Source organism: Rana temporaria, chromosome 4 (genome assembly GCF_905171775.1).
Source record: "Rana temporaria chromosome 4, aRanTem1.1, whole genome shotgun sequence".
NCBI lineage: Eukaryota > Metazoa > Chordata > Amphibia > Anura > Ranidae > Rana > Rana temporaria.
The window spans coordinates 134,739,528-134,883,706 of NC_053492.1; the positions used below are offsets into that span (position 1 = coordinate 134,739,528).

Below are 144,179 nucleotides of genomic sequence, written 5' to 3' on the forward strand. Positions count from 1 at the left end.
GTCATTGTTTGTGGCGGCTACGTCAATTGCGGCCATCCGTATTCCGGATCGAGTTTCACAAACGACGTAAAAATTAGAATCTCGGCGCGGGAACGACGGCCATACTTAACATTAGCTACCCCTCATATAGCAGGGGTAGCTATCCGCCGGAAAAAGCCGAACGTAAACAACGTTAAAAAAAAGCGACAGGCGGGCGTACGGACTTGAATCGGCGGTTCTCCTCATTTGCATATCCGACGCGGAAAAAAAAGCGACGACACCTAGCGGCCGGCGGGAGATTGCAGCCTAAGATTCGACTGGTGTAAGTCACTTACACCAGTCGGATCTAAGGGAGATCTATGCGGAACTGATTCTTATGAATCAGTCGCATAGATCCGACCGTGGGATCTCACAGATCCGACCGTCGGGTCTCACAGATCCGCCGTCGTATCTCTTGATGAATCTGCCCCAATATGTTTTACTTTTTGCTATAATAAATATCCCAATTTTTCTTTTTTAAAAACAATTTTTTCCTCAGTTTAGGCCGATATGTATTCTTCTACATATCTTTGGTAAAAAAAATAGCAATAAGCGTATATTGATTGGTTTGTGCAAAAGTTATAGCGTATACAAAATAGGGGATAGATTTATGGCATTTTTTTTTTACTAGTAATGGCGGCGATCTGTGATTTTTTTTTTTGTGCCTGTGACATTGTGACGGACATATCGGACACTTTTGGGGCACGCGCCTCGGCTACCTAGTGATGTGGCGGGCGCGCACGCCCCCTAGAGGGCCTGGAAGCATCAAACTCCCAGAAGTTTGTTTGACATAGATGATTTTCCAGCCAGCATAGATTTTAAAGTCTTAATTCACCTAAAATGACTTTTTTCAAAAACAACCCTATGCATTACAGAATCCTTAGGACATTAACCACTTGCCGACCGCCGCATGACTATTTACGTTGACAACATGGCACGGGCAGGCACATTGGTGTACAGGTACGTCCCTTTAAATCTGCCATCCGCAGTCCCGATAAAAATCGATGATCACCATCATCACCACCATAACTAGTAAAAAACGTTTGCCCAAACCAATCAATAAACGCTTATTTTTACTAAAAAATATGTAGAAGAATACGTATTGGCCTAAACTGTGGGAAAAAAAATGTTTTATATATTTTTTGGGGATATTTATTATAGCACTCTATTTTTGTTTATTGCGCAAAAACTAAAAATCACAGAGGTGATCAAATACCACCAAAAGAAAGTTCTATTTGTGGGGAAAAAAGGACGTCAATTTTGTTTGGGAGCCACGTCGCACGACCGCGCAATTGTCAGTTAAAGCGATGCAGTGCCGAATCGCAAAAAGTGCTCTGGTCATTTGGCAGCCAAATCCTCCGGGGCTGAAGTTGTTAAGGGACATGATTATTTCAATGCTGTGGATAATTTTATATAAACATATCAGTTGACATTTCATGTGGTTTTGAAAAAAATAAATTGTATTGACGTTCTTCATATTTGGAAGATCTTACTGTTACAATGACCACACTTATAAATGTATTGAAACAACTATTTGACCTTTTGAAATTATGCAGTTCAATAATAATATTGCCAAGTGTTAAAGGTAGTGGTTTACCTGGGCCCATGCATAACCACAATTCTTTTTTTACCTGTAAATTACTTACATATTTTCTTTGGAACAAATTTTAACTTTCTATGTCATCAATATGAGAAGTTACCACTAGATGGCATTGGTGTTGCAATTTAAAACAAAAGGTAAAGAGCAATTGTAATAAAACTTCATCGCTCTTAATAGTGACAATGCGTTATAATAGTGGTCGTGTAATCTTTTTATCTGGAAATATGATGCTTTCTTATAGCTCTTGTATACAACGTGCTATTTAAAGTGTTACTAAATCCAGGACCTTGCATTCACTATATCTGGTCTCCCATAGTACACAGAACATGAAAATGCATTTATTTTAGTAAATATAAACTGCTAAATACCTTTTCTCATCACTAGTATATAGCAGTTATGTGACTTCTACCAGTGTCCGGTCAAGCACTGGGTAAAGCTTTTAGGAGGCATTTTCATTCTCCTCTGACTGTCCTTTGAGGCTGCATGACCGCTGAATTTCTGTCTGGCCTTGTGCTGATCACACACAAAAAAAAAACTCTCTAGCAATACACACCAAACAGAGCATGTGCAGAGTTCCCCCAAGGCTCTGTTATATCAGCAATTATATTGGGGACTGTGGAGAAAGGGGAAGATCAGAGAACACAGGGAAGATCAGAGAACACAGGATCAAACAACCTTTTTATATTTAGCATCCTCTACCTTAGGTAGGTAGGTGCTAGTGTAGGTTTATGTGTAAGCTGCCCGCGCAGGTAAATTTAGGCAGGCCTATGCTGTGAGCTAGGCCTGTTTTTTTTTTTATCTAGGGGCAGGGGAGTGGTTTAGTATAGCAGTAGGTGGCTGACATGTGCTTCAGCTCTTGGGCACCTCCTCTGTTTTCCAGGAAGAAGCTTCTGGAAAAGGGGCAGGTCAGAGAGCTGGAGTGACATAAGGTGCATGTGGGAGCCCTGACCAATCCCCAACTAGGATTGGCAGGGGGCAGGCCTTATACATATACTCATGGCCAGCCTGCTGGGGGAGGAGTTGTCGGCTGGATGAACTGGATGATGGAGTGTTAGACTGTCGTGTCTGAGGGAACCCTCAGGTTTAAAAACTACTTGCGCTATTAATGAATTGTCGGGTCCTGGCTATACAGATACAAGTCATTGAAAAAAATGTCAGGGGTTCCCCTTAATATTCATACCAGACCCAAATGGCCTGGTAATGGACTGGGGGGGGGGGACCCCTGTCATTTTTTTCAATTACTTTTCTCTGTATTGCCGGGACCGACAATTTATGAATAGCCACAAGTAGTTATAAATTACTTTTTTTCCTTCAGAAATTACACTTTTGGCAATTCTAAGCACGGGAAACATGTGCTAATTTACATGCATACTTTAGTAACCCCCCAGGTACGAAATTTAAAGGAATATTTCACTTTTATTGTTTCACTTTAAGCATTAATAAAATCACTGCCCCCGAAAAAAAAAAAGTTTTTGACCCGGGTCCCCAAACACTTTTTATGACAATAACTTGCATATTAACCTTTAAAATTAGCACTTTTGATTTTTCATGTTCGTGTCCCATAGACTTTAACGATGTTCGCGTGTTCAAACACATTTTTTGCCTGTTCTGGTGCGAACCGAACTGGGGGGTGTTCGGCTCATCCCTATTTGAGAGATCAAATCGCATGACAAGTCGCAGCCTATTGGAAGCAATGGTACTGTTGCCACCGATGCAACGCCACTGCTTTTACTTTTGCTGATTTCAGGAATGACTTTAATATTCATCTGTGCATTAAGCCACACAGATGTCTATCAAGTAGCACCTGAAATCGCAACTGACCTTGCTACTTTGAAATTGTGCGATTTCAAGGTAGCATCAATGTGAACCAGGGCTGATGTACAGATAAGTGAAACAAATGATGTCCATGTTAAGATTCTGCCCAAAAAAATTAAATGGAACTGTAACAAAAACTACCACTGCTCACTAATGTATCTTTCTAAAATATGTGTATATGCACATAACATGATACCCTGCATAGCCAGGCAATTTGAATGATATTAGTACACACTCCATCAGTTATTGTTCCAACATGAAGTGCAAATGCAAAATAGCTAAATGATGTAATATAGCTTAAAACATTTGGGGAAAAAATGATTTTAGGTACTGTGGGGGGGATTTACTAAAACTGCAGCATGCAAACTCTGGTGCAGCTCTGCATAGAAACCAATCAGCATCCAGTTTTTTTTGTCAAAGCTTAATTGATTACTGATTTACCAAGGAAGAAGAGCATGTTTACTTGGTGAGATGAATTTTCACTTAGTTTAGTAAATGAGGTGAAGATAAGTGAAAATTCATTTTCCAAACAATATTTATTCATGTGCAACTAAAAAAAAAAAAAAAAAGATTTTCGCTTGAACATATTTGGATGATTAATGTCAGCTTAGCTTCCCCACATTCACTTAGTGAACTTTCACTTTGCAAAGTAAAAACTAAATTTGCAAAGTAAATCTGTTCTACTCCTTAATCGCAAAAAGTGCTGGTCTTTGGCCAGTGAAATGGTCCAGGGCTTAAGTGGTTAAAGTGAATGTAAACCCGATTCATAAAATTTGAGCTGGACACATATCTGCAGTATTTTGTTATCTCTCTTCAATGAGCTAAGTCCCATAGTTCTCTCCTGAACTGTTCCTCTGTTATTAGCCTGATAACTCCTGACAAATTCTCGGACATTTTAGACAAAAGCAGCCTAAATCTTCAGTCCAGGGAGATTGCTAAAATAAATTAGCAGGGAGCAGGTCCTATTATAAAACACCTCTGAGAGTGTCTGCCTATGATGAGAGGGGGTGTGTGCCATTCCTCCAATCAGCAATGTTAGCTATCTTGGATGGATGTCCAGACATCACACTGTGTTAACCAAGAAGAGAAAATCTCCTAACACGATCTGAACTTTCTAAGCAGTATATAAATGTGAAGACAGCAGATATACATGTAAAACCTATGTAGGGAGATTTGGTTCATCCTGTGTGTCATATGAGGCTGTTCACTCCACTGGATGTATGGAAGGTTTACATCCACTTTAAAGTAGATGTTCAGCCTAAAACTACTCTAAATCTACTGGCAGCCACATTCTAAGACTAATCTACCCCTGTAAAGCAAAAATCACTATACATACCTTCTCTGTATTAGAAGGTTATTGAATCATGCTCTGGAAGCTTGTTGTGTGCAGCAGAACACATTTACTTTCATGGAGGATATCTTTATCATGGCTTTGCATAATGTAGGCAGAACAGGAAGAGAACAACAAACAAGTGCACAGAGAGGAAAGCACTTCCTCTTATTACATTCCTATAGAATACACATTATAACACTGCAGTGCCACTTGCTAGATGGAAATCTATAATGCATATATTGATAGTTCACAATATAAAAAGCTACTTGCTGTTGCTTTTCCAACATTCTGCAGCTGGTCCGGTGTGTAAAGCGATTTTTGCTTTTCAGGATTAGATAGATTAGTCTTAGAATGTGTCTGCAAGTATATTTAGAGTTAGTTAGTTTTAGGCTGAACTTCTATTTTAAGTGTATCAACTTTACTGTGAGAATTTGCTTTGTTTTTTTGACCAGGTTTGCAACTGCATGGTTGCACCAACATATTCTTATTTTCTTTAGTAAGTCAGACCAAATATTTTTATATGCAATATTTTAGTCCTTACCAGAATAACTAATGCAAGTATATGCAAAACCACTATATGTTTCCCTTAAAGAAAATCTTAATGTACACATTAATTCAACACTCAAAGTTTTATGATCAGGTTTTCATTTTCTGTAATTAAACATTTTATTCAAAACATTTGTCTTTCCATAACACTTCCTTTGGAAAGTTGAAGTAAAAAGGATTAATCAGTGAATGTTCAGTGGAGATGCTGATGTTTATCTATCCTCTATGTAACCCTCTGAGTCAGCAAATGCCATGTCTCATTCCTCAGCCACACACAGCTGTTCTTTGAAATCTATTTTGCAGTGGGTCATTGACTGCTATATTTATGTTTGTACCTACTATAACACTACTACTGATTTGGATTTCATAATATATCATGTTTATATGATCTTTTTATTGTGTTGCACATAAAACCAAGTAGTATATACATACATGTTTGTAATTTCATAGCTATTGCTTGAGGGTGTGACCAATTATAATCCATCTTGTGTTGCGGATTGAGTTTCATATGGCAGTGTACACTCCACTGCATTTGTGTACCCAATGTCCTGACTGCATCAAAGCACGGCGGGACAAGATGGCGTCCCTGTGCAGAGAGTTCTGAGCATTTCTAAATGCATGGTGTTTGCTATGGTGACTGAGTGAACTTTACAGATTTGATGTGTTGCTGAGACTGCATATTTTCTAAAACACATCAAGATTCATACAGGGCATATAATATAAAATGGGGCTGATCTGGCAGATATGAGCAGATAAGATCAGGAGGAATATCCTTTTGTTACCATTAAGAGTGGAGGTGTGGAGTAGCTTCCTTGTAAAATTCTGTGGTAAACAATCAGACTTCTTACAAGTTGGAGGTCATATCCAAGGGGAGCAGGAAAATAACAAAATTGTTATACATACCTGCTTTGTGCAATGGTTTTGCACAGCGTGGCCCTGCACCTCCTCTTCCTCGGTCCCCTGCCGGTGCTCTTGGCTTCTCCTCTTTTTTGTGTGCACCCATAGCAAGCTATGGGGGAACACCTGAGAGCTCAATTCTGAGCTGCACTGTGTGCTTCTATTGACACACACATTGCTGCTCAGCCCTGCCCCTGCTCTCTGCTCACAGGATTTGACTGACAGCAGAAGGAGTCAATGGCTCCTGCTGCTGCCTCTGTAAGTAGAGTAAGAGGAGAGAGCCACTGCAGAGAGGCACAGCACTGGATCGAGATAGGACTAAGAGGGGGTGAGGGGGTTTCACAAACAATGGCTTTAGAACCACGTTAAGGGTTTGGTATATAATTTTAAGGGACTTGTGCATTTTTTTTCTTTTTGCATGAGGTTCACCCCTTAAAATTCATACCAGACTCAAAGGGTCTGGTATAAAAGTGGGGGAACCCCATGGCATTTTTTTGCATGGGATATCACCTTAACCCCCCTGGCGGTATCCCCGAGCGTGACTCGGGGTTGATTTTTTCTACCAAAATCAGTAACCCCGAGTCACGCTCGGGGTAGACATGCAGAGCCTGCAGCGTGCGCTGGCTTACCTTCTCCTGGATCCAGCGATGTCACCACGCTGTGTGAGCGAGCGGGACCTCGCTCGATTCACACAGCGTCCTCCTGTGCCGCCGATCTCCGTTCCCTGCGACGTTACGACGCACGGGAGTGGAGATCGGCGCCAAATTCAAAAAAGTAAACAAACACTATACATACAGTATACTGTAATCTTATAGATTACAGTACTGTATGTAAAAAAAAACACACACCCCTTGTCCCTAGTGGTCTGCCCAGTGTCATGCATGTCATTGTATATAATAAAAACCTTTTTTTCTGCCTGAAAACTGTAGATTGTCCATAGCAACCAAAAGTGTCTTTTTATGTCAAAAATGGTTTTAGATCAGCTAGAAAACAGCGATAATAAATTATAATCACTTGCAGAATTGTGCGATAGCGATTTGCTGGGAAATTCGTCATAAAAAAAAATAATAATGACAGCAACAATTCTGCAACTGAGCAAATTTCAGTGATTTTGAGTTGATTACATTATTGAATAATTTTTATTTTAATTATATTATTACTTGCTATAATTATTTATAATTATTTATTATATTATAATTTAAAATTTTGTTTTTAAAAAAATGTCATACCCGAGATGCCTATTAGATTCTTGTTTGGTCAGATTTAAGTGAGTTATTCCTAAAAATCACAGGCCTACAGTATAAAACACCAAATTTCCTTGCAAATAATTGTACCGCTTTCAGCATGTTTTTTCAGACAGAATCATACCGACAGGGAGGTTAAGATCCATTCCAGATTTACCAGCCAAACAGGTACATGTTCAGACATTCATCTGAACACCCGAACAGCCAAAGTTTGATTTGAACCTTGAGTCATCCCTAGTCCTTACTTACATACAGTAGTTAATAAGATTGAAAGACTCAAAATCATAAAGCGAAGTAAAAAAGGTGCCTGTAGTCAATACTTATTTTTATTTAAGCATTATTCAGGACATGATTAGCAATGTATTTGACAGCTAGCATGGTTTCTTCACAGGTTTCTACAATCTCAGATTCAGGCAGTATGAAGCCGTATTTTCCAGTGTCACGCAGCTCAAATGTGAATGAATATTTAATTCCAGTATCATAGGCCCAGTCATCTGATCCTCCAGAGGAAAGATCTAAAATAAAAAAAGTAAAGAATGGAAAATATTGCACAGTTACTACAGCATATTAACTCTAATAATACAAAGACTATTATATGTACAATAATGTACAACCTTCTACGCATGCAGGTTTGCCACTAAATATGTAAACATTCATTCATACTCGCCAGATGTACAGTAATGCTGAAATCTGGTAGTGATTAAAGAAAAAGGAATTGTGTAGCTTTCACTTGCTGATGATCTTGGAATTCCCCATGCTATCTTAATTTTCCTTTCCATCCGCCTCTGTGCCCATGAATACATCAGGAGAAAGGCACTGGGCTCCTACTACTGGTGGCCGGCAGGTAATGCAATAGTTGGCCTGGGTACATGTTCAACCTCCCTAATCCCTCTAAACTAAAAGGGTGCATGTACTCTTCATCTGCTATGCTGATAGGTTGAAACCATGTCTGCCTCTGTGAACTAGTCATAGAAATCCAATCTAAACAAAAGATGTGGACATTATTTTAAGGCTCACTATAGTGAAAATACTGTATTCTGATAACTTTATGCAGTGGCATCACTGGGGTTGGTGCAGTAAAACATGGTGTCACACCCTGATAGGTGGCACTGATGGACACTGGTAGGTGACACTGATGGGCACTGGTAGGTGACACTGATGGGTGGCACTGGTAGGTGACACTGATTGGTTGACACTGATAGGTGGCACTGTGGGCACTGATGGGTGGTACTGGGGCACTGATGGGTGGCACTGATGGGTGGCACTGTGGGCACTGGTAGGTGGCAGAGATGAGCAGGCGGCTGCTCTCCTTGATCGGGACATGTCCCTCTAACAGCCACTGGTGATCGCTTTTTTTTTTCTCCTCATGCTATCACAGCCGATTACCGGCTCTGTTTACATCACATATCAGCTGTTATTGGCTGACAGCTGATCACATGGTAAGGGGCCGGGATCGAGATCTTGGTCAGCTTGACATGGCACTGCTCCAGTAACATTTAACATTGGCATCTATGGAAAATATTGGTTACCTTGACATTGCAAAGCTCCAGTGTCAAGTTAAGCTGACCAAGATTTTCCATAGAAGCCAATGTTAAATGTTACTGGAGCCATGCCATGTCAAGCTGACCAAGATTTACTGCACTGCACATGCGTGAGATTGGCAGATGCATGCTGGGTACACAGCATGCACGGAATTCAGGAAGAAGGACACTGTGGCTTCAGATGCCCACACTGGAGATGGCCACGCTGTGAAGGAACTTCACAAAGTAAAAAAACGATGCTGCACAAATTGGGCATAAGAAAACTGGGCATATTTTGGCCGAAACTCCACTTTAAGGCACTCACAAAAGGAGAAGCGATCATTTATTAAATAAAACTGTGGGGAAGATGACACACTGCATCCGATCACAGCCTGAATGGGGAGGAGAGCCGGCCAGGCAGACAGAGACGGGATCTATCACCGCTTAGAGCTGAAACGCTGGCCGCTGTCCCACCTCTTGCATTGGCTCCTATGATGTACACCACACTGGTCCTATGCTGGGAAATTGGACCAGTGTGAGGTCTATCATAGGAGCCAATCCAGGAGGTGGGACTTTGTTAAACAGTGGCCAGCGTCTCAGCTATAATCCTGATAGATCCCCTCTCTGTCTGCCCTGGCCAGCTCTCCTCCCCATTCAGGTGTATTATGCTCCCTGCTCTAAATAGGTTTATATCTATTTTTTTTTTTAAATAGAACAAATTAATTTGAATACATGGTAAATAATAACTTAACAAATTTTAGCAGCGCAGAAGATCTACATGGCCGCAAAGTATTGATGAATACACTGGTATCTGGTTTGCTAAAGATATGGAGACTCTTCACACAAATTGTATGAATATTCACTTCCATTAACGAATTATGTGAAAAGTGAATTCCCATTTCCACATTTCATCTGCACTTGATTGGGTAATTAAAGGAAATATTTACGCAATTTATTTTGTGAACATTCTCAATTCCTTTAGTAAATCAGCCTCAATCTACAGAGCTTACCTTACAATTAGTTATACTTGGTTTATGAATTATGGGATATTAGGGTTATACATTGTGTAATTAATAGCAACATAAGTGCAAGTGAGATTCAACTTACAGATGGTTTTACCGCCGGGACCATAGGTATAAGTGGTTCCATACAAGGATGATAGAGTATTAACTGCACCTTCTGATAGAGCAAGCTAACAAAACAAAAACAAAAAACTTTGCTAGAATAGCATTATATATTTACAGCATATAATTGCCTTTCATAACATCTCATTTTATATCATCAGCATTGTAATAGTAATACAAACAACAGTTACTTTTGACAATCCAAAATAAGCTCACTTAAAAAAAAAACACTGTAATTTCAATTAAGTGCTGCCTGTTGGCTGGCCAACTCTTTCTACAAAGTTCTGGATTCCCTGCATGGTTTGCAGCTTATCCTAACCTGATATCTTTGGGTTACTTTAGGACCAGTTCACACTGGGAATTGCACAGCAATGCGATTCACAAACAGTTCAGTGAAATTGCACCACACTGCACCAAAACAATCAGTTCTGTACCATGCAATCTCGTGCAGGCAAACGTGTTGTGTTTTTGACCTGCATTTGGGGTGTCATTCACTTAATATTGACTATCCATTACAGATCACAACTGCAGTGTGTTTTGAAACCAAATGCACGTTTTTGGCACTGCATTTGGCGTGAACTGGCCCTTAAAATAATTATATAACCCATTGTACCTTGCTGCCAGTAAGCAGAAATGATGTGCAGTTTTTCCTGTACTGACTGTGATCTCTGTAATTCAGTAGGCAGGTTCTGTGATATGTGTGACACAGCAGTGCATATTTACAGGACATAGTGAATATGTGTTACAAAAGTCAAAGAAGCAAATATGTGGGATTCTTGAAAAAAAAAAGTAAACTTCAACATCATTCATATTAATAGCAATAGGCTAGAAATGATTGAAATTAAAGGTAGAAATAAATATATTATAAATATATTAAGTTGTGCTGTCACCCCAATAGTAATTTTCACCTTTTATTCTCATTTTATGTTGTCACTGGCTTTGTGGCACAAATACTATGGGCTTTGTTTACTTCAATACTAAAAAACTTGGAACAATGGAAAAAAATATATATTTATGAAAAAGTAACTATCCAAATGCCCATTTTACTTACCTGAAGCCACGGTTATATGATGATTCTTCTCTGTTTTTCTGTTTACTTCCTGGCATCCTTTTTTGAGTCTCCACACCAATGTCTGGTTGATTTGCACTTTTCCTATTGGTGGAAATGACACTCCCAGCACCTGGATGCTCTACCGTAGGCTCCAGAGGCAGGCAAACTCACGGGGGTTATGAAGGGACCAGTGCCCAAGAAGATAACAAGCAGGAAAAAATGTCTGGTCCCCAGGGCAGGAAATTCACTTTGCTCATAAAGGAAACTGGGATTTTAATCCAGGATGGCTCAATATGGTTTAGGAAGAGGTGTTTGGAATCAAGACTGAGGAGTAAGGCGATTGATGCACAGAGTACTTTTTAAAAACATTTTTTTTTTCCTAGAGTTGGACTTTAACTCTTTGTCAATTTGCAGGTATTGGACGTAGTCTATGTACCCAAATCCATTGCACTGCAGCATGCATGCTCTGGTTTGTGCTAGGTAACTAAATATTCTAGTTGAGCTAATTGTGTTAGACTTTTATGAAAAAATTTGCCTATACTCTAAAAATTCTGGGTCAGGGAATTAACAGCACTTTATTCACAAAATAAAAACATATCAAGTTAGAAAAATACCTAGAATCTTATAATATTTTTGCTTTCTTTGTGTTTCTAAGTGAAACATGGATTGCAATTTTTTTTTAATTAAGTTACCTCGTATAGAAGAGATAAACAGCACCCCTTATTCCACAACCTATTAGAACTATGTATACTCCAGAAACAGCTGGCTGTTATGCAAGCCTTAAAGGGGTTGTAAACCTTTGTGTTTTTTTCACCTTAATGCATCCTATGCAAAAACACCTTGCACTCTCCGGCCCCCCCGAGCCCTCGTTTTACTCACCTGAGCCCCGAACTTCTGTGTGCGTGACCCCGCGTTGCTTTCTAAAAGGCTTGGTCGACTCATCATTGGTTAGATTGATAGCAGTGCAACCATTGGCTCCCACTGCTGCCAATCAAACCAATGGCGTGGTGTGCAGGGGGGTCTGAGTCATACTCTCGGTGGTTATGGCTACCGGGGAGGAGCCATGGGAGCCGCTGACGGACCCCAAAAGAGGACATTCGGGACCACTCTGTGCAATAATAATTTACTTATAGTACCACTTGAAACTCACAACACTTTTTCAGAAATGTTACATCTTCCAAGAGAACAATATTCTTGATCTGTCCAGAGAGCTGTGTCCCCAGAAACCAAAAGGATAAAGTCTTGTGAATATAATGTAATACTCACCAGCTCACTATAGTCCTTTGCTTGTTTATTTGTGTAGGAGTAAGGGAAGAGAAGCATCTGAGAATAGGAGTGAATGGTCAAGTAAGCCTTGATAGAGGAAAGATTAGAACGGATAAAGTCACCAAGAGCTCTGGTTTCACTGTCCGATTCAGGAGTTGTACCACAATAAACTTCGCTGCAAGGGCTTGATGTTGCTCCGTTAGCTTAAGAGATAAAGAAATCAACTTGACTAAAAATGTAATTTTATTATGTATTGCATGTATTTACAACTATGTAGAAATACCCCACATCAGGCTCACTTCTGCATAGAAACCAATGAGCTTCTAACCCCAGCTTGTTCAATTAAGCTTTGGTAATAAAACCTGGAAGCTCATTGGTTTTTATGCAGAAGTGAGCTTGATTTTGCGCTTTCCAGCTTTAGTAAATAAACACCATTGTGTACTTACAAGTGGGGTATGCCTGTATAACAAGTTCTACTTTGCTCACAAACAATATAACATTTAAGAATAATTTGCCAGCATGTAGCATTGTTGAACACTTGAAGAATCACTGGGCAAAATGCAATGTTATTGTGTACTAGATTGTAAAAAAAACTATTAGGTACTATAAGAAGATACTGTATATTTTTAAAGGCTTATCAATATGATAAGGTTTAGAGAGAGAGAGAATATTTTGTAGATAAGCTAACAGTTAATTCATTATTTAAAATGTATTAGAACAGGTACATTAGTAGTTTATTATATTAAATAAATGTCATCTAGTGTTAATTGTCACATTATAAAGTGGACAGTTATGATTCTGTAAGCCTCGGGTTACATCTTCTGAATGTAAACACCACTAGAACAATATGCAGTATAACTTCAACTCTCATTTAATTTTTTTTTATTTTGCTCTGTTACCCAGTGGGCAAAGCCTCAGGGACCCACTCTCCCCACACAGCCATCGTAATTACATAGTTACATAGTTACGTAGTAGGTGAGGTTACAAAAATACACAAGTCCAACTATAATAATATAGTTAACAAGTAGATGGCAGTTTAATAAGTGGCGCTTGTCTGGGTTCATGGACAAGAGACAAGAGATGCCCAGAACAATACAGAATGATGGAAAGCTGATATGTACACCCCCCCCCCATTATTCATCTTGCTGCCCCTTGTATTGAGCAAGTACTTTGGAGCTGAGACAAATGTTGGTTATTAAGCAGCCATCTGCTTTCAAGCTACATTGTCGGATGACCACAGTGGAGTTAGGCTCCCTCTCGTTGCTAGGCTTACAAAGCATGTATGAAGTTAGGACAAAGAGCTACATGTACTTTGCTACCCGGGGGACAGATCTCTGGAAAAAGTTAAAGTTGAAATTCTTCTTTAATTTAAAGAAGGTGTAAAGGCAGAAGGTTTTTTATCTTAATGCATTCTGTGCATTAAGATAAAAAACCTTCTGAGTGTAGCAGCCTCCCCGTGGCACCCCTAATTACTTACCTGTGCCCCATCTCTCTCCAGTGATGTCCACAAATTTTTATATCGTCCAGGACACTCCTCCTGATTGGCTGAGACATAGCAGTGGCGCCATTGGCTCCTGCGGCTGTCAATCAAAGTCAGTCAGCCAAAAGTGAGTACACCCCTCACATTTTTGTAGATTTGTTTAGTATATCTTTTCATGTGACAACGCTGAAAAAATGGCACTTTGCTACAATGTAAAGTTGGGGGTCTACAGCTGTAAATTTTCTGTCCCCTCAAAATAACTCAACACACAAAAGTGAGTACACCCCTAAGCGAAAATGTCAAAATTGGGCCCAATTAGCCATTTTACTTCCCCGGTGTCATGTGACTCATTAGTGTTACAAGGTCTTAGGTGTGAATGGGGAGAAGGTGTGTTAAATTTGGTGTTATCGTTCTCACTCTCTCATACTGGTCACTGGAAGTTCAACATGGCACCTCATAGCAAAGAACTCTCTGAGGATCTGAAAAAAAGAATCGTTGTTCTACATAAAGATGGCCTAGGCTATAAGAAGATTGCCAAGACCCTGAAACTGCAGCACGGTGGCCAAGACCATACAGCGGTTTAACAGGACAGGTTCCACTTAGAATAGACCTTGCCATGGTCGACCAAAGAAGTTGAGTGCAAGTACTCAGCATAATATAAAGAGGGTGTCCTTGGGAAATAGACATATGAGTGCTTCCAGCATTGCTGCAGGGGTTGATGGTGTGGGGTGTGAGCCTGTCAGTGCTCAGACCATGCACCACACACTGCATCAAATTGGTCTGCATTCCTGTCGTTACAGAAGGAAGCCTTTTCTAAAGATGATGCATTGCACAAGAAAGCCCGCAAACAGTTTGCTGAAGACAAGCAGACTAAGGACATGGATTATTTCCTGTGATCTGATGACACCAAGAAAAACGTATTTGGTTCAGATGATGTAAAGCGTGCATGGCGGCAACCAGGTGAGGAGTACAAAGACAAGTGTGTCTTGCCTACAGTCAAGCATGTTGGTGGGAGTGTCATGGTCAGGGGCTGCATGAGTGCTGCTGGCACTGGGAGCTACAGTTCATGGGGGGAACCATGAATGCCAACAGAGACTGAGCCGCAAGGCAGTATTCCAACATGATAACGGCCCCAAACACACCTCCAAGATGACCAATGCCTTGTTAAAAAAATGTTAAGGGTAGATGTGATGGACTGGCCAAGCATACCAAAACCCTATTGAGCATCTGTGGGGAATCCTCAAACAGAAGGTGGAGGAGCGCAAGGTCTCTAACATCCACCGTGATGTCCTCATGGAGGAGTGGAAGAGGACTCCAGTGGTAATCTGAGAATCTCTAGTGAACACCAAGCTGAAGAGCGTTAAGGCTGTACTGGAAAATAATTGTGGCCACACAAAATATTGACACTTTGGGCCCAATTTGGACATTTTCACTTAGGGGTGTACTCAATTTTGTTACCAGCAGTTTAGACATTAATGGCTGTGTGTTAAGTTATTTTGAGGGGACAGCAAATTTACACTGTTATACAAGCTGTACACTATAGCGTTGTCACATGAAAAGATAATAAAAAATATTTACAAAAATGTGAGGGATGTACTCACTTTTGTGAGATATTGTATGTGCAGGATCTACATGCGCATTTGCATTTGTGCAAAATCCTTGTTGCTTCTGGCTTCATTCATCACAGAGGAGAGGGAGAAATGCAGTGGCGGTGCGTCCATAGTGGGCGCAGGAGCGCGGCCCCCTCTCTCTGCTGCACCATCACTCAACAATACATAGATTCATGCATTGGATGAATCTATGTTATGTTGCCGCTGCCACCCACTGTTCAGACTGTTGAGCGCCGGCCATCTGAATAACAGCAGTGGGTGGGTTTTGGAAGTGCCTATCAAAGCCAGCGGCTCTGATAGGCTCCCCGATTACAGCCTGTGGGCTCTAATCAGCTTCCAAATGGTTAACCAGAGGACGCACAGGGTGTGCGTTCCCTGGTTAACACTGACATGCATTTCAGCCAATCAGGTTCACCGGGTCTGGTTCCTGGTCACCTGATTGGCTGAAGCGACATCAAGGGCGTGAGAAGACATTGAGGGAACGTCGAGGAGGATGGCTGACCCAAGAAAGGTAAGTGCTGGGCGGGGGGGAAAACTGGCGGTATTTGAGGGGTCAATCTGGCGGCATTTGAGGGGGCAATCTGGTGGTATTTAAGGGGGCATTCTGGCGGCACTTGATGGGCAGCACTTGATGGGCACAGTGGTGACAATTGATGGGCACAGTGGCAACAATTGATGGGCACAGTGGCAACAATTGATGGGCACAGTGGCAACAATTGATGGCACAATGGCTGCCTTTGATGGCACAGTGGCTGCCTTTGATGGCACAGTGGTGACAATTGATGGGCACAGTGGCTGCATTTGATGGCACAGTGACCACAATTGATGGCACAGTGGCTGCGTTTGATGGCACATTGGCTGGGTTTGATGGCACAGTGGCTGTGTTTGATGGCACAGTGGCGACAATTGATGGGCACAGTGAGGTTGCAATTGATGGGCACAATGAGGCTGCAATTGATGTTTTTTTTTTTCATTTGTTTGCACCCCCAAACATTTTGAGCACCAGCCGCCACTGGAAAAATGGATGTTCCTATTTTTCCTCTGAGGGCAGCTGCCCCAACTGCTTACAGTGGTGTTGGGCTCCCTGCAGGATCAAGCTTGATTTACAGTACATGTCTGAAGGTCCATCCTCCAACTCATGCTTTACAATAAATGCTACACTACGAGTATTTTTCTCTGGTGTTTGTGATTTTCCTGTTTTTGGTCAGATGAGGGTAAGCAGGTCCCCTGATAGCCTCATCATAGATATTGGGAGATGTACCACACCCTACTGATTATCATTTGGAACTTTAAGAGGAATATCAATAATTATTGAATGTGTTCTTGCTGTCCTATAATTTAGACATTAACATGCTCTGGTGAGTTTGCACTTCGTTTATTTGGATTACCACGGATGATATTTTTTGATTGTTCATCATTTGCACCTGGATTTTACATCTCATATAAGGACACTTTTTTTATTCTTGTGGTTCATTCAACTGATCAATTTATATATCACTATTATGCACTTTCTTTCATTCATTTTACTTATAGTGCTGCAATATTTGTAGTACAATTTTTTGTCATAACTTGTGGAAAATTAAGAAATTAGAAAAACTTTTTATTTTTCACTTTTTTTTATTACATACTGTCAGCAATGCAGTGCAGCATCATCATTTAACTGGTGTAATGGTGATCAGGGACACTGACAGGTGTTAGTTTTGTAAAATTTGTTTTTATTACTTTTTCAATGCTTGCCTCTCTGCGCTGCGTTGGCGTAGCGTACAGGAGATACGCTACGGCGGCATTAAATGTGCGCCGCAGTCTGTGAATCCGGGCCTATGTATATATATATGAATATACCATAAATATACCATGCATGTGTTAATATGTCAAATAGTGCTCTTTAAATCCTTAAAAATGTCCGCTGCCCTATTACAGGTTCACAAAATATTATATTGTGTCACAAAACCACAATTAATGTGGTAGATAATAAAAAAAAACAAATTTGTTATATAAGGGAGAATTCCTATGTGAATCCTCTTCCCTTTATTTAGAAAGTCCCAATGTGATGGCCAAGTGCTCCTAAACAATAAATATTTCTCCTTTGGGGTGTTCAAATGCAACGTGATTTCGCCACCTCTGTGATCGTCCCATCACCATTCCTGATGACGCAACAAACTTTGCGAAATGCGTAGAGGCTGCTGACACCCACAGGACAACACGCCGACCATGAGAAAGGCTCGGGGGGAACGTGATAGAGGAACGCTTATTCTCTCATTTGTTTGCATACACGACTGGAGAAGCTTGGTGCCGGCATACAGGCACATAAAAATGTGAGTGCAATATACGCTTTGTATTTTAAACCAATAAATTCTTTTACCTACTACACTATGATAGCCATACATTTTCTATGAGCTTTTATAGAGAAAGAGAGGCCATGATAACATATTCAAGACACTTGACAGCTGTGGTGACGCAAAATAGGAGTGGTTATCCTGGGAATGAACCAAAGGCATTTATTGAGTAAGATCTGGTGAGTGGCCATTTTTAATGGTAATGGGACGATCACGGAGGTGGTGAAATCACGTCGCATTTGAACACCCCACAGGAGGAATATTTATTGTTTAGGAGCACTTGGCCATCACATTGGGACTTTCTAAATAAAGGGAAGAGGATTCACATAGGAAGTCGCCCTTATATAAAAAAAAATTGTTATTTATTTATTATATCTACCACATTAATTGTGGTTTTGTGACACAATATATTTTTTTGTGAACCCATAATAGGGAAGCGCACATTTTTGAGGATTTAAAGAGCACTATTTGACATATTAACACGTGCATGGTATATTTATGCGTTTTCTTATATATATATATACATACTTTTTAGAAGAATATCTGTATATAGGCACTTGGTATATGAGGAGTTGATATTCATTTACACATACAGTATACTGTTGGTGGACTGTCATTTATTAGCAAATCTGTGGTGGAACAACACAAGGTAATATTCACAGGTGTTAATTAATTTGTTTATTGCACAAGACTAGGTGGACTTAGGCCACCTACCAGGGTAGCGCAATCCCTACATTACAAAAAAGTAAAACATATTGCATTTTTTTTCAAAATTGTCGCTCTATTTTTGTTTATAGCACAAAAAATAAAAACCGCAGAGGTGATCAAATACCACCAAAAGAAAGCTCTATTTGTGTGAAAAAAGGACACCAATTTTGTTTGGGAGCCACGTCGCACGACCGCGCAATTGTTAGTTAAAGCGACGCAGTGCCGAATCGCAAAAAGGGGCAAGGTCCTTAACCTGCATAATGGTCCGGGTCTTAAGTGGTTAAGCATTATTAAATGCTCAATTGATTTCAATGGGCAGGGGCGCTGTAGGAGCTGTGTATTCACTGTTCCTACAGCGCCTCAAAGATGCGGCTGGCAGGACTTTTTTTTACTGTCCTGCCAGCGCACTGCTCCAGTGTAACAGCTCTCGGGCTGTCACACTGGAGTAAAAGGAGCGGCTCTTTCAGGGTGCCTGCAAAGCGCCCCAGTGTGAAAGTAGCCAAACTCATTGCAGACTAGTTAATTAGGAAATACTTACCTTAGAACGAGGTCCCCGCATCGCATCCCGGTCAACGCCAAGGTTGCTGACATTTTCCTTCGGACACTCACAGCTTCGGAGCTGTGAGTGTCCAGAGCCGTAAACCCGGAAGAAATGCACATGCGCATGGGAGTTCTCAGTTCTGGCAATGTCCGGCACGATATGCCGGACCTTCACTGCGCATTCCCTGCTGACGTCAACGGCTGCATGCAGGGTGAATATCTCCTAAATCATGTAGGTTTAGGAGATATTCATTTTACCTACAGGTAAGCCTTATTATAGGCTTTCCTGTAGGTAAAAATGTAAAAAAAGGGGTATACAACCACTTTAATAAAGATGGTGATTTGTTAACAGTTTGTCTGCACTTCTAAGGTACAATATATATTCATTATAAAACTTACTGCCCCATCCTGCATCAAAATTTCTATTTGGATCAGTACCAATGCAGCGTGTGTTCTTGTTGAGGGAGCGTGTTTTTCTCCACATACGGTCCTGTACCAAATACAACAGTGTTTAGTCATTATGAAATATACATTTTTTTTATTTTTAACACTAAACACAAAATTTCATCTTACATTTGTCCAGGAATATGCATAGCCATCAACATTCAGGACAGGCAGAACATAGAAATCCAGTGTGTCAAGAAGGTTGGTAAATTGTGGATCAGAGCCATAAGAATTAACAGCCTTTTATTCACAAAAAAAAAAAAAGATAAATATACTGCGTTAGAAACATAACTAGCTTGTGGTAATTTGTCCTGTTATATGATTTTTATGGGGAACAAAAAAGATTTTCCTTACATAGAAATACATGGGACACAACACATACATTGAAGTAATTACTAAAAAAACACACAAACATAAACATAGCCAGTAAAGGCCCATAAGGGCAATATTATACATAATTCAAATATAACAATACATAAATAAAAAAAGGAAGGACAAACCTTGTTCAGCAAGTAGTATTACTGTGCTATGACTTAAATGGTCACTAAAGGAAACATTTTGTTTTGCTGAATTGACTGTTTACAGGGTATAGAGACATATTAGTTAACTGATTCCTTTTAAAAATGATTAAAAATAGATAAAAACCAATCATATAATGTACCTACAGTTTAGTTTTGTTTTTGCTGCTGTTTCCTGGTTCTCTGATGTACAGAGCCAGAGAGCCAATACAGGGCAGTGATGGTTTGTAAAACGAAACTGGATTGGTGCTGAGGGGTTTTAGACACACAGTAATCACACCTCCTTGATTAGTCACCACAGAGAGAAATATCCCAGTACTGTGGTGATCAGGAAACAGACAACCAGGAAGTGTCCAGAACAGAGAGGAATTATAGCAACATCAAAGCAAAAACGAACTATGAGGATGTGAAACCAGGACTGCAGTAAGGTAAAGGAAGCTATTTAGCTAAAAAAAAATAATCCTTTAGTGACCCTTTAAGTGTCATATTTAAAAAATACCTCACTACAGAGCTTAGCTCAAATAAATTCCATTGGGGCAACCTGAATTGTGTACTATTTATGCTTTCTTAGATAATTGGAACATGGATTATATGAGGAATAAATTGCATCCCTAAATCCACAATTTAGTACAGTAATTTGTATTTAGAATTAAAATAGGAACTTTACTTAAAGGAGTTGTAAAGGAAAAACATTTTTTTGCTGAAATGACTGTTTACAGGGTATAGAGACATAATAGTTAACTGATTCCTTTTAAAAATGATTAAAAATAGATAAAAATCAATCATATAATGTGCCTGCACTTTCAGTTTCGTTTTTCATCTAGTTTCAGGCTTGTGTGAAGGACAGAGACACTGAGCCAATAGAGGGCAGTATTTGTTTTTAAAATGAAAGTAATTGGTTCTGAGGGGTTTTAGACACACAGTAATCACACCTTCTTGATTAGAGACCACAGAGAGAAAGCTCCCAGTACTTTTTTCATAAGGAAACAGACAACCAGGAAGTGTGCAGAACAGAGAAGTATTACAGCAAAAACGAACAATGAGTACATGAAACCAGGACTGCATTAGGGTAAAGGAAGCTATTTTAGCTACAAAATAAATTTCCTTTAGTGACCCTTTAAGTCATCAACTACAAATACTGTAGCTGCTGACTTTTAAGAAACACATACTTACTGGTCCACCGAGTCCAGCGCTGTGGAGCCCTGATGCTGCCATTTTGGATTTGGGAGATGTCTGACTTTCTGATGATTCACAACTGTCTCCCCACTGTGCATACGCAAGATCACTTGGTAAGGAAAGATTGAGCCTGTAGCCTTCTGGGATTGATTATCCTAAGAGGCTGCAGGTGGGGAAAGGGGGTGTAGCCCGAGATAATGTCCACCTAAGGATGTGGTAGAGGGTACCTGCACAAAAAGAGGCCCTCTCCCTGAAGAAAAAAATCACAAAAAAAACTTCAAATTTGTAAAAGGCAGAGAGAAAGGATGAGCAGTGTTTTCAGCATATGTTGGAATGATTAAGATGCTAATTTTAAAGCAATACATTAAAAGAGCTAACCTCCTTTACAAACCACTGACAGAATGCAGGAGTGACCCATTCTCTGGCATGGAATCCACAGTCCATGAAGATGGCATTTTTGCTGGCACCAGTTTTTCCAACCTTAAAAACAAATATATGCATCCATAAATACAGTATATTTAAAGGAACACTAAAGGTTAGTTTTTTATTAGATCAATTGATTGCTGTAAGCTAGAGCATTTAAATATCACTTACCTCGTTTTTCCTTTTGACCTCCAAAATACAGTAATCCAGGTTTGAAAATGACATTTCCTGTCACTCCTCTTCTTGCTTTCCACCAGCATCTGAGCTGTTTTGCATGGTGGAAAGCAGAATGTGCTCACCCCCTCCCTATGACTACAGCCCTGTGTGAAGATGCTCTCTTATCCCTCACAGGCATCTAGGCTAAGCCTAATGGGAACTGTAGTTCCCATTAGGCCGTGATGTAGAAAGAATGAATGCGCAGCGCAAACCAGGAAGTCGGTGAAAATAACGATTCAGGAGTGACGGAGGTGAATAAAACAGCTCGATTTCAACAGGTATCAAACTAGCTATAATGCAAAACATTACTTTTTACTTTATCAGCTACTGTCAGACTTTAATTTAAGAGGACTTTTTTTTGTCTTTACAACCCCTTTAAGCTGCCAGTCACAAGCACAGTTCCGTGAACATCAACAATTCATGCTCAGTCCAGGGGATGTCTTTTTAGAATGTACAGTATTGCTGAGTAACTTAAACAGGAGAGGCATTTAGGGTCAAAACAATAATAGCAATAACAAGAGAACAGCTTCTCACTAATCTTCTCCAAGCAGCCCTTTCCTAAAGGTGACAGGAAATGGCCAGTATATCTAATGCTGCGTACACACGATCATTTTTCAGCATGAAAAAAATGTTGTTTTTAAAAAATGTCATTTAAAATGATCATGTGTGGGCTTCACATCATTTTCTGGGTTCTGAAAAACGACAAAAAAATAAAAAATTCGAACATGCTGCATTTTTTAACAACGTTTTAAACTATGTCGTTTTTCGGGTTGTAAAAAATAATCGCGTGTGGACTAAAACCACGTAAAAAACCCACGCACACTCAGAAGCAAGTTATGAGATGGGAGCGCTCGTTCTGGTAAAACTACCATTCGTAATGGAGTAAGCACATTCATCACGCTGTAACAGACAGAAAAGCGCGAATCGTCTTTTACTAACACGGAATCAGCTAAAGCAGCCCCAAGGGTGGCATCATCCGCATGGAACTTCCCCTTTAGAGTGCCGTCGTACGTGTTGTATATCACCGCGCTTTGCTAGAGCATTTTTTTAAACGATGGTGTGTGGGCAACGTCGTTTTAATGATGAAGTTGGAAAAACTTCGTTTTTTCTACATGCCGAAGAAAATCGTTTTTTTTAATGCCGAAAATGATCGTGTGTACGCGGCATAAGACTCTATAAGACCTGCCTCCTGATTGGCAGGGAGGAACTTTAGTGTGATAATAACAAAAATTCATTCGCAAAGGTCACACAACTGGGTGGCCCAGGAGCGCAATGCTCTGTGCTCTAAAGCCCACCCTTTTTTGAAGCCTATCAGGTGCTTCAAAAAATCACCCACCCCGCATTCGAATCCATGGTTCGGCGCCACTGATATGGAGATCAGGGGATGGGATGCATGGATATGGGAGGCAGCACCTGTGTGCCCTCTATGGACGGGCCGCCAGTCCATCCTGTAGAGCAGGGGTCTCCAAACTGTGGCCTGAGGGCCAGATGTGGCCCTTTGCTAGCCTTTATCCGGCCCTTGGGGCACTATTCCTCCCACTGATATGAGGCACTATTTCTCCCACTGACAACAATGGGACACCTTTTCTTCCACCGATTCCAATAATGGGATACAATTTCTCCTACTAATAAGGGCACTACTCTTCCTCCTATTAACCACCAACCCTAAGGCCATATTTATTCTTACTGATGCTGGGCCCATGACATTTTCTGTCCCCGCTGGCCACAATTCGGCCCTCCTAAAGTCTGAAAGACAATAAACTGGCCCTTGGTTTGAAAAGTATGGAGACCCCTGCTGTAGAGGAAAAAGCACTCTGGAAAGGCCTCCCAAATATTTATTACCTCCCTGGTCACCTTCTGGATGCCTCCTTCCTTGAATTGACTGGAGCATTGTGTTGACCCTTCTGCTCTATCTTCTGGAAGCTTTATCGAGATACAGTCAAGGGAAATCAATCACCCAGCTTAGGAATCACTCACCAGGAAAAAAAAACAATAGATCCCTGCTCCACTGACTGCAGTGGAGCCAAAAACTAAATTTAGCTTAGCAGCCTAACTAGAGGAGGACACTGCAGACATTTAACTGACAGGTACAGTACATGTGTTGTTTCAATCATTGGAGGTTTGCGTAGTCTCTCCTCATCAGCATGTTGATCTTGCATGATGCAATGAAAACCATTTCTGACTTGCTCTGTATGAACTGTGCTGTCTGTCATAATGATGCAGTGGTTGGATGGGTATAGGCACATTATGATAGAGGTTGTCAGATACTGAACTGCAATCCAGCTGTTCTCTCTTGCAAGGAATAGCAATAATAATCTTATTTTGTTATTATTATACAGGATTTATATAGCGCCGACAGTTTATGCAGCAATTTACAACATAAGAGCAGACAGTTCAATGCACTTTAATACAGTAGGAATCAGAGAACCCTGCTTTTTATAGCTTGTATCTCTTGAGGAAAGGTCAAGAGATACAAGAGGTTATAACTGTAGGGGATGGGCTGTGAGAAAAAAAAAAGTGCAGTTGTTAGGTGGGACCAGATAGGCTTCTCTGAAGAGATGAGTCTGACATATTGGGGTAGAGAGTTCCAGAAGATGGGAGAGGCTCTGGAGAAGTCCTGGAGGTGAGTGTGGGATGGCGACAAGCGAACTAAAGAGCAGGAGGTCTTGGGAAGAGAAAAATTAGATTGGTATTTTGCGACTAGGTTAGTGATGTAGCTGGGGGCAGAGTTGTGGATGAATTGGAAGTTGTTAGTATTTTGAATTTAATATGTTGGGTGAGCGGAGGCCAATTGAGGGATTGACAGAGAGGGGTAGCAGATGCTGAGCGATTTGTATGGTGGATGAGCCTGGCAGCAGCAGACATGGCGGATTGCAGAAAACATGAAAGTGGCCACAGTGCGCATGTTAATAAAAGCATGTATCCATTTATTACACAACATAAGAAAACACTCACATTCACGTAAACGCAATTCTGCTTAAGCTTGGAACAGAAGAGAGCTGAGTGCAGTGCAGTCAGTGAACTGGCAGGTGGCTGTCATGCAAAAGATCCAGACCTGCCAAAGGGATGTGAAGACATCGGTGATTGGATATGGGGCAGAAAGGAGAGTTCAGAGTCCAGTTCGGCGTGGAAGTGGTATTAAACACCATGGGAGGCAATCAACTGACCTAAGGAGGGGGTGTAGATTGAGAATAGGAGAGGTCCAAGACCAGAACCTTGGGGGACCCCTACAGAGAAAGGTAGGAGTAGAATTTAAGTAAACCCAAAGAAAGGTGAGGTGGAATAGGTAGGATGAGAACCAGCTAAGAGTACAGTCACAGAAAGCATAGGAGTGGAGTTTTTTTTAGAGGAGCAGGTGGTGGTGAACCGTATCAAAGGCAGCTAAAAGGTCCAGAAGTAGGAGTACAGAATGGTGTACATTGGTTTCAGCCTATAGTAGGTCATTTGTGAGTTTAAGGAGCGCAGTTTCTGTAGAGTGTTGAGGGCAAAATAATTAAAGGACTAGTTCACCTTTTTGAACATGTTACACCCATATTAAGGGTGTAACATTTACCATGTTCAGCATCAGACCCCTCTCCCACTGACCCCCCCGCCATGTGACAGCGACCCGGGGGGGGGGGGGGAGTGAAGCTGTGTGAGGCTTGCATCATTGATTCACGGATCTCTGTAAATCAGTGAACTACAAGTGCCGACAGCCTTTGTGACTGTCGGCTTGTAGTTCTCAATTAACTACCAGGAAGCTGTTGAGCGCTCTAGGTAGTTAGTTGAGCTTCCTGTCATTCAGCAACTGCCTGCTGGTTTTGGAGGGACAGGCAGACAGCTACTTAGACAGTCTGCAGGACCGTGGCATTACACGCACAATTTGCTGATCAAGGCCCAGATTCACAAAGAGATACTCCGGTGTATCTCGAGATACGCGGCGTAAGTGTAGATGTGCACCGTCGTATCGATGCGCGGTACCCACAGAAGCACATACACGTGAACTTAGGCTTCACCCGTCCAACGCAACTGTCCTCCGCCGGCGAAACTTAGGCGCATACTTAGGCTAGGCGTATTCTTCGTTCCCATTGATTAGCTATTCAATTATGCAAATGAGGGAGAAATGCCGATTCACATGCGTACGATTGTCGTAGGCTACGCGCGGTGCGCGTAAGCTGCTAGCCCGATCTAAAGTTACCCTTCATAAAAGCAGGGGTAACTTTGCAACGGACTTGCACAGGTCAGCTGGAGAGCAGCAACAGCAGCAGCGTGACAGAGGAGCTGAGCAACAACACTTGCAGGACAACACATCTGTGTGCCAACATGTCAGGGGCAGCCGTGGTCATAGTACTACGGCGTCTACAAGCACGCAGGAGGAGGAGGAGGGCACAGGAGAGGGTACCCCGAGATCGCATGGACCTCTTTGGCATGGTTGAATCGGAGGTGTTTCGCTTGTTGAGATTTGACACTGAAGCCATCATGGAAATATTACGATCCCTGCAGGATGACCTCACCAGCCCAACACATCGATCACAAGCAGTGCCGCCACTGCTCAAGGTCATGGCAACCCTGCATTTTTTAGCCAGTGGATCATTTCAAAGAACCAGTGGAAATTTGGCTGGGATGTCCCAATCCACAATGAGTAGGTGCGTGCACCAAGTTGTACCAGCTATCCTGAGACGGATGTCCCACCACATTGTGAGACCCACCCAGGAGGTCCAGCAGGCAAAGGCAAGAACCGATTTCTATAAAATAGCCAGATTTCCACGCACTGTGGGGGCCATTGATTGTTCTCATGTGGCACTCCAGCCCCCCCGTGACGCTGAACATATGTACCGTAACAGGAAGAATTGGCATTCAATTAATGTACAAGTAATAACCGATGCTCAAGGCCTCATATGGCACGTCTGTGCTAAACACCCTGGGGCCACCCATGACAGCTTTATCTACCGGCAAAGCGACATCCCAAGACAATTTGAAGAGAACGTGTATGGGGACAGCTGGCTGGTTGTTGAGTGACATGGGTGTCAGGCATTACTGTCCCCCCCATGATGCAGACATCACAAGGGGCACATGCATGACTAACATCCTCCTGTCTTTTCCCTTCCAGGTGACTCTGGATATGCCCTGGGACCCCACCTGATGACCCCATTCCGGAACCCACAAACACCAGGAGAAAGAAGCTACAACAAGGCTCATATACGTACCCGGGGAGTGGTGGAGCGCACGTTTGGCCTCCTGAAGTCACGGTTCCGATGCCTAGATAGGTCTGGGGGTACACTGTTGTATGCCCCAGACTTTGTGTGCCAGATTATCGGTGCATGTTGCATTTTGCACAATTTCGCCATGAGAAGGGGCCTGCAGGTTGAACTCCGTCATGACCTGACCCCCGAACCAGACATTCCCCCCCCAACCGAGGTTCCCCCGTCTGCAGAGGGAAGAGCAGTCAGGAGATGCCTCGTGGTAGGCTTATTTTCACGTGCAACACGCACATGAAACATGTCACAATGCTAATGCACACATGCACCCCACTGTGGTCCCTAACACCCCCCCAAACACCAATAAATTGGATTAGACCGAAGTACACCGTGCGGTACTTGGGAGCAGCAACGCCACGTCAAGGCTCCAATTATGTTGCTGTATGTTTCTTTGAAAATAATTGTCAATATATATATCCCAAATAATAATAAAATAAAATAAATACAACTCCAATCGAGTATCATAATAACAAAATATCACTCATATCATGAGTATCAATTAATAACCAAAAATCAAATTGAATATAAAAATAAAATAATCTAAATGGCACTCATCTGGCCCGACGTGGACTACGCCTAGTGCCAAGGCTCCGTGCCCTCTGTTGCCTGGGGGCAGCCGCGGGTGGGGGGGGTGGGTCATTGGGAGGAGGAACATCCCCCGGTCTCTCCCTGGCTGCCTGGATACCCTCTAAAGCCAGGGCTATGCGGGTAAGGACCGCAGTGGTCTGATTCCCCACCGCCTCAATGGCTGCTGTATTGGCCTGTATGGCCACTCCCAGGCTCCTGACCTCTGCCACAAGGCCTGAATTAGTGTCATCCAGGTCCCTAACGCAGGTCACCAACGCAGTGCTGTTGGCACTGACCTCCTGCACATTTTCGGTGATGGTGGCAGTGAAAGCAGCCTGGGTCTGCTGCATGGAGGCCAGGCTGGCTGCCACCCGGCGCATATCACATGCCACAGAACCCACATGGTGGGTCTGCCTGGCCAGGTCCATAGCCAAAGTGGCTTCTAAGGCATCAGGATCACCCCTCGTCTTCCTAATTGCCTTCCTGGGTGCAGGTGAGGCTTGGGGACGAATGTATGGGGAGGACCCTGAGGGCACTTCCCTTAGGGAGGATAGGCTTCCCAAAAGGTCAGAGGCCCTTAGGGGGCTTCCCAAAAGGGTGGAGGCCCTTGGGGGGGTTACAATGAAGTTTGAGTCCCTTGGGGGGGTATCCCCTATGGAGGTGGAGGTATGGGAGGGTCCAGCGACGGTGGTCTCATCCCCCAGATATATGCCATCATCCAGGTGCCCGTGCTCCTCCTCCACTTCCTCTAATGGAGAGGTGTGGACACTGGTATCCTGGGATGGGCTTGGTTGGCCAGCAGCCGAGGATGGGCCCGCTTCATCCTGCACATCTGTGGATGACACAAAACATTAACATGTTGGTGGACCCACACACTTGTCACATATTCACTCCCCCCCCCCCACATGCTATACACCAGATAAAAGAAAAAACACACTCACCTGTCCTCAAGGGCTGATCAACTGACTCGAAGCCCTCCAGGCCCTCCACCTGCTCCTTCTCCAGGCACCTGGCAATGACCTCCTCATCAGGTGTCAGTCTTAGTTTCAGGGCTGGTCCACCTCCGGTGCCCCTACTGTGTTTTTTTATCTTGGCCACCTTCTCCTTCACAAGACGCCGCAGGTCGTTGATCTTCTTGGCGATCTTGTCTGGGGTCCGGTTGGCATAGCCAAGGGCACTCACCTCCGCTGCAATCTGTGCCAAGATTTGATCCTTACGGACCTTGCTGGTCGAGCCACTTTCCTTGCCGTGGAGGAACTTGTTATATTTTCTCATGGCATCAATAATGACCGCCTTCTCCTCAATAATAAAGTTTTTTTCCCTCCTATCTTTCGACCCAGCCTCGGACATCTTTTTTGATCTGAACAAAGCAAAAGTAGCCACACCAAACGACCAAAACCAGCAGGTGTACTTTTGCACTTGACTGGCGCATGTCCGGGCGGATTTTTGCCCTGGGCGGAAACGGTGGGCTGGGTTATCGTGGGGGGAATACGATAGGCGAATTGGGGCGCATGCGCAGTGGGACGCGGGGGATGCGATCACGTGACGGCGCATGCGCCGTTCGTTCGGACCTTAATTTGCATGGGGTCACGCTTCATTTAAATGGATCACGCCCACCTCCTTCCCACTTTGAATTACGTCGGGTTACGCCATCAAAATTACATTACGATGGCGCATCGCAGCGCGCATTTGCTTGCTGAATAGGCTGCTTGCCTCTCTAAGTTTCGACGGTCTAGTGTATCTGCGTTGCGATACGCCCGCCTATTGATGCGCTGAGCTTCGTGAATCTGGGCCCATGAGTGCAATGCTTTACAGGCTCCTAACAAAAAGCATAAATGCATATTTTTTTACCTGCAAAAAAATGTTTCATTTAAATTCATGAGTTTCATAGCCTCATATTTCTAAAAATGGCAACTGCTTTTAAAACAAAACAAAAACCTTGACCAAAGAATTCTTCTGTATATATATACAGTATATATATATATATATATATATATATATATATATATATATATATATATATATATATATATATATATAATTCTTCTGTATATAGAACCAACATATGGCAGTCTGTGAAATAAATGTTAGCCCTCTGCAGCTAGGGGGGAACGAAAACACTGGGGATGGTGTTTTCAAAAGAACAAACAAGAAAAGGATTCCTCTTAATCCAGCGCTGGGGCGTGATGGCTACATACTACTTGAGGTGTACCTCAAATAAGTCATAAAAATTTCCCAATAGACCAGACATTGCACTCGAAGCCTCCGGAGGATGCAGCTGGTGTAGTATGTGGTGCACTGGATGTGACATCACCAACACAAAGCGATGATGAACCCGACTTACCACAACAAGGCTTAGGATGGAACAAAGATGCAGCTGTAGAGCAGATGAAAGCTGTCAGCAGGCTGTAATACTGATAACGCATTTCGTGCGTGGCCCTATATCAAATCATCTTCATCTTCCGGCAGTTTGTAGTCCAATGTCTGGTCTATTAGGGGCCTCTCCACATCATTGACCCTTGCGGGTTCCACCATTTGTCTGTCATCTCTTCCATTGGGTGGATGCCAATGCAACATCTGGCACCTACACCTTTTGGTTGCCCCCGAAACCGGCCTTGATAAGCCCAAGTCAGCATGCTGAGGTTTGGGTGAGATTGAAGTTTAATATCAAGCATGATGTTTAACATTGACTGTCTGTCTGTTCTTGGAATACTTTGATTTTACAATAAATCTTTTTACACAAACCGTGGCATAAACATTTTATGACTTCTTTGAGGTATGTCTCAAGTGGTTTGAAGCCATCACCCCCCAGTGCTGGATTAAGAGGAATCCTTTTGTTGTCTGTTCTATCACCAGGGGTGGACTGACAACTCATGGGGCCCCCGGGCAATAGGAGATTATGGGGCCCACGGGCAATAGGAGATTATGGGGCCCCCAGGCAGTAGGAGATTATGGGACCACACAGTATACACACACATACAGTATGCATACACAGTATACACACACATTATACACATACACACATTGAAAAGGTACTGCAGAGACGGGGCAGCTATAATCTTGGGATTTTTAGACCAAAAGGATGTCGGTAAGGGACATTTCAGGGGCAGATGTAAAAAAAACACAGATTTTTTCATACTGTCCCTGGTTTTACTGAGGCTGGCAACCCTGATGGGGCCCCCTAGTGGCATGGGGGTCTCAGGCAGTGTCCGAGGGCCCGAATGGTTAGTCCGCCCTTGTCTATCACTAACCTCCTCCTGAAAATGCTAGTTTCTTGGCTTTCTCTGGCAGAGGAAAGAAATATTTTTGATCAGAATATTTGTCCAGGTCAGTTACTCAGAAATTTTAGAAGTCTTTGGATTAGCAAGCATCTAGCATTCTCACAAAAGAGTATATCATTGGAAGGCTAAATATTTTCTTAACATGGATTTCCTAAAAAATTCTGTTTTAAATATTGGTACATTTGAGAATATGGTTACCTTAAGCAAATAAATAGGACGTCCCTCATAGGAGGTTCCAATCTGTGAGCGAGTGACAAGTTCTGGGTTCTGTGCTGCAATGTTGGCAGTCCAGGCATAAATCTAAATTGAAGACAATAGCTATAACATATTTTTCATAAAGTGTTTCCATGAAAATGTATTACAACCGAATTGCAGCCTTACCGTTTCAATGTCGTTATACTTCTCATAGCTATGTCCAGAGCGAGCATTGCTGGTAAATTGTTTTTCAATGACCATTTGAACATCATTAATCATAACCCTGTACAGAAACAGACCAGTATATCAAGCTGATGTCAATACTATAATATGTTGATGATGACTCATGATATACACTTTTACATCACATGTAAACCAGACTGATTTTATTTTAATTAAAAGAATGAATAATAAAATAAAAATGATGTAAACTCTATATTGCTTATTTTACCTTACAAACCTAATGCCGCGTACACACGACTGCTATTCATGTCATGGAAAAACACAATGTTTTTCTCAATGTGATTCCTCATAAGCCTGCCTTGCATACACACGATCGTGATAAAAAATGCTTGAGCAAAGCGCGGAGACGTACAACATGTACGGCGGCACTATAAAGGGGAAGTTCCATTAGAATGGCGCCACCCTTTGGGCTGATTGAACTTGCTTCTGAGCATGCGTGTTTTTTTCCCCCATCGTTAAAGCGTACACACCACCGTTTTTTACGACGAGAAAAACGGCGACGTGAAAAACGCTCTGGAACTTTAACCATTTTTCACGACCAATATAAAAAATAGAATTTTCTCGTCATGAAAAACGGTCGTGTGTACGCGGCATAAAACTTTTAAAATGGCCAAAGACAAAACGCAGGCCTTCTTTCCCCAGGCTTTCTTGTAAAATGTCAACTGAAAACTGGGTCACCTTTATTCCTGGTGTTCAAAGTGGAACTAGCCAACACTCATTTTGAGGAGTTGTGAAAGAATGGATCAGTCGGTACTTTATATAAGGCTTGTATATGTTGTTACAGGAAAATAATAACATAAAATCTGATTCTTACAAATGTTCATGTGCATTACATGTTAGGGTGGGTGAGCATATTAAAAAAATAAAAATGTCCTAAAAATAAAGGGCTAGAAAAATTAAAACATTTTCATAGATTTACTTGAAGTACCTGGGGCCAAACACTGTTGCAATCTGCCATTTTAAAGAGGTTTTAAAATAAAACCTTCATCTGCTCATTATGTGTATGTGAAAAGTTGTGACTTGCATATATGTAGCCCGCAGCTTTGGTATTGGTAATTATTTTTGTCATACAGTTTTAAGCAAAGGTAATATTTGCTTGTCATTTTTTTCATATCTCACCTAGTTTTGTGACAGATTTATTTTAAGTGTGCATTAGAGGAGTTCCCTTCATACATTTGCCATAGAGACTTAGTCATTTCTAGCTTTGCAATTGTTCATATGTTTACTCAAAGCAAAGGTTGTATTTAAGTCACTTAAATTAAAGTATTTAAAAATGATTTCTAGCTAAACAGGTAAACTTAATGGTCTGGAAATAGATGAAAGGAACAAAATAAACAACATATAACTAGTATTCTTTCACTAGTGTTTCAGGGCTGCACTCAACACATAATAGTTAATATTTGTGAACATTTTCAGAGCATGGTACCAGAGTGGAGACCACATGGAGAATTTATTTTGTTGGTATTTAATCACCACTGGGGTTTTTATTTGCTAAACAAACAAAAAAACATGGAAAATTTAGAAAAAAAAAATCATGTTTCATAGTTTGTTATAAAATTTAGCAAACAGGTAATTTTTCTCCTTTATTGATATGCGCTGATGAGGCGGCACTGGTGGGCACTGATAAGCTGCACTGGTGGGCACTGATAGGCACAGATAAGGCGGCACTGATGGGCACAGATAAGGCGGCACTGATGGGCACAGATAAGGCGGCACTGATGGGCACAGATAAGGTGGCACTGGTAGGTGACACTGATGAGCGGCACTGGTAGGCGACACTGATAGGTGGCACTGTGGGCACTGATGGGTGGGACTGTGGGAACTGATAGGTGGCACTGGTGGTCACTGGTAGGCAGCACTGTTGTGCACTGGCATGGGGCACAGGTGGCACAGATGAGCATCGGTCCCGGTTTCCTTCATTGGGACCGATGTCCCTCTGACAGCTACCGGTGATCAGCTATTTTTTTCTCCTCCCGCTAATAGCGTGAGGAGAAAAAATTGACGATTACCGGCTCTGTTTACATCACATGATCTGTTTACATCACATGATCAACTGTCATTGGCTGACAGCTGATCACGTGGTAAGGGGTCGAGTCTCATTAACTCGCTGATCACAGCGAGTGCCAAGTGGTAGGAAGAAATTGTCCAAACATTGGTAAGAATAGAATAAGAATCCATGTTCTACACATCTGAATGTAGCATCTGAGAGCTCATTGTAAACATCTGAATGTAGCATCTAAAATCTTGCCGCATTTCATGGAATTATATCCATTCATCAGGAGCAGATGCAAGGAGAATGTCTAAAAATTTTTAATAAATTGACAATATGTCAAAATAAAGAGGTAAAACAGTAATATATATATTATGCAGGGAGGGGATAATACAGATGAAACCTCTCCCCATACTTCCACAATGACCATGGATGTGACATATAGTCGACTCGTGACCCCCGAAGATAAACTGCATATTACAAGCCACCCTATACCATTACCATGTTTGTTCACTTGTAAATATATGAACTTATTTGTTATTATTCATTTTTATACTTGCATGTGTGCCATGAGTATGTACATTGTTACATCGAATAAATACATTGTTATCAGTACATAGTGTTTCTGTTGCTTTCCTGCTGCATGCTTCATTCAAAGTCCCAACCTTTCTCTTTTTGCTTTTTTGTTTTTCCAGCAGGTGGCCTGTAGTGGGAGGAGCTAATAGGCACCACCCACAGACTAAGTGCAGCACACTGATGATGGCACTGCTACTTAAAAAATAGGATTACAAAAGCATTTGGTGTACACAAAGTGGAATTAAAGCTTTGATAGCATTTCCAAAATACACAATATTGTCAAAAGTATTGGGACACTTGCCTTTACATGCACATGAAATTTAATGGCATCTTAGTCCGTAAGGTTTAATATTGAGTTGGCCCAACCTTTACAGCTATAACAGCTTCAACTCTTCTAGGAAGGCTGTCCACAAGGTTTAGGAGTGTGTCAAACATCTGAACAGAATGCAGATATATAAGGAGAGCTGGCAACTCACACATGTGTATTAAAGTTTTTATTTATCTACAGAAAAGTGAGGATAAGTACAGCCTACATGTTTCAGCAAAAAGCCTTAGTCATAGCCTCAGTTGTGACTAAGGCTATTTGCCGAAACTTGTAAGCTGTTCTTATCTTTACTAATCTTGAGCTAAATAAATTCTTTGATACAGATGTGTGAGTTGCCAGCTCTCCTTATAAATTTTCATTTGAGAAACAGCCGATCTGCAGGCTGGTTCACTAGATAAAAATAGAAGAAAGCCTAAAAAACTAATGCAGCCATCAGATCCAAGAATTGGTAAGCTGCAATATAATAAATGTTTTGTTTTGGGTTTAATACTGCTTTAATAATATTTCTCGCAAAATATACATTTCATAAAAGTTCTTACTATGATAACATTTCAAAAAGTCATAAAGGCAGAGCAGCTTTGATTGCACTTACTCAAATGGCATTCCACTGTGAGCAATGAGAGCTTGAATGTCAAAAGCATTGTCATATTTAGCCCGAAAGTCAGCAGCCTTTCCTTGTTCAAGAAGTGAAACCGAGTCAGGAACCCAAAAATCCAGCTATGAGAGAAAAGATGGGCAGAATAGTGACATTGAAGGTGGACACTGCTGGGTTCAATCGCCTATAGGTTTATTTTATACAGTGGGGAAAAACAATGTTTAATCTCCTTCTGAACTGGAGAATGAAGAATACAGCAGTATGAACTCCAAAGATATACAAAGAATCCATCACCCAGTGAGGGGTTCAGTTAGTAAACATTCAAATATCACTTGAGGGTGAGCTTAGCCCGAAGTGCACAACACTCACCTCTCTTTATTCGAATGTCTATATTTATATTTATAAAATATTTTTGTATGTATTTATAAAATATTTGAATGAAAAGCGGGATAAAATTAGCTCAGAGTTCATGAATGTCCATCCAGTTTCATTAGATCATAATGTACCTTGAAACATTTTAGGCTTTACACCTTCCCGAACATAACATTACAGACTCGGAGAGCTGTGATGCCCTGCACACACAACAGGAATTCCAACGGAATTCCGCTCAAGCTGTCTTGCATACACAAGGTCACACCAAATTCCGACCGTCAAGAACGCGGTGACGTAAAACACTAAGGCCCCGTACACACGATAGAATCCATCCGCAGATAAATCCCAGCAAATGGGTTTCTGCGGATAGATCCTATGGTGTGTACACGCCAGCGGATCTGTTTCCGCTGAGAAATCTCCTCTGGGATGGATTCCAGCAGATCGGATATTTGCTGACATGCACAACAAATCCATCTGCTGGAATCCATTCCAACGGATGGATCCGCTCGTCTGTACAGACTCACCGGATCCATCCGTCCAAAGGGATTCCCCGCACGCGTCGTAATGATTTGACGCATGCGTGGAATTCCTTATATGACAGCGTCGCGCCCGTCGCCGCGTCATAATCGCGGCGACGGCGCGACACGTCATCGCCAGAGGATTTCCACGCGGATTTCAATGCGATGGTGTGTACACTCAATCGCATAGAAATCTGCGGAAATCTTTGAGAGGATTTATCCGTGGAAACGGTCCGCTGGACCGTATCCGCGGATAAATTCTCTCGTGTGTATGGGGCCTAAGACAAGCCGAGAAAAAGTAAGTTCAATGCTTCCGAGCTTGATTCTGAGCATGTGTGTTTTTTTGTCCGTCGGAATTGCATCCAGACGAGCGAGAATTCAGATTTTTTTTATTGCAAAAATTGAGAATGTGTTCACTATCTAATTTTGTCGGAATTTCTGATGGAAAAAGTCAGATTGGACATACACACGGATGGAATATCCGATGAAAAGCTTTGGTCTGACTTTTTCAGTCGAAAATTCCGCCGGTGTGTACAAGGCATCACTGTTCTCTTCCCATGCGTCTTTCCAGGCTCTATCTCTGTCCTCCTTTTTAAATATTGTCACTATTTTCTTTCTAGGCACCTCTCCAGGCTCTTCTTCTGCTCCTTTTTCTGAGCATCTCTGCCCCGCCCCCCTTTTGGAAGACTGTCACTCTTTTCTTCCTGAGCTCCTCTTTAAGCCCCCCCTTTTGGGAGACTGTCACTTTTCTGTTTCTGAGCTCCTCTTTAAGCCCCCCCCTTTAGGAGAATGTCACTCTTCTCTTCCTCAGCTCCTCTTTAAGCCCCCCTTTTGGATGACTGTCACTCATCTCTTCCTGAGCTCCTCTTTAAGCCCCCCTTTTGGATGACTGTCACTCATCTCTTCCTGAGCTCCTCTTTAAGCCCCCCTTTTGGAACACTGTCACTCTTCTCTTCCTGAGCTCCTCTTTAAGCCCCCCCTTTTGAAAGATGGTCACTCTTCTCTTCCTGAGCTCCTCTTTAAAGGGGTTGTAAAGGTTTATTTTTTATTTTCAAATGACAAACATACCATACTTACCTCCACTGTGAATTTAGTTTTGCACAGAGTGGCCCCAATCCTTCTTCTGGGGTCCCTCTGTGGCTGTCTCGGCTCCTCCCCGCAACTGGAAAGTGGTCTCCCAAGGGGGGTTAGCTTGCGGGCGCGCTCCCGTGTGATACAGCATAGGATGCATTAAGGTGAAAGAACACCTTTCGGAAGACTATTACTACTCTTCTACTTTGCTTTTGGGTAGGTGCAGAAATATGCGGCAGGCAGAAAATACTTGGAGTCCAGGTGCAGTAACAGGAATATAGTGTAAGAGGAATCCAGAAACACAAAACGTCATAAAAAATATTGTATTCTAGTTATTCTACATTTAGTTAATACATGGAATAATAGACTGGTTAAATGTTGTTTTGGGGCTTTGCTATATCCAGCATAGATTAAATGTATTTTCCAGATCTGGTCAGGTATTTTTTTTAAACCTGGGGGATGATTGCTTCTGCCTGTTTCTGGTTGAAGATGTTATACCAGGACCATGCTACAACCATTATCTTGGTATTGTTCTTTTCTGATGGAAAGTCCCTTCAAAGTAAAAGTGATCCAAGTGGCTATACAGCTGGTTGATCACTTTTACAGGAGGCAGAAAGGTGTCCCCCTCCTCTCATGCCTTTACAGGGCTCTTCCATTAAAATTGGGGAGCCTGGTAATGATGCAACCAGTTTGGTCGAATAACCTTGGAAGAGTGGCAAGAACAGAATTTCCTTCCACTCTTCTGTGATGTCAGGAACCGGAAGTGTTCAAAGATTTTGTCACTTCTGGTTTCGGTTTTGTTAATTTATTAGCCGTTACCGACTGGTACAACATCTAATCGAACCAATGTCGGTTTGATCAGATGCTTTGGAGGCCAGAGGAGAGATTTGGGGTCTAATAGACCCGAGGTCTCTCCATAAAGAGGACCTGTCACAGCCCATGCTATTACAAGAGATGTTGTTCATACATTTTGATAGCAATAAAGCTGATCAAATTTTTTTTTAAAATAATAGCACAGCATAAAAAAAATACATTTAAGTCAAATTATAAAAAAATGTACTTTGACGTGCCCCCATGCTTATGCGCAAATTATGTGCAAATGCGAACGTGCACATAGGTCATGTACGCATATGTAAATGGCGATCGCACCACACGGCACATATAAAGCACTAGACCCCCTATGTAACTCTAAACTGGTAACCTGAAAAGGCTTCTAAAGCGTCACCTTTGAAGATTTTTAAGTATCGTAGTTTGTTGCTGTTCCATGAGCATGCACAATTTTTAAGGCCCAACATGTTTGGAAACTTTTTAATCAGCGTACCATTATCTTTTATACTTTACAAAAAATTGGGCATTATATTGTGTTTTTGTTTACTAAAATTAATTTAAGTGTATTTTTCCCCCAACAAAATTGGGTTTGAAAAACCACTGCACAAATATTGTGTGACACAAAAAATTGCAACACCCACATTTGTATTCTCTAGGGCCTAAGCCTAAAAAAATATACAGTATAATGTTTGAGGATTCTAAGTAATTTTCTAGCAAAAAAAAATCAGATTTTTACATGTATGAGAGAAATGTCAGAATTGCCAAAGAGGTCAAGTGGGTAAAGTCAACATCAATAAAAAAATATTGTTTGCAAAAATGGCCCTGTAATAGTTTGTATAATGATACCTATTGTGTGATGATCTATGCAGACATCCCTATGTACTGCATACACAATGTTAGGAATTAAGGCTGGAGGAGTCAGTATTTCCCAGTGACAAGCCTGCAGTTTCTGTACAACTCCTACATGTTCATAGATAATTAAAATGTCATTGTGCTATTCCACATTTCCTGCAGTGGGGGTTTTATACAGCTCAGCAGTTTAATAGCATTAATCATTCATGTACATATGAAGGGTAAATACAATATAATAAAATATAATACAATATATCATATTGTGTAGGTTTCAGAATAATAATACTAAATGATTCTTTCAAGTTTTGTTATGCCATCAGTTTATGATTACAGCTTGGCTCAGATCAGAGTTATTTGTGCATATCTCATTGATATTTGTACAAACACTCTTGGAGTTTTTTGTAAGCTTTGCTTGGCATGAGTAACTAAGCATGGCGATGGTGCAGAATGGAGAGGAATGTACTGAAGACATTAAAATACACACCACAGCAGTCAACATGTCATATTAGCTAGGGATACAACACATGTAAATGCAATATTATATGTAAGTCAATAGATTATGTGATATTTTACAGTCACTACCCTTACCATGTTGAGATTTGTAGCTTTGCAAAAAAAAAAAGAAAATAGCGTTAAAATAAGTTTGTATTAGATTTATAGACCAACTGCACACCTATGTGTTGTTATTATTGTGTTAATATGGAACGGTGCTTCGCATTGCAGTGCCGTTTTATTTTATTTTTTTTAAATGACACTCCGGCACAAAGCGGAATGCACCCCTGAGCCAAATGCATTACTGTGTCAAGTTGTAAAAAACAGTGCAAGTGCTTTTTTTCAGGTCCCATAAAAAAAAACAAAAAAAAAAACATAAAAAATATCACAGATGGTTATTATTATTACGGATTCTAATTTTTTTTTGACTAATATACCCCCACTTTCGGCACTAGACCACTCAAACAGTCTCATTATTCATTGACCAGGCTAGGGGGTGTTTTTTTATGCTTTAATGCCGGTAGAACTTGGTTTGGGTGCAGCTTTGGGATACTCCAAATTTAGTGTGTAAAGTAACTGGAGGACACTCTCTCATATTTCCACTCTCTTCAAGGAAATCTCCCTCTTGGCAGAGACTAGAAACACAAGCAATCCTGGGGCTGCCAGTAGAGCACACAAAGAGTTAAACAGCAGACAGTCACTAGGATCCTACTTCCAGGCCTCTACTTACTGTGTCCCCAGATACTTGGAACAGATACAGTATTTGGTCCAATATCGGCCAGATCCTTAGTGAACCCCCTTGATTTGTCTCCAAATTCTCACAGGAAATAGGTGTCCCAACTCCCATTGCGCAGGGACCTCATTGAGCTTCTGCAATAGGTCCCCCAGCTCCCACCGTGTTGGAACCTTGATGAACTCTCTGCAAGCTTCAGTTAACCTACCAAGAAGTGCAGCAGCCCTTCAGGCTGGGATTTAATCATCCTGGACAAGAACCCTGCTGCTCCAGGCCTTAAACTATTTATGCTGTTCTTAGCCACTCTGGGAATGCCTCCCCTTTAGGGATTGGCTGAGACCGCATTAATATTCAGGCCCGGGGTCTGTCTCTTCCAGCCCATTACATTCTAGAACCTATTAGAAGGCAAGGGAAAATAGTTGAGCCTACAGCCAGTGACACCCAAAGCAGCCCAAAATATTCACACATTGATCCAAAGTTCATGTAAAAAAAAAAAAAAATGAGACAGGGGTTAGGGTGACCCTGCCCTGTTTTCTGATTGGTGTGGGTTGGGCCCCTTTTCCTGAGAAAAGGTATAAACAAAGAAGAAAGCTTGGAGTTCTCTTTGACATGCCCTGTCTGGCTCACAAGTTCCTTCAGGGTATGGAGAAGAAAGGATATAGCTTAGAAAATTGAATGCTGGCTGGCAACCCCTATGTGCAGGATGTGTATAAATGTTATCTTGAAGATGTGCCCGAGAATGGAATGTGTTGTGATGTTTACAATACAGGAAATTGATGTTAAAGTAAGATCCAAGTGGACAATCATTATTGGGGAGAGGGATCAAAATCCCTGTTGTAGGGTCTTGAATCTGCTGTGTATGTATGAAGAAGGCACAGCCTTCACTGAATGAAGGAGAGTCGCCGAACAGCAATCACTGGATGTCCCTAGGCCAGCATTTGGTGTTGCTGACAACCACTAGGGAACCTACTAAAAACATAGGGCCAGATCCACAAAGAACTGCCTATCTTTAGGCAGGCGCAGTGTATCTCAGATACACTACGCCGCTGTAACTTATAGCGACAGGTTCCTTATCCAGAAAGAATTTGCGCCGTAAGTTACGGCGGCGTAGTGTAAATGTGTCGGCGTAAGTGCGCAAAATTCAAATGTCTGAGATGTGGGCATGTTTTATGTTAAATCATCTTGACCCCACGTAAATGACGCTTTTTTTGAACAGCGCATTTGCGCCGTCCGTGGAGGAATCCCAGTGCGCATGCTCGAAATCACGTCGCAAATAGTCAATGCTTTCGACGTGAACGTAATTTACGCAAAGCCCTATTTGCGAACGTTTTACGCAAACAACGGAAAATTCGACGCTGTCCCGACGTCCATACTTAACATTGCGTACACCTCATAGAGCCAGGAGTAACGTTACGCCGAAAAAAGCCTTACGTAAACGACGTAAAAAAATGCGCCGGGCGGACGTACGTTTGAGAATCGGCGTATCTAGCTAATTTGCATACTCCACGTGGAAATCAACAGAAGCGCCACCTAGCTGCCAGCGTAAATATGCACCTATGATCCGACGGTGTACTAAGACGTACATCGGTCGGATCTACCCCACATTCAGGCGTATCTTGTTTTGTGGATACAAAACAAAGATACCACTGCGCATCGTAGAACTTACGCGGCGTATCAATAGATACGCCGCCGTAAGTTCGTTGTGGATCTGGCCCATAGTAACTTGTTCATGGAATCCAGCATTGTCCTTCTGTAAGCCCAAAGATCTTCTTCCTTCAGGATATATATATAACGGCAGAGGTCTTTTACTTTCTGCATATGTGCACAAGGGACGTTAGACTTGTGGGGTTTCTACGCATGTGTTAGATTTATGCAGCTATTGGGCTTCATACATCATCCACACTCAGAGCCCATTCACACAGGTCTGACTTTGGAACCGACTTCAAGTCGCCCCAAGTTGCCTCAAGTCGCGCTGCATAAAGAAATCAATGTAAGTGAATGGAGCTGTCTTAATGCACACTACTGAAGTAGCTACGATCTGAAAAAAGGTTCCTGTACTACTTCAATCGGACTTGTAGGCGACTTGTACCAATTGATTTCAATGGAAGTCGCCTCCAAGTCGGATCCCCATTCATAGTGAGGCAACTTTACAGGAAGTCGCCCCAGTGTGAACCTGTTCCAAGGCAAACCCCTCCCTCACACAGGGAAACTCCACGCCAAATTTTAAATAAAAAACCGGCATGGTTTTCCCCTCCAGGAGCATACCAGGCCCTTGGGTCTGGTATGGATTTCAAGGGGAACCCCCTACGCTGAAAAAACAGCGTGGGGGTCCCCCCAAAATCCATACCAGACCCTTATCTGAGCACGCAGCCGGGCCGGTCAGGAAAGGGGGTGGGGACGAGCGGCCCCCTCCTGAACCGTACCAGGCCGCATGCCCTCAACATGGGGGGTGGGTGCTGTTGATGGGGACAAGGGCCTCTTCCTGACAACCCTGGCCGTTGGTTGTCGAGGTCTGCGGGCGGGGGGCTTATCGGAATCTGGGAGCGCCCTTTAATAAGGGGGCCCCCAGATCCTGGCCCCCTATCCTATGTGAATGAGTATGGGGTACCCCTACCCATTCACCTAGGGGGGGGGGGAAGTGTCAAGAAAAAAAACATTGATAAATATAAAATAGAGTGCGCTAGGCCCATACAATATATGTAAAGTGCCGTGAATCAATCACATATAATTAACAATCAATGACTCATTGAATATAAATTGGAAAAAATATAATAACAAAATAAAGTCCCAACAAATTGCAGTCGGCGCTGCACTTTAAAAAACACACACAAAGTGAAATTCAAATGTGATCATAAAAAATGTAAAGAAGAAAATCCCATATGGTATGAGAAAACGATGAATAAAGTCCACTTCCTAATTAACAGTGATCCTGTGAAAAGAGAAAATGCCACCACCGCTTCTGAATAATTTTCAATTCCACCCAAGGTGCTTTGAAAAATGAGTTGCTCTTACCAGAGCTCGTTGACCCCTTTAGTGAAAAAGATGGTCAACTAAGCTTATGCAGGATTGTGCCTGCACACATGTGGATATGGACAGACCGCTTTGCAGATCCAGGAACTCCAAACGGGATTGTATGCAAAAGAAGAAAAGCCAGGAAGCCCAATAGCGTGATACCGTTTAATTTAAAAATATAAAACATACATAAAAACAGCCAAATGGCTCCTTACATTAGGGGGTGCCCACCCGGCACTGAGGCTGCGGACCTGTCACCGCTGAAAGCGGTTTCAATTTTGGGATTCGGTGGGGAAATGAAAGCTGCCGCTGACACACCATCCAATCGATCCTCGCCGACACTCCACAGCGCGGGGGGTAAGTCACGTGACCAGGCTGCCTGTGACTAGGCGCGGAATTTCACTGTACACAAGAAAAAAAACACACTAGACAGGTTTTTAAAATAATTTATTAGGCAGCCCTGGGGGTCTTCTGACTTTAGGGGTCTTCTGACTTCTCCGCTGTACGGTTCTTTCTCCCTTCTGCTGGGCACCTCTGCTATCTTCCTTCTGCTCTTTTACTAGCGGGGGGTCCGGTCTTCTCCAGACTTCGAGGGTCTTCTTCTGACTTCGGGGGTATTCCGACTTCTCCGCTCTCTTCTTCCGCTCTCCAGTTCTTTCTCCCTTCTGCCGGGCACCTCCGCTATCTTCTGCCAGCTCTTTTACTAGCCGGGGCCCGGTCTTCTGCGTCACCTTCTTCCCTCTTCTCTTCTTCGATGTTGACTCAACGCTCCTTCCCGCTGTAATGCCGGGTGTGCGTCAACCCTCTTCATGACAACCCTGGCCGTTGGTTGTCAGAGTAAGCGGGTGGGGGGCTTATCGGAATCTGGGAGCCCCCTTTAATAAGGGAGCCCCCAGATCCTGGTCCCCCACCCATAAGAGCTCTATAATCGATGCTACTTCTCACAACAAGGACACGGTTTCTCTTCTTTTTAAGGGCTTTTCTTGACAATTTTTATTAAAAGAAAGTTAAGCAAATACAAAAAAACAGATTATTCTCACAGAGTTTTTTTCAGTATTTTACACTTGCTTCAAAACAAATGGTCACTCAACCTCCAGGCTTGTACATGCAGCACTTCTGCTCTTACCCTTTAAGCATTTGTCTGCCTCCCAACGACTGGTTGCTCACAGTGCACACAGCTAGCAGCCTCTTGTTGCCGTGGCTCCCACCTCTCTCCCAGGTGGAGCTCTCCTGACTCCTGGACCAGACCTTCTGTCTGCCATTGTAAAGCTCAGAACCATGGTCAGGTCATTACTAATAGCCCAAGACACAACTGACCAATTAGTGTGCTGGTTGTTCTGAATACCTGGTGCTAGGATCAGAGATTTCATACCACATGGATCACTTAGAAATCTCCAGGCTCTAGGTCCCAAAACAGACTGTAGAAAACACTGAGGAAACTGAAAATCCAGTTTCCTCTCCATGACACAAGCTCCCTGGACCCCCTAAACCTGTCTGGTTGATAATTTTGGGTCATAATCTCTTTCTAGGCCCTGGCAGGGAAACATACTACCACATCAGCTAAGAACTGCTGCTCTTGGGAGACAAGTATGGATCCATGAGATTCACTTCAAGGCTTTCTGACTAGAGTTTTAAGTATGTGGCGCAGGACCTGTGGATTCTAATATTTACCAAATGCGAGTTTTGACCATTACCTAGTGGTCATCCACTTCCAGTAAGTCCCAAACTGCTACACATGGGTGGCATGCCTTTTTCTCCTGGGTCTTTGGATGGTCTTGGATTCTTTCTGCTGACACTCCTACAGTGAGATTTATAAGGACTTTTTCTCTCTTGAACTCACATTCACTTCTGCTGTTTCTGGGGACTCTGGGCCAGATTCACATAGCCCGGGCGCAACGTAACTTAAACGATTTAAGTTACACCGCCGCAAATTGCCCAAGTTAGTGCCCGATCCACAAAGCACTAACCTGGAAATTTGCGGCGGTGTATCCTAAATCAGTCCGGCGCAAGGCGGGCCAATTCAAATGGGGCGAGTCCCATTTAAATTAGGCGCGCTCCCGCGCCGGACGTACTGCGCATGCTCCCGACGCAAATTTCCCGACTTGCTTTGCGCAAAGTTACGATGTGTTGAGGTTTTGTGAATGGCGACGGGTAAAAAAAAGTTGCGTCGGGAAAAAAAGAGTTGCGCCGGGAAAAAAAAAAAAATTAAAAAAATAATTGACAGCGACGCGGGAAAGACGGGTACACTTTTACATGGTGTACTAACTTTACACTTTGTAAAAGGTACCCTTTCTTTGCGACGGCAAACTAACACTTACGGCGACTTAACGAAGGGAAAAAGCTTCGTGGGTCTCCGTAAGTGCTAATTTGCATACCCGACGCTGGTTTACGACGAGAACTCCCCTCAGCGGCATCCGCGGTACTGCATCCTAAGATCCGACAGTGTAAGTCCATTACACCTGTCGGATCTTAGGGCTAGCTATGCGTAACTGATTCTATGAATCAGCCGCATAGTTAGAAACAGAGATACGACGGCGTATCAGTAGATACGCCGGCGTTTCTCTTTTGTGAATCTGGCCCTCTATGCTTATAAGATATCTGGAACTTTAGGTTGATGACATTGTCCTCCTACATAATTTACTGATTTATATTTAATAACTTTGTGTTTTGATTAAAAAATGTGTTGATTTGTATTTTGACAACTTCTGTTTCATTGTAAAATATATTTGGTTAATAGGGGATATGCCAACAGCTTAAAGCTTACCAATTCCCACCAATAAAGAAAGAGATGGTGTTAACATATTGTTATTAGGTTCCTTACCTATGACTCACATTTTCCTTTATTGAAGCACCAAGACAATACAATGATATGCCAGACATAGAGGTTAGTACTAAAATATAATACAGCGTTATGCTAGTGTGCCAAAGTTTAAGTACTCTTGTCTGTCTCCATCATGGACATGCTAAATTTTAGCAGTGTCCTAGGGTCAAGGAACATTCATTCCTTGCGTCCTGAAATTCTCATAACAATCCTGCTTATTTATTGTTAACCCTTTTAATATGTCTTCCAACATGTAATGTGACTTGATCTGTAACACATGCATGCTGATCGGGGGGTCATACAGCATAATGACATCCACAGGACCCACTGTTGCCATGTACAGCCGCCCATTAAAATGAATAGGAAGAGGCAGCAGTACATGATCATGCGCTGGCATTTGTGTAAAACACCTGCGTGTGTACTGATGTATGCTCGGATAGATTGTGTTTGGAGCATACATCAGTGCACATGCAGGTACTTTCTGCAAACCCTGGTGTGCGACCGCATACACTCAAATTCCCATTCATCAATTAGCAACTGTACGTTGTGCCAGTGGGTCCCTGGGGAGGCATTACCTAGGCTCTGCACAATGTACTGCCTCTGTCACCCCAAGTTATCATCTCATCATACAATTTCTGTACAATCAACTTAAGATTTATAAAAAAGTGTTTAATATGAAGACCTACATATGCTATTCAATCAATCTGTATCCAATTTGGCAGGCTCTAGTACATAAATGTTGGTAAATCTAAATCTAAAGGGAATTGTACAATCAGATAGTAACGTGGTGAGCTTTAAAAGGAAATGGCTAAACACAGCTTTTCTCATATACAGTATGGGAAAGGGGGGGGGGGGGGATTTAGGAATGAGTTGTAAAGGAAGAAGCATTTTATGAGATTAACAGGATGATTGCTGCTCTGTGAAAATATGTATCACGTAAATACAATACCACAACATCATCAAACACAATGGGCCAAATTCTCAAAAGAGATACGCAGACTTAACTGCTGTTCAGCCTGCGTATCCCTGTGCCTAACTTTGGAAACGATTCTCAAAAGGCTTTTTCCAAAGTTAGGCAGAAAATCTGACATGTGTAAGACACTTACACGGTCAGATTTTAGGATGCAGTACCGCATCCGCCACTGGGGGCATTTCTCATTGAAATGCAGCTTTGCGTATGCAAATGAGGACTTAAGCAGATTTTCAAAGCATTTCAGCACTTTGATTTCTGCCTAAGTTCCGAATTTGCCGGCGCAAAACTAGGGCTGGTTTTATAATGTGGAAAGTTAGCCAAACCTTGTAAAGGCCCATTCCAGCGACGGCATTTGGTATGCATTCCTGAGGGAGAACTCCACGGCAATTTTAAAATTCAAAACCGGCATGGGTTCCCCCCCAGGAGCATACCAGGCCCTTAGGTCTGGTATGGGTTGTAAGGAGACCCCCCCACGCCGAAAAAGTCCCCCTACAATCCATACCAGACCCGTATCCAAAGCACGCTACCCGGCCGGTCAGGAATGGGAGTGGGGACGAGCGAGCGTCCCCCCCTCCTGAGCCGTGCCAGGCCGCATGCCCTCAACATGGGGGGGTTGGGTGCTCTGGGGCAGGGGGGCGCACTGCGGGCCCCCCCACCCCAGAGCACCCTGTCCCCATGTTGATGAGGACAGGACCTCTTCCCGACAACCCTTGCCATTGGTTGTCGGGGTATGCGGGCGGGGGCTTATCGGAATCTGTGAGTCCCCTTTAATAAGGGGGCCCCCAGATACCGGCCCCCCACCCTAAGTGAATGGATATGGGGTACATCGTACCCCTATCCATTCACCTGGAGGCAAAAAGTAAAATGTAGTAAACACACAACAATTTCAAACAGGCAGCCGGCGCGGTCTTCTGTGACGCCAGGGTCTTCTGGTCTTCTGTTCTTCCGATGTTGCCTCGTCGCCTGTTGTCGCTGTAATGATCGAAGCGCGCCTTGCATCCCATTTATATAGGCATCACCGTCCCATCATGCTCCGGCAGGTACCCACGTGGTGGGTGCACGTGGGTAGGCACCCACCACGTGGGTACCTACCGGAGCATGATGGGACGGTGATGCCTATATAAATGTGATGCAAGGCGCGCTTCCATCATTACAGCGACAACAGGCGACGAGGCAACATCGGAAGAGGGGAGAAGACCAGAAGACCCTGACGCCACAGAAGACCGCGCCGGCTGCCTGTTTGAAATCGAGTTAACACACAAACATAGCAGGCAGCCAGCGCTGAAGAAGAAGGCACCGGAGAGCTGCAGAAGAACCGGGGTTCGCCGAGTCAACAGCGGAAGAGGGGAGAAGATGGAAGAAGCCCCCCGGAGTCCGGAGAAGCCCCCCCCCGGAGAGCGGAAGAAGAAACCCCCCCCCCCGGAGAGCGGAGAAGACCCCCGGAGAGTGGAAGAAGAAGCCCCCCCTGGTAATTGAGCTAATAACGAAGACAGGGGGGGCATCCGGAGCAGAATAATAAATTATTTTAAAAAGCCTTGTGTTGTGTGTTTACTACATTTTACTTTTTGCCTCCAGGTGAATGGATAGGGGTACGATGTACCCCATATCCATTCACTTAGGGTGGGGGGCCGGTATCTGGGGGCCCCCTTATTAAAGGGGACTCCCAGATTCCGATAAGCCCCCGCCCGCATACCCCGACAACCAATGGCAAGGGTTGTTGGGAAGAGGTCCTGTCCTCATCAACATGGGGACAGGGTGCTCTGGGGTGGGGGGGCCCGCAGTGCGCCCCCCTGCCCCAGAGCACCCAACCCCCCCATGTTGAGGGCATGCGGCCTGGCACGGCTCAGGAGGGGGGGGGGGCGCTCGCTCGTCCCCACTCCCATTCCTGACCGGCCGGGTAGCGTGCTTTGGATACGGGTCTGGTATGGATTGTAGGGGGACCCCCTACGTCAATTTTTCGGCGTGGGGGGGTCTCCTTACAACCCATACCAGACCTAAGGGCCTGGTATGCTCCTGGGGGGGGAACCCATGCCGTTTTTTTCTTTGAAAATTGGCATGGAGTTCTCCCTCTCAGGAATGCATGCTGAGCGACGCTGACATTTTTTTTTATAATTATTTGTTTTCCCGGCGCGTCTTTTTTTTTCACCCGTCGCAACTTTAGTGTCCCGTCGAAATTCTCAAAGATGACCGGCGTTAATTACGTTCGCGCGCTGCACGTCGGGAAAATTACGTCACACGCATGCGCAGTACGGCCGGTGCGGGAGCGCGCCTCATTTAAATTTTAAACGCCCCCAGGAGAGGAGGACCGCCTTACGACGGCGGCACTTAAGTTACACAGCGTGTAATTTCTACCTAAGTGCTTTGACGATCAGGCACTTAGGTAGAAATTTTAAGTCAGTGTAACTTAACTGCTGAAATTTAAGTTACGCAGACTTTTTGAGAATTTGGCCCAATAATCCTAATCTTTTAGATTTCTTGACCCTTCGATGACGAGGCTAAAACAAACCTTATGTAAGAAAAAAAAAGGTAAGTGCGCAACCAAAATTAAACAATAAAAATTGTTGTGAAAGTGTCCTTATTCCAATGACGGAATATACATGTTAAAAGAGTGTCCTTGTGGTATCACACCGATGCAGAGGTTTTGTCCTCTATCTATTAGCAAGGTGGATGCAGGTAATTTCAACACAATTCGACTGGGAAAGGAGGCCCTTTCCCAGTCGATGACCAATAGGGAGAAACGCAGCGTCGGGTGGAGCAATAGCCACTGACGTCACCACGCCCCCAGCTGATCGGCCTGAGCCGAAGCTGGTTTGATGTTTGTGCTTCCAAGTTGACACTTTGGGCCAGATTCTCAAAAGAAATACACCGGTGTATCGCCTGATACGCCGTTGTATCTCTGAGTCCGCCCGTCGTATCTATGCGCCTGATTCATAGAATCAGTTACACATAGATAACCATTAGATCCGACAGGCGTAAGGCTCTTACGCTGTCGGATCTTAAATGCAATTTTTTTTTTCGCCGCTAGGTGTCGCCGATGTTGTTTTCCCGATCGAGTATGCAAATTAGCAAAATACGCGAATTCCCGAACGTACGCCCGACCGACGCAGTGAAGTTACAACGTTTACGTAAGATTTGCGATGCGCAAAGTTGCCCCTGCTATATGAGGCACAGCCAATGTTAAGTATGGCCGTCGTTCCCGCGTCGAAATTTTTAAATTTATGTCGTTTGCGTAAGTCGTCCGTGAATAGGGCTGGACGCCATTTACGTTCACGTCGAAACCAATGACGTCCTTGCGACATCATTTAGCGCAATGCACGTCGGGAAATTTTAGGGACGGCCATGCGCAGTACGTTCGGCGCGGGTACGCGCCTAATTTAAATGATTCACGCCCCCTACCCGGATCATTTGAATTAGGCGGGCTTGCGCCGGGGGATTTACGTTACGCCGCCGCAACTTTACAGGCAAGTGCTTTGTGAATCAAGCACTTGCTCGTAAAACTTGCGGCGGCGTAACGTAAATCAGATACGTTACGCCCGCCGAGTTTTACGCCGTTATACAAGAATCTGGCCCTTTGTATCTATGAAGCCTTTTTTAGATGTCAGTCCTGTTTTCCATTGAGTGGAATAAAGTAAAAGTTTTTTACCAAAATACTGCACTAAGGCCGGGTACTCACGACCAAACATGTATTTGGATTCCAGCGGACTGTTTTAAAACAAGTCCAGGAATATTTGTCCGCTGGGAAAAGGCCCGGCGGGCAAATGTTTGCTGGAATTCGGCCCTCTCGCGCCCACACACGACCAAACATGTCTGCTGAAACTGGCCTGCGGACCAGTTTCAGCAGACATGTTTGGTCGTGAGTACGGGGCCTTAGAAGCACTTTTTTTCTTCTCCATCCACACGTTCCCATACCATCTCCTGAGGCTGATACCACTCTCTGTGAAAGTAGAAGCACTGTCTCTGGATTTCCAGCAGAGGAGCGGACCGGGAGGGATTACCTGGAGCCAGCTGAGGACATCTCTGTGCAGAGCCCTTTTGATCCCCTTGGGGATCCGCCAGATCTGGTAAGCGGCCATTTACTACACTTGCCCGGGGAATTGTGTTGAAGTTACCTGCATCCACCTTGCTAATAGATAGAGGACAAAACCTCTGCATCGGTGTGATACCACAAGGACACTCTTTTAACATGTATATTCCGTCATTGGAATAAGGACACTTGCACAACAATTTTTATTGTTTCATTTTGGTTGCACACTTACCTTTATTTTTCTTACATATTTCATAAGCCCAATATTTAGGCTTTCTTAAGTCAGGTGCAGCACCTTCACATATTTGATCAAATTCTTTTTCAGCTTTTTATTCATTATTCAATTATTTTTTCCACATGTGCACTTTGTTTTGTTGGGGGTAGCACGGATTGCCTACGCTACACAGTAAAACAAACCTTAACCACTTAGGACCCGGACCAAAATGCAGTTAAAGGACCAGGCCCCTTTTTGCGATTCAGTACTGTGTCGCTTTAACTGACAATTGCGCGGTCATGCGACGTGGCTCCCAAACAAAATTGGGTCCTTTTTTCCCCACAGATAGAGCTTTCTTTTGGTGGTATTTGATCACCTCTGCGGTTTTTATTTTTTGCGATATAAACAAAAATAGAGCGACAATTTTGAAAAAAGTTCAATATTTTTTACTTTTTGCTATAATAAATATCCCACAAAAATATATAAAAAAAAGTTTTTTCCCCTCAGTTTAGGCCGATACGTATTCTTCTACCTATTTTTGGTTAAGAAAAAATCGCAATAAGCATTTATCCATTGGTTTGCGCAAAATTTGTAGCGTTTCCAAAATAGGGGATAGTTTTATTGCATTTTTATAATTTTTTTTTTTTACTACTAATGGCGGCTATCAGCAATTTTTTTCGTGACTGCGACATTATGGCGAACACATCGGACAATTTTGACACATTTTTGTGACCATTGTCATTTTCACAGCAAAAAGTGCTATACAAATGCATTACTGTGAAAATGACAATTGCAGTTTGGGAGTTATCCACTAGGGGGTGCTGAAGGGGTTAAGTGTGACCTCATATGTGTTTCTAACTGTAGGGGGCGGGGCTGGACGTATGACATCATTGATCGCCTTTCCCTATATCAGGGAACAGACGATCAATGACAGCACCACTGTGAAGAACGGGGAAGGTGTGTTTACACACACCTCTCCCCGTTCTTCAGCTCCTGTGATCGATCGTGGGACTCCGGCGGCGATCGGGTTCGCCGGTTCCCACGGCCGCGGTCACGGAGCTTCGGACCGGGTCGCGGCTGGGCACTTAAAGAGGACATCCAGGTACGTGATTGTGCCCAGCCATGCCATTCTGCCAACGTATATCGGCGTTAGGCGGTCCTTAAGTGGTTAAGGCAGGGTCTACACTATTGCAAATTGGATGCAGGTTCTCCAATATCAGGAGATTTTTACCAGGTCTCTGTGGAGCCGGTATACATATTTCCACTGCTGCCCTGTGCATCTTTTGGTCCATTTCAGGTCAGAATTCGGCCAAATATCCAGGCTTTAATCGGACCTGAAACGGTCACCGGGAACGCACCGGACCCCTGCTATGAGCCGCATTTGAAGATAGTGTGAACCCCCCACCATATTGGCTAAATGTCAAGACAGGCTGAACATTGGAAGTGTGCCCCCAGTGGCCGATTCATGGTTGTTAAACCTTACCTGTGCACAGTGCACTCTACAGCCCATCTGCCTCTGAGCTCTGTAACATGCTAGGGGTGATGGAAAGCATGTTTTTCTTTTTTTTAAAGTGAAGGTGAACTAACCCTTATACATACTGGGTTCCATCCAACATTTTCTATTGATTCTGGGTAGAATATATATATTTTTAGGAATATATTTTTCTGTATGGTAGAATAAAAGAAGCTTCAAATAGAAATTCCATTGTCTGAAAGTGCCAGGAAAGCAAATTACTATAAATTTCATATAGCTTCACTGAGTTTGATGCAGTTGCAACAGACTGAGTATGCAGCCCAGAAGTTAGAGAGGTAACATGCATCTGAGGCTTCTCACACTAATACCAGGGCTCAAGTCCTGCGGGAACGCGTGGGAACGGAGTCCCTGCACTTTTTTCACAGCAGGAACGCAGTTCCCTTTGCAGGACGAGAGCAGCCGAGCCGCCCGAGCCAATCCTTCACTTACGCGGCGATGCCCAGCTCGAGTCACTGTGAGGGGCAGGCGAACCTTAGTAATCCTTTATGTTACTGGCCGCTTCCCATCGGGTTGTGTGCGGGTATTCCGTCACTTCCTCGATGCCGCAATGTCTCCTGGGAGCTTTTGTCATTGTTCCCAGGAGACATTGCGGAGGTCTGCCGCGAGTTATCATGGGATTTAGAAAGAACTTGCTTAAAGTTCTTTCTAAATCCTGCGATAACTCGCTGCAGACCTCCGCAATGTCTCCTGGGAACAATGACAAAAGCTCCCAGGAGACATTGCGGTATCAAGGAATTGACGGAATACCCACACACTACCCGATGAATCCATATACAGGAAGCGGCCAGTAACATAAAGGATTACCAAGGTACAGTGGAACGAAATAACAAACAAACATGCGGTTTAGTAATTATGCATATGAGCGTATCATTTTATTTTTTTTGGTGGGGGAGTGGATCTTGGGTGGGAGTTCCCACACTTTTTTCCCCAGGACTTGACCCCTGACTAATACTTGCTGTTTGTCGGATGCTGTGTATGCCTAAGTTTTTTACACGTGGGACCTCTGAGTTTTCATGTCATCAGAGTATTTTCGGAAAACATTCACAGGTAAATGTAAATACCCTTATAAGATGTTTAGGATACATTCTTTATCTTTATCTTTATCATACCTTTGTCTGGCTGGCTATGGATTTGAGAAGTTCCACATGTTCAATTGTTTGTGGCACTACCCGAAACACTTTATCCCTTAAAATAAATAAAAATAATGACATCATAAAACAGTTTAGTAAGAAAAATAATTTAAGGTAGAGCTGAAGCTACAGTGGTTATCCTTACCCATAATAGGTTAGGGGTTCAGCAGACACTGCGGCAATGCATGTAATAAGGAGTAAGGTCCACATGTTGGCAAAGCAAGAAATCAATTGTTGGCTGCACATTTTTATACTCTGTGTTTAGTGCGCGTTCCTACATGCTTCATGAATTATCTGTCTGTTTGTGCCTCATTTTGCTTTGCTTGTGTTTAATTATAGCCATGGCCCTGAACCTTTTCACTGCACACCTGTGGAAAGTTTCATAGCAAACATAACATTTGAGAAACCTACCCTGAATATGATGTACAAATAGACTTTATTAACCAGTGCTCTGGTCTGCCTTTGAACATAAAGTCTATTTATCACATATTGCATACAGTTATCAGAGAAGAACATATTTATTAAGGCTGAAATCTGGGCAAAACTTGTCATTCATTATATTCTTTAATGGAACCATAGGATATAAATTGTGTCCACCAATTGCCTTCACAAATCGAGATATTACCTTCTAAAAGTATCAGTGATATCATCACTGTGCTGTACACAGCCTGTGCAGAGATCAGAGCCATGGGAGGCAGGCTGCCTGCTGAAACTACAGGAGGGGGTGAAGACAAGACCAGTCACCCTGCACAAGGAGAGATAGTAGCAGTGACTGGTCTATATTACATGGGAATGTAGGCTGTACCAAATAAATTAAACTAATACCTATAAATAAAACTCAACATACCAAAAAATGTAATTAAATAATTTTATTGTATATATAATTTTTATTTTTTATTTAATGGTAATAGAAATGGCCGCGGCACCTTTATTGGTAAATATATAAATATTATATAAATAAATAAATAAATAATCCAATTAATAAATTAAATTCTTAATAAATAAAACTTTCAATATTCAACTTCTTAAAAATAACTTTCAACTTAAAATTCTCTCTCAAGATCTCGCTCAGTCATAAAACTCGAGCGAATACCATAATTTTTTTTTAACTTCAATGCTTTTTTTTATTGTTTCCATACAAATACAAAGAAACATTTACAAATCCATTTTTTTTTATATACAAAAAATTAATTGCAAAAATTAAAAATGTCCATTCATCCCATTCCCACCCCTCCCCTCCCTCCCTCCTATCTTACTTTTAAAGTGCATACACGTTTTTAGTTCCATTCTTTTCCTTAGATTATTCTTTACCCATCTTTCCTTGATTTAAAGTGAGCGGCCTATTTTACATAACCAGTGCTCCCATATTGCCTTAAATTTTTTGAGGTTACCCCTTCTAATCCATGTTCCCCTTTCCTTCCCAATTGTGCTATTCATTACATTAAACCATTCCTCTACTGTGGGTGGATTTTGTGCTTGCCATTTTAGTGTTATTAGTTTCCTCGTCTGGAACAGGCATATTATAACTGCTTCTAATGTATCCCTCTGCCCCATTCTCTCCTCAATGCATCCTAATAGGCAGACCCTGGCTTCAAGTTCCAGAGTAGTACTGAAAGTTGCATTTATAGTGTCCAGAATTTTAACCCAATATCTATGCAATTTTGGGCATTTCCACATCATGTGGATGAGGTCCCCTGTATTTTGACATCTAGGACATTTATCATCCAGCTTCCATCCAAATCCATATAATTTCTTTGGGGTATAATAGACCCTGTGGAGGAGGAATAAATGGGAGACCCATTGTGACGGGGCTAATGAGACCCTTGTCCCTAGTTCCAGTATCCTGTCCCATTGGTCATTCGTTAAAAGTCCAATATCCTTCTCCCATCTCTGTTTGTTCCTGCTCAACTTCTCTTTTCCTATTAACTGATCACTAATCTGTTCATATAATTCTGAGATAAGACCTTTGAGAACCCCCGTCTTGATTAGTCTTTGGAGATGCGTGAGCTTTTGCCATCTTACCGGCTGTAGTTTAAATTGGGCTTGTAGTGCGTGTCTGACCTGTAAATAAGTAAAAAACATGGAGTTTGGGATGCTATATTCACTGCTTAGCTCTGAGAAGAGTTTTAATGTGCAACCTTTATACAATTGTGCCACTCTGGTTATCCCCCGTTTATCCCATTCTTTTAGTTTCCCCATGGCCAAAATTTCTTTTAGATTATTATTGTCCCATAATGGGGAATATTCTGTTAATCCTTTATAGCCCAAAGCTAATTTTACTGCTTGCCATATTCTTACCACCATCTTTACTGTTGGATTTTTCGCCGAGAAAGAGTTGGCCTCTAAGGTCTCTATTACAGATCTATGAGGAGACCCTCTTAATATCATTTTCCCACTTGTGTTTCCTCCCCCCTCTATACTACACCCCCCCAAATGCTGCAACTGTGCCGCCAAAAAGTAACTATAAGGGTGTGGGACCGCTAACCCTCCTCTATTTGTTGGTAATTGCAACATTCGGAGACTGATCCTTGCTTTTCCCTTTTTCCAAATTAGGGTCCTAAAGAGGGTCTCTATCTTTTTAAACCATCGGTTATCAATCCATACTGGGGAGTTGTGGAGTATATAGAGCAATTGTGGCATCCATATCATTTTGATTAAATTGCTGCGGCCGGCCACCGACAGTGGCAAATGTCCCCATATATCCGCTTTGCGTTTAAATTTACCCAGAAGTGGCACTAGGTTATTATTTATAAATTGTTCTGGGTTACATGTTAACACAATGCCTAGATACTCCATCTTCTCCCCAATTTTTAATTGAGGGATCCATCCATATTGCTTGCCGGGTCCACTAATAAGAGTGTTGACTTTTCCCAATTTATTACTAGGCCCGAGAATCGTCCGAACGCTTCTACTGTTTGAACTGCAGTTTTAAGGGAAGTTGTAGAGTTACCCAAAAAAAGAAGGATATCGTCCGCATAAAGTGCGACTTTTTCCTCCTCTGCTCCTCTCTGAAACCCCTGTATTTCCTGTCTTGCTCTAATAGCAATCGCCAAAGGCTCAATTGCCAGGGCGAAAAGGAGGGGGGACAATGGACATCCCTGTCTCGTTCCCCTTTCCAATTCAAACGACTTTGAAACTTCATTATTTATTTTTATTTTGGCCCTTGGGGAATTATACAATAGCTTTATCCATTTAATAAAAGATGGACCAAACCCGAACTTCTCCAGAGCGTGCCAGAGATAGTCCCACTCCAGACTATCAAAGGCCTTGGTGGCATCCAATGATAGAATAGATCTATCTCCCACATTCTCCGTTGGAGTCTGTAAGTTTAGGTACAGCCTTCTTATGTTTATACTCGTGGACAGATTTGGAATAAATCCAGATTTCTGAATATAGAGACTCTCGGGAGACTTGTGGAGGAGCTAGCCGCTGCAACCCACTACCCAGGTGTATTCGCTGCCCTTACAGCTTAGGGCATACACATGCGGTGCAATCTCCTTTACCAAGGAGTTCATTACCCTTTGAGGTCTGACGTTTTAGAAACTTTTGGTTTTCTTGTCCTCCTCTTCAACTAAGCCTTACCCTCCTCAATTGAAGAATCTTTCTTATAATCTTTGGGTTATTTGAATACCTTTCAAACTACGTCCAGCAGCCCGGATATAACCTACTCTTTCCTGATAAGAAATTCCTTATACGCATTACCTATTAAACTTTTTGGATTTTTTCCTTTTGCTCTAAATACTTTTTCAACCACACTAAGACTCCGTGAGGAAGCGCTGTGAGATAGCGTGAAACCGGTCGAGTCAGCTAACCAAGCAAGCCAGACCATCGCAGACATCTTTTTGCCTGCATCTCCATAAACATACAGGATTTTCAATTATAATTATAGGTTGTCTTTCGTGTTTTTGAGAGTTTTGTTCAACCTGATTTTCTTGATATATTACTATTGCTTACTATTCCTGTCACTGTATTTGGAGAAGCTTGCCGAATTAGCACTTTAGGTAGTCTTTAATGCAATGGCAATCTCCTTTTAATATGTACAACTTTTTTCTATTGTTGTCTTAATAAATTGAAATATTTTTTATAGAACAACACTCTCTGTGTGACTATATCCTGATCAACCAACTGTGCCTAAAAAGTCCAACAACTAGCCCCTAGTTATCTCCTTTATCATATATATCAGGACGTGGCACATCCCTACACTTTAATATCCACATGTACACTACATGTGAGGATATTTTCATTCCCTTCTTTAAATCAAGATTTAGGGAAACCAGACAGCGCTGAAATATGGTAGAAAATTGGAACCTTGTCAGTGGAGAAAAATTAAGATGAACTAAAAAAATTCCTACACATGAAGGCCTAACTGAAAAATACTTGGATAGAATTATATAAGGGCAAATAATAGGATCACCGCAAGCATGCAATGTAAGCCAATGCCCCTTACCAAAAATATCAGTTTTTGACTTGTTAACAAAAACATGTACTTTTCCTTGCGAGATACAAACTTCACCTACTTGCAAACCAGAATTGCCTTTTTTGTTGTTTGGGACTAGCTCCGATATACGGAGAGCTGCAAAGAAAATTAACACGAAAGCTGTCTGGAAGAGTAATGACTCAAAATCTGAGCAACAAACCTTAACAGTAGCTAAACAAATATTTCTTAACAGCTCAATTGAAATGGGCCTGCGCGTGTCTGGCGTAAAAGTCTGCCTTCTATAACCCTTCAGAACCTGACGTACTGAAAAGAAACTATTACAGGCTGGCAAATTATGCAACTTTAAAGCGGTGGTTCACCCACACTAACAACATTTTAGCATTAAATTAGGCATAGTAGCGCGAGCTACAGTATGCCTGTATTGATTTTTTTAGCCCGGTACTCACCGTCTAATCCTATATAGAAGATTCCGACTCCCCGCGGGGAATGGGCATTCCTATCAAGAGGGAGGATGATTGACGACTGGCTATGGCACGTCATGCTCCCTGAAGATAGCCGGAACAGGTCTCGGCTCTTCACGGCGCTATACGGCGCCTGCGCACAGACTATGCGCAGGCGCCGTGAAGCGCCAAGTCCTATTTCGGCTATTTCCGGAGAAGCGTGACGTGCCATAGCCGGCCGTCAATCATCCTCCCTCTTGATAGGAACGCCCATTCCCCGCGGGGAGTCGGAATCTTCTATATATGATTGCACAGTGAGTACGGGGCTAAAAAAATCAATACAGGCATACTGTAGCTCGCGCTACTATGCCTAATTTAATGCTATATAAAAAAAAATGTTTTATTAGGGTGAACCACCGCTTTAAGAAAAAAGAAATCCCAGCCAAACTCTTGTTAATGTGGTGAAAGGACGATCTCTGTTGCATAAGAGAACAAAGAAATGCCAGGACTGTTTGTTCCGTAGGAGAAAGCCCAGATAAACCTATTTCCTCATTGAATAACAGCCACTTTCTCCATGCAACCGAATAATCGATCCATGTTTTGGGGGCAATAGAGCTCTTAATGGCCGACACAACAGGAGTTATATCAAATCCCATAAATGACTCGGGCAACTGTAGCCTACTGGGTCCGCTTCCGGCAAGAGTTGTCTGAAACGAGCCATCTGAAAACGAGACAGGGCATCCGCTATCAGATTACTCTTTCCAGCAACATGCTTCGCTTTTACCCAGATGTTAAGTTTCAGACAAAATAGAACAAAATATCTTAGTAACTTTATCACAAAAATGGATTTTGAAGAAAGACAATTCAATGCAAAAATAACGCCTTTATTGTCTGAATGAACCAAAATTCTTTTATTTGCAAAACTATTTCCCCACAGTTCAAAGGCTACCACTATAGGGAATAATTCAAGTAGAACTATATTCTTTGTTGCATTATTGGCCACCCAAAAAGGAGGCCAGCTACCACAGCACCAATGGGTGCTCCAAATAGCAGCAAAACCATGTGCTCCCGCTGCGTCAGTGTAAAGGTCCATGTCAGCTGAAAAAATAAATTCTTCCTGAAAAAATGTCCGACCATTGTAATCTACCAAAAACTGAGACCAAACTAAAAGATCATCTTTCAGCTCGGAAGTGATGCGTATATGAGAAAAAGGAGATTTCAATCCAGACATTGCCAAAGACAACCGTCTGGAAAAAATCCTGCCAACTGGCATGACCCTAGTTGCAAAGGCCAATAATCCCAAGAAAGACTGGAGTTCCTTTAACAAGACCTTCTTTCTTCTTAGGAAAAGATAAATCAAACCTTGAATTTTGTTTATTTTAGCTAAAGGAAGTTGATACTGACATAGCACGGTATCAATGGTGATACCTAAAAACTCTATAACTGTAACTGGGAAAACCGTTTTATCATCGGCAATAGGGACGCCAAAATACTGGGAGATATTTAAAAATAATTTCAGTAATAAGCAACAAACGGGAGAATCTGGTGGTCCAATAAAAAGGAAATCATCAAGATAATGGATGACTCTGACGCAACCCGATTCGTGGGTGATGACCCATTGCAAAAATGTGGCGAACGTTTCAAAATATCTACACGATAGGGAGCAACCCATGGGTAAACACATATCAAAGAAAAATTTTTCTTCGAAACAGAAACCTAATGAGTTAAAGGATTCAGGGGAAATTGGCAATAATCTGAAAGCAGATTTAATATCAGACTTTGCCAATAAAGCCCCTTTACCAAATATTATAATAAGTCTTATAGCGTCATCAAAATTTGCATACGAAACGGAGGCTAAGGAGTCATCAATCTCATCGTTTAATGAATCACCCTTGGGATACGAGAGGTGATGTATCAAACGATATGAGTTAGGCTCCTTTTTTGGTACAATGCCCAAAGGAGAAATGCGAAAATCTGCAAAGGGAGGAGAAACAAAAGGACCAGCAACCCTACCGGCCGCTATTTCCTTTATGAATTTCTCCCTTACTACCTGGCTATGCATCATGACAGATTTTAAATTGCTTACCATAGTATAACCCGACTCCTGAAAACACTGGTAACTCAAAACCTAGGGAAAAACCTTTAATTAGGACCTCCGCCTTCTCCCTGTCTGGGTACAGCATTAGCCAAGGGAGCATTCTTTCCAGCTTCACTGGCTTGCAAGCTTTTGGAATTATCCCTATGTTGTGTGTGTGGATAGTTTCTTTTGAAACATTTTGTAACCGGGTGAGTCCCAAAACAAAAGGAGCACTCATGCTTGTAACGGCATGAGGTCGACCACTTGCACTGAGACTCATTATATGCGTAACAGAAACCCTTCTTGTAAATTGTTGAACTATTTTGGCTTACTGTCGGTTGCCTTGCAAAAAATGTTTTTTTGCGGAAGAATTAAATTCAACCATAAGCCTACGTCTTTCATACCCCACTTTAAGTTGGGATAAACCGACATTTTTTGACGGAAAGATTCATCATAATTAAACCAACCATATCCGCCAAAATTCCGGTAGGCTTCCAAAATATTTTCCAGATGCTGGAATAAACCACTGCATTTATCAGGGAATTTTTCCCCCATAATGGCAGAAAAAATACAAAATGCTTGTAACCACACACTTTTGGTTGCTATGGACAATCTACAGTTTGCAGGCAGAAAGAACAGTTTTTATTATATAAAAGAACATGTAGGGCACTGGACAGACCACTAGGGACAAGGGGGGTGTAGTTTTTACATACAGTACTGTAATCTGTATGTTCTCCGCCCCCAAGCGTCGTAACGTCGCAGGGAACAGAGATCGGCGGCACACAGAGGCACTGTGTGAATCGAGCGAGCACCCGCTCGCTCACACAGCGTGGTGGCATCGCTGGATCCAGGCACAAGGTAAGTAAACAATGCCTGTGGATTCAGCGAGGCAAGCCCGAGTCTGACTCTGGGTTGTCCGGAAAGCCACCAAGGAGAGGCAGACACTCACAGGCCACTAACAGAGGGCAAGCAGCCTCTGTGTCTACAGTCAACAGTGGTGGTCGTGGACATGGTGCATCCTCTGCAGGCGGGTCACGCTTGTCCTATTTTTGTGCTGCTGGCCGTGTTATTGAGCCACAATATGCAGAAGAGTTGGTGAAGTGGATAACAAAGCTGTGCTCATCCTCTGTCACCCAGGCTAATAGTAGTTTGCCTTCCAACGCAGCTGCTGAAGCGATCTATTCCACCGGCCCCTTGTTCAGTTACTCCTTCCGTAGCCCCATCATCATGCATGGAAGTCACCAGAATTATTCAACCATAGTGTCAGTTACATGCTGCTGGAGGATGCGCAGCAATTGGAAAGCTCTGATGTTGGTTCCCAGGATGAGGAAGGAAGTAACGTAAGCCTAGAGAGATGGGCAAGAAACTGGCAGTCATGTTCACCTAGCTGCAGCATACTACCAAGTTTTCTCCAGTGACAAGAAGGGAGGGGATGATGAGGTCACTGACTGTACTTGGGTGCCTGAGAGAAGAGAGGAGGGAAGTGAGGAGGAGGAGGCTCAACTCCAATGAGGCAGGATGTCCTCCAGGGGTTGGCCTATATTTTTCATCACACCACAGAGTTCCGCAGGCAAAAGGCAGACTTCTCCCTGCTCCTCATCTGGGACCTCAAACCCTACTATACCTCCAGTCCTCTCAAAAACCTGCACTGAAAGGAATGAAGGTATAGCAATAGGTGCCACAAGTACTTGCAGCCAATCTGCTAGCAGTACACCACCAGTAGATTTCAGATGGCAAATTTCGCTACTTCAGTTGCTGAATCGTAAAAACAAATCCTGTCCCAGCAATCCACATGCTCAGTATCTAAATGCTAGCTGGTCAAATTGCTAGCACTGCAACTGCTGCCTTTTTAGCTGGTAGACTATGTCCCCTTTTGTAAATTTGTGGAATGTGCTGTACCACAGTGGCAGGTTCCAAAACTATATATTTTTTTTATGTAAGGCTATTCTAGCTCTCTACATTCATGTGGAAGGCAATCTTTTGGCCTCGTTAGACAGAGCAGTCAGCAGCAAGGTTCATATTACCGCTGACTCATGGTCCAGCCAGCATGGGCAGGGACATTGCCTTTCCTTCAAGGCGCACTGGGTAACTCTGCTGGCAGCTGGGAAGGATGCAGGACAGGGTTTAGTGTTGAAGCTTGTTCCGCCACCACACCTCCAAAAGCTGGTGGTGATTCTGACACATTTGTATGTTACCCGACCTCCTCTTCTTCTTCCTCTATGGCCTCTTCTGCAGAATTGTCCTCTGAACCAGCAGTGCTCCATAAGCACTCAAGGGGCTACGCAAGCAGTCAGGCTAACATATGCCATGCAGTGCTTCAGTTGGTCTGCCTAGGGGACAGGAGCCACACTGGGGCAGGGATTCTGTCAGCTCTGCAGGGGCAGGCTCAGGGGTGGTTGACAACATGGCAGATTGAGCCAGGAATGTTTGTATGTGACAATGGTACCAACCTTCTCTCTGTCCTCTGATAGGGACACTTGACCCATGTTTCATGCTTGGCACACATCCTAAATTTGGTGGTGCAGTGTTTCTTGACCAGACACCCAGGCTTACAAGATCTCATGAGGCAGGCCAGAAAAGTCTGTGGTCATTTCAGGTGGTCATACAATGCCAGTTGGCTGACATTCAAAGGGAATTTAACCTGCTCACCAACCGTCTCATTTGTGACAGGCCCACCAGGTGGAACTCAACATTGGCAATGCAGCAGTGGGTGCACACACAGCAGAGGGCCATCAATGAGTACCTGTGTGAGTATGGCACTGGGACAGGGTCAGGAGAGCTTGGCTTCTTTTCGCCACGCCAGTGGCTACTAATCAAGGATGCATGCACTGTCCTGTCACCATTTGAGGAGGCCACAAGGATAGTGAGCAGCGACAATGCATGCATCAGTGACACTGTCCCTCTAATCTTCCTGCTGGAGCACACACTTCGTGGAATCATGGACAGGGCACTTGAGACAGAACAGTGGGAAGAAGAGGCGGACTTCCTCTCCTCTCAAGGCCCCCTTTATGCAGATAGCATTCCTGCGGGGCCGCCAAACACAAAGGAAGAAGAGGACGAGGAGGATTGTGTCAGCATGGATGTAGAAGATAACATGCAGTCTTCAAGGGATGGTTTTCAGTCCCCAGAAACCCAAGGGGTTGTGCGTGGGTGGGAGGAGGTTGTTTCTGATAATGTCATCTTTAGTGACACAGAGGACTCAGAATTTAATGCCTCTGCAAACTTACACTGCATGGCCTCCCTAATTCTGCAAAACCTGCAAAAGAACCCTAGGATTCATGGTATCAAGGAGGTATCGAGGAGAGGGATCATTACTGGCTGGCAACCCTTCTTAATCCACGTTACAAGGGTAAAATTGCAGAAATCATCCTGCCTTCGCAGAAGGAGCAGAGAATGAAACATCTTCATGAGGCCTTGATGAAAAATTTGTGTAACGCCTTTCCAGGCCCTGGGTGGTTACCATTTCGTGTTTCTGAGGGTTCGTTCGGTCAGAGGAACAGTGGTGAAGAAGGGGGCTGGCTGACCGATGCCTTTAAACAATCTTTTAGTCTTTAGCGCCAAGGTCTTATAGGTTCAAGCAACCATCGCCAGCAACTGCATTATATGGTGCAGGAATATCTGGGGGCAAGAGCAAACTTGGAGACCTTTCCAACAGAGCATACATAGCTTCGGGCCTGGTATAGATTGTAAGGGGAACGCCACACCCAAAAAAAAGCGGGTTTCCCCCCAAAATCCATACCAGGCCCTTATCCGAGCAAGCAGCCTGGCAGGCCAGGCTAGGGGGGATGACGATGACCGAGCGCCCCCTTCCTAAACCATACCAGGCCATGGGAGGGTACTTTGGGGTCCCCTGGGGCCATTGGTTGTGGGGGTCTGCGGGCGGGGGGCTTAACAAAATCTGGAAGCCCCCTTTAACAAGGGTTCCCGTGGATCCCGGCCCCCCTATGTGAATAAATTCACCAAAAAAGTGTCAAAAAGTTCTTTATTAAAAAAGTAAAAAAAAAACGTCCCACAATGTCTATCCATCTTCAATAACGGCGCTGACGGACCTAAAAAAAAAAACCTCCACCTCGATGGGAGGCGGCCCGCCAACTGCTGTGTCTTGGCTGTGACAGCTGTTATATAGGCAAGGGCGGGGCCACCCAGTGATGTAACCGAGTGACCCCACCCCTTCTGATGTCATGTGCCATCATACTCCCATGGAGGTGGGGTATTTTCTTTTTCCTTTTCAATTTTCGGGGCTGTGATTGACGATGGATGGACATCGCTGGTCACTTTTTTTTCCTTTTTTATTAAAGGACTTGTCAAAAACTGTGTATTGTGTTTTTTTTTTTGACACTTTTTGACACTTTTTTTGGTGAATATACCTCATTCCCGTTCACATCACACAGGATCTGGCGCCCCCCTCGTAAACCCCCAAACCAATGGCCAGGTTTGTGGGGACGAGGCCCTTGTCCTCATCAACATGGGGACAAGGTTCTTTGGGGGGACGCAGGCCAGGCTGCTTGCTCAGGTAAGGGTCTGGTATGGATTTTGTGGGGACCCCATGACATATTTTCAAACACTATGGCGTGGAGCTCGCCTTAAAATCCATACCAGACCCTAAGGACCTGCTATGGATTTTGGGGGGTACCCCACGCAGTTTTTTTTTTTGGCGAGGAGTTCCCCTTAATATCCATACCAGACCCAAAGGGCCTGTAATGGACTGGGGGGGGGGACCCACTCCAAATTTTTCATAGATTTTTATCTATATTGCCGGTATCTGGCAAAACATTACAGCCGCAAGCAATTTCAAATTAAATGTTTTCCTTTCGAAATGTTATTTTGCTGTGGCACAGTAAAACAGATCAAAAAGATGCGTCATTTTACAGGCAGATGCCTGTTTGCATGTTGTGGTGTGAACCGAACCGGGGGGTGTTCGGCTCATCCCTAACAATCACATTTGGCATGTTTATGTACTCTATAAACACAGGCCTGGATTCAGATAGGAGTTACGACGGCGTAACTCTGAGTGTGCGGGGTCGTATCTATGCGACTGATTCGTAGAATCAGTTACGCAAAGATTTCCCTAAGATCCGACCGGCGTAAGTCTCTTACGCCGTCGTATCTTAGTTACATATTTACGCTGGACGCTAGGTGGCGCTTCCGTAGATTTACGCAAGGAATATGCAAATTAGGTAGATACGCCGATTCAGAAACGTACGTCCGCCTGGCGCATTTTTTTTACGTCGTTTACGTAAGGCTTTTTCCGGCGTAAAGTTACCCCTCATAAAGCAGGGGTAAGTCATGTTAGGTATGGACGTCGGAAACAAACGAACAGCGTCGTATTTTACGTTGTTTGTGTAAGTCGTTCGGGAATAGGGCTGTCTGTAAGTTACGTTCATTGTCAGTTTGCGGCGTAATTTCGAGCATGTGCACTTGGAAACGTTCACGGACGGCGCATGCGCCGTTCGTAAAAAACGTCAAATACGTGGGGTCACAAGTAATTTAAATAAAACACACCCACATCATCCACACTTGAATTAGGCGGGCTTACGCCGACACATTTTCACTACGCCGCCGTAACTTAGGGCGCAAGTTTTTTCTGAATACGGAACTTGCGCCCTAAGTTACGGCGGTGTAATGTATCTGAGATACGCTACGCCCGCCGATAGATACAAAAATGTATCTGAATCCGGCCCACAATGATTATATGGGGAACCCCTTTTCTTGGAGGCTTGACATAATTTATAAAATTTAAAAAGGAGGTGACTTTGACATAAATCTGCTTAGGTTCGAAAGCAGGACTTTATGCTTTTCTTAGATCCCCCCCCCCATATTCAGGCTAAACAGCCCCCCATCCTCAGGCTTCACAGTTCCCCCATCTTCAATCCTCACAGTCTCCCCATTCTTAATATTCACAGTACCCCCATCCTCAGTTTTCACAGTCCCCCAATCCTCAGGCTTTAAGTCTCTCCCCATTCTCAGTCTTAACAGCCCCCCATCCTCAGGCTTCACAGTCCCTCAATCCTTAGGCTTCACAGTCTTCCCCATCCTCAGAGTCCACTAATCCTCAGGCTTCACAGTCTCCCTCCCATCCCCAGGCTTTAAAGCCCCCCAATCCTCAGTCTTAACAGTCCTCCACATCCTCAGTCTTCACACTCCCTGATCCTCAGTCTTCCCAGTCCCCCCATACTCAGGCTTCACAGTCATCCCATCAACATCACAGTCCCCCCCTAACCTCAGGTGTCACAGTTCCCCTCTATCCTCAGACTCCACAGCCACAGCCACCCATACTCAGGCTTCACAGTCCCCCCCATCCTCAATCTTTACAGTCCCCCCCATCCTCAATCTTCACAGTCCATCATCCTCAATCTTCACAATCCCCCCATCCTCAATCTTCACAGTCCCTTCATTTTCAGTCTTTGGCGCCCCCAATCCTCAGACTTCACAGTCTTTCTCCCATCTTCAGGCTTAACAGCCCCCATCCTTAGGCTTCACAGTCCCCCAATCCTTAATTTTCACAGTCTCCCCCATCCTCAGTCTTTACAGTCCCCATCTTCAATCTTTACTGCCCCCCAATCCTCAGACTTTACAGTCTCTCCCCCATCCTGAGGCTTCACAGCCCCCGTTCCTCAGTCTTAATAGCTCCCCTCCTCAGTATTAACAGTCTCCCACATCCTAAGGCTTCACAGCCACCCACCCTTTGCCTTCCCAGCCCCCTCTAGCCCATCTGCACAGTTCCCCTTCCTCTTTAAACTCACAGTCCTCACCTCTATCACAAGAATGTGAGATTTTGTCTCTCTCATGCTCCTGTGGATGACATCAGCACCGTGCCCCCCAGAGAAACAATACTCGACCCCAGCTCCAGCTGCTCACAGCTTTGGCATCAGGATTTGTGTGTGAGTAAGAATCGAGGCACACACATCCTGTGGCAGGAGCCAGAGAGCAGCAGTGACAGGCACTGCTGCAGTATCTTAGGCTTGTCTTATCCATTGGTGTAGAGTGAGTCAGAGCACAGTGGGCCCCATACCTTTGGGGCCAGGGACGATCCTGGGCGGGTGCGTGGGGTTCCCTGCACCCGGGCGCCCAGGGGGGGCACCAAAGTGTCAGAGTGCTTCCCTCCCTCCTCCTCTCCTTGATCTGTGCCAAAGCGTCGCTATGGGGAGGCGGTGCAGTGCGCTAGTAAACACAAGCACTGTTAGGGGCGGCACCAGGAGCCAGACATTTTTTCTCTTGTGGGTTCACTCCGAGGGAGTCACTCGTCTGTCTCGGAGGAAGTCGCGGATTACAACTCCCAGAAGCCACGGCGGCGACCGTCACGTCACTGAAGTCAGCTAGCTAGATGACTTCAGTGATGGCCGCCACCGTGGCTTCTGGGAGTTGTAGTCCGCGGCTGCGTGCTGAGGCTCCCGGTGGGTGGAGTGAGTCTTGAGAAAAGAGCAGCAAGCCTCAAGGAAGGAGACAAAAGAAAAGTTGTGCTACAACTCCAGGTTTGGATCTTTCTTATGCTGTGGGGCCTACCTGGGCAAGCTGCTGGCTGCAGTCAGTGCATGTAATAGAAAATTGACCCCAGCACAGGAGCATGGCCATCACCCCCCCCAGGAATGGAGGAGGTCATGCAACTTGCAAGGAGGAGGACCTGTTGGCAGCTGCCATCAGACCATGGCTGAGGTGAGAGACCCTGACCCCCACATGATCATCCTATTTATTTTCCCCCCTGCTGTGTGCTGCCCATTACCTGTGGGTCCTGATGGAAGCTAGCCATGGTGGCCTACAGGCCAGCAGGACCCACAGGTCATGACCAGCTCTGACCCAGCCGGACCCACAGATCCGCAGCCACCCCCGTGCAGGACCCACAGATCTGCGGCCAGCCCCCTACAGGACCCAAAGATCCACAACCAGCCTCCTGCAGGACCCACAGGTCCACGGCCAGCTCTCTGCAGGACCCACAGGTCCGCGGCCAGCTTCCTGCAGGACCCATAGATTTGCGGCCAGCTCCCTGCAGGACCCACAGATCTGCGGCCAGCTCCCTGCAGGACCCACAGATCTATGTGATGTAGATGTTTTGTATCATAGCAATTTAGAAAGCAAACTTTTGGTTGTATGGGTTATAACTAGGATTTAGGTTTGCTGCTTCCATGGGTTCTCAGCAAATCTCTGGGATTTGTGAAGTTCACAAACTGGAAACTTTTGACTAAAAAGTTTGCAGGTTCATATCCAGTTGTATGAAATTATAATGCAGTGCATAACATTTGCCCCAGTAAGCCAGTTTTAAGAAATAGATAACCCAGCCCTCTTTTTGAAAATGTTGGTGTTGATACATGTCCCATGGCAGTGCTGAATCACCATACCCTTTGTTGAGCAATAGCTTGTGCCGTACAAATGACCAGAACTGAATAACAAGATTCATCCACCAAAGTTTGCAAAACTGTTTACAAAACCCAAGCAGCTTGGTTCATCCATATTTATAGCTATAGGCTGTCATATAGGCTATATCTCCTATCCACAGCATACTTTTTTGTACAATTTACTGAATTTTTACTGTAGTTTCCTTTTTCCTTTTTAGTTTCAACGCCAAGTTCACTATATATACCCCTTATATATTTGTACATGTTGATCATATCCCCCCTTAATCTCCTCTTCTCAAGAGTGAATCATTTCAGTTCCTCTAATCTTTCCTCATAGCTGAGCTCCTCCATGCCTCTTATCAGTTTGGTTGCCCTTCTCTGCACTTTCTCCAGTTTCCCGATATCCCTTTTGAGAACTGGGGCCCAAAACTGAACTGCATATTACAGATGAGGTCTTACTAATGATTTGATAGGGTTCCTTTAAAACAAGTGATTGTCATTGTGTCAGTTTTAGTCATTTATAGTTTTCATTTCAAAATAGGCGGTATTTGGAAAATTCCGGCAATATCAGATGCTTAGACATAAGAACTATACAGTATATACTGTATACATACAGTACTGTATGTTTGATTAATCAACAATATAACATAAATGATCAAATATATCCATATTTTCATTAAACATCCTTTATTGTCCCTTTCTTTCCTTATCAATAGATTTTACATCCATGTTATTGAACTGCTAATTAATACTTAGCCTAGCCAAAAATGATTGAAATCAAATTAAATAAAAATGAAACTTTACAATTCTCATTGGATGTATGGCATTTGGCCCCACTGGTAAGTTATTTATTTTATGCGTTATTCAGGATGTGGTTGGCAATGTATTTGACGGCAAGCAAAGTTTCCTCGCAAGTAGGTTTGATCTGATTTTCAGGGAGAGCAAATCCATATCTTCCAGTGTCACGCAGCTCAAATGTGTAGGAGTATTTCACACCAGCATCATAAGCCCAGTCATCGGAGCCTCCTGCAGCAAGGTCTGCAACAAAAATTTAATTTTTTTAAATAAATATTTATTATAGATATAGTCTAATGAGTTGGTTAACCTAATAGTCATATTTTAGTTATAGCTTGATTTTAATGAACCCAGACTTGGAAACCCCAGAAGAAACATTTTAGAGCAATAGAACTTGCAACTTAATCTACCCCTCTGTTTATTTTATGGGCCCCTCCATGTAAAAGAATAGTCCTCACCACCCTTTGTCCTTATCTTTCTTTCGCACTGATTTCTGTCCAAAAAAATAATGGTACAATTCAGAGCCATTACAGGCGCTATTCAGTAACGGAACTATATAGAGCAGGGGTCTCAAACTTGAGAAACTTGCGAAACTACAAGTCCAATCATGCCTCTGCCTGTGGGAGTCATGCCTCATGGGACTTGTAGGTCTGCAACAGCTGGCAGGCCGCCAGTTTGAGATCCCTGATTTAGAGACATTATATTCTTTCCAGAGAAAGTTGGGCTGAGCTCAAGCACAGAGATCTCAAAGTAACTAAGATATATAAGAAAGTGTTATAAGAGAAGTATGTTTTTTTTATTTTTAGAATCATACTTACCTAGGTGGATGCAGCATTGGTCCGATGCTGCATATTTCCCCGCCGGCTCTAACACTGAGAACCGAGCGATTGAACACCACCGATCGCTCGGTTCTCAGAGCTCCCTGAGCATAAAGCTAGTGTCAGTCACCACTGTCTGCCTAGCTGTGAAGCGGGTGGGAGCATCCGGCTCAGGCTCTTAGCGGCTTGCTGAGAGGATTTTTCCATTCACAACTGTAATGTATTTTTAAAAACAATACTGTTGTCCCAGAACAAACAGATATCTTCCAAAAAGGAATGCTTTCATTTTGAAAAATTAGAGAATCCAAAGATTGTCAATGCATATTGTGTGGCTGTCTCTCTTCAATATTTGAGGTGTATTTATAAAAGATAAAATAGAAATGTAAATCCCTTCTGTTCTTTTTCAATGCCTACTAATGTCTGGTTGCTATAAGATACTAAAGACTAGTTTACACTACTAGTTTTTTTTTTGTTAAACAAAAAACTGATAGCTCAGGTCAGATCAGAGCTGCTATACTAACAATTCTATGTTAGTACAGCAATTGTGTTCTGACAGGGAGACGGTGCTCCTGCCAGAACACTCTGGTCAGCACGCTCAGCCATTGGCTGAGAGCGAAGACCAGGAGCTGGTCGGCAGACCTCTCGGTCATGACCCTTCGAACAGCTGGCTTCCGTCGGACCGGCTGCAGTTCACAGGGGCTGAATGTCGGACAGTTTCTACTGAACCACCCAATGCCGCCCAACATTTGGCCCATGTGCACTAGGCTTAAGTTATGTTATTATTTTCTATCTTCTATCTGTGTGTTAAGGCAATAAATACCCCCTGCTTTTGCCTGCTGTACCTGCTTTATTGCCTTTCTGTTTTGTATTACCTTGCAAAATTCATTAAAACATATTTAAAAAATAAACATAAAAATCTATTCACCCAGCGAAGGTACACATACATTTGTTCCGTGCGTTTGAGTTGATGATTATTAGGATATTTTATGTGCTAGTTGAATGTTTTCATTGATTTAAAACAGAAAAGGGGCATTTGGTCACTAGATGACCTTGGGCATCACAAACATTTCTTATGACACTTCTTGTGGCCAAATGCAGTATTTTTAAATCAGTGAAACACACCCGACCAGGAACCTCAAAATGGCTGAGAACCAGCATCCGTTCAGAGCTGGCAGGTGTGTTCTAGTGGGGGGGGGGGGGGCAGTCCCCTTGTCAAAGCACAATAGCTCAGTGGGAGATTGCTGTACTAACATTGCATAGTTAGTATAGCAAGCTTCTCAGCTGAATGAAAAAAAAGCTCACAGTGTGTACAAGGCATTACCTCTACTTGGATGGCTAACTCTATCTGCCTTTAGGGGATCCCTGAAAAGTCATATTTCAGGGAATTGGAATTCTAATTCTTAAACAACTCATTGCTACACAGCTTTACCTTTTGTTTCACTTGCCCCTCTTTTTTAGATCCTTGCGAGTAGGGCCCACCTAACCCTCTTGTCTTAAATCATATTGTAACTCTACTGTCTCCCTTTATTTTTTAAAGCACTCTGCAAACTGTTAGCTCTGTGTAAATCATGTAAATCATGTAGAATAGTAATAAAAACTTACAGATTGTAGTTCCACCAGGACCATAAGTGTATTTAGTTCCATAGAGGGCAGTCAAAGCAGAAACGGCACCCTTGGCAACATTATTCTAAAAGAACAAGGAGGCACAAATGTATTACAGAGAAAAATAAACATCTCCATGAACTTTTCAGACTGGTATTTGTAATATCCTGGGTGCTAAGTGTGATTGAAAAGGCATGGTTTGCTATGTTTTTATCATTACTCAAAGAACAGCTGATTGTCAAATAGTTTTTACTATATACGGTACCAAGGATAGGTAGCAAAAGAAAGACTCTTATACGCTCCAAGAAAGAAAAGCCCATATTCATGTATTTATAAAGCCTAGTGCCCAACTATACAAGCCCTAATTTACATAGGCAGCCAGTGTTTGGCTTTGTCAGCATCCACTATGTAATACTCCTGGGGTTGAATTTATATTTTCTGCCTCTCAGCCAATTAAAATGTGCCACATCTTCCTTGCCTTTGTGGGTTGGTGGAGGAGAGAACCAAGGACTGCTCACCCAATCTGCATAAGTTCATCCAGAACCAATCCACTGGAAGAATACTATTTTATCTTTTTCTGTGTATTTAGCTGTACGACAACCGGAAGTGACATTTACGTATCACTGGAAGTGACGTTCCGTGTGTCTTTGACGAGGTGGTCTGGTGAAATTTGGTATACAACTGATGTCTGCCGCGACTTGATATCTCTGGCATCTTTTTAATTATCAATGCAAGTTTTAAATCATTCTCTTGTGAGTGCATTTCCATTAGGCTAGATGGTTAATAAACTCCAAATGTTTTAAATTTTCACACTATTTGGAGTTTCATTTCCTCCACATATTGCAGTCATTTTGGAATGCTAACTGATGGGATGTCCTTAAATCCTGAGTGATTTACTGCTGTTTATGCCAAAAAACAAGAGTGTGAGGCAACTTGTGCTGGTGAGTATTCACCACGTGGTGTGGTGTCAGGTCAATCCTAGCTACTGAATCTCTGTTCACGGAATTACTGTTTTCAATATCAATTTCTCCATTCTCCATTCATTTCGTTTTCACTCTACCACATCCACAGAATCCACAGAATCAGTTTCCCATAGTTAGGACGAAGATCCGACATGTGTAATTGAATTACACTGTCGGATCTTAGGATGCAGTACCGCATCCACCGCTGGGGGCATTTCGCGTCGAAATGCCGCCTCGGGTATGCAAATTAGGACTTACGGAGATCCACAAAGCTTTTCAGCTTCGTTTTTTCTCCGTAAGTTTTATTTTGCAAACGCAAAATTAGGGCTGCTTTTACAAGGTGTAAACTGTTTACACCTTGTAAAAACAGACCTTTCTTGCTCGCGACGTGATTTTTTTTAAATTTTAAAAAAAAATGTTGGCGCCGTATCTTTTTTTTTACCCGAAGCAACTTTATTGTCCCGTCGCAATCCACAAAGCCCGACGTAACGTAATTTCTCGCTATGTACGTCGGGAAAATGACGTCACGAGCATGCGCAGTACGGCCGGCGCGGGAGCGCGCCTCATTTAAATGGTAATCGCCCCCTGGAGAAGAGGAACGCCTTGCGCCGGCCGGATTTAAGTTACACCGCTCAAAATTTCTAGGTAAGTGCTTTGTGGATCGGGCACTTAGTTAGAGATTTTGCGGCGGTGTAACTTAAATGGAAAAAGTTATGTTGCGACAGGTTTTTGAGGATTAGGCCCAATGACTATACAACTTGTCTGTGTGTCTAGGAGTTCAGTTCTAGGTGTATGGACTCAGTTAGTGAAAATGCACAGGTTACGCATGGAAAGCAATGATAAGGGACCTGATGGTTTAGTGTACATTGGAATTTTCAAAACAAGGTCATCAATTGCTGCCCCCAGTATTTCCCTTATGCCAGGCTTAGTTTAGTAGTAACTGGGTAAGTTGAGGACACAGCTTACACTGATATTTTTATATATACATTTGTAATCATGGAGATAAATAGTGGGAGTACTGTAGCATGTGTACAAAAGATAGAAAGGCCTGTGAACACATTGATAATGTCATACAGTATCTGTTTAAACATTTGCTTTACATATAAGGTATCTTTTATGATATAGCTACTCTTCAGTAATTCCATGCTCATAATTTCATAGTGATACCAGTCAATGTATACAATAAATATATAATTGTACAATTCTGCAGGTGTGCACTTCTTAATTTTACTTTTCAGTGTAAACCAAACTTTTAGACAAAAGTTAAAACATAGGACACCTAGAACTGCCAAACCTCGGTGACATCTAATGTAGTTTCTATTGGGCTAATTTAACAAATGAAAACAGGATTTTAATTTTGCAAGTGAAGTTGCACTTTGCATGGTCATTTCCCCAAGAGCGTAGTAAATGTGGTGACATTTCACTTTGTGAACAATACCTTATCAAGTGCAAGAATGAGAAAAAAAAAAACACAGTATTGCATGTGATTGAACGATGATAACCAGCAGAGCTTCACCTCATTCACATATTTACATAAGTCCATCTAGTTCCACAAACCAACAAAGAAAATAAACAGAACGCATAAATAAAAAATGTCCATATATAGAGTCCTATACCCACAGTTGATGCAGAGGAAGACAAAAACCCTATATATATTTTATAGTCCAATTTGCTCCAGCAGGGGTAGAATAAATTTCTTCCTTATTCCTCTGAAGGTGATTGGTATTTCCAGGACTACCCATTCCTGGTGTTTTAACTAATAAACTAAGGCAGGGGCGTCATTAGGGGTGGGCTGGGGAGGCTGGAGCCCCGAATGGGTCGCTGAAAAGACTGAGTCTTGGGCATGCAGTATTTAATTACTAGCCCCGACCGCTGCCGAGCAGGGACCATTCAGTTGCCGAGCGCGAGAGACACAGCAGGTCCCGCCTTCTGGATCCTGCAGCGCCTATGATGGAGGTTCCACTGGTCCAATCCGGGACTGCGGGACGTGTGACGTCCATCATAGGCGCTGCAAGCTCAGAAGGCAGGAATTACAATGCGGCCCGGCGCGCCATGTCACATCCCCGCTCCCTGCTCGGTTTGGCGGCTCTCCTCCTCGGCTCCTGAGCCTCCTCAGGCTGCATCTGTATGATGGGCACATTGGGCACGCCAGCGCTGCACACCACGGCTACCCGCTGGCACCACGCCACGCCACATCCCTGCTCCCTGCTCGGTTTGGCGGCTCTCCTCTCCTCCTCAGCTCCTGAGCCTCCTCTGGCTGCATCTCTATGACGGGCACACTGGGCATGCCGACACCGCACACCACGGCTGAGGTAGGTCAGTGATTGTGTATGTAGGTCAGTGATTGTGTATGTAGGTCAGGTCAGTGTTAGTGTATGTAGGACATGTCAGTGTATGTAGGTCAGGTCACTGTTAGTGTATGTAGGTCATGTCAGTGTATGTAGGCCAGGTCAGTGTTAGTGTATGTAGGACATGTCAGTGTATGTAGGTCATGTGTCAGAAACAACCCTGAAAGACATGCTAGTGTCCCTAAAAGCTTCCTTACATGCTGATCTCATGGAATGTGTAACTGACATACATACACACACACACACGTCAGTGTGTGTGTGTTTGTATGTCAGTGTGTGTGTATTTCAGTGTGTGAGTACTGACATACACACACACACACACGTCACATACACATCAGTGTGTGTATGTATGTACTGACATATATACACACACAAACACACACATATATACACACACTGACATACATACACGTAATATACACATACATACACGTCAGTGTGTGTATGTATATGTGTGTGTGTATGTACTGACATACACACACACAAACACACACACACGTAGGTCAGGGTATGTATGTGTGTCAGGTAGGTCCCCCCACGCCACTCCACCGCACCCCCCCCCCCGGTGCCGGCTTCAGGCTAAAGTCCCTGGTCTTTTTGCCACCTAGCATTGCCCCTGAACTAAGGTCTGGTGAATACAAAGTGTAACTTCTCTTGCAAGGTGAACAGTTTATTTGCTTTTAACATATCAATCCCAGTGTGTTTCTAAACATTTCATCAGGAGGCAAGTAAAACAATTGCTTGTTTACAAATCAGGTAGAATAGTACTACGGTAGGTGTACTGGAAGATTTTTTTATGGTTTCAGTGATAAATATTTCCTCCAGGAACACACAGTTTTTAAAAGCCAACTTTTTAAAATTATGATTATTAGGAATTGGTGGACTTGCCTTTTACACACTTTCAAATATAATTTAACACATTGCATTGGTAATACACAAGGGATGATGTACTAAAGAAGTAGAGTAGGTTCAGTTTGCAAAGTGAAGCTCCCTTTGCAAAGAATGCCTAATCATGTGCAAGAAAAAAAAATTATAATAATGATTCTTAAAAAAATTATAATAAATAAAAACAGGATTTTTGCTTGCACCTGATTGGATGATTGAACTTAGCACATTTTCTATGCTAGTTAAAAATTTACTTTGCTTAGTAAACAGCTTATTGTCTTTTAGTAAATTAACCCCACTTCCTGGAAAACAATAATTGTTGTCAAACTTACCAGTTCAGTGTGATCTTTAGCAACAGCATAGCTGTAAGAGTAAGGGAAGAGCAGCATCTGGGAATAAGAGTGGATAGTCAGGTAACCCTTGATGGAGCCAATGTTGGCACGTATAAAGTTAGCCAAAGCTTTAGATTCACTTTCAGATTCAGGACTAGACCCGCAATATGTCTCATCGCAAGCTCTTGACGAAGCTCCAACAGCTTAAAAGGGAAACATTAAACATAAAACTAGATTAGAGTAGATATATTAATGAGTATTTAAAATACCGTGTGATGTATTCATAAGAAAAACAATGAACGTGGTTTCTACACACAAGGTGAACAATTGCCTTCATCAAGCCCACATGTGGACGTTATCTCATCCAGACTTATTAATTCACTGAATATAGCATCTTCCTTCTTTAATTAGTAGTACATAAACCTGTGCTGTATTTTCATTTACTAAATGAAAGCTATTTTTGATGGAATTGGGTGGAAGCTGCAATACTGTCACTTCAGCAAGATGTCATTAGACAACTTGCATATCTGCATGTTAGACAATCTGCACATCTTCAGTCGTGGAGGATCTACAACAACCATAATGGCAATGGCACTGGAACATTTTTTATTTTATAATGCCGGTCTATACACCACCTGTCCTCCTTCTTCCAGACTAGGGGCACGCCAATACATCAGGTGGGTTACTGGCCAGACCACCTGGTGAAAACCGAAGGAAAAATAGAAAACGAATGCAGCCACCACATCTAGGTATTGATAAGTTACAATATATAACATTTTTGGTTTTGTATTTAATACTACTTTAAAAATGTGCACAAATGACAAAAGATTAAAAAAGGTAAGGTGTTTCACATCTCCAATGACACCAAACACAACTAAAGTCTGTATATTCAAATGTGGTAAATATATTGTACACTGTCCAACACTGAGTCAGGGCGGGGCCACAGGTTTAGACAGGTTTACCGACTTTGGGACAAAGTGGCTGTGTTTTTTAACTTTAGGATATATGTATTGGTGCCAAGGTACTGGGTACTGTATATTGTGTATAGTGTATAGTGGTAAATTTGGATTTGATGGCATGTATTCGAACAAATTTGAACAAATAAATACTGCACTATGAGAATATTTTTTCTTTTTTGGGGAGTGATTGTTTCTTGAGAGAGGAATGGTAGCAAGTTGGTGAAGGACCATTAAAGTGGAAGGCAACCTGGAACCAAGTCATTAGAGGGAACAGCTATTTTTTCAGAAAGCATTGTATGACCTTCTGTAACAAAGGGTCACATATTTGTGGTAAGTGCATATGTTGGGAGCATGTGGTGGAGCACATTTTTGAGTCAAAGAAGCAAGTGGAAGTATATATTTACCACATTGGAATATATGGACCACATTTGAATATATTTGCTTTGTTTGGTGTTATTGAGGATGTGAAGGGCCTTACTTGTTTTATATTTTGTCAATCATGCAGTGTTATTTACACGTAAAGGGGCAGCTGCACTGTTTTTTCACATATATTATTAAGGTTGTTTTTTGGGGGGGAATTAAAGCAGAAGGGCGAGGTCAAGATTAAAAAAAAGTAGTGTCCACTATTTATTATTACCACTTTAAAAATGTTTTGGAAAAACATAAAGCCACTTACTGCACCATCCAGCATTGAAATTTCTGTTTGGATCGGTTCCCAGGCAGGTAGAACCTGGGTTAGCAGAGCGAGTCTTTCTCCACATGCGGTTCTACAGTGGACATACTAGAATTAGTAATTTGAGCAACACTAAAATAATAGCTTACTTTGTTATTGGCTGTCACAGGCTACTTACTGAAGTCCAAGAATACGCATAACCATCAACATTAAAAACAGGAAGAACATAAATGTCCAGGTTGTTCAAGAGGTTGGTAAACTGAGCATCGCTGCCATAGTTGTTAACTGCCTGAAATATGAAAAAAAAGTTAACTTTATCCCATACAATCTCCTATGCCTATTGAGGTTCAATATGCAGTCATTTGACAGTGTTGAATGTCTTGAAAGTGTAAAAATTGTGAACAAACTTTCTAAACACAGAAGACTTCGGCCTATGGTATTGCTTAAAGTGACACTAAACTCTGGTTCTTATCTCAGAAATGTAGCTTCTATGGCTCTCAACCTCCTCCAAATCTCCATTTTTTTATTTTTTTTGCTGGTATGATCCAACTTTCTGTTAGAGGGTGTCTATGTTTGTTTTTTTAAGGTCTAAAATGTAACTAAGAGCATAGCCACCCTCTCTTTTTCACTCCGGAGATGGATTAGGAACTATGGGCTATTGACTATGAGATTTGTAGAGTGTATAGAGCAATGCACTTCTTGATTCAAACAACAGGGAGTGAGGGGGGGGGGGGAGGTTCTGGAGCTCACAGGGGGATGTTGCAAGGAGGCGGAAAACACAGTAAAAACAATGAACAAAGAGAGATGATTTCATCTGTGTACCTAAAGAGACCCTGTCACCAACTTGGTCAAGGTCCCACCTCCCTTTATAATGAAAATGTATGTAGCTGTGGGAAGAGGATGTAAATGTAATGCAAATGTCTATATATAACTGTAATCAATAATTTCTACTTTAAAGACCCATAGGGCATATTTTTAAATTAGTAAAAGTGACGTTCACCAAACATTCACTGGAGGTCAATCTTCCCCATGAATGTATTTAACATGATTCACCACCAGTGAATGTTTTCAATATTTCACTGCCCTCAAAAATGACCAGCATTTTGAATTATTTTTTTACGCTCAGTATATCAATTATGGCCTATCCTAACTTGATCTTGTGCAATGGAATATGTACTCACTTCCTTCACAAACCACTGGCAGAAAGCAGGGCTGATCCATTCTCTAGCGTGGAATCCACAGTCAATGAAGATAGCCTTCTTGTTTGCTGCACTTTTTCCAACCTTAAATATAAAAAAATAACATATTTTAAAACAAATAAGCAACATAATGCAGGGGGATTCTATTGTAGACATTTGTTCTTAATAGAAAAACATGTAAAATATGAACAGACTACAAAGCAGCAGAAATATTTGTTGGCCACTCATGGGCAAATCTTAAAGAACGATGGTATAAATGCTCATTGTTAGCAGGCAAGGCTGGGAGCTTTACCCCAAACTAATTGAGTTTCTAAATCAGCTCACTATAAATCATTGTGAAATGAAGCTTCTTTCTGTAAGTCTTGTTAAAAATATTTTTTTTTATTTGTGTGGAGTGGAGAAAGGTAAGAAAAACATCAGAATCCTTTTATTACACAGGCATGCTATGTGATCAGTTTCTCTGTAGAGCTAGCCAGTTTGCTGTTTACCAAGCTGTGTATTTGGAAGTTCTGTGCCTCTAGTGTACCCTCTACAACAGCCATTCTCAACAAGAGTTCCATGGAACCATGCTGTTCATTCAGAGTTTGCTAGAGGTTTCGTGAGCAATGAGCAATTTCTGCCCCTCAGATAAATAACCACTGACACAATTATCTTTTTAGCTATTTATAAGAAGGGATTCTTCCCAATGACCTCAAATGTAAGGAGAATTCTTTCCACCCATGTACCATGAACTTTAGATATAGCAATTATTATCCAGAGTTCTCTGAGACCACTTTTAAGTACACAATGGGATTTATTTACTAAAGCTGGAAAGTGCACAATCAGGCTATCTTCTGCATAGAAACCAATGAGCTTCTAACCCCAGCTTGTTCAATTAAGCTTCGGTAATAAAACCTGGAAGCTCATTGGTTAGCCTTATTTTGCACTTCCCAGCTTTAGTAAATAAACCCCATTACGTACTTAAAATAGGGGTATGACTGTATGGAGAACACACAGACTATTAAGAATAAACAGCTCAGACAAGACAGGTCCCTACTGAGGCTTCAAGTCAGTCAGGAAAGCCCAATCGGTAATTCAATACTAAACAACTCTGGTCAAACTAGAGAAATTATCATTCTTTGTGACAATACATTAGATCTGAATATGTAAAGGTGAACTGGTAATAATCCTGATAGTAAAATTACCTTAAGCAAATACAGAGGACGTCCCTGGTATGAGGTTCCAATCTGAGAGCGTGACACCAAAGTTGGATTCTGAGCTGCGATGTTAGCGGACCAGGCATTGATCTGTGGGATGTAAATAGTTTTAGTGAACATGAATTTTTATACTATATATATTGTTTGGAGAGCTACTGTAAACATACGTACAGTATCAAGATCGTTGTACTTTTCATAGCTGTGTACTGCACGAATGCTGCTATCACGCTGATTTTCCAGTGCAACCTGCAGGTCATCGATCATAATTCTGAAGGAAAATCAGATTTTCATATGTTATATATTTTAGAAAAACATAGCTTTAGAAATCAGATAGTTATATGGGACATTTTTGCTCCATACAGTATGGGTAATTTCACTATTTTAGACATAGCACAATCTTTGCTTCAGCACTGCAGTGGCTGCAGTCTGTCAAAGATGGAATCACTGGCTGTTTATGGTCCAGCTCAATGCCAAGTAGATAAATCAACTTAACTCATGATAAAATTAAGAGCAGAGCAAATTAACAGATGGCAGCATGGAACAACAATATAATTCTGCATTGGGGCAACATGATAGATTGTATTACATTACATACATTACATACATTACATTACATTCTATTGTACATGTCTATCTGATGTCATGGATGTTGAATAAGCTCCTAAGGCCATCTTAGGCCCCATACACACGGGAGGATTTATCCGCGGATACGGTCCAGCGGACCGTTTTCGCGGATAAATCCTCTCGAGGATTTCAGCAGATTTTAATGCGATGGAGTGTACTCACCATCGCATTGAAATCCGCGCCGAAATCCTCTGGCGATGACGTGTCGCGCCGTCGCCGCGATTATGACGTGGCGACGTGCGCGACGCTGTCATATAAGGAATTCCACGCATGCGTCGAATCATTACGACGCATGCAGGGGATCCCTTCGGACGGATGGATCCGGTGAGTCTATACAGACCAGCGGATCCATCCGTTGGGATGGATTCCAGCAGATGGATTTGCTTGGCATGTCAGCAAATATTCGATCTGCTGGAATCCATCCCAGGGGAGAAATATCCGCGGAAACAGATCCGCTGGAGTGTACACACCATAGGATCTATCCGCTGAAACCCATTTGCTGGGATTTTTCAGCGGATGGATTCTATCGTGTGTACGGGGCCTTAGAAGAGACTCTACTTTCTCAAATAACCGTAATATTGTTGTTGGTTTTTTTGTAGATAGTAGGCATACTTTTACTAAATATCACAGTGACAGTGATTTTCAAAAGGCAGAATGTTAAATAAAATCTACAACAATAGCACAATGAAGTGATACACAATAATATTTTACTTAGAGTAGGGGGAAGGCTAGAACCTTCAGTTTTCTTTATAAAGCCCTGTACACACGACCGGGATTCCCAGCGGTATAAAGTCCACCAGGAATCCCGACAGGAAAACTGAGAACCTGCTCGGTAACTTTCCCCATGTACACACAAGAGGTTTTTCCGTCGGGAAAACTGCGGGGAGAGCTTTGGCCAGGAATCCCGGCCGTGTGTATGCTCCCTTGCAGTGTTTCTCCCCTAGGAAAACTGCCGGGATTCCCATCAGTTTTCCTGTCGGGAAAACTGCAAGGAAGCATACTCACGTCCGGTTTTCCTGGCCGAAAGCTCACCCCACAGTTTTCCTGGCAGGAAAACCGGTCGTTTGTACTGGGCTTTAGTGTTTCTGTTCCTGTTGCAGATTTTTCTTTACTTTCTTTCTGATGATACCATTGACAACAGGACAAAAAAGACAGAGGACAATGTCTCCAACAGAGCACCCAATAGCAGTAAACCCCCCCGCCCCTCTAGACAAAATCTACTTTATTAAATACATTAATAAATATAATATATATAAAAACATTCTAGCAGACACTTCAGATGTTGTGAATGACATTTATAGTTACTGCACGAGTGTCAACCATTTGTGTTCAATGTCTTTCAGCATATTTGCTATTATAAATCTGTGTGTAAATGGTACCATTGCAAAAATCCATGTCAGTGCACCCCCAAAATTATGCTGCACAAATTATTTTCCAAAAAATACTTTTAGTGTGTAGTAAAGGAATATTGAAAGAGAAAAAATGAATGGTTAACTGAAAAGCTAACTTAGAGCCTTACCATTTAAAATTATATATCTCAAAGAAAAATAGGCCATTGACTATTTTCCCTATGTAACTGCCATTCAGCATATTGTTTTCTCCATAGGCTGCTATTTAACTTTAAAGTTCAACTTACTCAAAGGAAATTCCACTCTGCTCAAGCATGGCCTGAACATCATAGGACACATGACTCTCAGCACGGAAGTCAACACGTCTGCCTGGTTCTACGAGATCCACAGAGTCGGGAACCCAAAAGTCAAGCTGTTATGTAAAATTAAAATGATAATCCATGATATATTCCAAGTAAAGATTGCTACTTTAATGAAAAGTGTTATAAAAATACAGTGATTATTAAACGAATGAAATAGGGAACAAAGTGATTTTGGGATCAGCAATATGAGGCTTGTTTATTGATCGGACACCTCTATGGTTAAATGTAGGAACAGGCTGCCATAAGACCCTCATGTATGCATTATATAACCAGACTTCACACTACAGTTATATTCCTAAAAAAAGCAATATTATAAACAGCATAAATAAATATAAGAATCCATACATAGCTACTTGTTGCCTATCCCTGTGCAGCCCTTTGTCAATAATTACGTGATAAAGTACAAGCACAATGCATTTCTACTGTATTGTCAGATGATTTAAGCTTTGTTTTCTGCTATCCAAGGACATAGACACTTAAAGTGTCTTCATTCAGATAAAAAGAGCATTTTATAGGGATACACATGAAAGACGGAAGGATAGAACAAGACCTATTTCTATGCAGTATTAAAAATTCTGTCAGAAAAAAAATCATTTTATGCCTGAAAATGAATCCTTAGTGGAATTTACAAAAAAAGCACTTGTAATATTTTATGAACATCGTAACGTTTTTACTTAAAGTGGTGTTAAACTCTCAATGTAACTTTGCTTTTTTGCTTTATTCTCCACCAAACTAGCAGCTAAAATATTGTTATTATCTCTTATTGTGCCCCAAATATTGCTTTTTAGCTGTTATGATTTTCTCTTTCCTGTGTCCCTCTCTTCAGGGCTTGCAAAACTTTAGGTTGTAGAGTCTAGCATATCAGAGATCTAAAACGTCAGGTCTACTTGTTCAATAAGTCTTTGTGTGGTGTCCATGCTGTGCATTCATTACCAGAGTGATAGCAACTTGTACTGCACATGCAGTGAATGAACACAGCACCAGACCACTGCAACCCTGGAGTGTTGCACTAAGCCGCGTGTGAAGATTCAGTCCTGGATGGGAGTGTGCATGTCAGAGTGGCTCCAGGCAGGCCCTGAAAGGCAAAGGAGCCACACTATAGGTGTGAACTCCAAACACCAGACTTCGGAAGCTCATTCACCTGCAAATATTGCACAGAAAAGTGGACAGGAAACAATGATGACATAAGGTGTGCTGCTACAGTTATTCTTTTTTTTTTTTGTGAAGACAGCCTGAAGCCTCGTACACACGACCGGTTTTCCCGTCAGGAAAACTGCTAGTAGAGCATTTGGCTGGGAATCCCGGCCATGTGTATGCTCCCTAGCAGTTTTCCCACCAGGAAAACAGCCGGGAATCCTGACGGGAAAATAGAGAACCCTGCTCTCTATTTTCCCGTCTGAATTCCCGGCAGAGTGTTTCCTGCCGAGAAAAATGGTCGTCTGTATGCTTATCTGCAGTGTAGAAAAAATGTGCATGCTCGATAACGCTTCAACGCATCCTCGGTAGCATACCACGTTAGTCTGGGGTGTAGCAAGATGGCGGTGACGGAATTGAATGTGACGAGACACCGGCTCGTCGTAGTCTATGATGTCACCGCGTTCAAAAGAACGGCAGGTTTTTGTGTGGCCGTGTGTATACACAGCTTTTCAGGGCAAGCCTGCCAGGAATCCCGTTGGAAAAACCAACGTTTTTTTTCCCCAACAGGATTCCCGGTCGTGTGTACAGGACTACAGGTGTTTGTGAGAAATGGCACAATAAGAGCCCATTTATACTTATGCAATCTGTTTTTGAATGCAAATTGTGCTACATGTTAACTAGCTTTGTACTAAGGCCATCTATTCACCTTGAATGGACTGCTAACACACTGCAATGGACCCAAAAACACACATAACCCTGTCTTCCACAGCACTGCAGCAGAATGCATGGTAGTGTGTGTTGATCCCTAATGTACAGTGCATTGGGATCCCATTCAAAATGAATGGCCCTGCAAATCACTGCAACAGGATATGTGATAGGACATATAGGTTTTCTTATTTTATACTAGACTCTTGGTTCTGAGTGTGTGCAATGAGAAGCACAACTACATTTACCCAATAAAATATTTACAAGGTGGAAGGCTAGCTGTTATAGGCTAGCCACAAGTATAGTAAAAACACTTTATAGAATAGTCTGCACTTTTGATTCAGTCTTACTATACTATACAAAACATGTTGGCTTCTTAGAAATACAAAATACAAAAGACATTATTGATATTCCTGTGACTCCCATTTCCTTCACAAACAAAGATAGATGTGAAACACATATTATATGATGCTTTCTGTAATATACCAATCTGTTCTGGAGCCAAGAAAACACTTTATTCTGGGATGAACAAAGGGCCATTAAGACTGCTTACTACTCAAAAAACTTACAGTTTTTAGCCATTTTAAAAACTCATCATATCATCAGGCATGCTGTAATTATCCAATAAGTTACTGTGATAAAGTGTGCTAATGGGAAACAAAATGTAAAACACATCAAAACATTTGTTTGTTGTTGCTCTGGACTGTCCCCTGCCATCGCACATATCTTATAACTGGTCCATTGCTGTGATGGCTGGATATCCTTAGTGATGACTTAAAGGGGGTTATTTACTAAAGGCAAATCCACTTTGCACTTCAAGTGCACTTGGAAGTGCAGTCGCTGTAGATCCAAGGCGGACTTACAAGGAAAATAAAAAACAGCATTTTAGCTTGCACATGATTGGATGATAAAATCAACAGAGCTTCCCCTCATTTCAGATTTACCCCTCAGATTTACAGCGACTGCACTTTCAAGTGCACTTTCAAGTGCACTTGTAGTGCAAAGTGGATTTGCCTTTCCTAAATAACCCCCAAAGTGTTTGTTTACCCAACACTTCATATTCCTGATATGTGCCTGCTGTACTATGTACTTGTATGAGAACGTATCCTGTTCTGTTTGTATTGCTTCCTTTATGTGAAATCCCTGATTTTCCTGCCAGTCCCTCTGCATTCCTATTAAAAACTGACCACACTAAGCAGGAGAACACACCATGGTGGGAACTCCAATGATCAGACTTGTCCTGACACGCCCAAGCTGCACAACCATTCACTGGGAAGCTCAGTGTGCTGCTCCCCCCCCCCCCCCAGCTCTTATGCAGTTTAGAACAGAGGGAATGCGATCATTTATAAAAAATGGAAAAAAGATATTTATAATGTTTTTAAAATGTTTTCCTTTCATTTCTATTTTAAACTAAATGGGTTGTTTTACAACGTGATCGGTGATCAATCACTTTCAATTGATAGTCAATAGTATGTTGACTATAATGTTTTGTTGAGGATCCATTGTTCTCAACACTGGCTGCTAGCACTACTAAGCAGGAGCAACTTAAAAAAAATGAATGAGGGACATGATGTCCTTTTACAGCTGATCATACTAGACATCTATTTTTAAAATAACAGTTATTGCAAAGTATTTGAATATAATTCAACACTAGCATATAAAGTAGCTTCAGATGTCCCAATTCTTCAAGGAGCACCTCCTCCTCTTGTAGAAAATCCTGAATATATATATATATATATATATATATATATATATATATATATATATATATATACCATATCTATATATAGATCTATATATATCTATATCTATATAGATATAGATCTATATAGATCTATATCTAGATCTCTGTAGATCTAGATATAAGTCTATATCTAGATCTATATAGATATAGATCTGTATATAGATACTATACATATATAGAAATATATAGATATCTATTGCTATATATCATGTAACTGCCACAAGTGTTTAAATAGGTACAATATGTTCTTTGTAAGCTCTAAGGTATTATACTGGCATGACCTCCAGTAGGCTTCACTGACCATTTTTTTACCAAAGAATCCTTCATTCTCTGTATCACAAGAAGAATGGCAAAAATGTTCCTTTGATAAATATTTTGTACTAAATATTGCCCATTTTCAATTTAAGAACATTTTGATTATTAATTAAATGCTGATTAAGCTGAGAAAGAGGCAAATGGATCAGAGGTAAATCTCTAAATTGACAACATACCTTTGCATGTTCTCCCAGAGATTTAATAAGCTGTGCTTGTTCATATGTTTGTGGAAACGCCCGGAATACTTTCTCCCTAAAAGCATAAATAAATAAATGCATAAATAATACATAAATAAGAATATTTAAATTCACTCACATAATTACTATATCATGTATTTCCTTCTTACCCATAAAAGCTTCGGGGTTCAGCAGACACTGCTGCAATACTCGCAAGAATGAGTATGGTCCACATGATGATGACTTCAGAAATATTGGGTTGCAACTGTCACTTTTATATGTTGGTCAGGTTGTTTTTCTAGCATGTGATTTGCTACTGTAAAAGAAACTGTACGCCCATTTTTTCATGTATGATTAATTACAGCTCTGGCCTTGCTCTATTTACCCAAATAGTGTTTTGAGTAGTGACATAGTGATTTGTTTTTCATACACCTGCGTTTTATTATATCATGTTCAATACAATGGACATTGCTTTTTCTTAACTGTTACCCAGAAAGGACTAAATATTTCATTCATACACTTAGTTTTAACATTGTCTTTGATAATTCATACATTTTTGTACCTGTAAAAAAATACCCTTTTCTCCCACGAGGAATTTTATAATACCATCATGCAGATTTTTTTGTCCCTCGAGACACTGTCCCATTAAATAGCTCTGCACAACCGTTCCCATGGTAGAGACACAAAGCAGACAAGGATAGAGATAAAAGGAAAGTAAAAATAGAAATTCTGGGAAAGAGTGAGAGAGTGTCAGAAACCATGAATCAGACTGAGACAGAAGTGCAGTAAAAATCACACTTTTTATTAAAATGGTAAAATGGTGCAAACAGAGATAATGTAGTCAAAACATAGCCAGGGTTCGGTAACCAGAGCGGGTAGTCGGAACAAGCCAGTGAAACATGAATCCAGAGATCAGCATAGTAGAGGCATTAAACAGGATCAGGAACCAGAAGGGAAGTCAACCAGGCAAAAGTATTTTAACAAGAAAACACAGCAGAGAGTATTTGAATATGTTGACTAGGCAAAAGTATAGCCAGCAGGGCTTTATATAAATATATATACAATTTCAACAAGGAGGGAGGAAGTAGAGGAGAAGTGGCAGCGGAGGAGCTCATTCTTGCTATTCCTCATCCCTACATACTTCTATGGCATTCATTGGTTGACTTGGAGACAAGTGGTGGAAGCTAGGAATGCATTTCTATCCCATGGAGGGTTACAACACTGCCCGTTTGACTTCTCAAGAGAAAGAGGGTCAATAGGATCTGGAAAGCGCCCCTATTGTCTGAGGTGGTGGTTTCACAGAAGGAGTCTTTATTATTCTTGGTGTTGGAACACTTAATAAACTTTATCTGAAGATGCTCAAGAATCAATACTCTTTCACGCGGACTTTTTTCCTATTAGAAGTTGGCACAATTATTATTATTTGTTTCTCTAATAGTTTTACATTTGTTTTTTAACTCAGAAGGATGAGGTAATTTCCCAAATAATGTGGTTCCACCCTCCTCAGGAATACAGCCACAGGAACTAGGTCAGTGCCTGGGTTATGGCATCTCCTTCTCCAGATTTGCCATAACCCTATCTAGTCCTTGCTCCTGAATCCTTAAGGAAGTACTGTGGATGTTGATTTTGCAGCAAAGGCAGGGGAGCATTTTCTTCTCCTGTCGATTATGAGGTACAAGCTATGGCTTTGCACCAAATGCTTTCCACTGCATACACACTAATTGAGTCGTTTCATACTGGTCTTTGCTTAACAAAGCCTCATTCTACACAGTCAAAACAAACCCCTTTTTATATATTACACAACCAGATTGATTGTGTAATTTATGAGACTTGACTATTCCCTGACAAGGTTCATACTGCTTCTAAGCTTTTTGCTGATATTTATCTCAGGCAAAATGTTTTTTTTTTTAAAGAAATGGTCTACTCTGATAGTGGACTCTCAATTTTCAGTTTTCAATAGACACCTTACAGTTCCTATTGAGAATGTTCCCTCTTTTAGGGCCCTTTCACAAGGGGCTGTCCATGTGCGGACTCTGCTTTGCTCAGCGAGGATCAATGCATCGATCTCCGCTGAGCAGGCAGATGAGAGGTCGGACTCTGCACACTGTGCAGAGACCGACCTTTTAGAGCGCCGCTCTCCCCTATGGGGGATCGGATGACGACGGACTGTAGAGTCCGTTGTCATCTGATCCAATCCGCCAGACGGAAGGAAAATAGGGTTTTCCTCCGTTATACTTTGGAGGATCTGAGCAGGTCGGATGTCAGCGGGCATGTCACAGCTGACATCTGTGGCTCGATAGAGGTGCACGGAGCGCCCGTTCAGGTCCGCCTTAAAAACTGACAGGCGGACCTGAACAGTTAGCCCGTGTGAAAGGACCCTATGTGTGTGTGGATGTAGGTCCCCGAAATGGTGTGCATTGTCTGCTTTCAGGGATTAGCACACACCTGCTCTCACAATGATGTCAAATTGGGAGAAGAGGCTGTGTTCATGCAGTTGCTGAATATCAATTGACATGAATGGGACTGCCTACAGAGGGGATGTATGGAACACCTGTACATCCCCATGAGAGTAAATCTGGCTCTCACATGGGGTGATGGTCTGGATCCAAGACGTCTGGGTCCATCTTGTCATTTGAGAGGGGTACAAAAGAGATTTTCTATCCCTACCCTTTCCTAGTTAATTACCTTGAAGGCTGCCAGCTTGAGACCAAAGGAAGACAGATTCACAGTCCAAAACCAAATAGGGCATCCACCCAATACTGCATCTAAAATCATTAAACAGATTTCTTTGTGTTCCAAAATGCCTTCTCTCTGATGAAGATCCCCCCTCAACTGCTGCATAAAATAGAGGAGGAAAGGGTTCCAGTGATTTTTTTTCACATTAATTGACCCAAAAGAATGTGGTACATAGACATACTCAAACTTCTGATGGAGGAACCTTGGCCTCTTGCAAACAGACCAGACTTACTGGCTCAAGACCCCCAATTCCACCCTGCTTTGCTCAGAGTAAAGAAATCCAACTCCCACAAGACTTATCATTGTACATGGAATGCCTTCTTTGCATGGTGAAAGAAAAGAAGGCTTATGCACTGGGACTACTATATAAATTGTATTCTGGCCTTTCGCTAGTCTAGTTTTGACCAGCATATGGCTTCTGCGCTATCCATCTTCTTCCATTAGCCTCTTGCCTTTCAATTTCTTATCCAAATTTTTCTTTAGAGAATTGCTTATATAATTTCCCCATTTTGACCTCCTGTGTCACATTGGATAGTCACTTATGTAAGGCCCACCTGAAACTACTACTCCTTCCAGCACTACCCTCTGTTACATTCTCGTATTAACTGAATACTTTTGTGTAGTGCTTTCCCTAAAGGAAAAGCTGGTTAAGATGGCTCATTTCTGTTCTTGGCTTTGACCTTAACATCTGCAACACTCTTAACATCTGCAACACAGACTTCCCTATGATCCGACCGGCGTAAGTGTCTTACACCGTCGTATCTTAGGCTGCATATTTACGCTGGCCGCTTGGTGGCGCTTCCGTATATTTACGTGAGGAATATGCAAATTAGGTAGATACGCCGATTCAGAAACGTACGTCCGCCCAGCGCATTTTTTTACGTCGTTTACATTAGGCTTTTTCCAGCGTAAAGTTACCCCTGCTATATGAAGGGTATCCTATGTTAAGTATGGACGTCATTCCCACGTCGAATTTTGAAAATTTTACATCGTTTGCGTAAGTGCTATACTGCCAGAATGCACTAACGGCGTTAATGGCTTAAAAACATTTGGTAAGCATTGTCGCTATTTGAGATGATAACAATGGATATAGGAAGATAGAGGGGGTTTGCAGGCATGTACCTTGACAAGGACAGTCCTTAAGATGTTTCTTCTGACAGCTATCATGCACTTAACAGTCTTTATGAACCTGCATGCAGTTAATGTATACTATAGAGGTGATATTGTCCTTGCATGGATGCAGCGTAGGTGAAGGCAAGTACTAGGCAGTGGGTCACATGCAGTAACAGTATAATAAAGTTGTGGTATAGAGTTGGTAGGGGTGCAGTATAAGTCTGGTAGAGGTTATGTGTAAGGCTGATATAGAAGCTTCAAGCCTCCACAGACACAGTGGCGGAAGAAGAAGAAGAAGAAGTTCCCTGTGGCAACTGTGCAGGTTCTGTTGGTGCAGCTGATGTCTTTACTTCCAGCTACCAGATCAAGTCTCTTCTGACCAGACTTCTAAAAAGTGGGAGGGCATACGGACAGTGGTACCTATGATGCCAAAAGCCCTGATATTTTCTGGGCAGTTTCATAAAAAGCCCTTCCAATCCATCCTCAGTCCCAGAATCTATAAGGACCTGTAGTTTCTGCAGCCATCCCTGTGCATTGCAGCAGTTCCCCCACAAACTACCTGTCTCAGTCTGTTTCTGAATCCTCCTCCTACTGCCAATTGCCCAAGCAGCGGGAGGAGCAGAAGCCCAGGGAAACAGAGCAGGTGGACCCCTATACCCCATATCTCTCAGACACAGAGCTGCAGTGGAGGGGGGGGGGGGTGAGCAGGGACTATAGACAGCGGCACTTGGCTACACTTGTTAATTATGTTTCATATATTTTGATATACAGTATCTCACAAAAGTGAGTACACCCCTCTCATTTTTGTAAATATTTTATTGTAAGTTTTCATGTGACAACACTGAAGAAATTACACTTTGCTAGAATGTAAAATAGGCAAGTGTACAGCTTGTATAACAGTGTAAATTTGCTGTCCACTCAAAACACAGTCATTAATGTCTAAACTGCTGGCAACAAAAGTGACTACACCCCTAAGTGAAAATGTCCAAATTGGGCCCAAAATGTCAATATTTTGTGTGGCCACCGTTATTTTCCAGCACTAAACCTCTTGGGCATGGAGTTCACCAGAGCTTCACAGGTTGCCACTGGAATCCTCTGCCACTCCTCTTTGATGACATCACGGAGCTGGTGGATGTTAGAAAACTTACGCTCGTCCTCCTTCCATTTGAAGATACCCCACAGATGCTCAATAGGGTTTAGGTTTGGAGACATGCTTGGCGAGTCCATCACCTTTACCCTCAGCTTCTTTAGTAGGCAGTGGTCATCTTGGAGGTGTGTTTGGGTCTTTATGATGTTGGAATACTGCCCTGCGGCCCAGTCTCTGAAGGGAGGGGATCATGCTCTGCTTCAGTATGTCTCAGTACATGTTGGCATTCATGGTTCCCTCAATGAACTGTAGCTCCCCAGTTGCAGTACTCTTGCAGTCCCAGACCATGACACTCCTACCACCATGCTTGACTGTAGGCAAGACACACTTGTCTTTGTACACCTCACCTGGTTGCTGCCACACAGTTTTGACACCATCTGAACCAAATAAGTTTATTTTGGTCTTCTTAGACCAGAGGACATGGTTCCAGTAAACCATGTCCTTAGTCTGCTTTCTTGTGCATCATTTTTTGTGCATAATTTTTTTTCTTGTGCATCATTTTTAGAAGAGGCTTCCTTCTGGGACGACAGCCATGCAGACCAATTTGATGCAGTGTACGGCATATGGTCTAAACACTGACAGGCTGACCCCCCCACCCTTTCAACCTCTGCAGCAATGCTGGCAGCACTAATATATCTATTTTCCAAAGACAACCTCTGGATCTCATCTGAGCACATGCACACACACACGCAACTTCAGTTGACCATGGCGAGGCCTGTTCTGAGTGGAACCTGTCATGTTAAACCGCTGTATGGTCTATGGCCACCATAGCACAGCTCAGTTTCAGGGTCTTGGCAATCTTCTTATAGCCTAGGACATCTTCATGTGGAGCAACAATTATTTTTTTTCAGATCCTCAGAGAGTACTTTGCCATGAGGTGTCAAGTTGGACTTCCAGTGACCAGTATGAGAGAGTTATAGCGATAACACCAGATTTAACACACCTGCTCCCCATTTACACCTAATGCCCAGTACACACCATCACTTTATGTGATGAAAAAAAACGACATTTTCTGTGAAGTAAAAACACACACCATCGTTTTCTCACAATGTTCTAGCAAAGCGAGGTTACGTTCTCACCACTTTTTCCATTGAAGCTTGCTTCATAAGTAGCTTCTGGGCATGCGCGGGTGAAAAAACGTCGTTTTAAACAACGTTTTTTACTACACACGGTCAATTTCTGTGAAGTAAAAGTTGACGTTTTGAAAAACGACACATAAAATTGAAGCATGCTTCAATTTTTTTTGGTCGTTTTTTAGAAGACATAAAACAACGTTTTCCCCCACACACGGTCAATTAAAGTGACGTTTTTAAAAACGTAATTTTTTTTCATCACATAAAGTGATGGTGTGTACGCGGCATAAGACCTTGTAACACTGTGTCACATGACATTGGGGAGGAAAAATTTGGCCCAGTTTGGACATTTTCACTTAGGGGTGTACTCACTTTTGTTGCCAGCGGTTTAGACATTAATGGTGTGTTGCGTTACTTTGAGGGGACAGCAAATTTACACTGTTATACAAGCTGTACGCTCACTACTTTACATTGCAACAAAGTGTAATTTCTTCGGTGTTGTCACATGAAAAGATATAATAAAATAGTTACAAAAATGTGAGGGGTGTACTCACTTTTGTGAGATACCATAAATTGATGCGTACATGTAGAACATTGTGGTCCATATGCAGAGGTCCAACAAGCCCCCGGCTGAGTCAGACCTATAGCCCTACAATCTGCAAAACTAATTTTCCCTGCTGGATAGAGCTCTAGATCTGAGGCCCCGTACATCAGAGCCGTATTCTGCCGAGAAACCCGGTCGTGTGTACACTTTTGGCCGAGGAAGCCGACGAGGTACTCGACGAGCAAAACAATGTGTTTTGCTCGTCGAGTTTCTCAGACGTGTGTACGGGGCCTTACTCAGCAAAGGGCATGCCAGGCCTCGGCAGAGGGACCACTACTTCAACACAGAGAGGGTTCAATTCAACACCATGCTGGCAGGGGACTGGCTTTTCTATTTAGGTTGCAGCTGCATTCTAAAGAAAACAAACTGTAAAACCCTCAACTCCTAATCAACCTAAAATATATTAAGCGGATGAAAACTGAAAGTTCAGTTGGTCTTTAAGGATAAGGAAAGTACTCATAGACAGAGAGATGCCTCACTAAAATGTTTAAGGCTTTGTGTATATGAAAACATTCAACCATGCAGAGCAAAGATGCTAAATATTTCTGGTGCCCGGGATGTTCTGGAGCAGTGCAAAGCCGTCCGTAGACATGAATGGATGAAGGCATCTGTATGCAGCTATGCACTGCTATTGCACTGCAGTGTGCATTTGGTACATTACATCTATGCGTATTCACTACTGTATTTGAAAATAGTGCTGCCTAGCTGTATAGAGCCATGTTCACACATTCAGAATAATGGGTACCAGAAATATGCAGCATCTTTACGTTGCACGGGCAAATGCAGCCATGTTCATAAAAACGGAATACCTTTTGTTTTGATATACCTGGAATGTATTTAGCTGATTTTAACTGAACGTTCAACTGGGTTTTAAACAAAACTATGATTTAATTGGTATTGCTAAATCTTGGCTTCATTTTTCATATGATTGGGCTATTAATATTCCTGGCTATGCTCTCTTTCATAGAGAAGAGTAAAATGGAAATGTGGTGGTATCTGTTTCTATGTGAGAAGTGATCTCAAAGTGAGTGTGAAAATAGGACCTAGTTAATGGAGAGTGTAATGAGGCTGAAGCATTATAGGTGGAACTGCATATGTGTGTGCGTACTACAAAGTTAATCATTGGAGTTTGTTATAGGCCAACAGGCTTAAGCCTGGTACACACGATCAGATTGTTTGCCAACTGAGTGTCTGATTTTTGTCTTCAGGGCGTGTGCCTGGATCTTGTCTTGCATACTAACGGCACACAATTGTCAGCCAACAAACATGAACGTAGTTACGTACTATGAGGAATTTCAGCTCTTGAGCACCACCCTTTGGGCCCCTTCCTCTAATTTCATGTTTGGTGAGCATTGATTCCAGAGCATGCGTGATTGTACTTTTGTGTGACATATTTGTGTACTGATCATCAGAAAATCTGACGTGAAGCCATTGTTTTTCAAAAATTTACTAGCCTGTCATCCAACATTTGTGGTCGGAAAATTGGTCAATTGTTAAAAGGAGCGTACTAAGAATTTCAGACAACAGTCTGTCAACAGACAATCCGCTTCCAAAAATTGAACTGTGTGTACGAGACTGGGAGGGAATATTGGAATCGATGAACACCAAACAGAAATGGCGATTCTTCAAAAGGACTGTACAGTATGTTAACGCATTGCAAAATATATTTCCAAAGGCTAAAAATAAAACCTATGTGGCTCACGACCAAAATTAAAAAAAGCTATAAATAATAAGAAAAGAGCTTTTAAAAAAGATAAAAAAGAGGGAACACGATCATCATTTAAATGATGCAAGGAATATAACAGAATATGTAAAAAGGTAATCAAGGCCACAAAAATTCAAAACGAACTACAGATTGCAAAAGAGGGCACGGCAAACCCTAAAAAGTTCTTCAAATATATTAATAGTAAAAAGGTCAGGTCTAAGCATGTAGGCCCATTACGAATATATCTGGAGTAGGTGACTGGGGACAAATTTATTAACTACTTAAGGATGGGAAGGATTTGCCCCCTCTATGACCAGGCCATTTTTTGCTATACGGCACTGCATCGCTTTAACTGACAATTGCGAGGTCGTGCGACGCTGTACCCAAACAAAATTTACATCCTTTTTTTTCCCACAAATAGAGATTTATTTTGGTATTATTTGATCACCTCTACGTTTTTTGTTTTTTTTGCGCTATAAACAAAGAGCGCCAATTTAGAAAAAATTAAATACAGTAACATTTTTTTTTACTTTTTGCTATCATACATATCCCCAAAAAAATATATAAAAAAAACACATTTATTCCTCAGTTGAGGTCGATATATATTCTTCTACATAGTTTTGTTAAAAATAAAATCGCAATGGGCGTATATTGATTGGTTTGCACAAAAGTTACAAACTATGGGATAGATTTAGGGACTTTTATTTTTTCTATTGTTTTTACTCCCATGGAGGCAGGGTTTTTTCCTTTTTTTTTTTTTCCAGCTCCGTCGGGTGGCGTGATTAACAATGGATGGAAATCAGGGGACACTTTTTTTAAAATAAAGGAATTGTCAAAAACGGTCTATTTGGTAAATGGGTAGGTGTACAATGTACTTCATACCCATTCACATGGGGGGGCAGGATCTGGGGCCCCCCTTGTTAAAGGGGGCTTTCAGATTACGATAACCCCCCCGCCCGCAATGGCCAGGGTTGTGGGGACGAGGTCCTTGTCCCCATCAACAAAGGGACAAGGTGATTTAGGGGGACTCCAAAGCACCCTCCCCATGTTGAGGGCAAGCAGCCTGGTATGGTTCATTGGTGGGGGGGACAAGCGAGCGCCTGCCAGGCTCTGGTATGGACTGTGGAGGGAACCCACGCCAATTTTTTAAATACAGTTTTTTTTTCTCAATCAAAGTAATTTTTTAAATACATTTTTATCTATATTGCCAGGAGCTGGCAATACATTACAACCACAAACAATTTTAAATAACTTTTTTGACTTTAGAAATGTAATTTTGCTGCGGCGCTGGAAAACACATCAGACAGATTTGCCACTTTACAGACAGACTAACGGGAACCCCCAGGCACGATATTTCACCACTTCCCGCCTGGCCTATAGCAGAATGACGGCCGGGCGGTGGTTCAGTTTTCCTGACTGGGCATCATATGACGACCAGCAGGATAACAGCCGCCGTGTGCCCGTGGGGGCACGCATTTCAGCGATCGGTGGGGCGGCTTGTCATAGACACGGCTGATCACGATGTAAGCAGGTAGACCCATTGATCGGTTTTTCCTCACTCGCGTCTGACAGACGTTAGTAGAGGAGAGCCAATTATTATTATTATTATTATACAGGATTTATATAGCGCCAACAGTTTGCGCAGCGCTTTACATCAGGGAAGACAGTACAGTCACAATACAAATCAATACAGGAAAGATCAGAGGGCCCTGCTCGTTAGAGCTTACAATCTAGAAATTGGCTGCTTTCCTGACAGGAGGGCCACCAGGATGCTGCCAGGATCACCAGGGATGGCCACAACACTAGAACACCAGGTTAGCTGGAACAGGAGCGACCTCTGGACTGCCGCCAGACAAGTGAAAGGGAACTGTCCATAAGTGTCTCTCCAGATATACACTGGGTAACCCCGCCAGAGCAGGCCGTGACTCAGCTGCAGCTCAACCTGTAACAGATTTCTTGCATGCAGATCCACGCCGATCCCAAGAGAGCATGCTATACCTCAAGCCTTCCTTCTTACAACCCACACTTGAACACTAGAGGGTAACGGCTCCCCCGAAACAATGCTACACAGCGACTTCTGTGCAGGAATAGATAGGTATCCAGCTCCTGGCTACACACATATATTTTCAAATGTCTCCAGAAAAAAATCTCTGTTTATAGCACACATTCTTGAAACAGTTTAGATAATATAAGGTTATACGTGTACTGGGAAATGTTTTTGGAAAATGGGAGGAAAACTCGAGTGGGGGAAGTTATTGATACTAATATATAGTCTTCATGTGGGTGACTTGTATGTAGTTCCTGCTGTCAATAGTTCGGGATCTTTATCAAGTAAAATGCAAGTTTCTTTATTAACCAGTAATCATTTGTGTACTTTTTGGTAACGAAAACATTTTAAATACAAACGGAAGATAATGATTTAGTGTCTTCTATTGCAATTCTGAATATAATAGTTAGGAGTAACCCTTGTATATTTGGATATAAGATAAAAATTAGTTCACTTACTGTAAGACTAACCTGTGAACAGACAGAGGAAAGTCTGATGCAACATTTTAGATGTTTTGCTTTATAACTGTACATAAAGCCTGACTTTGTTCCCACAGAACCTGTTCGGCTTTTTTTCTTTGTACAAAGTTGGTTGACACCTGTATTCCAGGTATTCAAGAACAAATCTGAAAAAAACCCAGCAATCTGCTGGCAGATATGTAGAGGTTACAAATAAGATTAATAGGCATTTTGCATATTTCATTCTTGAATTAATTGCAATCATTTTTCAAGCGCTTATTGTTCGTGTTTATACATGGGCAATAATCTATTACAGGATATGCAAATCCAATCACTAACATATCATACCTGATAATGACATTTCGAAAAGTTATTTACAATATTTTCTTTTACCATGTATTTACAATATTTTTAATACTCATCTTTCATAAACCACTTAAGGACCGCCGCACGACGATATATGTCGACAGAATGGCACGGCTGGGCACAAGGGCATACAGGTACGTGCCCTTTAAGAACCCACCCGGTCCGATTGCCGCTGGTGTCCCGCGATCGGGTCACGGAGCTGAAGAACGGGGAGAGGTAAGTGTAAACACGGGATCACGGCGCCTATGCATGGACCTCCGTTTTTTCTGCTGGTCTTTTTCCCTGGCTGTTTCAACTTTGTTACGATCAGACACTGTTCTACCTAATGACAGATTTATTTTTCTGTCGGTAGCTGCTGAGGTGGTTACCTCCCCTCTACTGTCCGGCCAATTGGCAATCTGCCATTTGGAGTCAACTTCAGTCCAAGGTCTGCCAGTGGGATCCCGGTGAGGGCTTTTATGCTCATTTACATATACTGTTTACCAACAGTTTGTACCATAGTCCTACCTTTGTACCTTTAGACACAACGAGTGCCTACCATATGCCCAGGAGGCTGGTTAGGTTAAAAGCGTTGTACATTCTTTACCACACAATCAGTGGCTGGATCGACTCTTTGAGATTCGATTGATCCACTTTTATGCTCCTGATGAAGCGTCCTGTACGCGAAACATGTCGAGAGTAAATGCAAGATCTACCATTATGCATATCGGATTCAACTTCAAACACTAGAGGACCAAACCGACCGTGTGTGGGCCCCATCGGTCAGTTATCCTTCGGTCAAAAAATGTAGAACTTGCTTTAAAATTGAACCGATGGACGCCTAACCGATAGGTCAAAACCGATGGTTAGTATGCAAAAGCATTGGTTAAAAACCTGCGTATGCTCAGAATCAAGTCAACGCATGCTTGGAAGCATTGAACTTCGTTTTTTTCAGCATGTCGTTGTGTTTTACGTCACCGCGTTCTGACACAATCGTTTTTTTAAACCTATGGTGTGTAGGCACATCAGACCATCAGTCAGCTTCATCGGTTAACCGATGACAATGGTCCTTCAGTCCGTTCTCATTGGATGGACCGACCGTGTGTACGCGGCCTAAGAGTTCTATACCTTTTTGACACTATGGGGTTGATTTACTAAATCTGGAGAGTGCAAAAACTGGTGCAGCTGTGCATGGTAGCCAATCAGCTTTTTACTTCAGCTTGTTCAATTAAGCTTTGACAATAAAACCTGGAAGCTGATTGGTTTCTATGCAGTGCTGCACCAGATTGTACACTTTCCAGCTTTGGTAAATGCCCCCCTATGTGCTTTTATGCCATGAATGTATCTGTATAAGTATAAATGTATCTCTTACTTTGTGTTAGATGCACTGATATCATATGCTGATACTGTTTAATGAAATTATGTATACAAGTTTCTATTTATGCATTTTTTACAAAATAAATATTTATAGATCTTTTACATTAACTACCTGTACCGCCAAAAGTCCAATTTATTAGTCCATTAATTTCCATTGTCACTCTTCCGGGACGTTGGTACATTAAAATTAGTGCATTCACAGTGATTAGTCGCCCTGTGATTATATGCAAGTCTGGCAAGACCCATTTAAAAGTAATTGAAAACAAACCTTTCCCCGTTCTTCCTAGTGGCTTGTCAGTGATCGTCTGTTCCCTGTCATAGGAAACGACGATCAGTGACGTCACACGCCCAGCCACGCCCCCTACAGTAAGAATCACACACTAGGGCACACTTAACCCCTACAGCGCCCCCTAGAGGTTAACCCCTTCACTGACATTGTCATTTTCACAGTAATCAGTGCATTTTTATAGCACTGGTCGCTGTAAAAATGACAATGGTCTCAAAAATGTGTCAAAAGTGTCTGATGTGTCCGCCATAATGTCGCAGTCACAATAAAAATCGCTGATCGCCGCCATTAGTAGTAAAAAATAAATATTAATAAAAATGCCATAAAACTATCCCCTATTTTGTAGATGCTATAACTTTTGCACAAACCAATCGATAAACGCTTATTGTGATTTTTTTTATCAAAAATATGTAGAAGAATATGTATCGGCCTAAACTGAGGAAAATGTTTTTTTTTTTTTATATATGTAGCGCTACCCCCTCAGGAGCCACTAGTTGTTTTTGGGATCAAATTAAGTTACCTCTTACCGTTGTCTAGGGGAGAAGTGGATGAGTAGACCAGTGAGCGAATGTCCAGACAATAAATAAAGGTTTTCTGAATGCTTTATTCTCAGCCCAACATGTCCAACATCAACATGAGGTAGAGAGAAAAGGTTGATGAAGCAAGAGAGAACTTTGCAGTATCAGACCTGGATATGAAGCGAGCAATCCTGCTCTCAGTAGTAATAAACACAGTCTGTCGCCACTCTAGCCAGAGTGGGTGAAGTGCCCCCGGACAAACTCCTGCCACGAGTCTGGCAGTCGAAGCGCTACTTTAAGGTTGCTGGGAGGAACAGGCCTCTGCCACAGACCTGGCTCTAGGGACCTCTGCCACAGGCCTAGTACTTGGATGAGCTCAATGGATTGAGCGAATCCTCCCAGTAGATTAGATTAGGGTCACCGGGTGACAGTTGAAGTGTACCTGTCAATGTCCCGGTCACCAGATCCCCGATGGTTCGTTCAAGCCCCTCAGATAACCTGCCTCCGGGTTCTCCTTGAGCTGATCCCCCACCGTTCAGCACATAGCTTGGGATCTCTTCAATAGAGCTGGGGACCCAGCGAGTCACTGGGGCCCCTTTCAGCAACATGGAGCTCCGCGTAGCATGCGACCCCGGCCTGGTAGGCCATATCGCCGGGGTCTGTTGGATGTGCACACCCTAAAGGTGGGTGCCGCACCTGGAATCTGGAACCCGCGAAGAACCAATGAAAATATCGTCTGCCACAGATGTACTCTTCCCCAGCATGCACAGCGAGGCCCAACTCCTCCAATTGGCTGCTGGGGAAAAGTGGCTCCGCCAGAACCCCTCTAGCGCCAACTGTCGCCAGGGGTGAAATCGGCACCCCTGGAGCGCAGACTGACCTACAGGACAGTTCAGGAATGACAGCAGCCCAGATTTAGCAAATTATGAATGGGAGCAAAATAACTCTCCCATTCCCCACTAACTTTAGCGTAGTGCCCATACTGAAAGTAAAGGGGTGCTACATATATTTTTTGGGGATATTTATTATAGCAAAAAGTAAAAAATATTGCTGCGACGCTGTAAAACACATCAGACAGATGTGCCACTTTACAGGCAGACTAACGGGACCCCCCAGGCACGATATTTTACCACTTCCCGCCTGGTCTATAGCAGAATGATGGCCGAGCGGTGGTTCAGTTATCCTGACGGGCATCATATGACATCCAGCAGGATAACAGCCGCCGCGTGCCCGTGGGGGCAAGCATTGCGGCGATCTGTGGGGCAGCTTTTCAGTCTGACACACCACTTAACCGATCTTGGTAAATAGCCTCTGATTCCCCCCACCCCTCCGATGTCACATTTGGCACCTTTCAGGGGGAGGGGGAGCAGATACCTATATAATGCAGGTATTTGCTCCCAGTATCCGCGGATATCTATGCCATGTCGTGCCGTGCAGTGCGACTCACGCATGTGGAGTAAGGAACCAGGAAATGAAGCCGCAAATCATTACTTCCTGATTCCCTTACCAAACATAATGGCGGCAGCACCAGAGAGCCGAGGGACAGATCAGCTTTGGGTGCCAACATCGTGGGTGCCCTGGACAGGTAAGTGTCCATATTTTAAAAGTCAGTAGCTTCAGTATTAGCTGCTGACTTTTAAAAAAAATTGGCGGAACTCCGCTAATAGAAAAGAAAGAAAATAGAAAACAGAAAGTCAGCAATCCATACAGAATAATTTCTAACACACCCAATTATTCATCTCACATATTTCTGTGTAAAATATTGCCATAGATTTAATTAGGCAATGCATGGGACTTTAGAGGTACCAATAGAACAAATACAATAAGATCTTATATAAAAAAAAAAAATATATTAGCACACAACATTTCTTTCAAATCTAGTGGACATAGAAATAAAGCATATCACTTAAAGTTCATATACAACTACTTCCACTTTCCAAAGTGTTGCATGGAGTTTTATTCGATTTAGTTTAAAGTGCTATAAAATAAATAACAATCATGAGAAAATTACTTCATAAAGGTTTGTTACAATACCAAGTTTCAGAGTTTCATGTCACAAGACAAATGGTTATATATATTAGCTACATAATATAATAAACTTAAGCATGCCTACCAAATCCTTTGATTCCCCATAGAACCAATTTTAATTCCTAGAGGTGGGTCCGGGTTAATGTAGAGAAGTACGCAATCATAGAGCGAAAATCAAATTCTAAAAAACAATAATAAAATTAATTATAACTTTTTTAATATAGATTTTTAATTTATTTCAAATTGGAGATTCCCTATTTAGCCCACTGACCAGGTCAAAATCAACCGTGTCAGATAGATTAGAAACCAAGGGTCAGATCCATCATGGATTTACCTTATATACGGTTGATGAGATTGAACCAATCACTCATATCTTCTAATCCCCAATTGAGGGGACAGGCGGGTGTGTTGCTATGGGGTTTATCAGGTAGCACAGTAAAATAAATATTTACTGTGTCCTCTAGGAGCCACAAAATGGCCCTATAGCCGTCTTGTCACCGAGCCCACTTCTGTTGGACTCAAGAAATCCTACATAGGTAAATAAATAACATTTGTCTTAAAATAAGAACAAATATATGTATGTAAAAATAAATATATCCAATGCATAAGGACATGGAAGTCTGAAGGAGGCCCTCCATCTAGCAGCCAGCGCATCGGGAGGTACTGGAAATGCAGATGATGAAGTAGTTGTATATAAACTTTAATTGATACGCTTTATTTCTATGTTGACTAGAATTTAAAGAAATTTTGCTTGCTTATAAAAATATATATTTTTATATAAGATCATATTGTATATGTTTCTTTGGTACCTCTAAAGTCCCATACCTTGCCTAATTGATTCTGTTCTTTTCGGGATGTGGTACCCTTTAGTGACCTGTCACTACCCAAATCTATAAAATAATCTATTGCCATATATTTGTTTATAAGACCATACTTGGTATTAGGGCAACAACTACAAAGGAGTCTTGGTGCAATCAGTGTAGGGCATGAAGCGCTTGCCCTGAATGCTAGAGTCTAGTCATTTCTCTGCTGTGTGGCAAGTTTCATTGATTCTGTAATAAAGGTGCCTGGAAAAATCCCAAATAGTTTTTTTGCCCCCCCCCCCCCCCAATATGCAAGGTTGTTCTGGTCAAGCAAAACTTCTTCTGCCCCACCTCCCTCACAACTTCATTGGTCAGTGAGGCTGTCAATCGCAGTGATGTTTTAAAAAGAAGGGTTGGTGCTCTGCACAAGCAGAAATGCATTTGTGAGATCCATGGGCAATAAAAGTTTCTGTTTCAATGGTTTTCATTAAGGCTACTTTGCAGGCACTATAGCACTAAAAATAGCGCCTGCAAAGCACACTGAAAGAGTCTCTCCTTTCATTCCAAGGGCTTTCACACTGGAACGGTGCTCTGGCAGGACAGTAAAAAAAGTCCTGCTAGCCGCATCTTTGAGGAGCTGTAAGATCGGTGTATACACTGCTCGTTAAAATCAATGGGCAGCGGTTCTGCAGCGGGCAGTTTTAACCCTTTTTCGGCCACTAGCCGGGGTTAAAAGCGCCCTGCTAGCAACCGAATAGTGCTGCAAAAAACGACGGTAATGCTCCGCTAAAAATAGCGGCGCTTTACTGACTTTCAGTGTGAAAGTAGCGTGAATGGATAAATATAAACCCCACTGGAGGGGCAGTAACAAAGTAAGAGAACTCAGCAAATGGGAATCCAGATGGATATATGAAATTGGTACGCTTGTCCCTAGTGGGTTAAATATTGATTTTGATCTTAAAGTGGTTGTATAGTTTTTTTTTTTACTTTTACCTACAGGTAAGCGTATGATAAGGCTTACCTGTAGGTAAAAAAAATATCTCCTAAACCTTTACGGTTTAGGAGATATTCCCCTCGCAACTAGCCGCTGAATGCAGCGGCACATGCGCACAGGGGATGTTTGGCTTAAGGCCCGGCAGCCGCCGGACCTTGCCGGACAGAAGTCTCCCACGTGCATGCGTGGGAGTGACGACATCGCGGCTCCAGCCACTCACAGCACTGGAGCCGCGATACCTGGAAGACACGCCGAGGGGAAATGTCATCTCCCTCGGCGTGGACCGGCAGCGGTAACGACGCCTTGTTCCAAGGTAAGTATTTCATAATGAGTTAGTATGCGGTGCATACTAGCTCATTATGCTTTTTCCTTACAGGTGCCTGGAAAAAAATTATAATTTTGCCTATACAACCGCTTTAACTGTTTTATTTCTGATTTTTAAATATTTGTATGTATTTTCATATATTTTTGGTGTATTTTTATATATTTATATATTGATTTTTTGTAATTTTAAATGGGTATTCTACACAAGTAATTACCTAGGTTGACCACTAGATGGCATCCTGGAATATGTGAAATACACGCAGGAATAAATTAGAATTTTAGGGTAGTTTTTAATATGATATATGCTATTTCACACCTTCCAATACATTATTTTTAAATATTTAATATTACTATTAATTTTAAATTTACACATGTTATTATGCAGATGTTTAAATAAACGTTGTCAGATTGTGTGAAACGGCATGATGATACATTGACTCCCGATGTCACTATGGCAACCGACACGCTGGCCTGATTATAAATAGACAGCACGCACATCACAGGGCAATCCTTGAAAAAGTCACGTGACAAGTGACGCAACGCGTTGGGGAGGAGGCAAGTGACGTTACCCATTGTGTCCTAGTACAGGCGATGCAGAGTGAAGACCTCGCTACAGTGTATCTGATCGTTATACACAACGCGCTGGTTACATGATTGAATGTGAATCATATTCTTTTACATCTCAGCCCCAGTTATCTGTACTAGCATATTGCACTATGTTTTACTTCTTGTGTTTTGTTTGAGAGCCACGCTACACAGAGGAACATATGTGAAAACACCTGAAGTCTGTTTCTAATTGGACTGTGGATATTATTGATCCAAATAGCAGGGACATTTGCAGTGATCATTTTTACACCAGGCAAGCCCATTCTACCAGTTTCTGGACAATTTAATATATTTTTCTCTTCTTGCACGGAATTTGCACATTTTTCAGTTGCACTATATATGTGTTATTAGCTGGGTTTTATCAAGTTTTTTTGTGGTTTTTTCAATCAATGAATTTTTATTAGTATTTTCAAAAGCATATTAGCCAATACAGCATAAGGTGTATAAAAGTCCAGGCAAAAAATAAGGAATGCCCAACAATGGGCTCGAAATGTTACACATTTGCAGATACATCGTAATGAAAACTCGTATTTTCATACTGTAACCGTCCGGAACCAATATACACCAGAGCATCAACAAAAGTGAAAAGAGTAGAAAGTAGAATTAGAATTAGGCAAAATAAAACAAACTAAATAAAATATCCTAAATGAGGTCACTGGTATGATCATCAGCTTCATGTGTAGCAGCACGTTTAAACTTAAAGCCGCAGTACATAAGAGGACACAGAGCCCCCCAGGAAAGGCCCCAGACCCCCGGCGCCCCTTAGGGATCACACTGCCGCCGGGAAGCCGGACCCCAACCCACCGGGCCCCGCTATCCTCCCCAATCCACAACCAGCACTGACCCTTGAACTCAAACCATGTATTAGTGATAGAGGAGAAAAGAAATAAAATCAAGAAAAATAAAGAAAAGGTAAAGATAAAGAAAGAACATAGGATACGACAGAAGAGTATACCTCCAATATAAAGGTTTGATGTTATGGCCTATTTACATTCTGTTTATACCATGCTATCCACGGGTTCCAGACCTGTCACCCACGTTCAAGATTATTTTGAGAAGCCATAAACATGTATTCGTATGTAATATGTAGGTTGGTAGTTTTGATCACCTCTATTATAGTGGGTAATTCCACAGACCTCCATCGCCTCATTATCTCTAGTCTCGCACTCAACAGTATATGAGATGCAATACATCTGTGAGAGCTTGGTATAGCCTCGATACCCAGGGAAAGGATCGCGCTACCTAGATCGAAGGGTAATCTGGAGCCAGTCAGCCGCCCTATAAGGTCAAAGACCTCTCTCCAGAAGGAGTCCAATTTAGGGCACCTCCCCAATATATGCACCAGTGAGCCTCTCTCCCCACACTGTCGCCAACATAAGGGGGACAGTCCCTTTGAAAAGCCCGCTAACCTCGTAGGTGTCAGATACCATCTGAGCAGTATTTTTTGAGATAACTCCCATAAATTAGCGCTCTTTGTGGCTTTGTAATTGGACGCTACGGCTAACTTCCACTGGGACAAGGAGTAGGAGCGCTTCAAGTCTAGTTCCCAGGTTCTCATGGAAGGGGTTTTATCAAACTCAGTTTTTTGGCCAAATAAGTTATAAAATAGAGATATTCCCTTGATAGACGAGTTGGCATTGGATAGGTAGAGGTACACTCGCCAAGGGACTGTAATAGACGATGCGAATGGAGTAGCTAGCAGATGAGATATCTGGGTATAAGCATAGTTATCTTTACCTTCGAGTCCAAATTCGATCTGGAGAGACCGGAAGGACTTGGTTGCTGGGCCTACGCTCAAGTCCTCAACGGACAAAATTCCCTTAGATTCCCACGTACCAATGTTTAGGTTCGGGATAGCTAGGTTGAGGCCTGAGACAGGAAGATGTAAGGTCTTATGGCTAGAGCCCCCCTGAGGTTCGTTCAGGAATGTCTTCCATGTCTTCAACGAGGCTAATATAGTAGGCGACAGGTCTGGAGGAACACTGGTTGGAGTCCTGCAAAAGAATATTAAATCGTATAAAGTATATCGAGAACATTGTGCGGTTTCCAGCTCCAGCCATCTGGTAGCAGCCTCGCCAGGAAACAGATATAGGGAGGTTCCGAAACAGATAGATGAATTGAGGCAAAACCATCATTTTAAATGCGGCTAAGCGTCCAGACCAGGTGGACTCCCTCCAGGAGAGGTCCTGTAGTTTGTTGCCTAGTTTGTTTAGGAATGGGGTATAGTTGGCACAGACTAGATCTTCTACTTGGGCAGTCAATGTAATACCTAGGTATTTTATGCCCTTGTCCACCCACCTAAATGGATACTGAGATTGAAGTCCAGAGCGAGTGACGGGGTCAATTCCCAACCCCAGGATAAAAGATTTACTCTCATTGACCTTGTAATAAGAGACTCGGTTAAATAATTTTATTGCCTCAGAGGTTGCGGCTAGGGAGGAACCCACCTTAGTCATGATCATGATAATGTCATCTGCGAAGAGACTGATTGAATGCTTCTGAGTGCCCACCTCAAATCCTGTTATGTCAGGATTTGATCTTACGTGTACAGCAAAGGGCTCCATTACTAAATAAAAAATTAGGGGGGACAGGGGACAGCCCTGCCTTGTGCCGTTGGAGATTGCGAAGGGGGTGGAGAGAATACCTGATATGAAAACCCTGGCGGAGGGATTGGAGTAAAGAGCTAAGATAGCAGACAGAATCTCACCTCTAAAGCCAAAAGCCTCCAGTGGACCCTATCAAAGGCCTTCTCTGCATCCAAAGATAGGAGCAGAGAAGGCCTTTGTCGCACCTGAGCCAGGTGAATGAGATTTATCATGCGTCTAGTAGCGTCTGACGTTTGCCTATGCTTTGTGAAGCCTGTTTGATCTGGGTGTATTAGTAGCGGTAATATATTCACCAAACGCAATGCTAATATTTTTGCATAGATCTTGATATGTTTAATAAGGAAATTGGTCTAAAATTTGCAGGACAGGTGGGTTCCTTCCCGGGCTTTGGCAAAGTGACAATCAGGGCCTCCAACATCTCTCGTGGAAAAGAGGCCGAAGCAGCAGCAGAACGGAACACTTGTAGTAAGTGCGGAGATATGGCTGATTTGAACGTTTTGTAATACTCACTACCAAAACCATCTGGTCCTGGGGATTTGTTTAGGGGGAGTGAATCTATTACTTTAGATAGTTCTTGGTCATCAAAGGGTGAATTTAAGGTTAGGAGGTGTTCAGGTGACAATTTAGGTATATTAAATTTATTAAGAAACTGATCAATGATGTTCGGAGTAGGCTGAAAGGTGGATGGGTCGTCCTTTAAATTATATAAGGTGCTGTAATAATGACTGAATGCGTCCGCAATTTTCTGGGGATGGTATTCTTTCTGATTAGATTGTGGGTGGATAATATACGGAATTTTAAGCTTATATCTATGTCCCCTGAGGGTTTGTGCTAATAATTTCCCTGCTTTATTACCTGTGGAGTAGTATGTCATCTTAAGTTTTTTTGTTGCACGCTCGAAATTTTCTAGGAGTAGGAGCCTAAGGTCATACCTAAGTTTCGTCAGCTGATCAGAGATGGCAGGGGATGTATTCCGTTTGTTTGTTAATTCTAGTTGGGTTATTTGGTCAGTCAACTCAGTAACCTGCTGCTGCCTCTGCCTCTTAAACCGTGCCCCCAACTGAATCCCAATACCACGCATGTATGCCTTATGGGCATTCCATAATACAAAAGGACTGTCAACAGAACCAGCATTGTCAGAAAAATAAGAAGTTATATGTGACTCAAACACCTCCTTCGCGTCACGTTGCTGTAAAAGAAAGGTGTTGAGCCTCCATACAGAGCTCCTCTGGGGAGGAATTGAGTCCTCAACAGTTAAGACAATAGACGCATGATCAGACCATGTTATGGTATTAATGTCCACTGATATGGTTTTCAACAACACTTGTTGGTCCACCACAAACAGATCAATCCTGGTGTAGACCCTATGAGGTGGAGAAAAATAGGTGTAGTCCCTTTCGGATCCATGTAAACAGCGCCAGGCATCATATACACCCTGGCTCTGCATACACGGAAGCAAGGTAGGCTGATAGCGGGTAGAATGGGAAGTAGAGTCCATCTTGGGGTCAGGTGCAACATTAAAGTCCCCGCATATAATCAAATGACCTCTTTTCAGTTTGAGAACCTTCTTCATCAAGTTGTTGAAAAAACGGATTTGGTGGGTGTTTGGCGAATATGCCGTTACTATAGTACAAGGAACAGAGTCCATTTCACACAATAGTATGAGAAATCTTCCCAACGGATCCTGAACTTGGGATTGTAAAGAGAAGGCCACTGAATCCCTTACAGCAATCAGTACTCCCTTCGTTTTTGAGTCTGCATTCGCCGTGAACACATGGGGAAAGCATTTATGGGAACACTTAGGAGGAGCCTTGCTACTAAAGTGTGTTTCCTGGGCGCATAAAACGTCCCCGTTATGTGAAATGGCTTCGCTCCACATTGACTTCCTTTTCACCGGGTGGTTTAAACCCTTAACGTTCATAGATATTATTTTAAGTGGCATGTTTTGTAGGTGGGGTTAATGCTTGGGAAGATGAGGGATGACATAACGATCCAGTGTAGAGGGCACCAAGTGTGGTTACTTGGTAACAATACAGACAAATGTCCAGCAAATAATACTCACAGCCAGAAGGCCAGCAGTCCACAGGATAAGCAGGGGTGCATTTTCGGGTTAGTTGGCATCCTGGGCCATCCTTGATAATATTCCGGGCACAGTAGTGCACTCCGATCCATCGACATCCAGAAGGGCGAGGTATAGGTGGAGTGAGAACATCAAGAAGAAGAAAAATAAAATAAAATGTGAAAAAGGAGGTAAGAAAAAAAAGGACAACATGAACAGAGCAACATAGTAATGACCCTGAGCCCAGGGTCACATCCATAGAAAGCGAAAAGTCACTTAGGGCAGCTATCTGCTGCAACAGAATTGGGGTAACAATGTCAATGGCGACAACTTAGTGACATGTGGGAGACAAAGTAGGAATTGAGAGACCCACCATGGTCAGTATCAGGTATGGGTTTTTGCATTCCTGGAGGTGACTTGTTTCCAGCCTGACTCCACATGGAGCGGAGTGCTGGTCAAGGCCTGCTTCACAGCCTCAGCAGGGAGAAGCCCCCATTCCCTGAGGAGGTCAAGGCCCTTCTCCAATGCCGATATTGTGTAGGTGCGGTTATCCCTGGTTACAGAGAGCTTTGTCGGGTATCCCCACCTGTATATTATTTTGTGGTTACGTAAGATTTTCGTGACAGACGTTAGATTCTTCCTTTTCTGCAGCGTGTACTGGGACAGATCTGCGTAGAACTGTATGTTTTGGCACTGCTCTGGGATCTGTTCCCGTTTCCTCATTGTGGTCATGAGCCGTTCTTTGACATGGAAGAAATGTAAACGTAGTAACACATCTCTAGGAACTTGCTCCGACAGGTGTGACGGTTTCGGCAGGCGATGTATGCGATCAATAGTGACATCTAAGTCAGAAAGCTCTGGCAGCATAACTTTAAACATGGATGCAGCATAATGGTTCAGGTCATGTTGTTGGACAGATTCAGGGATCCCCCTAATTTTAAGATTGTTCCTTCTGGACCTATCTTCCATATCTGCCAACTTTGCTTTGATCCACTCATTATCTGCTTCTCTATCTTCATTAGCGTCAACTAGCTCATTTATTGTAGTAGCATATTCCTCCATTTTGGATTCAATATGACTCACTCTGGTACCAACCTCCTGTATATCTCCTGTTAAGCGATGCATACAGGCTGCCATATCCGACTGCAGGGTACTCCTCAAGGATATCAGCATATCCTTGAGGACAGTGTCAATTACAGGCTGATTTTGTGTGGGGAACGAAATAATGGATTCCGGCAGGTCCCTGGTATCCTCCCCCGAGTCAGAGGCCTGGCTGGCTGCCGGACTCGTGGACCGGCCCAATCCCTGTCCATCCAGCCTGGGTTTGGACTTTACCGGGCTGCAGGATGATGGCGTGGGTGGAGGGGAAGAAGATGCATCATCCGATGCTCTTTGTGTGGTGCGAGTACCTTGCTGAGAGGTCCGGGCTCCGTTGGAGGTCGGCTGCGGGGAGTAGGCCTCGGCGCCATCTTGCCTGGTGTTTCCTCCGGCCGGAGCGAAAAAGTCCGTCAAACGGTGAGGATGCTTAGCCATCTGCCGTTTCCCGGTCATGGCTGGTGTACTGCGGGGTGTAGGTGGTGGATGATCCGGCAAAATCCGCCGTGTGTGGGTCGAGTTGTGCTGCTGGTCTCCTCGTTAGTCCGGAGCTCCGTGCTTAGACGTCCATCCGGTTCACGCGCCAAGCCACGCCCCGCCGTTTTTTTGTGGTTTTAATAGAAGGTTGATTTAGCGCACCATCACTTTTTTATGTTATATTCTTTATAGTATCAGATTACTATTTTATGGATGCGGCTTGTATCATTTATTTATCTTCTGTTTATTCCTTGGTTGAATTTGGGATTTATATCAGCGCTTGAGTCATTCACTTATTATTCAGTGTGAAAGTAGCTCTATTGTTTTGTTAAACAATAAAAAACAGTCGGTAGAACAGCAAACAATCCTCGCTTGTGCCACGTGTATGAAATAAACAGATGAACATGAAAACAAACAGCCAAGCAAACAAATTTGGGGCTTAATGCAGATAAGTGAAGACCCGACAGGCAGGTTAGGTCCGTTATGTGGCCCCCCAACATATTTTAACTACAATGTGAGGCAGGACAGTATTCAATGCTGAAATACTGACAGAGCGTGGAATCCACCTGTACGCTACGGTACAATTGTTCTCAGTCAGTGCGTTGGGGTATGCGAGACAACTTGGTCCCTGTTATACATTATTGCTAGGGTAAGACCACAGCAAATTTGTCCGGGTGGCATAATAACGTATTAGGTAAGATTCTTTCAGCAATTGTTTGACATAACTGTCTCCTATAGGGGACCCTATTCCCAACAATATACCCAGGAGTGTCTGGGTTAAACAAAGAGAAGAGAAGCAAGATAATCGTAGAAATACAATGCCTGAGGTAGACATGAAATAAAGATATGGCAGAAGAGAAAAAAAAGGAAAAGAAAGAAAGGTGAGTCCACCTGGGAATCCATGGTCGGTCGTCCGAATAAACAGCTTTATGCATCGGGGGCCTGTAGGTATGTGAGCCAGGAGGACCATATTTTCTCGCAAAAGAGGTTGTTTGTCATGCAGAACGTTCACAATTCTTTTCGTTCAACATAATCCAAGTTAGTTTGCGTTTTATCAATGCTATGTCTATAATAGGTTTGTTCAGGAGGGCGATACAAGTGTCTTTAACAACATTGACCATCCTAATGGAAAATATGAATGAATGAACCCTCATCCAAAAGCGACGAACCTTGGGGCATGTCCATCATATATGAAGTGGTGATCCCACCTGTCCACAACCCCTGAAGCAGAAGGTCGAGGTTCCTGGATACATTTTGGAGAGGCGCTCTGGTACCTGGCATATACCTTAAATCCGCATCAATCAGGGAAACATAAATGATGCCTTTGTGGAGTACTCCGCCTCAGGGCTTATTTCCAGATCTCTCTCCAATGCCACCTGATATGATAGTCTGGCTAGAGGGACAGTGAACTGTTTGTAGAGCACGGAGATGCCCTCCTGGAGAGCAGCATCCTGCACGCACCTGTTCTCAAAGGCATTACAAGTTTCTAAAGGTACCTGTAGTCTAATACCTAACTGTTATTGTTTAAATGGCAGAGTCACTTAAAGTACCCCTCACATTTTTGGAAATATTTTATTATATCTTTTCATGTGACAACACTGAAGAAATTACAGTGTATAGCTTATATAACAGGGTAAATGTTTTGTTCCCTCAAAATAACTCAACCCACAGCCATTAATGTCTAAACCCCGGTCAACAAAAGTGAGTACACCCCTAAGGGAAAATGTCCAAATTGGGCCCAATTTGCCACCCCCCCCCGGTGTCATATGCCTTGTTAGTGTTACATTTATTTTTGTGTTATCGCTCTCACTCTCTCATACTGGTCACTGGAAGTTCAAGATAGTTCAAGATAGCACCTCATGGCAAAGAACTTTGAGGCTCTGAAAAAAAAAATGTTGCTCTACTAGATGGCCTAGGCTATAAGAAGACTGCCAAGACCATTAACCCCCCTGGCGGTATTCCCGAGTCTGACTCGGGGTTACATTTTTGTGCTGCGATTGGTAACCCCGAGTCAGACTCGGGCTCGCCTTACAGTACTGTATGTAAAAAATACACACCCCCCTTGTCCCTAGTGGTCTGCCCAGTGCCCTACATGCACTTTTATATAATAAAAACTGTTCTTTCTGCCTGCAAACTGTAGATTGTCCATAGCAACCAACAGTGTCCCTTTATGTCAAAAATGGTTTTAGAGCAGCTACAAAACAGCGATAATATACTATAATCACTTGCAGAATTGTGCGATAGCGATTTGTGGGGAAATTCGTCATAATAAAATAAAAGTAATGACAGTGACAATTCTGCAACTGAGCAAATTTCAGTGATTTTGAGTTGATTACATTATTGGAAATTTTTTATTATAATTATATTATTATTTGTTATAATTATTTATAATTATTTATTATATTATAATTTATAATTTTGTTTTTTAAAAATAATTCATACCCGGGATGCCTACTAGACTCTTGTTTGGTCAGATTTAAGTGAGTTATTCCTAAGAATTACAGGCCTACAGTATAAAACGCCAAATTTCCTTGCAAATAATGGTACCGCTTTCAGCACCTAAAATCTGAAATAATCATACCGCTAGGGAGGTTAAACTGAGCTGCAGCACCGGTGCCAAGACCATACAGCAGTTTAACAGGACAGGTTCCACTTACGCACGTGCTCAGCATCATATCCAGAGGTTGTCGTTGGAAAATAGACATATGAGTGCTACCAGAATTACTGCAGAGGTTGAATGGGTGGGGGGTCAGCCTGTCAGTGCTTAGACCATACACCGCACACTGCATCAAATTGGTATGCATGGCTGTCTCCCCAGACGAAAGTCTCATTGGTTCAGATGGTGTTAAGCATGTGTGGCGGCAACCAGTTGAGGTGTACAAAGACAAGTGTATATTGCCTACAGTCAAGCATGGTGGTGGGAGTGTCATGGTCTGGGGCTGCATGAGTGCTGCCATCACTGGGAGCTACAGTTCATTGAAGGAACCATGAATGCCAACATGTACTGTGACATACGGAAGAAGAGCATGATTCCCTCCCCTTTGGAGACTGGGCCGCAGGGCAGTATTCCAACATGATAATGACCCCAAACACAACTCCAAGATGACCACTGCCTTGCTAAAGAAGCTGAGGGTAAAGGTGATGGACTGGCCAAGCATGTCTCCAGACCTAAACCCTATTTATCTGTGGGGCATCCTCAAATGAAAGGTGAAGCAGCGAAAGGGCTTTAACATTAACCAGCTCCGTGATGTCGTCATGGAGCAGTGGAGGAGGACTCCAGTGGCAACCTGTAAAGCTCTAGTGAACTCCATGCAGAAGAGGGTTAAGGCAGTGCTGGAAAATAATGGCGGCCATGCAAAATATTGAAACTTTGGGCCAAATTTGGACATTTTCACTTAGGGGTGTACTCATGTTTGTTGCCAGCAGTTTAGACATTAATGGCTGTGTATTGAGTTATTTTGAGGGGACAGCAAATGTACACTGTTATACTAACTGTACACTCACTATTTTACATTGTAGCAAAGTGTAATGTCTTTGGTGTTGTTACATGAAAAGATATAATAAAAAAAATACAAAAAGATGAGGGGTGTACTCAGTTTTGTGAGATACTGTATTACCAGCAAGAAGGGCTAAAAAATGCTTGTCTCCTCTCTTTGGCCATTTATTAGAAAAATAACTCTAGGGATGAGAGTCCATGAAGTTAGTACACTATTAGTTATGAAATAGGTGATTCAAAATGACTGTATGTCTTTATATTGTACTTTTTCCCATTACATAATGTTGAGGTTCACATGGTTTATTTAGCAATGTACGAGAAATTAGACTTCACTATTTATTTTGGGTCATTGACAGTACTTTACCAGTTCTGACAGAAAGATGCTAATAATACATTGAAGTGCGTCCCTCTTAGATGTGAGCTATGCCTATTTGTACTCTGTGACATTTGGAACGTCATTATCTTATTTTTTTTTTGGTGGTGGCAGTATCTTTTACAGGACTAGGGAATAGCTCACAGAGGCTTGCTTTGTTTTTTCTTAGTACTATTTAAGTAACCCCACATGTACATTTAGGTTTTTCTCACAGGAACAGGTCCATGCACATCATTAAAACTAGATGACAAAGTTAGAAAGTTTAAATTGTCTAATATGAGAATAAGAATAAAAAATCATTGTAAATCCAAAGGGCCAGATTCACGTAGAATCGCCCTACGCTGCGGCGGCATAACGTATTACATTTACGTTACACCGCCGCAAGTTTTCAGCGTAAGTGCTTGATTCACAAAGCACTTGCCTGTTAACTTGCGGCGGCGTATCGTAAATCCGCCCGGCGCAAGCCCGCCTAATTCAAATGGGGCGGGGACCATTTAAATTAGGCGCGTTCCCGCGCCGAACGTACTGCGCATGCTCCGTCCCTAAAATTTCCTGACGTGCATTGCGCTAAATGACGTCGCAAGGACGTCATTGGTTTCGACGTTAACGTAAATGGCGTCCAGCGCCATTCACGCACGACTTACGCAAACGCCGTGAAATTTCAAATTTCGATGGCTATCTATGCGTAACCTGATTCTATGGATCAGGCGCATGGATACGACAATCGTATCTCAGAGATACGACGGCGTATCAGGAGATACGCCGTTGTATCTCTTTTGTGAATCTGACCCATAGTCTTTATTGTTTAACTGGTTACAACAAGCAGGGGAAAAAGCAGCCGATGCATTCTCCTTCATCAGGGCTGGGTGAAATGGCAGAATGTTAAATGGAAACATTGGTGTTGATTTATTAAAGGCAAATAGACTGTGCACTTTCCAAGTGGAGTTGCACACATTTTCTCCAGAGCTTAGTAAATGTAGTGAAGCTCTGCTGATTTTCATCATCCAATCAATTTTTTTTATTTCCTTGCAACTGATTGGGTATTCTTTAGAAACACTCCCTAGGACACACATTTAATCCCTGGATCATTCCCTAGTGTTAACCCTGACCCTGCCAGTGTTATTAATACCATAATCAGTGGCTATTTTTAACACTGATCGCTGTATATGGTCCCAAAAAAGTGTCGAAAGTGTACGAAAAATTTTGTAGTTCCGATAAAAATCGCTGATCACCGCCATTACTAGTAAAAAAAAAATTATAATAAAAAGGCCATAACTCTATCCCCTATTTTGTAGACTCTATAACTTTTGCGCAAACCAATCAATATACACTTATTGCAATTTGTTTTACCAAAAATATGTAAAACACAGATGTCAAACACAAGGCCGGGGGGCCGAATCCGGCCCTCCAGGCAATTTCATGTGGCCCTTGCACCTCTCCCGCAGCTGCAGGACAGCTCCAGACCTCCTCTGGTCCTCCTCCATTCCCTTACTTTCTGTTTTTAAGCAATGCATCCAGCTTCTTCCCAGCTGCAGCATAAGGAAAGGGGGGTGCACTGTGATGTAAGGGAGAGTGGGGGACTCAACTTCTGATGGTGGGGTGGCTCTTGACATCTAATGTAAGGGGAGGAGATGCGCTGGACGTCTAATCTTGCAGATACTACCGGCCCTTTTGAGGGCAATCATAATGATGATGCGGCCCACAATGAAATTGAGTTTGACACCCCTGATGTAGAAGAATACACATCAGCCTAAACTGAGGAGGATTTTTTTATTTTGTTTTGGGATATTTATTATAGCAAAAAGTAAAAAATATTGTTTTTATTTTTTAAATTGTTGCTAATTTTTTTGTATATATAACGCAAAAAAAAAAAATCTGCAGAGGTGATCAAATACCACCAAAAGAAAGCTCTATTTGTGGGGAAAAAAGGACGCCAATTTTGTGTTGGTACAGCGTTGCATGACCGTGTAATTGTCAGTTAAATCTATGCAGTGCAGCATCGCAAAAAATGGCCTGGTCATTAAAGGAACACTAAATGCAAACTTTTTTTTTTTTAAATAACAAACATGTTACACTTACCTCCACTGTGCAGCTCGTTTTGCACAGAGTGTCCCCGAACCCTGTCTTCCCTGTCTTCTGGGGTCCCTCGGCGGCTCCTCCTCGCAAAAGCTTTCTACCTTCATGCGAGCGAGCTCACATGGTGTAAGGCTTTTGCGAGCGCGCTCGCGTGATACAGCGGTGGGCATAGCCGCCAACTGTATCACTTGGCCCCGCCCCGGACGTGCCGCATCATCCGCTGTGATTGACAGCAGCGCCAGCCAATGGCCAGCCTAGCCAATCAACGGCCAGGCTGGGAACAGAAGAGGATCACGTGGAGGCGCACGGGACTTTCGAGGGGTCAAGTAAGTAAAACGGGGGATGCATTAAGGTGAAAAAAACATTTACCTTTACAACCCCTTTAAGGGAGCAAATCTTCCAGGGCTTAAGTGGTTAAAACATAAAGCTTACAACATCCACTAAGCTGTGGGAAAAATTAATGCAACTGCATTTGCAAAATGCACAGTCTATTTGCCTTTAGGTAATCAACCCCATTGTGTTTTTTTTACTGTATTGAAGCTCTCAAAGGTGATGTGTTTATGGATACTGCATATAGCTGATTAGCATGGCAGTGGCCAAGAGCAAAGACTGTCCAGGGCGGCTGCTGGAGCACAAGAGAAAGGACCCTTGCCGGCTTGTATCAGGCCAAAATTCAAGCGGTACCAATCACAAAAGCAAGCATTTATTATATTGTAGCCTACCGGTTCTTAGATGTGATGGCTTTTTATTTTTTTATTTTTTAGGCTTTCTTTCTTCTATTTTCATCCTGTGATCAAGCTAGTAAGTCTGTTGTTTTTTAAAAGAACAAGCTTTCTTGCAGATTTATCAGTAAGGCCTCGTACACACGACCGAACATGTCTGCTGAAACTGGGCCACGGACCAGTTTCAGCAGACATGTTCGGTCGTGTGTAGGGCCGACTGGACAATTTTCCGGCCGACCAGACAGGTTTTCAGTAGACAAATGTTTCTTAAGGCCTCGTACAGACGAGCGGACCTGTCCGATGAAAACGGTCCGCGGACCGTTTTCATCGGACATGTCTGCTAGCAGATTTTGGTCTGATGGTTGTACACACCATCAAACCAAAATCCCCGCGGACAGAATACGCGGTGACGTGGCGGCGACGTGACGGCGACGATGACGCGGCGACGATGACGCGGCGACGTGCGCGAACCCGGAAGTTCAATGCTTCCACGCATGCGTCGAATCACTTCGACGTCATGCGCAGGTTCTCGGGCCAGCGGACATGTCCGATGAGTCGTACTGACCATCGGACAAGTCCGGCGGACAGGCTTCCAGCAGACATGTTTCTTAGCATGCTAAGAAACATTTGTCCGCTGGAAACCTGTCCAGTCGGCCGGAAAATTGTCCGGTCGGCCCTACACATGACCGAACATGTCTGCTGAAACTGGTCCGACTGTTCGGTCGTGTGTACGAGGCCTAACATGTTAAGAAACATGTCCGCTGGAAGCCTGTCCGTTGGACATGTCCGATGGTCAGTACGACTCATCGGACATGTCCGCTGGCCCGAGAACCCGCGCATGGCGTCGAAGTGATTCGATGCATGCGTGGAAGCATTGAACTTCCGGGTTCGTGCACGTCACCGCGTCATCGTCGCCGTCACGTCGCCGCCACGTCACCGCGTATTCTGTCCGCGGGGATTTTGGTTTGTTGGTGTGTACAACCATCAGACCAAAATCTGCTAGCAGACATGTCCGATGAAAACGATCCGGGGGGGGGGGCGAGCAGGCAAGTCAGGACACTCTCTACTTTGCAGATAGAGAAAGGAGCTGTGTGTTAGTGGGCGTCCTGACACTCCTGCTTACCCCCTCAAGAGGCTTTCTCCACACCAGGGAGAAAACCTTGCATTACGGTGTTGAGTTACAGACAGAAGAACAGGAAGTGAGCATTTCTCAGAAGAAATAAGGACATTTAAAAGCAAAATCGAAGGATGAGGTAAGTATTGGAGGACTGCACTAAGGTAAAGGAAGCTATTTAGGGAAAACAATGTTTTCCTTTACAACCCCTTTAAGCTGCTAGTATTAGCAAGGCATGTTTCTTTCACAGATACTTTCAGACATATGTTTCACAAATATACATACACATTTTATTAAATTAGAGGTAATATATATGTTTATATATATATGTTTTTTTGTTTTCAGAAAAGGTAACAAAGACTGTACAGTAAATAAGTGGCAACAAAGTTAAGGTCAGAAAAGACGTCAGAAGACGTAAGTCACGTCACAATTCGAAATAGTAATAGGAACAAATGGCATAAAGTGTAACGAAAACAGCAGGCTATGACATTGGAATAATAAAGGAAGAGGTGGTTTAGCAAGCTAAATATAACGCTAGTACAGAGCATGTGGTCATAAGAAAAGATGCCACATCTGACCTGTTATATAATAAAATAGAAGAGCAGTAAGAGTGAGATGAAAAGCAGGCCTAAAAGCCTGAGGAGAGAAAGGAGGGAAGATAGAAAAAGGGCAAGAAAAAGAAAATAAACCAAAGAGAGTGCCAAAAGACCTGGACATGCTCGTAAATGTAACTTGAGAAGAGTATATATATCAAAAAAACAAAGCGTAATAAGGACAAAAAAAAGAAGCGGCTGTAATGACGCGTACACACGATCGGAATTTCCGACAACAAATGCAATTTTGTTGTCGGAAATTTCGACCGTGTGTAGGCTCCATCGGACATTTGCTGTCAGAATTTCAGACCAAAAAAATTTGAGAGCTGGTTCTCAAATTTTCCGACTCCAAAATCCATTCTCGTTAATTCCAAGCACGTGTAGACAATTCTGATGCACAAAATTCCATGCATGCTCTGAATCAAGTACAAGACGGAAGCGCTCGGCCTGGTAAAACTAGCGTTCATAATGGAGATAGCACATTCGTCACGCTGCAAATTTTTTCATCTTTTAATGCAGCGCATTCTTTTCTTCTTTATAATGCTAGAATAATGAAGTTGTTTTGCTGCTGATATTCACACAGAGTTCTGACAAACTGATTTCTTTATTATTTTTGAAGAGCAGTAAAGGAGGGGGTGTGGGAACCAATCCAACATGCAAGCAATGAGGGCTAAGCAATCGTATAGCTGAAAGTCAGGTAAACCAGCACTCCTGTTCGATTTAGGACAACACAAATACTGCAGGTGAGAGAATCTATGATACAACACAAAGTAAAGGAGTGTGGAAGGTGGATAGGGATGGTCTGAGATAGGTATAACAATTTGGGAAGTATATCAAACCTCAAACGAAGGTAGAGGGGTAGAGGTCCAACCCTCCAGGTCCTTCCCAATTTTAGTTAGCAAAGGACTACATTTGAGAGAGTAAAGGTCTGCCAGGTTTGGAGAAATGGCCGTCTCAAGGTAAGAAATAGGATTTGCCATTGGAAAGGGAAATTAACTACATGCCGAGAAAGAGAGGCTTGGGGAAGTGAAGTGTTTAAGGCCTCAGTTTTGGTGATTTTTTATATTTATATATTTATTATTAATATTTAAAGTTACTGAAGTTTTTGATGTGCAGAAAAAGTTTGAATTCCTGAGATGGAGGTATTGAGCCTAAGAGCTTGTACAAAGTGTTCTATGACAATGACAAGGGAGAAAATTGACAACCTTGTCTTGTACCATTTGAAATCAGGAAAGGGTCAGAAATAGTTCCATTTACCAACACTGAGGTTGAGGAAGTGGAGTAAAAGGACTTGATTTTAGAGATAAAACATTGCCCAAGGCGTATCTGTTCCAGGGGCAAGTGAAGAAACCTTCAGTCAACTCTATCAAAGGCCTTTTCAGCATTGCAAGATAGGGAGCAGACTTTCGGTTTGTGGCAGTAAATGTAAGAGATGAGATGTATTGTCTTCATTGTATTGTCCCAGCCTCAAGACCCGGGACTAAACCCACTTGGTCTCAGTGTATAATGTTGGGTAATAGAGGGGAAAGACAGGAAGCAAGTACCTTATCAAAGATCTTTAAATTTATATTGAGGAGTGATATAGGGCGGTAACTTCCGTATGAGGCCTCGTACACACAACCAGTTTCCTCGGCAGAATCCATCAAGAAACTTGGTGGGAGAGTTTTTTTTGCAGAGGAAACTGGTCGTGTGTACATTTTTCATCGAGGAAACTGTCAAGGAACTCGTCGAGCCAAAAAGAGAGCATGTTATCTTTTTCCTCGATGGAAATGGAGAAAATTGGCTCGTCGAGTTCCTCGACAAGCCTAACAAGAACTCGACGAGGAAAACGATGTGTTTCGCCCGCCAAGTTCCTCGGTCGTGTGTACGAGGCCTGAGGATGGCTCTTTGCTAGTTTTCGGTATCACTGTAATATGTGCTTTAAGGAGTTAAAAAGAGGGTGTAGTACAAGGTATACCATATTCCTCTCACCTCTTGTATCTTGAGACATTTTGTACATGGAAATGATTATCTCATGTAAACAATATTTAGCCTTGAAGATTTGATATGTACAATTTTCAATAAAAATGATTGGAATATAAAAGAAAAGAGGGTGTAGTACAGTGATCTATGAGATTTTTGTTAAATGAATTAAAACAACAGCTATGGTATATATACTCACATACTGTATATAAATATTTTGAACTTTTACCGAGATGAATTAGCGTAAGGATAATAAACAAATTGAAGTTAAAATAAATTGCACATGAATAATTTGGTGAAAGTCCATAGCTGGTAAAATACAGGTAGTTTTCATTTTTTTTCTGTTCAGCCAGAGCCCACACAAACAAGGTAGATGGAGGAATCCCCCCTTCGAGGACATTGGTCAGTTGCTAATCGACAAAAGTTTTCAAACGTGTCCCTTCTGTTGAGAAGGCCACACATTGATTGAATTTTGGGTTGTCCCTGCTGAACCGGCTGAATTTTGTTTAGTACATGGCCATCTTATTCCACATTTTATTATGAGTACTGTCTTTGCAGCATAATTTGCTATGAATGGCACTCCAATGCCCCAAAATGGACTGGTGTTTTAGTACACCACAACACATACATGAGAACCCTCTGTGCATTGTTGTGCACTGCAAGAATGTTAAAGGGTCTGTTGAGGTGTTCTGGCAGCCCATTCAAAATAAATAAGCTGCTTTATAACAGAATAAGTTAACATGTGACATAATGTACATTAGCATATTTGCAGTTATGCTTTGCGAAAGATCTGAATCTGGCCTTAGTAGGAATTTATAACTTGTAATTTGCTATTGGTCACCTAATATTCATTCCGTGCACCTTATAAATGGAATGGGGTAATTGTTCCCATCCTCCTACAATGTACATAATATCAATACATGCAAAGAACAGCTGGCCAATCTACAAATCACATCAGAAGATATATGGTCGTGTGACTAAAATGTGCTTACACTGTATAGAAAGGCTTGAATCCTTAAAGGAGTTGTAAAGGAAAAAAAAAATGTGCCTAAAATTTATGTCTGCAAGGTAGACAGACAGAATAGTGTAATGATTCTGTAAAAAAAAACTAGTAAATACCTATTAAATTCCTTCATCTATATCACCTCCGGCGTTCTAGTTTCTGTTCTCTCATTCACTTCCTGGTTTGCGGCGCTCATTCATGTAAGAACTACATTTCCCAGTATGCATTGCGGCACGCCCAGTAATTCACACCTCCTTGAAGTCTCTAACACGTAGAGAGCGTCCTGCCGCACAGATGTAGTTCCCAGGAGGGAGTGAGCACGTCACTGACCACCGCAGTAAAGCCTCCCTTCACGTGGTGAGTAACAATCAGACAAGCAGGAAGTGAACAGAACAGAGAAGAAATAGAGCAACTTCTGAGCAAAAGCGAACAATGAGAAAGTAAAAAGAGGAATGTCTGCAGGTAAAGGGTGCTTATTATGAAAAAAATAATTTCCTTTACAACCCCTTTAATTCTTGCTGAGTAGCACTCTCACAAGAAAAGATAATAACAAAAAAAAAAAAAAAAAGACTGAGCACAGATGATCTGTGGTCAGCTCAGTTAATTTTATGTTGATCCTCAGTAAGTGAAATTGTGCAGATGGTAATCCAGGCATTGCTCTCTGGTCATACTATAACACAGTAATAGAGGCCCTAGTTGCTGACAGAGCACATTCCCTGCTCCTAGATACACAAAGAATTAAAAAAAAAATTCAAATGAAAATTGCATGCTTTTTTGTATATTAAGCAGTTGTTATTGTGCAATAATTTTAATGTAAAAAATATATTTATAATACATCTAAAACTGTGTTTTTGTAATCTTCTATGCTAGAAATTCTTCTCAACAGGAAATGTTCAGCTCCACCAACATTGTCTCCCTGGTGCACAACTATTAACAATGTTCTACCTATCTATAAATCCACCTATAGAATTAGAAGCTGCCAATATAATTGTGTACTGTATGACAGCCCTCAAAATTTCCACTCGCCTGCTAGCATTTGGCCAGTGGATTTAAGCTGGGGGCGAGTGATGACAGGGCTGCATGACCAATGTCCCTTCAATCTGTGCCTACACTTAGAGCCCCGATGCGATTGGCAGCCGAAGAGGAAAGGTACATGCTCGGGAAAAGTAGTCTGGTGAGCCTCGCACAGGCAGAGCAGTACACAGGTGCTCTCCTTACAATTCTCATTAAGCCATGGGACCTAACAGTATGACCTCTCTTAGCCTGCCCCCCTCCCCCCCGACCAATGTAGCTGGAGAGCAGAGAGCAGGGAGCAGGAAGTAATGAGTCAGGTGGAGGATTGCGAAAATTACCACTCCGGGTGTCCAAGGTAGGCAGTGCAGCGCTCACTGAAAGTTGCCCTGACATGAGAGTGTCAGCCTTCCAGTTTGTGCAGTTTTCTTCTCCTTGTGCTCTATGTAGGTGTCCAGCAGTTCAGCCTGAGCACTGTGAGCAGACTGGTCTCAATGTGTGCTGTGCGGTGTCAATGTGCGCTGTGCTATGGTGTCAACGGCTGTGCAGTTGTGTAAATCTCTGCCAGCCTGAATAAAAGGGGGAAGTGGGGACATGCAAGCATTGAAGCCGCACACACAGGCTCCTGATGATGAGATGAATAGGAGAGGGAGAGAGAGGATGGATGGATGGGAGTTGCAGAGGAGACAGCAAGAGAATGGGGAAGAGATCCAGTTCTAGTGCCCTGTCCCTCTGGTCTGCCCCCAGTGCCCTGTCCCTCTGGTCTGTCCCCTGTCCCTCTGGTCTGTCCCCTGTGCCCTGTCTAATTTTGTTAAAGTTGTTTTTGGTAATATTTAATTGTGTAACTTGATTCTGCATAAAACATTTAGCAGTGTTGTGGTGTCCCAGTACAGGTATTTGCTGTAGGCCCTGTCAGATTGAGGCCCTCATCTTGTGGGGTCTCCCCTGCAGGGACTCAGCTAGTTATGATGTGATTTATACTGTTATGGTTGATAATACGTTTATTAGGTGTGTATAGCTTTAAGAGGTTTAGTCAGCCATCTCATGTTCAGTCAGAGTGTATTACCCTCTCATGTTCAGTCAGAGTGTATTAGAGTCGGGAGGACTAAGTGCTAGACAAGACCTTATTGTGTTGTGTCATACTACAGGACAGGCTCTATGATCCACAGCTCTCAACCAATAGGCTTCAGTCTCATCAGGCCCTTATAAGGGATTGTACTTCCTGTTTAAGCCAGTCTAGACTACACACAGTTCCTGGCAGAGCAGAGCAAAACACAGTCAGAGAAGCAGTGCAGGCCAGAAGCCTCCAGTTCAGGAGAAAATACAGCAAAGAGTGGAGTATCCCTAAACATTACAGAACCAGTACTTCAGCTCATTTATCAGATCAATCCGTTATTCCGGAGAAAAGCCTCAAGTCTACAGACACTTCAGTAAGTGTATCTATTTTTCAGCCTAGTTAAGCATAGGCCCTGAATTACTAATCCGGCTTTTGCAGCCGAGTATATATATGATCAGCTAAGCTCAAGCATTATCAGCCATGTGATCCTCTAGAGACTGCCTGCAGAATATTTTGACACTCTGTTTAAACGCTGTGAAGATTTTGACACCTGCCTTCATGCCAGTAAAGCCTTCGTTGTATTAACCCCTGTTGTGGACTGTGTTATTACCATCCTAACTAGCGGGGATACGGAGGCCCCCGGAGCTGTAGTTTCCCGGGGTATACCAAGACTACAGTGGCGTCACGTGACAGAGAGGGTTAATACCATCTGGCCTCACTAAGGGTTAATACCACCTGACCCTGGGCTCCTAGCCCCAAGAACCAAGCAGCTATCATCAAGCGTATGTGTGTGGCCGTGGGGCTCACCCTACCCGGTCACCACAGTGTCATTCCATGAGATAACCTATGAGGGCGTGTTTAGGGGCGCAATTAGGCGTGGAGCAGTGTATGAATTAGGTGGGGCAACTGGTGGTGAGCAACTCTTGAGGCCTGGCTAGTAGCTCAGGGCTTGAAATTTTGAGCCCTGCTGTATGATGTTTACCACTCAATACAATTTATCAAAAAAAAAAAAAAAAGAAGCTTCCCAAAGTAAATTCAATAACATTTGGGCTTCCTGGATTGATGTCCTTGATCACTAGTAGGTGCTTGGCAACTGACTACTTTGAGTCCTGGTTCACAATTATGCGATGTGGGAAGCACACAAGATTTGCTGCTGTTTCTCTGCATTGCATCGTACTCTAAGTAATCGCATGGTGTCAATGTTATTTTAACGACACCCCGAAATAGATAGCAAAACGCAGTGCGATTGCCAGAATGAGAACACCCCTGCGATGCGATTCAAGTGCAGAGAAAAAAAAGGGTCCTGCACAGGGGTCAAGTCCTGGGGAAAAAAGTGTGGGAACTCACCCAAGATTCCCCACCCGCCTCAAAAAAATTTAAATTGCATGTGTGTGTTTTATGTACTACTTTTTTTTAACAAATAAACTTCCTCAGTCTGCACAACTACTCCCCCCCCACCCCCCAGTCTGCATAACTACTCCCCCCCATCCCCCAGTCTGCACAACTACTCCCCCCATCCCCCAGTCTGCACAACTACTCCCCCCATCCCCCAGTCTGCACAACTACTCCCCCCATCCCCCAGTCTGCACAATTACTCCCCCCATCCCCCAGTCTGCACAATTACTCCCCCCATCCCCCAGTCTGCACAACTACTCCCCCCATCCCCCAGTCTGCACAACTACTCCCCCCATCCCCCAGTCTGCACAACTACTCCCCCCATCCCCCAGTCTGCACAACTACTCCCCCCATCCCCCAGTCTGCACAACTACTCCCCCCATCCCCCAGTCTGCACAACTACTCCCCCCATCCCCCAGTCTGCACAACTACTCCCCCCATCCCCCAGTCTGCACAACTACTCCCCCCATCCCCCAGTCTGCACAATTACTCCCCCCATCCCCCAGTCTGCACAATTACTCCCCCCATCCCCCAGTCTGCACAACTACTCCCCCCATCCCCCAGTCTGCACAACTACTCCCCCCATCCCCCAGTCTGCACAACTACTCCCCCCATCCCCCAGTCTGCACAATTACTCCCCCCATCCCCCAGTCTGCACAATTACTCCCCCCATCCCCCAGTCTGCACAACTACTCCCCCCATCCCCCAGTCTGCACAACTACTCCCCCCATCCCCCAGTCTGCACAATTACTCCCCCCATCCCCCAGTCTGCACAACTACTCCCCCCATCCCCCAGTCTGCACAACTACTCCCCCCATCCCCCAGTCTGCACAACTACTCCCCCCATCCCCCAGTCTGCACAACTACTCCCCCCATCCCCCAGTCTGCACAACTACTCCCCCATCCCCCAGTCTGCACAACTACTCCCCCCATCCCCCAGTCTGCACAACTACTCCCCCCATCCCCCAGTCTGCACAACTACTCCCCCCCCCCATCCCCCATCCCTCACAATTACTCCCTCAGTCTGCACAATTACCGCAACGCCCCCCCCCCAGTTGCACGGGGAAGAAATGAGAGAGAAGCAGAGGCAAAGAAAAAATAATTCAGGGGGGAGAGGGGGTTTTGCAGATAGCTCACGTACCTTACAACTCTGGTTAGTCATATAAGTCCATGCTGGAGGCTCCATGCAGGCTGGACTGTGGGCGGAAACAAAGGGGAGGAGGAATTTGGATTGGACAGACGGCCGAGTGGGGGATGAGCTAGGAAGACAAGCAGATACAGCCCGACTCGTGTGTGAAACAAACAAGGAGAGGGAGGATGGAAGGGAGCATTATGGCACTTTGGCGCCCCACCTCTGCAGGTGCTAGGGTGAACTGCACCCCACCACTAGAGCCGAGACTTTGTTACGGCAGCCGCTGGAGGAGGAGGAATAGGCGGACCGAGGGAGGGGAGGACAGACGCGCCCCGGTTACTATGGGAACGACGTTCCTGCTGTGGAAAAGGTATAGGAACGTCGTTCCCATGCGTTCCCGCAGGACTCGAGCCCTGGTCCTGCACCATTTTTGTGTGGATCTGATTTCAGCCAATATATGGCTAAAATCTCACCGCACAGACATTGCATGTAATATGAACAGGAATGTGGTGCAAAAAACTTTACCTGTTAACAAAAATACATATATTTGTAATAAATTAGAAGCACAAAATGGCTCTGCAGCATTCTAACATATGGGTATTCCTATATGCCCATATGTAAAGACTGGTTCAAACCAAGAGTACCGCATCCCGTAATTTTACTTAGCCAAACAACAAAAAAAACAACAGTAGGACTTTCAAGGTATAGAAGTAGGTATTTTAATTGAACATTTTTATTATTATTCATCACAAATATTTTAAGATCTTACAATAAAAATTATGAATGCACTTACTGTACATAGTTGACAGTATGGTCATACAGCAATTACATAGGCCCTCCTTAACCCCCATTACCCCTTATCCGGCTATTATACACAAACATCTATTATTTCACAGATTTTTAGGCTGATTCTTGCAGCGGAGTCGGATTAATTCCCAATGTGTTTCAAAGATTCTTAGTCAGCAAGGAGATAGTTGGATCTATAATGTCTTATCAAAAAGAATATTATAAAAAATATATCAATCAATATGTTTTGATAGATATCATAGGGACATAGATTCCATATATTACATTAGTTATATGTACTACCATCCAAACAAATGTGCAATCAACGTTGGCATATTTGTTGAATATCTGAGTGGGAGGCTGCAGGGGACACAGGGATTTCAAAGCACTAGTGTTCAGAATTATATCCCAATCAACATAAGCCTACAGAGACACATATATGTGAACATCTTCCCCAATAATAAGTGCTTTTTACCATACTGGTCCTATCAATAGGCATCTCATCTTATTTTAGCATTGGTCAGATTATATTCAACAATCACATAGGCGTCGAATGACTTCTATAGTGTGATTTCAATACTGCAATTGAATTAAATGCTACAAGTGTGGTAAGAAACACTTTATATGCTTTGCAATTATTTGCAATTATCTCCCAATGAGGCAGATTAAAAATATGGGACCACATTAAGAATAATTCTCACCCTCCTGCATGAAAATCTGCATAACAATCTGTAAAGTAATAGATATAGTAATCAATATATTTGTGTAATAACCGAGCAGTAAGTTGTAGGAGTTCACAAGAACTACAGTAAAACCTTGGTTTGTGAGCATAATTCGTTCCAGAAACATGCTTGTAATCCAAAGCACTTGTATATCAAATCTTTTTTTTTACAGGGTATAAAGAAGAAGAGAGGCACATCTAAGTGTAGCAATAAGTTGCTAAATGTTGAACCTTCATTAAATGTAACCATATTGCTACACTTAGAGGCTCTTCTCTTCTTTTTTATACTCAGTTGTGACTTGACACTACTCTTATATCAAGACATCGCTTGTATATCAAAGCAAAATGTATTAAAACATTTTGTTTGTTTGTTTTGCAAAACGCTCTCAATCCAAGTTACTCTAAAACCAAGGTTTTACTGTATCTAATTGTAATATGACCAAGAATGTCAATTATGTATGTGCATTGATCCTTTTTAGTAAAATGTGAAAATATTTTTGATTAGCAATAATAAAAATGTTTTCTTTGTATATAATGTCTGCTACATTTTATGAATAGGGATAGTACTTTTGAAAGCTCTACTATTGTTCTTTTGTTTGATTGGTCCAGGCTATACTAGTGATAATCACCTTACCACCTTGTGAATCTTTAGCTTTAGATCAAGGCAAACTACCACATTTCAGTCAAAGCTGTTAAACAATTTACCCTGTGAGGCCTCGTACACACGACCGTTTTCCTCGACAGAATCCATCAAGAAACTTGGTGGCAGAGCTTTTTTGCTGAGGAAACCGGTCGTGTGTATGTTTTTCATTGAGGAAACTGTCGAGGAACTCGACGAGGAAAAAAGAGAACAAGTTCTCTTTTTCCTCGACGTGTTCCTCGTCGGGCTGGTTTTCGACGAGAAACACGATTGTGTGTATGCTAAGAAACCAGCGCATGCTCAGAATAAAGTATGAGACGGGAGCGCACCTTCGGTAAAAGTAGCGTTTGTAATGGAGATAGCACATTTGTCGCGATGTAACAGACTGAAAAGTGCAAATCGTCTCTTACCAAGCTTTTACTTAACATGCAGTAACATGAGCTTAGCAAAAGCAGCCCCAAGGGTTGTGCCAGTGGAAATGAACTTCCCCTGCCGTCGTATTTGTTGTACGTCACCGCGTTTGAAAACAAGGAGATTTTGTCTTGACCGTGTGTACGCAAAGCAAGCTTGTTGAGTTCCTTGAGCAGCCTAACAAGGAACTCATCGAGGAAAACGATGTGTCTTTTCCGACGAGTTCCTCGGTCGTGTGTACAAGGCCTTAGTGGTAGATTACCTTGATTGGTTGGGTCCATTTTAAGATTAAAGATTGGTTAAAAGTGGTTTAAAATGGTTGTAAAGTACAGTAGCCATAGCCTTCAATCAACATCATTGTCCTATTGGTTTACTTGGAAGGCAAATACTGGTAGGTCAATAACTGCACTTACATATTAGAGCTGTTTAATCAACAAGTTTGCCTTACCTGGAGAATAATACTTTAAAGGTTGTGTAGGAAATATTGCAGCTTTGGTATGCCCATAGTGTTCTGATGTTATGTATAATGTATTTATTTTGTTTAAGTTGAATTTATAATTGCATGATAGATGTACACCTAGGTTGTGTCAATGTAAGAGCGGTACCTATTCACTTAATCCCAACCCTCCACCAACTGTTCACCTTACAGCATCATACCCTAAATCTGTGCACTCTAATAATACAGCATTGCACCCTAATTAGTACCTTGACCACATTATAGCATCATATCCCAAACCAGCCCATTGACAACATTACATAACTTACTCTAAACTAGCCCCCTGCCCATTTCATAGCATCATACTCCAAACCTGCCCACTGATGACAAAACAGCATGGTAATCTAATGAGCCCTCTGCCCACATTACAGCATCATACTCCAAAAAAGGCAGCAAAGACAGTCCTCTGCAAGGGATTTGTACCTACAGACTTCCAAGCAATACATTCATCCCTCCCTGTATTAGGCAATTTAATAACAAGAAAGTAAATATGGCATGAACTGAAATACGTGATTCTTCTCTGCAAAACCATGTCTTAGCTACTAATGCATCAGTTGAATGAGCTATGAGATCCTTTTGATCTCTCAATGGAGCTCCATTACTCACAAGTTGAATGGTAGACCAGATGTCTTAAATGGCCTAGTGCAAATGCCCTTCTTGACCCTTATGTTAAATCTTCCAGGATTCTTCGGGTAAACCAGCATACTTTAGCATTTTGTAACTGGTGTTTACTTAACTCAAAAATACCATTATGTTAACATTTGAAAACTAATGTTACCATAAATGAGGAGCCAAAATCTAATCAGCAACACAACTTCTTAAATTTTGCTGAAATATGGAAATATTTGTATATTTCAATTTTTTTGCTTGCAGTAGCCCCATGCAGTAATTGAGGATATTTTCATTATCTCTGGTTGCACTTATGTTGACCCAGCTGTATTAATCTGGTTATACAAAAGAAGCCAGTTCATAACTAGTGAAATCCAACAGCTGTTACCAAGTACTGACACATTGTAACAAACTATTTCACTATAAAAATGGAAACTGGCACATTTTGAGATGACAATTAAACATTTTATTAACATATATTGTATTTCTTTAGATAATATTTACTTCTTTCAGGCATTCACTTTATCCACTACATTTTTTGAGTACGTAGGGAAAAAACTGAAGTCTTGGAAATGACATCATAATAAATTTTGGAACCTGTTTATCGTTAGTGGAAAGATCTGTTGTAACTTTGTATGGAGATCAGATGGGGATATGTTTCACAACTGAGAACCTAAAAATCTTTAAATCATAATTATTCTGTCTTTTAACAGTCCTCCATGAAATTCCTTCATGAAATTTTTGCTCAGATTTAACTGCCATAAAGTGATCCTATGTGGTTACTGCTCTGATCTTGGCTTTACAAACATTTTCTTTGGAACTATGTTAAAAATTAAAACATTTTAGGGATATTTTAAACAAGCAACTGTATTAAATGATTTTCTGGAGTTAAATGTTTCATTGCATAGTTACTTTGGTCTAGCCTTCACCATTGTGAGTATGCATATGCCATACCTATGGGACTGCTGTGGAAGCCACTACTACATTGACCGTCATTGTCTTCTGGGTCTTATGCTGAGCGTCTGCCCTGCTACAAAGTTACCACCAAGGTATCGCTCTCTTGGACCAAACTCCATTCAAAGGATGTCTTGAATTTTTCTCAATGAACGCAAAGCATTCACTGATTGTATGAAGTTGAGAGGGGACGATGTTATCACAGTTTTCATCTTGTCCTATCAGATAAAACTTTGTATTCATTGAGAAAAATGCTCATGCTGAGTGACTGACACCCTTTGGTTATTATGTAGCAGCAGAGCAGCCGTTCGGCACAGAACCTGAAAGAAAGTAGCTGTGACTACTACAGTGATTTTCTGCTTTCACAGCAGTCCTACAGGTAACACATCCAGATCTATGTAACTATGCATTCAAATCCATATCTGGAATTCAGTTTTAATCAAATTATATACTCGAAGAGTATACAATGATATGCTGTTGAGTTCTAAAGGAACTTCAGACAGAATACAAAACATAAAAGTAAATAAGTATTGCTACTTCCCTGTGTTACCTATCTTTTATGTTTTTGACTACAATATTTAATAGAAAAGTTAATGACCCACTCAAGCTGTTATAACCCAGTGACCTGCTTACAACTCTACTCAGGCGATCATTCATTTGATTTGGTCAGTATTCTGGTATATAAATCCACACATTTTCCCACCATGGGTTTTTACCAGGTTTATTATTTGTTTATTTTTCCTGGGAATAGCGAAAAATTAGTCTATTAAAGTGAATTGTGTAGTGATTTTGCACATGTTTAGATTTTTTGTTATGGTTTAGTTAATATGAAATATTACATATTAATATTTTATGTTTTTCTATTAGCTAGCAGGTAACGTCTTTTTTTTGCATGTTTTCAGGCCTTTTTATTATTAGTCTGTTAACAAAGCCAGAATCAGCTTGAAACGGGGGGAATGGTGAGTAATAACCTTTGAGGCAATACTGGTCAGGATTCCTGTATTGAGTGTGATCCAAGCACTGCACCCTATTAGTTCACCGTATGGACTCATTATTATGTGCTAACTGTGCCCCAATAGGCGTCTGAAATTACCAGCAACAACCTTTTGATAGGGTAGACTGATAGACTGGTTCCAACTTTGATCCACAGTAGCTGCCTAGGGTGGAAGGTTGTCAGTGTCACTAACCTACAATTCAGTCCTCACTCATTCTTTTAGCATTTGACTGTGCTATTCACTATATGTCACGGCATTGGGAATGTGTACTTTAAACTATTCATGCACTGTCGTGATATATAGGTGGCAAGTGCTGTGTTATTTTTCCAGTCTGAGATTTATTTCCCACACTCTTGTTAACTCTACTATGTCCCCACTGCAGTATTGATGTGGAAACTAAATTTGCCTATACACCCACTGGCATCTTTGCCCTCTTAATCTATTTGTTTTGAATATGTTTACAATATTTTTTTTCCCATGCTCATTGTTAACGCCTTTTGCAACCACAGGTCACAATGTTCCCAACTGATATCCAATTATATCATAATATTATATTCATTGATTCAGTTTGTTAACTAACCTCTGCTTGATGATTTTTATATATCTGTACTTATTTTAATAATTGTATTGTTTTTGTTACCAATGTATCAATTTTCTTGTACCTTGTAAAACTCAATAAAATATTTGAAAAGAGAAATTTGAGTCTGATCAGAGGGGCGCATTTAAAGAAGCTGTGCAGCTGAAAGAGGGTCACAATCGACTGCTTCTAAGCCTACCCAAAGAGGTGTTTCATGGACCGAGTGATATTATGGAAGTTGAGTTAGATATTCTGCATAATAATATTTCAGAAAGTTGGGGAAACCCAACTCGCCTTGAAATTTAGGAAGTTTAATGATGCGTCTGGTTGTGCATCATGATGCAGGGTTTCACATTTCCCGAAATATATTGGGAGACACAATGCTGTAAAATTTGTAAATAATAGGCAATACACAGAAAAGATAGATAATTTTAAGTAGGATAGTCATCTTCACAACATACTGTAAATCCTTCCTATCCATGAATTTGGGAGACAGGACCAACCAGAGAGCAATTACATAGATGGTTTAACATAGAAGGATAGTTAATTTTAAATTAGTCATTTGCTGGAGAGTTTGACACCCAGATAAGGTAGAAAATGTGAAGCCCATGTAAATGGAAGGACCTTTTGCAGTTGAGCGAGTGCAAGCAGGGCTAACAGGATGTTGCGGGTCTGTACCTTCCATGGGTTAACTATTTAAGATTTTGGAGAAGCCTTCCAATATACGGAGGAGTATATCAACTGTGCTAAGGGTTCAATAGTGAGGGCGAAGAAGTGTAGAGAGAGGGGGCACCCTTGTCTGGTTCTCCTACTGATTGTAAAAAAATCAGACTGGTAACCAGCATATCTCCCTTGCTTCAGGCGGGTCGTAGAGGAAAATAACAGATTGTAAAAAGTCAGAGCCAAATCGCTAGCTTTGTAAAATATATTGGAGATATGACCAAGAGACTGTATCAATTGCACATGGGTATAAACCACACTTCATTCTTATTTATCAAGAAACTGATAAGAACATTGAGGCAGGATGCATGGACATTAGGTAATATTTGTATGTCTAAATTAAGGAGGGAGTTGGGTCTGTAGTTGGCCCAAACAGTATCACTGGCATTAGGCTTGGGGATCATCATAATAATATCTGTCAGCTCAGAAAGATGGCTGTTTAAGAAGGGAGATGAAAGAGTTAGCTAAGAGGGGGACCAGTAAGTAGGCAAAGCCATCAATCCCCCGATTGCTTCTTGGGCATGAGGGCTTTGATAGCTTGAAGTATATCATCCGATGAAATTGGACATTATACCAGGTCTCTTTGGGATGATGATAGGAAAGGAAGTTTAAGATTGAAAAAAGTGCATCTGCTTGTATGGGGTCAAAGTCTTTCTAGGCTTTGTAGAGCTGTGACAGATGTTTATGAAATTCATTAAGCACCTTAAGTGGATTACTTGTGTATATAATCGGTTTAGAAATTTTCAGAGAGCAAGGGCTAAAAAAGTATCCAGCTTGTTGGCTTTAGTATAATACTTGTGTTTGGATCTACGGAGCTAGACATTAATGTGGAGAACACCCCCCGTTGCAACGGGAGACAGACAGTCTCCTTACCTATGTCCTGCCCAGACTCTGAACTCCCCTCCTTGAGTCGGGGAGTGCTGGATGGCTGAGCTGGATGGTGAGCAATCCCTGGAGTGGTGGCTCATGGGGCCGTTGGTCTTCGCCTTGCTTCTCCCCCGCCCAAGTGTCTCCTCCCTCCTCCTCCCCTGGCCAAGCTTCTCCTCCCTCCTCCTCCCCCCTAGCCAATAACATCATATCTTCTTTCAGCCAACCGGGAAACCAGTCTCACGACCTGCTTCCTGATTGACTGGGAGGAGAATCAGTGTGAGATTAGCAAATATTAATTCACTATTATCACACAACTTGGTGGGCTCCTAACGCAATGTTCTGCACCCTGATCCCACCCTTTATGGAAAAATATAAGAGCCTCTGGCTCTAATCACGTGCTTCAAAAAAAAAAAAGAGCACCTCCCCATTGGAATACATGGCCTGGAGCCCTGTATGTAGATCAGGGGGCTGGACTCATGAATAGAGAAGGAGGTGCCCGTGCACCCCTAATGGATGGGCCACTGCAAGAAACCGATAATAAATCTAATTTTGGTGTGCAATCTGGCCAGATAGGGAGACTAAAGTCTATAGGCACTTTAAAAGAAAGTGAACTGTGTTTAAACTTACCAATGCATCTGCTTTCAACATTTATTTCTGTTGAAAATAAGCTTAGGAAATGTTTTTTGCTGTTACTGTTTTTTTTGTGATGGTCTCAACCCTTTAATTTGTTAAAGGTAATAGTTGTAATAATAAATTACTTACACATACTATTTATAATACAGTTCCTTATTTTATAGATGGTGATTTCATGTCTGAATTAGACAGAAGGGAGCAGCAGGAACCTTGACAGTAATATGCAGCATACTGTTGAAGTCTCCTTAATTCGTGCTTTCCTTTATTGTTCCTTTATCGTGGAGGCTGCAGACATTAACATTCAGGCTATGGTGCCAATAGATACTCTTACACTTCCATCATATTTCCATATGTTTAGATGAAAATAGGGGTGTTTTATGGTGCACTGTAGGCCTCAGCAGATTCTCTCAAGGGACCTTCATGAGGACAAAAAAATGTAGTCAACGTACTACTCTACCAGATAGAAGAGATAAGCTTAATTTCCAAATGTCAGAGAAGTCATATTAGCTTGTAGGTTAAAATAGAAGATAAAAGATCTTTTATCAGCTGGAATGTTTTCTAACATCCCAGTACTGTATCAAGCCAGCTTTATACTGTCAGCTTATACTTTGAACTGTGACCATGTATCCTAAGCTATAGTTTTTCTTTCATCAGTTTGGATAAATCAAAATATCAAAGGGTGGTTGTTGCTTATCTACTGTATGTTAAAAATAAAAAAATTAAAGGAACCCATCATTAGGGAAATATCTCCCGAAATGCTCATAACTTAATCCTAACTTTCAAATTATACTTTTTAATTCACTGACTTATATATAATATATGAAATAAGTAGGCATCAAGTGAAGTCAGGGTAAAATTACTACAAATCTGCATGTGTGTTTTGAGTTAGTGACTTAGAAAGTATTGAAACTATTGGATCAACATGACAACCAGGTATTCAGCAGGAGTTCTAATGGGTATAATGTTATATGTCTTACAAAATGACTATAAGCCATACAAGAACATTTTAAATAACCAATGCACTTTATTAAGAACTACAAAACATATATAATTTGATTCAATACTTCAGTACATTCACTTCAAACACAATGTTTGAGCATTATATTTATACCTGACACAAGTAAGTAACATATACAGTGCAGTATCACAAAACATTATCCATAAACATAATATTTAACAAAAAGAATATGCTAACCAAACTGTACAGTTTCACTTACATCACACTGTTTCTCAGTTACATTTCTTGAAAGACAAACATAATTGTGAGCAGCACATAGGAGAAGTTAATTTAATGTTATTAAGTAGGGCAGTGTAGAAAGTAATGGTAATATGCAAAGTGATGCAACCCAAAGCAGCCATATTATTTTATCAGTAAATGGAAATCTGGGCTAAACCTAATGCTCCCACTCCCATTCTAAGTCCTATGGTAACTAGCCTGTGGAGGAAATATGGGCCAAATCCTCAAAAGAGATACGACGGAGTAACTGCTGTTACTCCGTCGTATCCCTGGTCCTAACTATGGAACTGATCCACAGAATCAGTTTTCCATAGTTAGGGAGAAGATCCGGCATGTGTAATTGAATTGAATTGAATTACACTGCCGGATCTTAGGATGCAGTACCGCATCCGCCGCTGGGGGCATTTTGTGTCGAAATGCTGCCTTGGGTATGCAAATTAGCACTTACGGAGATCCACAAAGCTTTTCTGCTTCGTTTTTTCTCCGTAAGTATTAAGTTGCATATGCAAAATTAGGGCTGCTTTTACATGGTGTAAAGTTAGTACACCATGTAAAAGCAGACCCTTCTGTCTAGCGACGCGTTTTTTTTTTCAAATTTGATTTTTTTTTTTCGTGCCGTATCTTTTTTTTCCCCGACGCAACTTTATTGACCCATCGCAATCCACAAAGCCTGGCGTAACGTAATTTCGCGCTATGCACGTCGGGAAAATGACGTCACGAGCATGCGCAGTACGGCCGGCACGGGAGCGCGCCTCATTTAAATGGGAATCGCCCCCATGAAATGAGGAACGCCTTGCGCCGGCGGAATTTAAGTTACACGGCCAGAAATTTCTAGGTAAGTGCTTTGTGGATCGGGCACTTAGGTAGAAATTTTAAGGCAGTGTAACTTAAATTAGAATTTCGCCGTTACGCCGGGTCTTTGTGGATTTGGCCCTATGTCTTTACTTATCTTTTTTAAGGGCAAACCCGGTCCGGTCACATGATCAGAGAGCAGCAACAATGGCTGCAATACCTGGGCAGTGACGTCACCCACAGACTTACTATGGGGAATCTTTTGTCAGATGTCCATCCTTTCCCCTGAAGCTAGTGCTGGGAATCAATCATGAGACCAGAGTGCCCTTAGAATAGAATTGGTAAGTAAAGACATCTTTCATACAGGCTAGTTTGCACAAAATGTAGAACGGGGATGAGAGCAGGTTTAAGATAGATAGGTTTAGCCTAGGCTTCCACTTTAAGCCATCTTTTGGAGATTGGCGACTATTGATTACTGCACTTTGCATAAAGTGATCTTTGCACTAAGAATATGCCTAAAACATAAAAAGGCCCAGTACAACATAGACTATCAGTTACCTTCACAGACAGACAAAACTGCACTACAATTTAATAGTATTTTTATAGAAAGGTGTTTTCTTAAAATGTATGTCAGTTTTACATTTTCTATTGGTATCAAACATAAAAAATTGACAAAGCTCTTAATCCAAATGCTGGACTATTATTAAATATCACAAATGCTATGGCCTACATAATATACAAATATAGAGCCAAGTACAAACAATAATGTGAATATCAACTGAATAGACCAGCCCTATATTGATAAATGGTCAATGGTAAACCTATGTAACAGGCATCTCATGAAGGGTGCAGTTTCCTGATGTTGCCGGATGACCAGAGAGAGAAGCTCCAGAGTCATATGAATAAACAGAAACAAATCCAGCGCTAGGAGCCCATTGGGTAGTAAATACCGTATTCCAATGTATTTATAAAAAATATCAATTGCACTCACAAACAAAGTGGATGAAGGAACATCTCTCCAACATATGACGTAATCCGGGAGTTGTGTCTGCACTAACAGGGGGTGGCCTGTCTTCCCCCAGCACAGAGTTAGTGTTTCCCCATGATCTCCATCCAGCCAGGTCAGGCTTCTTCCATTACTCCTGGAGTCCTGTGCCTTGATGCGGACCGAGCGACCCTTGGCTGCCCATGCTACGGACTACACACTCCTTTTTCCACCTCATTTGTGAGTGCATTTTATCATTTGATTTAATACATTTGCTCTTTGCTCTGGATTTCATTTTGTTTATTTACATTTTCTATTGTATTGAATACAATTTAACATATTCTGCATTTTAATTAAATTCCTAATATGATTTTTGATTAATGGAATCATTGTTAATGTAGTAATATGGAGAAATCTCTTGCCATTGTTGGACATCCCCCTTTATCAAACAGAGCTATAGTTAGAGAAAAAAAAATCTGCATTTACCTGTATATAACATTTTTCAAAATGTATTACCTTTTGGAAGTCACATACTGTAAGTTCTTACTCCCCTTGCTACTCCCTTTCAGGAATTAAAATGCCACAATTTCATATTAGCCATTTTAAACCTGCTAATGTCATATGGTGTTCTGATAATGGGCGGCAAATATTACATGTCCAAGTAGTATTGTGCAGGACTAGGAACAGGTGATTTTTTCTTTTCTTTTACTGTATGTAGTTAAACTGCTTATACATGCCATTTGGCAAACTGTGTATACAAGGATGAATTCACTCTTTGTACATTTGAAGGTGTTTTTTAGCATTTCTATTAAAGATTTGTAAACATGTGGCAATCACCAGATAGAAGTTGAATTTGATTTATTAACATGTGTTAAAAGGAGAGGATAGCTCCAAGGGGTTGATTTATTAAAGGCAAATAGACTGTTTTAACCACTTAAACTTCAGAGGGTGTACCCCCCCCCCCCTTTCTGGCCAGGCCATTTTTTGCGATACGGCACTGTGTTACTTTAACTGACAATCGCGCGGCCGTGTGACACTATACCCAAATAAAATGTGTGTTCTTTTTTTACCACATCTGCGTTTTTTTTTTACTCTATATACAAAGAGCGACTGACAATTTTGAAAAAAATAACAATATTTTTTACTTTCTGCTATAAAACGTATCCAATAAAAAAATTTAAACAATCACATTTTTTCAACCTTTCAGGCCAATATGTTTTCTGCTACATTTTTTTTGTAAAACAAATATAAAAAAAAAGCATATATTAATTGGTTTGCACAAAAGTTATAGCGCCTTCATTCTAAGGATATTTTTATTTATGAATTTTTTACTAGTTATGGTGGTGATCAGTGGCTTATAGCAGTACTGCAATTTTTTGACGGACAAATCGGACACCTAACTGACACTTTTGACACTTTTTTGGTGACCAGTGACATTATTACGGCGATCAGTGCTAAAAATATCCACTCTCACTGTACTAATGACACTGGCAGGGAAGGGGTTAACATCAGAAGCAATCAAAGGGTTAAGTGGGTGCCTAGCTAATGTTTTAGTGTAGTGGAGGATGTGCTTTTACTAGTGGAAGGCATGAATCAGTGTTTCTGCTTTATAGAAACACAGGATGTCTACTGACAGAATGACAAGCCGCCTTGTTTACATACAGTAGGCAGACTGCCATTCTCTCAGTGTACTGAGCGATCAGCGGGTATTGGTGGACAGGGGGTCTGTGGAACTCGCTCCCGCTGTGTAAAATCATAGCGGAAGAGAGCTTCCGGCAGCATGCACACCCGCCGATACTCGGAAATACAGGATCATATATATAGTGGTGATCTTGCACAGCGCGGCTGCCCTGTAGAGTAAATCTGCTATGGGGTGGTCGGGAAGTGGTTAAGGTAATTTTCACTTAGCTTAGTGAATGAGGTGAAACTCTGCTGACTTCTATCATCCAATCACATGGAATAAACAATGCTTTTTTATTTTTTTCTTCCTTGCACGTGATTGGGTATTGTGTACCAAGTGAAATTCCCCCACATTCTTAAAGCTAAGGGAAAAAACATGTAGCACGTTTAATGGCTTTCGATAATCAATACCTTCAATAGAATGATACAAGTGCCACAGCAGATTGTGGTCCTTGACCATTAGGCATTCCATAAAGCAGCAGTTTTTGCTACAATGCACAGCTGGGGTAGAGTTCACATATGTTCCTGTATAAAAAATATTGTATAAAAATGGTGTATACATCCTGTATAATAATATTCTACAAGCAGGGGCTGGTCTACATTTTCAGGGAGGCCTGTGCTTTTAATCACACTGGAGAAACTAGCATTTTCTATTAACATTGTTGTGAGTCAAGCATTGATGAAGGGAGCGCTCTTGGACTCCCAAAACATGTCCCTGTGACCTTTATTGTAATAAAGTTGTATCTGGATGCCTTAGCAATGGTGTGGCAGTTCAGTTTAAATTTTTGTTATATTACACCTCAAGCAAAGTAGACCGTGGAGATCCTCTGGGGTATAGAAGCTGACTGCCCAGTGACCAGATCAGTTACTTCAACATCAATAATTTATGATAGCAATACTAGTGAGTTAACCCTATAAGTTCAGCAACATTTTTCCACTTTCCCCAGTTTTAAATGCAAGGTCAATGACAACTTATAATTCCCACCTTGTGCTGTAACGCTTTTGTGTTTGTATTCAAATCATTACTTGTGGTAATGTTCATTCAATGCTAAGTACAATGCAACACACATTCAAATTGGCATAAGCTCTGAGTAAAGTGTATCATCACCTGGTAACGATTGTTTGCATTTTTTCAAGTATTTTAATTGTTTTAAATGGAAAATGCATAAGCCTTAAAAATTACAAGTATGAATGCCACTGTGTTTCAGACCACCTGGCTGTTAATCATAACACAGGTTAAAAGAAATAACTGCCCTCAAATAACTCAGGAACAATAATAGGTATTAATATTTTTTTTCTAAAGAACCAAAAACCCAGCGTATGGCCACTTTATAATAACTCTGAAAGCATCTGTAGCTTAAATAAACATATACAATGAATTCTAAACAATACTTACTATTATAAATATAAATATGCATAAGTATCCTCACATTAATTCTAGGATTTGTCTACCGAATGTGGATATTTCCATTTTTGGTAATGTTGGTCAGTGTTGGTTGGTTTGTAATCTATCTATCTCTTATCTCTGGGTTTTCAAGATCTCTAACATTAAAGTGGTTGTACACCCTATACAACCACTTTTTCCTACAGGTAAGCCTATAATAAGGCTTACCTGTAGGTACTGGAAATATCTCCTAAACCTCTACAGTTTAGGAGATATTCACCATAGAAACCGGCACCGACATAATCGGTGCATGCACACTAAAGTAAGGGCACGATCCGTGCCGTTTCTATATAGCCCGTGCCGTGACTGTCGGGTCCCGCACGCATGCGCGACTCCGGACAATAGCAGAGCTGGAGTCCACGACCCTGGAAGGAAGAGGGGTTGAAGATGGACGCGATGAGAGAGAAGGGACATCGCTGAAATCATGGGCTTCTTCTGCAGGTAAGTGGCACATAATGGGCTACTATGCGATGCAGGGAACAAAGGGAACACTGAGGAAGTAAACCCTATCAGGGTTTACTTCCTCTTTAAGTTTCCAGACCAGCCCTTCTGCCATGGCTGTTATGAGAAGGACACATTCTTCCTATTAGATGTTTTATTTATTTGATATTATGGGGGATACATGATGTAATAGTGAATAAGCCCCAAGATAGATAAGAAGAAACATCTCAAACACAAAGTTAGCAAAGGAATATAGCCACACTATGGCAGGGAGATCTTATTTAAAAAACACCTAAGAAGCCACTGTGTAATCTAGCTACAGTATATACCAAACTATACTTTAACCAAAAGATCACTTTTGGGTGGACAGATCCTTTAATAAAAAATCAATGGTTAATATAATTAATAAAACAAAATGTGATTGTAAAACATATGTACAGGCATACCAATCATAAAATGTAAATATATATACACTACTGTGCAAACGTTGTTTTAGGCAGGTGTGAAAAATTCTGTAAATTTATAATGCTTTCAGAAATTGAAACAGCATCAATTCTTCTAGGTAAACTTGCTCACAGTTTTTGAAGGAACTTGGCAGGTAGGTTATTTTAAACATCTTGGAGAACTAACTGCAGATCTTCTGTGGATGTAGACTGGGTCAAATCCTTCTGTCTCTTCATGTAATCCCAGATAGACTCGACGATGTTGAGATCAAAGCTCTGTTGTGGGGGCCAAACATCACTTCCAGGACTGTGTTCTTGACACTGCAGATAGTTCTTAACAACATGTTCTGCATGCTTGGGGTTGTTGTCCTGCTGCAGAAATTTTTTGGGGTCAATTGCAGGCCTCCCTGATGGCATGGCATGATGGATATGTATCTGCTTGTATTTCTCAGCATTAAGGACACCATTGATCAGGCAATTATGAGGACTGTAGGTGCAGTGGTTGGCCAAGGAAACCCAGTGCAGAACATAAAAGACACATCATGTTTCTTCGACATCAGATGTACAGCAGTGCCACAGTCACTATCTGGAAGCTGTAGCCCCCTGCTACAACCAAATATTTTGAATTTTGACTCAACAATCCAGAGGACCTAATGTCATTTTTCTGCTTCCCAGCTTCTATTTTTCTTGCATAGTTAAACTGCTTAGCCTTGTTTCCATGTCAGAGGTTTGGCTTTTTGGTCACAATTCTTCCATTAAGACCACTTCTGGTCACACTTCTCCAGACAGTATATGGATGTACCTGGGTCCTACTTGTTTCCACCAGTTTGGTGCTGATGGCACTGCTGGACATCTTCTGATGTCGAAGGGAAGTAAGCATGATGTGTCTTTCATCTGCATTAAGTTTCCTTGGCTGACCACTGTGTCTACAGTCCTCATCATTGCCTGTTTCTTTGTACTTCTTCAAAAGAGCTTGAACAGCACATCTTGAAATCCTGTGCTGCTTTGAAATCTTTGCCTGGAAATCACCTTGCTGATGCAGTATACCTACCTTGTGTCTTGTTGCTGTGCTCAGCCTTGTCATGGTGTATGATATGTGACATTAAACTATATTGTATGACCTGACCTTAGTAGCAGTGTTTGTCTGTTCATCACCCAGTTTAAGCCTCCTACACGGTTGTTCCTATTTCAGTTAATGACTATGTTTCAACATACCTATTAAATTGTAAATTTTTAGCACCTGCTTGGTACAATTGGTTAATCGTATACCTGACTATAATCCTACAAATCCCTGACTTTGTGCACGTGTACAAAGTGTGCAAGTTTAAGAATTGATGCTGGCTTAAAGCCATAGAGTAGTCATACTAAATATTGATTTCATTTAGATTTTTCTTCTGTTAGCTCACTTTGTATTATGTAAACTGATAAAAATAAACCATTACAATTTTATTTATTTTTTTAATAATTTTTACTTTACAACATTTCTTCGCACCTGA

At 42.3% G+C, this 144,179-nt stretch overlaps 2 protein-coding genes across 2 annotated transcripts; both read right to left on the reverse strand.

Moving 5' to 3' along the window:
* Positions 1-7,757: 7,757 nt before the first annotated feature.
* LOC120936610 (carboxypeptidase B-like) lies at positions 7,758-53,704 on the reverse strand. The gene is made up of 11 exons (XM_040349092.1): positions 53,594-53,704; positions 53,428-53,503; positions 34,872-34,996; positions 31,332-31,428; positions 31,149-31,250; positions 21,605-21,706; positions 19,662-19,772; positions 19,488-19,578; positions 12,415-12,617; positions 10,081-10,165; positions 7,758-7,968 (listed from the first exon to the last, which is right to left on the reverse strand). Exons 1-11 carry the CDS (start codon positions 53,692-53,694, stop codon positions 7,784-7,786), a joined length of 1,278 nt encoding a protein of 425 aa, XP_040205026.1. The 5' UTR covers positions 53,695-53,704; the 3' UTR covers positions 7,758-7,783.
* Positions 53,705-69,403: 15,699 nt separating this feature from the next.
* On the reverse strand, positions 69,404-87,194 carry LOC120936612 (carboxypeptidase B-like). Its single transcript, XM_040349093.1, has 11 exons — positions 87,085-87,194; positions 86,915-86,990; positions 82,763-82,887; positions 80,674-80,770; positions 80,491-80,592; positions 79,289-79,390; positions 78,286-78,396; positions 78,111-78,201; positions 76,476-76,678; positions 71,949-72,033; positions 69,404-69,771 (listed from the first exon to the last, which is right to left on the reverse strand). Exons 1-11 carry the CDS (start codon positions 87,147-87,149, stop codon positions 69,587-69,589), a joined length of 1,242 nt encoding a protein of 413 aa, XP_040205027.1. The 5' UTR covers positions 87,150-87,194; the 3' UTR covers positions 69,404-69,586.
* Positions 87,195-144,179: the final 56,985 nt, after the last annotated feature.

Bases quoted from the DNA above. Each gene is read 5' to 3' on its own strand.
- LOC120936610 (XM_040349092.1), bottom strand. From the start codon at position 53,694: ATGTGCAGCCAACAATTGATTTCTTGCTTTGCCAACATGTGGACCTTA. The intron at 34,997-53,427 runs GTATGATAAAGA...TTTCTCTCATAG, and splicing joins CCATAGCCAGCCAGACAAAG to CTGGATTTTTGGGTTCCTGA. The intron at 10,166-12,414 runs GTGAGTATTACA...TTGTTTTGTTAG, and splicing joins CAAAGGACTATAGTGAGCTG to CTTGCTCTATCAGAAGGTGC.
- LOC120936612 (XM_040349093.1), bottom strand. From the start codon at position 87,149: ATGTGGACCATACTCATTCTTGCGAGTATTGCAGCAGTGTCTGCTGAA. The intron at 82,888-86,914 runs GTATGTTGTCAA...TTTACATAACAG, and splicing joins CTCTGGGAGAACATGCAAAG to CTTGACTTTTGGGTTCCCGA. The intron at 79,391-80,490 runs GTAATTTTACTA...TTTATATTTAAG, and splicing joins GTCCTCTGTATTTGCTTAAG to GTTGGAAAAAGTGCAGCAAA.